General features: G+C 38.8%; 1 protein-coding gene across 1 annotated transcript; it reads left to right on the top strand.

Moving 5' to 3' along the window:
- Positions 1–43075: 43075 nt before the first annotated feature.
- Positions 43076–110458, top strand: Yes1 (YES proto-oncogene 1, Src family tyrosine kinase). Its single transcript, XM_048433653.3, has 12 exons — positions 43076–43205; positions 77301–77573; positions 81972–82071; positions 85356–85454; positions 86605–86708; positions 86811–86960; positions 87643–87798; positions 88008–88187; positions 92058–92134; positions 93462–93615; positions 96806–96937; positions 107962–110458. Exons 2-12 carry the CDS (start codon positions 77309–77311, stop codon positions 108168–108170), a joined length of 1626 nt encoding a protein of 541 aa, XP_048289610.3. The 5' UTR covers positions 43076–43205; positions 77301–77308; the 3' UTR covers positions 108171–110458.
- Positions 110459–110854: the final 396 nt, after the last annotated feature.

The raw sequence follows: 110854 nt of genomic DNA, 5'->3' as shown, positions 1-110854 counted from the left end.
CTTACGTTGTCTTATTGCTATTCCTAGAACTTCAAGCACTATATTGAAGAGGTATGGAGAGAGTGGAGAGTCTTGTCATGTTCCTGATTTTAGTGGCATGGCTTTGAGTTTCTCTCCATTCAATTTGATGTTAGCTGTAGGCTTGCTGTAAATAGCTTTTATTATATTTAGGTATGATCCCTGTATCCCCAATCTCTCCAACACCTTTATCATAAAGGGGTGTTGAATTTTGTCAAATGCTTTTTCAGCATCCAATGAAATGATCATATGGTTTTTTTTCTTTCAGTTTATTTATATGATGGATTACATTGATAGATTTGCATATGTTGAACCAGCCCTGCATCTCTGGGATGAAGCCTACTTGATCATAATGGATAATTTTTCTAATGTGTTCTTGGATTCGGTTTGCCAGTATTTTGTTGAGAATTTTTGTGTCGATGTTCATGAGTGAGATTGGCCTGTAATTCTCTTTCTTGGTTGTGTCTTTGTGTGGTTTTGGTATAAGGGTAACTGTAGCTTCATAAAAAGAATTTGGCAGTGTCTCTTCTGTTTCTATATTGTGAAATACATTAAGGAGTATAGGTACTAGCTCTTCTTGGAAGTTCTGGTAGAATTCTGCATTGAAACCATCTGGTCATGGACTTTTTTGGTAGGGAGGTTTTTGATAACAGCTTCTATTTCTTCGCTACTAACAGGTCTATTTAGATTGTTCACCTGGTCTTGATTTAACTTTGGTAAATGGTACTTATCTAAAAACAAGTCCATTTCTTGTACATTTTCCAACTTTGTGGCATATAAGCTTTTGTAGTAAGATCTAATGATTCTCTGAATTTCCTCTGTGTCTGTGGTTATGTCCCCCTTTTCATTTCTGATCTTATTAATTTGCGTGCTCTCTCTCTGCTGTTTGATTAGTTTGGCTAGGGGTTTGTTAATCTTGTTGATCTTCACCAAGAACCAGCTTTTTGTTTCATTGATTCTTTGGATTGTTTTCTGTGTTTTTATTTTGTTGATTTCAGCCCTCAGTTTGATTATTTCCAGTCTTCTACTCCTCCTGCGTGAGTCTGCTTCTTTTTGTTCCAGAGCTTTCAGGTGTGCTGTTATGTCTCCAATGTGTGCTTTCTCCTTTGTCTTTAATTGGGCACTTAGTGCTATGAACTTTCCTCTTAGCACTGCTTTCATAGTGCCCCATAGATTTGAGTATGTTGTTTCTTTATTTTTATTAAATTCAAGGAAGACTTTAATTTCTTTCTTTATTTCTTCCTTGACCCAGGGGTGATTCAGTAGCTGACTGTTCAGCTTCCATGAGTTTGTAGGCTTCCTGGGGGTAGGATTGTCATTGATTTCTAACTTTAATCCATGGTGTTTCAACAAGACACATGTGGTTACTAATATTTTTTTGTATCTGTGGAAGTTTGCTTTGTTACCGAGTATGTGGTCAATTTTCGAGAAGGTTCCATGAGCTGCAGAGAAGAAGGTATATTCTTTCCTATTTGGGTGGAATGTTCTGTAGATGTCTGTTAAGTCCATTTGATTCATTATCTCTATTAATTTTCTTATTTCTCTGTTAGATTTCTGTCTGATTAGTGAGAGAGATGTGTTGAAGTCTTCAACTGTTAGTGTGTGTGGTTTGATGACTGCCTTGAGTTCTAGAAGTTTTTCTTTTACATAAGTGGGTGCTTTTATATTAGGGGCATAGATAATCAGGATTGACACTTCCTCCTGATGAATTATTCCTGTTATGAGTATAAAATGTCCATCTCCATCTCTTCTGATTGATTTTAGTTTGAAGTCAATTTTGTTGGAAATTAGAATGGCCACACCCGCTTGTTTCTTAGGTCCGTTTACTTGGAAAACCTTTTCCCAACCCTTTACTCTGAGTAGATGTCTGTCTTTGTGATTGAAGTGTGTTTCTTGTAAACAGCAGAATGTTGGATCCTGTTTTCATATCCAATCTCATTGTCTGTGCCTTTTTATAGGTGAGTTGAGTCCATTAATATTAAGTGATATTAATGACCAGTGGTTGTTCACTCCGGTTATTTTTTTTATTTTTATTTTTATGTAGTAGAGTTTGTGTGTTTCCCTTCTTTGAGTTGTGCTTGTGAAGGGTCGCTAGGTGTTTGAGTTATTGTAGGCAGTGTTGGCAATGTTAGATTCCTTGGTTGCGATTTTCCTTCTATTACTTTCTGTAAGGCTGGGTTTGTGGCTACGTATTGTTTAAATTTGTTTTTATCCTGGAATATTTTATTTTCTCCATTGATAGTGAACGATAGCTTGGCTGGGTATAGTAGTCTGGGCTTGCATCCATGGTCTCTTAGTTTCTGCAGTACCTCTATCCAGGACCTTCTGGCTTTCATGGTTTCCATAGAGAAGTCTGGTGTAAGTCTGATAGCTTTACCTTTATTAGTTACTTGATCTTTTTCCTTTGCAGCTCTTAATATTCTTTCTTTAATCTGAATGTTTTGTGTCTTGATTATTATATGGCGAGGGGATTTTTTTTTTTATCCAGTCTATTCGGTGTTCTGTATGCTTCTTGAACCTTCATAGGGATATCATTCTTTAGGTTGGGGAAGTTTTCTTCTATAATTTTGTTGAACATATTTTCTGGACCTTTGATCTGCAATTCGTCTCCTTCTTCTACCCCTATTATTCTCAGATTTGATTTTTTTTTATTGTGTCCCACATTTCCTGAATGTTTTGTGATGAGAATTTGTTGGATTTGCTATTTTCTTTTGTCAGAGCGTTTATTTTCTCTATGGCGTCTTCAGAATCTGAGATTCGTTCTTCTATCTCTTGTATTCTATTGGTTATGCTTGATTCTGTAGTCGCTGTTTGTTTACCTAGATTTTCCATATCCAACCGGCCCTCAATTTGTGTTTTCTTCATTGCCTCCATTTCAGTTTTCAATTCTTGAATTGTTTCCATTACCTGTTTGATTGTTTTTTCTTGGTTTCCCAGGGTATCATTTACGGATTTATTCATTTCTTCAAACTTTTTGTTATACTTCTCATCCATTTGTTTACTCATTTCTTAAAACTTTTTGTTATACTTCTCATCCATTTCTTTAAGGAAGTTATTCACATCCTGTTTAAGGGACTCTATTGCTTTCCCAATGGTACTTTTTTCTTCTTCTTCTGGATTAGGACTGTTCAAGTCCTTCTGTTGTAGGGTCGCTGTGATCTGGTGTTTTCATGTTGTTTTTCGAATTGTTGGAGGAATTCTTGCCTTGGCATCTGTCCATCTCTTCCTTCAAATGCTCTCTAATGGATCTTCTGGTACCTGGTCAGGTTCCCTTGTTGGGCAGGGACCTCACTGACAGAAGGCCTACCTTTCTGCAGGCAGGCCCTCTGATGGATCTTCTGCTAGAGGATTAGCACCCCTTGCTGGCCAGGAATCTTGCTGAGCTGACACAGGGCCTACCTTTCCTCAGGCAGGCTATTGAAACACAGGAACTCTCTCCTGCCTGGTTGCACTTACAGCCCAGACCCAGCGCCCAAGCCAGCTGAGCTGGGGGAGTTTATGGCCCCGAGGAGGAAGGGAGTAAAGGAAGGGGTTCCTGGGTGAAAGCTGGAATGGGGTAGGAGGTGAGAGGGCTTAGCAGGGTGGGACCGCCCCTGCAGAGTGATCAGGGAGTCAAGGGGGTCGGGGAATGTCTGAGCTCCTCCTTGCTGGGCTTCCACCACGGTTCAGGAGCTAACTCACCCCTCTGATGGATTCTGCTAGAGGATCAGTGCCCCTTGCTTGGCAGGAATCTCGCTGAGCTGACACAGGGCCTACCTTTCCTCAGGTAGGCTATTGAAATACAGGAACTCCCTCCTGCCTGGTTGCCCTTACAGCCCAGTCCCATTGCTCAAGCCAGTGGAGCTGGGGGATTTTATCAGGAGTGGCTTTTTAAAAGAGAAAATGGGAAGTCTGTGATGTGGTGAGTCATGATTAGTAAGTCATGTTGACATGTTAGCCAGTGTAGCCAAATAATGAATTTTGATTGCTAGACGTTGGTGTTTTGATAGCTGAACTTTGAAGTTTTAGGTATACATAAGGAAGTTGTCAAATAAGGGACCATGGTGGCTAGCTTTGGGAATGTAATCTAATGGTTTAGCAAGGGAGAAGTGTTGTGGAGTAACCATTCTGTACACTGTGTAAATTCATGTTGTTATAATTGGATCAATAAAGAAGTTGATTAGCCAATAGCTGAACAAGATTAAATTAGGCACAAAAAGCCAAATTGAAAAGGATGAAATGAGGAAAGATGGAGTTGGGAGACACTAGCCAACCACCAGAAGCAAAACATATAGGAAATGAGGTAACAAGCCATGAGCCATGTGGCAAAGCATAGATAAGAAATATGAGTTAATTTAAATGTAAAAGTTAGGTAGTAACAAGTCTGAGCTATTAACCAACCATTTATAATTTATATAAAGTCTATGAGTCAGTTATTTGGGAAGCTGCTGACAGTTATTTGGGAGCAAGCAATTGGGATGGAAAAACTCTGCCTACAGAGAGGGAAGTGGGAAGGCAAGACTTGCTGACACCATGTTTGCCATGCTCAAGAGGGTGGGCAGTGGGGGCTACAGCCTTTCAGCCAAGAGTCTCTAACATTGAAAAAGGTAATTTGCTTTAGAGTCAACTGATTCAAATGTTAATCTCATCTAAAAATACCTTCACAGACACACAAGAAAAACTACCTTTGACTAAATAGCCAGGCATCTGGCAAACTACTTAAATGGAGACTTATAAACAGTAGCATAGATACTCATCATACCCACTTGTTTGACAAGAATATTCTAAGGTTTCAAATACATAACTTTGAAATTCAGGACCTTGCCTCTCACAATTACTTGATTAAAGGAGTGTTCATTACCAATATTTTTCCTACCTCTGCTGCCACACATCAAGCCTTAGCTAATAGTCTAAGTCTATGTGTCCTACTTACAACCAAATGTTAAAAGTAATCATAATACATTACCAATTCAGAAAACTCTTTCTTAAAATGTATTCTTCTAAAAATGATTCTCAGTACCCACATTTCTATCAATCAGTTACAGATCTCCAGAAGAGAGTAAACAGTCAGAGAAAGAAGGAAACACAGAAACAGATACAGAAAGAAACAGAATGGCAGAGCTCTCAAATAACAGGCTTATCAGTGTGGTAGTAAGTCTGAAATCTCAAAAGAGGCAAGGAAGCTAGAAATGCTGAGCCAGGAAATAATATATACCTTTAAGGACTTTGTTTTTTTCAATAAAAATTTTGTTTTTTTTTTTGTATTAGGTCTTACAAGTGATTGAGGCCTCTCCATCAATACTAAAAATAATTTCTTATATTTAAAATAATTTAATTATATCTGCTAACCACATTTGTAATATATCATCATAACTACATTTAGATGGGTATTTGACTGAAAAATTAGGTGTTACAGCCCAGCTGAATTGATATATAAAACTAATCATAATTTCCAATAATGTTTTTTTAATGAAATATTGAACTCTAAGGCCCTCAGCATGCCAAGCAAGCACTCTACCACTGAGCTTTTTCCCCAGCCCTCCCATAGCAATTTCTGCTTTCATTATCACTAGAGTTTAGATCTGAACTGTGGCACACCACAAAAGTTGTGTTCAAGGTTTGTTCACCAGTCCTACTGGGAGATGGGGATCCTTAAGAAATAGAACTCAGTGAGAGGTCCTCAGCTTGAGGAGCTCACAGATATAATGGGATCTCCGTCTCTTCCTCTTTTTTTCTCTCATTTCTCAGCCATGAATCGAGTGGCTTTGCCTACCATGTACTCCTGCCATGATGAACCTGCTCCACACAGACCACAAAGGAGGCAAGCATGGGCTGAAATCTCCAAAACCGTGAACAAAAACAAGCCTGTCATCTCCAGCACCTGTCACAGTGACAGGAAGCTTACTAACAACTACAGTTAGAGATGGCATAGTTTCTTTGCTCATCCAATTTGCAATAAGATGGTTTTGTCTAAACTGTGTCCTTAACTTCCAGCCCTCCCCAAATCATGAAATTATCCATTAAGTTGAATTTACATGACCACTATTTATGCATGGTCAAACCCTATCTAAGGTCAGCAATCTCATATATAACAACTCTACCACTAGGAAAAAAAACTGTTAGCTGTTTGTGGATAATGTTCTGAAAATAGTTATTTATAATTAAGATTTGCCAGGAATAAAAGTCAAATTAATAATTAAATATGAAGATCATGCTGCAAAAGGAACAAAGCTAAAATAAATAGGAACTATCTGAAACTTTCAATATACAAACTCATAGAGCTTTTATTTAACTGAACAGTTATTACAATAGTAACTAGCAACCTGATACATTCCAAATCCCCTGGAGCACATGGTCTCTAAATGTGAGAATGTTAATAGGAATAACCTATCAATTCACCCCACATGGGAGGAAATAAGGGGAATCAATGATATGATGTGGGGGAACTCTGATTTGGTTTGCATTATAACTTTAGAGGAGAATAATTTTTTTATAGTCATAGATTCAAATTTGCAAAAATGTTTTTATTCTTCTATAACTGACATTAAATGTCTGCCCTGAGCTTCTAATACCACCTGATTATAGAAATTTTAATTAAGTAATTTCTAGGTAAATTCAGTGAAGCTAACAACTCAGTACCATGTCTTTAGTCACTTAGTTGGGGTTCCAGAGGATTTGTGAAGGGCCTTCATTTCAGTAACTATGATACATAGCTTTTGATGGTTTTCCACCTTTACAGACACCTCCATGGAGATTTTATTCATCTTGCTGGGTCTTTGGTAGTCAACATATACCTACCCTTGTTTATTCTAACTAGTGTTTCTCTTTCAAATGGTCCATGAACCTTGGACTATTTCCTTTCATCATGACAATACTCTTAGTCACTCTTGCAACACCCTTGAGAGCAGAGAAACCTCTAGCACTCTTTTCTGGGACCGTGAGAGGGGTAGCCTCAGGCTTTCTATCTACATATCCTGTGCTTCAAAGACATTTGCTACTGGTGAGGGGAACTGATAAGTTTAGGCCTTACTGGGAAAGGAAATCTCTCAGTCTCTAAAGAGAATGATAAAAGGTTACTGTTGGGGGGGCATCAGAGTGCCATAACCTTCTAGTTTATCAATGTGTTCACCAACTGAGAAGCTCACAAGAATCTCAGTGTCTAAAGTTTTTGTTAGAGTTTTATTACATATTAAACATGATATGTTGTTCAGTCCTCTGTTGTCTCTACAGGTTGAAAACAAAACCATCTGACTCAAAGTTTCAAATTGCTAATGACATTTGGTATTTCTAACACAGTCAGCCCCCCATCCTGAAACTATCTAGGGGCCCACCATGGTCACCATATAAATAAAAGCAGGCTTTGTCTGAGTGCCTCGCCATGAAAAATGGACATGTTTATCTCTGCATAAATTACAAAGCTTTAAAATCTCTTTCCCAGGAACCTGAAGATCATAAAATTATGTTTTAACATCTTATGTAATATAAACAAATTCATACATCATAGTGAAACCCATTATTTTATATACCAACTAAAAGTTAATTAGAAAAATAACTAAGCATAGAGAAATAGAAACTTTTTAGATCAGCATTATAAAACTCTTGTAGACTGTCTTATTGTATTCCCTCATTTTACCAACCAAATTACTACTAATTCATGGTCTCAGAACAGGTTTGGTCAGCATTAAGTTACTGCCTATTAAAATCTAAAGGAAAATCTCAAGCATTGTTTTATTATTCCATTATGTGATTTTTAAAAAATTTCTCCTTCAAAGTATTCAAAAAACTTTTCAATCACCCAGAGATAAATCTCCCTGGATAATTTTTCCACTTTTCTTAGAACTGGAAAGAACCAGAATTTCTGATCTAAGTTGATAGTAAGAAGGATATATGAAATGAGCCCTTAGCTTTACAGGTTATAGAGAGAAACCATAAGCCCTTAATAAGTAAGAGAGCTGGCCCAACACCTATAATAGAAAGCTTGTTTCTATTACATCAAATTAACCTGATTTTTAATAATAAATATGAATCCCATTGATAGAGTTAAGAAAAAGGACCTGTCACAATTAGCATGTAATGGTATTAGATATATTATTTGGCCAGATATAGCATGACCAATGTAAAGAGAATACATCAATTATTTTATTGTAACTTCTGAGAATATTCCACCCAATGGCTGTGGACCAGCATGTGATGAACTGTAGAGCATCTGTCATGTTTCTGAACTGATGTTGCACATTTTTATTGAAACATTTATTTTTATTGATTCCCTGAATCTAAAAGCATGACACCTAAAACCCCAGGAGTCACTTTTGCCCAGAAGCCGTGGGTTAGAAATAGCCAGCCCTAGATTAGCATGGTAGTGCATACCTTTAATCAGGAGGCAGAGGCAGGCAAATTTCTATGAGTTCAAGGCCAGCCTGTTCTACATAGTGAGTTCCAGGAGAGTCAGAGCTACATAGTGAGATCCTGTCTCAAACAAAACAAAACAAAACAAAAACCACAACAGAGATGGCCAGTCTTTTAGCCATTCCTTCAAGTTGTCAAAGCATTAAAAAACAAATAACAAATAAAATTTCTACTGATATTTCTACCCAAAAGACTGATACTAGATGTCATCAATTTCTCCAGTCCCCCATGACATCTGCTCACCCAGTTTCCTTTTTTCTCCAAAGTACTGTTCCTCGCCTGGCAGAACTCTATTAAAGGTGTGGGGAAACTGAGTAAGATCTGTTAATCAGATCTCTAGCTTCTCTAACTTGATAATTTAATATCTTTCCATGAAAATGCTGACTATTCCTTATTCTGGATTACAAATAAATAGACTGAGTGATCTGCCTCCTTCATTGTCCCTGCCCACAGGAAAGAGTCATCAATCAATCATTAATCTATACCTCCAACCATCTACTTTATAGGCTCTGGAACCTAAGATGCCACCCCTGAGGTGTTCTAATCATCCCCCAGGACCAGATCCTAGACAAGAAGGGTCAGTCCTATGCCCAGGATATGCTGAAATAAGTCACCATGTCCAGCCTACATCCTTCCACCCTTGCTCACCATAGTTTCTCTCTCATGCCACAAGAGAAGTTCATGGCCTGGAACAGCAATTGTGATACATTCTATTTGAATCTGTAGAAGGCTTATTTTACCTGCTCCAAAATTTCAAAAACATTGGACATCTTTGATTATTCTGGAGCTTAGAAGCAGCCCATACTGTAGACCTGTTACAGGAAACAGTATTCAATAGTATCACCCCAGTTCAAATATCCTACTTGGGAAGGGAAAGGATATTGGTTGTCAAAACCTACAGATCTCAAACAAAAGATCACCATTAAAATCAAATTACTCATCAACAGTGAGGAGGTCTTTGTAATGTTTCGATTACATCAAGGCTGTCCTTGCTTCTGCATTGCATTCACAGGAAAACATGTGTCATTCTGTGACCATGCTTTTTGTTCACTGAACTCTTGTCCTCCAGAGATGATTTTTTACCTTAACAGAAAATAACAATGAATCACTGCTCCTATGAATATTTTCTCTATTATTTGTTCACAGTATGAATGACAGATTTTGGTGCACTTATTTCTTACACAAGCAAAAGTTATCATGAACTTAAAATGGTCAATATTACAAAAACAAACTATTGCTTTTTCAAATTTCAACTGGAGGCTAACTATATAGTTCTCACTAGGGGCCATAATTCTCCTAAGGAAATTACATTTTCTATGAATTGCAGGAAAGAAAGACAAGTTTCACAAAGAATAGAAAGTCTATAGACATTTAAAGTCTTTTTGTCTTTATTTAATTCTTTTTTTCTTTACTTTTGATATTTAAAGTCTTTTTAGAAGCAAGTGCTTAGATACTTTAACAACTAAAAGAAAATACTACTCCATGTTTATTTCTCAACTTTTCTATAGAAACTATAATCAACATTTTTTTAAAAATCTGCAAATGTTCCCAGGTTGCTCAAGAAAAGAAAGAAAAGGTATTTAACACAGAAAAGCAATGTTTTGTCCTACATCTTGTTAAAGAATTATTTTTATAGGGCTGGAGACTTAACTCAGCAGGGAACAACACTTCCCAAGAAGTTGGGTTCGATTCCCAGAAGCCATAAAATGGCTCACAACCATCTATCTGTAGTTCCAATTCCAGAGGATCCAACACTTTCTTCTGACCTCTGTAGAAAACATACAAACACATTTTTAAAAGTAAATATATTCAAGATAATCATCAGTGTGTTAGTGGGGCAAGGTCAATTCAGGCACCCTCTACTCTGCTGCCCAAGGACCTAGCTGGGAACATCCCCGTGGACACCTGGGATCCCCTCTAGAGCCAAGTCTCTTGCCAACCCTAAAATGACTCCCTTAACTTCTTCCCGTCCTTCCCCCATCTCCACCCTCCAACTCCCCTAAGCTCTCTCCAGTCTTTCCCTTTTTCCTTCTCTCCCCCCCTTCCCCCAAGCCCACTCTCACCCCTACCCCCACCCCCATGCTCCCAACTTTTGCCCAGCAATCTTGTTTGCTTCCAATTTCCAAGAGGATCTATATATGTTTTTCTTTGGGTTCACCTTGTTATTTGGCTTCTCTAGGCTTAATGTCCTTTGTTTAGAGACAAAATCCCTCATCAGAGCAACAGACTGAGCTCCCAAGGTCCAGAAGAGCAGAAGGAGGGAGAAGATGAGAAAGGAAGTCTGGACCGAGAGGGGTTGGTCCACCCACTGAGACAGTGTGCCTGTTCTAATCCAAATCCAGCTGGACCGAGACTGAATGAGCAGGCGACCAAACCGGACTCTGAATGTGCTGAGATGGGGGGGCTGATTGAGAAGCCATTGATAAAGAACCTTCATCTGGCGATGGAGGGAGATAGAGATAGAGACCCACAATGGAGCACTGGGCTGAGCTCCCAAGGCCCAGATGAAGAGCAGAAGGAGGGAGAACATGAGCAAGGAAGTCAGGACCTGGAGGGGTGCGTCCACCCACGGAAACAGTGGGACTGATCTAATGGGAGCTCACCAAGCTGGAATGGGACTGAACGAGCATGTGATCGAATGGGACTCTCTGAATGTGGCTGACAATGAGGGCAGACTGAGAAGCCAATGATAATGACTAGGGATTTGGATTTTACTGCATGTACTGGCTTTTTGGGAGCCTAATCTGTTTGGATGCACACCTTCCTAGACCTGGATGGAGGAGGGAGGGCCTTGGACTTTTCACAGGGCAGGGCACCCTGCCTTCTCTTAGGTGTGGAAAGTAAGGGGGAGGGGGAGGGGATATTGGGGGGGTGATGGGAAGATGGGAGGAGGTGGAAATTTTTAATTAATAAAGAAAGAAAGAAAAGAAAAAAAGTAAATATAAAAAACACATTAAAAATGAGCACATTTTTTAAAAAGTGATTTCTATGTATCTCTTGCTACCCGGAAGCTGTGTAGACCAGGATGGATTAAAGGCTTGTGAGACCACGCCCTTCACACCTTTTATTTTATTTTATTTTATTTTAGTAAGAGTTTACCATCAGATAAGCACACCCTTAGAAACAACTGCGGAGGCCTGCAGTTCAAAGCTCGAAGCACTGCAACTGACAAGGAGCCCAGAAAATAGATTTTACTGAATCACCTACCAGTTTCTTATTTAGCAGCTGCCGCAGCTCTGCTCGCCACGCCCCTCTGGCCACCAGGAAGTCCTCTGGCCGCCTGAAGCCCCTTCAGGCACCAGTTTCTCACCTCTTTATTTAGCTGTTTGGTGTTTCCAATTCCATGGAGATTATCATACAAATGAAACCATGAAGTGGTGCTTCAAATCTGAAATGTGCTGATAATTTTGACAGAGTATTTTTTGTTTTGTTTTGTTTTTCTTTTTTTCTGAGTGGTTCTTTCCAACTTTTCCAAGGGAGAAAAGTCTTTAGACAAAAGCATTTTTGGGGCTTGACGAATTTCAGTGCCAACAAAAGCTCAACAGGGAATTCTGTTGCCAGGCATCTACCCTCTAAAGACCATCGCTGCTTTCCACTTAGTCCTGAGCAAAGTTCTTTGCAATTATTTCCCAGGCAATGTAGGAGCAGCGGTTTCTCATGGTGCGACACTTCCACCTAGTGGTCATCGCCGAAACCACACTACATGACTTTGTTGCCTAGTTTATTTATTTGTTTGCTTGCTTAATTTTTAATTTTTTTTTTAGCTTTGGAACTGAGTCCTGAAGCAGTTTTTAACTTATTACATGAAATCCTATCACACATTAGGAACCATCTATATTAAACCCATCTGAGACCAATAACACTTATTCATGTTGAGCTCGATTATGTCTTTTTACTTTCAATATTTCAGTTATTCAAACTACACTGGAACTTAAAAACAAAACAAAACAACAACAAAAAAACTCATGACGCACAAATGAGAACACAAAAATGAAACAGGGAAACGTAACACTTGTTTGGTGCATACCAACTGACATCAAAGATCCTCTTGCTCACCGGGCGCTGGTGGCGCATGCCTTTAATTCCAGCACTTGTGAGGCAAAGGCAGGCGAATCTTCGTGAGTTTGAGACCAACCTGGTCTACAAGAGCTAGTTCCAGTACAGGTTCCAAAGCAACACAGAGAAACTCTGTCTCAAAAAAGGGGGGGAGGGCTGGAGATGTTGCTTAGTGGTAAAGCCTTTGTTGCGCATGCTCAAGGTACTGATTTTGATTCCATCACTGCAGAAAATAAATAAATGGATGGATGGATGAGATAGATAGAAAGGTAGGTAGATAGTTAGATAATTTCGAAGAAAATGCCCATACCTTTTAGGACAGAACAATGAGAAATCAGACCTAAAGCAGGTTTTATTGGGTGATAGATACCATAAATTCTATTTTTCATTAAAAAAAATTGTTGATGGAGTGGTACTCCATTGAGAAAAGACAGAAGGATAACCTGAACTTTTCATCTGATTAATGTAAGAGTAAATCTTGTCATTTCAGACAAAATGATACTAAAAGTACTCAAATTAGTGCCCAAAGTCAGCTCATTAATAAAAAGAACTTCTGGTTTTTCAGTGTAAAATGTCTCCCAGCAGCCCATGAACACTTGGTTCCAAGCTAGTGGTATTCTTTGGAGAGTAGTGGATCTCTTAGGAGGTGGGGTGTTGCTGGAGGAAGTGTTTCAAGGGATAGGCCTTGAGATTTCATAGCCTGGCTCTATTCATGTCTTCAAACTGTGTGTGCAATGTGACCAGTAAGTGTGCTTACTACCCTCTTTGAATAAGCATTCCTCCCCATAAGCTCTTTATCGGGGATTGCAGCAACAAGGCTACTAATAGAGAAACCCGGTGAGTCATGCCTGGCTGTGAGTAACAAGCACCCTGCCTCTATATGAGGTTCACTCTGTTTTTGAGTATATATGATGCTTTTTAAATCACTGTCAATGGTATCTTGGTTATACCAATGTGCCTGGTGTCAAAAATCATCATGAATTTTTATAAACTGCGAGGTTATAAAACTATTTCTCAATTCTCCAGGAGGAGGAAGCCTGAGAAACTTGCTGTACATGCTGTGTTTTCCTTCCTACATCTCAAAAAGGAGCAGTTTTCTGTCTGCGTTCTTGGGCAGCTTCATTTAGATGAATCTTCTTCATGTTGCTTCTTCCTCAACCTTACTCTTCTTAGGAAGTAGAGGGCAAGGTCTCAGTTACTGTAAAGAGCTACAATGGGACTGGGGAAATGGCTCAGTGACTGAGCACTTGTCCCACAAGCCAAAAGACCTGACTTCAAAATCCCAGAACACACATAAAGAGCTAGATGTGTTGGCACACATCTGGAATTCCATCATTCCTACAGTGAGATGGAAGGTGAAGACAAGAGAATCACCCAGCAGCTGAAAAGCCAGCTATCTGGAGTGTACAGCCCAGTGGCAGGAAACAAGACAGACAAATTGTCTTCTACATATGCTGCAGCACACACACCCACACACATGCACTCAAAGTTCAACAATGAACATAGGAACATAGAAATTTCTTTGACACACTGGTTTCAATGGCTGCATACCCAATAATGGGATTACTTAAACAAGTCATAATTCTATTTTTAATTTTAAGTGGAATCTCCATACTGCTTTCCAAAATGCCTACACAAATTTATAGTACCTATATCCAGTCAATACCTTATCCCATATATACAGTACCTTATTCAATCTTGGGGAATATACAATGCATACATGTATTGTATTGTACATGTATAAAAACACCACACTACATTAAAAATGTATTTTTTGTCAATTAAAAAAATGGGGGAATCAGAGTAACTGAGCATGACATATGGATAACATACACAAGACCCAGGTTCAATTTCCAATGCCAAAATTTTAATTTAATCCATATAATAAGTAAAAAGAGGCCAGTGGGTTTGGCTCAGTAGTACAGTTAGTTGTATACCATACTATTTGTCTCTACCATACACAAGGCTCTTGGTACAATTCCTAGAACCACAAAAGCAAGAAAGCATAGCAATCAGAAAATTAGAGGAAAGAAATAAAGCCAAGTATGCTAGTTGGTGCCTGTAATCCCAGCATTCAGGAGGCTGAAATTGGAAGACAACTTCAAATCTACATACAGTGAATCTAAAGCAGCCTGGGTTACAATGTGATATCCTTTCTCAAAAACATGCAAAACAAAGAAACAATAGTGGTGGTCATTGCAAAGCTGAGTCCACTAGTCAGCAAAAGCTAAAATACCTTGGTGAACTCTAATATAAGTATGGATGAACAATTGTAAAATAATTTCTGTAACTTTGCAGATGCTGTAGAGAGCCTGAGAGGGTATGGGAATGAGAATTCCCAACAGAAGAGCAGAAAGGTAAAGGCTTTATGTTTTATCATTGTCTTTTCAGCAGCTCCTCTTAGTCACAGAATAGATGACAGCTCTGACCTCTTAGGAATTTGCTAAGAGCAGTGTTTCTCTGGGGACATTGAAGTGACACATTTGCTTCAGCTTCCTTGGAGAGAAACAGAAAAAACATCATCTCAAAGGGATTAGAAAATGACTTATTTATGAATTTTTTCATATGAAAAAGACCCACTTTAGGGCAGTGACACCCTTAACTGAGGAAATCACTAGCTTTGTGTGTTTTCTCTCAGTAGTAGATACATAAAAAGATGCATGCATATATGACTCAAAGTAAGAATTAAACTGGCTAAAGGAACAAGAATGGGGAAGGGGGACAGAATGGGAATAAAGAGCATAGGGAGATAGGCTCAATATGTACTGGCATGAAAATGTCCTTGTGGGGACTAGTGAGATGCTCAGTCAGTAGAATTCTTTCCATACAAGAATGAGGGCCTGAGTCTGGATCACGAGCACTCATGGAGAGAACCAAGTGCATGATGGCAATCTTAAGGAGGGAGTTAGAGATAGGCAGGGCCCTGGAGCTCACTGACTGGCCAGTCTAGCCAAATTGAAGAGTCGCAGATTTGGTAAGAGTTCCTGTCTCAAAAACTAAAGTATGCATTTGAGAAAGATCCCTGACATCAACCTCCAATCTCTACCTGCACACCAACACACACACACACACACACGCACGCACGCACGCTCACATACACAGTCATATACATACACAAAGAAACAATGAAATTTTAAAAGATATTTTAAGAGTAATATATGTAAATCAATATTTGAGAAATAAACTAATCTCAAAACACACCAAACAGCCTAGAAAATCTATGTCTTCTCCAATAGCTCAGACACTGTCAGTGGGGGTTAGTCCTCTTCTCATTATCTTTCTCTTTTCAATAGAGCCGATTTGTGTGGCATAAATTTTGCTTGCAGACTGAGCTCAATTATGACCCTGTTCATTCAGAATATTCCAAATACCCCGTGAGCATTGTTGTTTCCCTGTCTTTTTCCTCCTGCCATAATGAAGTGTAAGAGTGTCTTTTGTTGAGCAGCCTAAGAGAGGAAAATCAGAAATAGGGCTGGCAAGGAGAGGCCACCAAGCATGTGGCTAAAGCACAGTCCATCTTGTCTCCTTGTGCTTTTGCTGTCTTGCCATCTGTGTTCTTATTATCTCTAGGAAGGGAGGTAGCTCTAGATCTAGCTGCTGAACCTTTAGCTGTTGGGCTGGGATAGGGTGTCCTTTTATGCAACAGTTCCACAGTCCTGGTCACTAACGATACTTTTCAACATAAAAATGTGAAATGAAGAGATTAAGCTGAAAGGTGAGAGGCACTGCTAATTGCCCACGAGGCTGCTTGATTCATACTGACTTTTCTTATATCCAAGTGTTGAAAATGGTATTGCATTCTTAAGTGGCAGCCTAAACCCAGATTGCTTGAAAATATTCCAAGACACTAAGAAATCAGTCTTAACAGAAGGCAGATTCTGTAGCCTCTCTGCAAGATCAGGATTACCACAGCTCAAGCTGGAATTTTTTAAATGACTATAGAACTCAACACAGAGTAGAAAGTAAAGGAGTTCCTAATTAAAGCCTTACAAGATATAATTCATACATTGTTGCTACCTGCAGTCTCATGTCCTACTATTATAGGTTTTTGTTTGGTTGTTTGTTTGATTGGTTGGTTTTGGTTTTTGGAGACAGGGTTTCCCAGTGTAGACCTGGCTGTCCTGAAGCTCACACTGTAGACCAGGTTATCCTCAAACTCAGAGTCCACCTGTCTCTGCTTCCTGAGTGCTGGGATTAGTGGTGTACACCACCACTGTCTGGCCATTTTCTACTACTTAATCAAGACCTAAGAAATAATTTTATACAAACTAAAAGGAAGAGCCAGGCATAGAGGTAGATGCCTACCATCTAGTCCTAGGGAAGCTGAATGGGAAGATCCTGAGTTTAATGCCACTCCACTCAGGCTGTGTAAACCCTATTCCAAAAAGCTAACAGCAACAAATAACACACAAACACACACATACAAAGGATGGAGGAAAAAAAGAATTATTATGTTATTTTCCTTTTGTTATATCACACAGAATTTTTTAATTCCTGAACTATTAATTGAGAACTGCATCTCTGAAAATCCTAATGTCAAAAAGAAAGAATAAAAAGCTAAGTGAGTGACGCTCATGCTGCTTCCCCCAGGCTGTCAACTCAAAAGACAACGGGGCATGAGACAAGGACATGAGAAACCACACAACTTGAAACTTTCTGCTTTAAATTATCAGGAAACACACTAATACAAAGTAACTTCTAGGTGCACGAGTCAGAAAAAAGGCTGATTGCAGGCATGCACCACACATGCCCTCCCCCAAATCCACCACTGATCTCCCTTTTCTACCTGGAGTTGCTTGAGACTCCTAGGTTTGAGTTAGCTTACTGCTTCAGTTGCCAAAGTATCTGGGAATTCAACATACACTTCTGGCTTTTATCTATGTCCCTGAAACATATTTCTTAATTTAAAAAAATGAGCTGCATTTAAAAATCAGAAGATTTCTTGCCGAAGTCCAAATGGCCTGCTCCTATTTAAGATGAGATTTGACCCTACTTCTCATCTGCCATGTGGTGGTGAGACTAAGGGAGAGATGCCCCCTCACCCATCTTTCCTTGCCACCTGCAACAGGTGGGAAAGCTGGTACCAGGGTCTTGAGACTAGAAGAGCTAGTCCTGCCCCTTATCGGATGCAGAACTTGGGAGAGCAGGCCCTGCGCCTCACCTGGGCAACACAGTACAGCTGACCCTGTTGGCAGAAGCTTGGTCCTTGAGAGTGGAAGAGTGGAAGAGCTGGCTCTGCCCCTCATCTACCATGTGGTGGCACAGATGAGGGAGAGATGTCCCACCTTAGTCTCTCACTGCCCGTGGCAGGTGGGAGATCAGGACCTAATGTCATGAAAGCCAGGAAACATGGCCCTGTACCTTACCTAGGCAGCATAGTAAAGTTGACCCCATGGTGTAGGTAGGGGTGAGCCAGTCTTGAGGGTGTGAGAGCAGGAGAACTGACCCTGCTCCTTGCTGCCTGAAGTCTTAGGTAAGCCGAGTTAGCCAGGCAGTGCTAGAGCACTAGCCCTGGTGGTAAGGATAAGGAAGAACTGGCAGGCTAACCAACCAAAATACCACCTAAACCCAGAACCAGTTGGCCCACCCCAACATCCACCCCATCTGTGAACTGCTGGAGCTCATGAAGGAACCGGTTCTGCAGATCCAAAGTTTCAGGATCTCCATAACATGGGGCAACAATAGGATACCTGAGAGGAGTCCCAGTGAGGGCCCAATATTGATAGGTGGCATGAAACCAATCCATTTCTTCATTCATTGGAAATTTCGTGAATCTTTTGTTCTAAATAGCTACTTTCAAACAAACAAAGAGGTCTAAACTTTAAACAATCACAACGGCAAACATAAGAAGCATGACATATGTCCAGATCCTTGTAGAAAGGGACGAAAGTGTTATTAAAAGGGACGTATTCTCACTCAACCCAGAATGAGCAGGTAAGCCTAATCCTGGCTATCATAACTTACAACATTAAACCTCACTTTGAAAAGTTGTACTCATTACTACATAATACATAATACATAAGAAAAACAATCACCATTAAAGTTAATATAAGCATTATGCAAAATATTGCAAATAAGCTGACTATTTTCTGACCTTTAACATGTCAATCTCACACTATTACCAGCAAATCTGCCTTCTTTTAACACAGATACATATTTGAAGTAATAGCATGATGCTCAAAGAGTAGGAATTGCCTAAATGTCTTGGTATGGCATGCTTTGTTCAAACCCATGGGAGGCCTGCCACTTTCAGAATGGAATCAGAAGAATGGATAGGGAGAAGAAAGATGAGAGGCAGGGGAGTGGACAGGAGGAGAGGAAGAAGGAGAAACTATGGTCCATATGTAAAATAAATTTAAAAATGTAAATAAAATAAAATAAAATTCATCGAGACTCCAACATAACTAAACACCTGCATTTTGGTTTATGAATGATTGTTCTCATAATTTACATTTATTTGTGTTCTTGCCTTCTACAGAAGATGTCTCAAAGAAAGCCCTTCCATTGTTTACTGAAAACTACAGTGATAGGTAGAAGGTCTAGACAAACAGATTCCAAAACAGATAGAAGACCAGTAGCTCTTTAGGAATCCTCTGTGACTTCAGCACCAGATTGGGACTGCTAAGACATCCAGTCTTTGTGGGCCAAACGACAATGGAAATCCTTGGCCTTTCCATCAGGAAACATCCATTATTGGGCTTCTCAAATCACAGCCTGTCAGCCCCTATAATAAATCTCATATGTTTAAAGAAAAGAATTGCCTAAAAGTGCTCAGCCAAAGAATAATGAAATCCCTCTTCCCACTGAAGATTCTGTACGTCATGATTTATCTTCCTTTGATCAGTCATCATTTAAAACAGCTGCCTAAAGGTATAAATCAGACATCTAATTGCTAAAGTACATAAAGAGAATGAAAATGAGTTCAACTCTGTGCCAGGAAATCTCATGCACATTGTTCTTTTGGGAAGCCAAGCATCAGATGCAATCTGTGTCACTGACTTCAGCTGTCAGCCCCAACCTAAAGCTGAGGCTTGGAGCTCCTAGTTTATTCTAATGCTTTGTGACTTCTCTGAGAAGCTCCTGATTTGATTCCCAAAAGCTCCTGATTTGGTCCTCCTCTCTGTTCAAGGTCTTCCTTTTCTAAGGGGGCCTAGAAGGTAAGAAAGAAAGTTGGACTATCAGATATGATGGAACAACCCTGGAACTCCCTCAGCTGGCAGGCAGAATCAGGACAACTATAAGGTCCAGGCCAATTTGTCTTAAAAAATGCAACAAAAATATAAATAAATAGATAGATGAACAGATAGATAAATGATAGAAAAATATACCAGACACAGAAAAACAAATATTGCATTTTTCTCTCATATTGGCAACTTAAAATTATGAGTGTGGACACACCCATGTATACTTATGTTTGTGTGTAAGACATGAAATCAGAAAAAAAATCACAAAAGGGGCAGAAGAGATATTAAGGAAGGTGGGAAATAGGAATTGAAATCTGAGGGGCATGTTGAACTGGCCCTGCCCTTTGCAGACTCTGGGAGATTGGGCCCTGCCCCTTGCTAGCTGCTGTAGCAGGAGAACTGGTCTCAACCCTCTTCACAGGTAGTGTAGAGTTAACCTCCATAGTATGGATACAAGAAAGATGGCTCTGCCCCTTGCATGAAGGGGTGGTCCCAGTGTAGGTTCAGACTGACCAACTCACCTACCACTTAGGTCCACCTCAACATCTACCCCATCTATGACCTGCTGGAGCGTGTGAAGGGACTGGTCCTGTGGAACCAGAACTGCAGGATCTCCATGACTCAGGGCAACAGCAGGGTATTTGAAAGGAGTTTTGATGAGGGTCCAGTATTGATGGTGTACCAAAAACCAGAAGCCTTGAACCAGACTAACAACTCATTACAATGAACGATTGCAAGTAAAGCTGTTTGAACGAGAGAGTCTACTGTGTGACACACTACAGTTCCCAATGCCACTAAGAAAAATGAAGAAGTGATAGGAAAGATGGAAGAGTGAAAGGTTTTGTTTTCTTAATTAATTTTTAAATTTTTTCTTTTAGTGGGAAAGCTGTAAACATGAAGGGTAGATATGGAAGGACTGGGAAATCCATGGGATTGTGGTGCTTCATGTGAAATTCCCAAAGAAACAATAAAAAATTATGTTTAAAAAAAGGGCCTCCATAGACTCTTAGGGAGTGGCATTATTGGAGGTGTGGCCTTGTTGGAAGAAGTGTGTGACAGAAGGGTGGGCTTTGAGGTCTCAGATGCTCAAGCTAGGCCCAATGTGTCATTCGCTTCTTATTGCCTGCCAATCCAAATGTAGAATTCTCAGCTACCTCTCCAGCACCATGTCTGCCTTACCGCCCCTGCTTCCCACCACAACAATAATGGATTAAACCTCTGAACTGTAAGCCATCCCCAATTAAATGTTTTCTTATAAGAGCTGTCTTGGTCATGGTGTCTCTTCACAGCAATAGAATGTAAATCAAGACTGCTCATTCATTTCCCAGCTGCCCAGGCCCAAATAATCACACAGAAATGATATTTATTACAATTTTGTTTGGCCAATGACTCAGGCATATTTCTAGCCAGTTCTTACATCTTAAATTAACCCATTTCTATTAATCTGTGTATCACCACAAGGCTGTGGTTTACCGGGTAAGGTTCTGTTCTGATACCTTTCTCCTTCAGCAGCTACATGGCATCTCTTTGACTTGGCCTACTCTCTCTGTATCTCTGTTCGGATTTCCCACCTGGCTTTATTCTGCCCTGTCATAGGCTGAAGCAGCTTCTTTATTAACCAATGGTAATAAAACATATTCACAGCATACAGAAGGGAATCCCACATCAATAGAAACTCTAAATAAGCAGATAAGAAAATATGAATGAGGATTTGTGATAGTTAAGCTTCAATGTCAACTTTACTGGATTTTAGAAGCAGCAAGAAAATACACTTCTGGATATTTCTGCAAGTTTTTTGAGAAGTCTAACTGAGGAGGTAAGACTCCTCCTGAATGGAGGCAGCACTCTCCCATGGACAGGATCCTAAACTGTGTATAAAAAGAGCAAGCTGAGCAGCAGCATTCATCTCTCTCTGCTTCCAGACTCAGGAAAGAAGAAAAGGAGAATAAAGAGAGGAGGTGGAGGAAAAATTGAAGGAGTAAAATATTTTGAAGTATAAAGGAACTAGAACTCTTTCAAACAGTTCTTAAAACTACCTTTTTAGAAAGTAAAATTTTAGACCCAAGTTTTTTTTGACAAAAACAAAAAGAAACAAACAAATAGAAACTGTGACTACACACATGGAGGATGCTGTCCCTAGATAGAGACCCTGCATCTCTGTTCAAGACTGGGCTACAGGAAAACCTCCTTCTGACTTCCGCTTTAGTCCGTTTGCTTTGTAACAGCCTTTGCTGCAGAAACCCTTATGCCCTTGGGTAGGAAATTCATAATCAACGCCATTTCCAGAAAGTTGTTCTGAGAACCCTTCAGTACTACTAATCAATCCTCTTAAAGGTCATTTTAAATTAAGAGTCTGTCATGGCTCATTGTAAAGTGACCCTGACCTCATCTCTGCTCAGCAAGGGCTCTTAAGTAGTGCATAGGTATCAGAGCATTTTATAATCACATTGGGAGACTCATGAGCTGGATAGAAATATGAAGATGTAGTCATTTTCAAGGTCATTGTTATAAAGAAAATGTATAATTGAAGAATGCTGATTCCTAGAAAGTTTTGACCATTCTTATGGTCCTTCTCTCTAACAGGCTGAGCAGACCATAAATTATTCACATGTATCAATGAGATATTCTGATTTTCCTGGTGAGATGTTGGCTACCATATCATGCCCAGCTCATCCACATCATATGCAAAATCATAGCTGAGCTTCATTACAGCACTCTTTCTTTAAGCCACAAGGTGGCGCCTGCAAACTTCCTTGGTGCTGAACAATCTGGTGACTGAATCACAACCCTTGGGGGATTCTAAATCAAAAGATATCAGAGAAAGAGCACCTAATCCAATTGATGTATTTTGCAAGTGAGCACATTGAAGCCTAAAAAATGTAAATTACCTAATCCAAGTCACATTTTCAGTTCAGAGGAAGCAGAATCCAAGTTAAAATTCTCAAACCCACTTTCATTTCACTAAGAGGCAGTGCTTCCAAAGCAAAACAATACACTATTTTTTTTCTAACACTCTTGCAAATAAAATCTACTGCCACTTATCCCTTCCATCACCCTCCATCAGGAGCCAATCTGATAGAACTGACCTTGAGGCATTGCTGAAGAACCACCAGATTCACAGACAAGTTTGAAATGATTGATGAGCGGAATAACTGATGTAGAAGTCCTAACACATGCTTGCCATCCTGACTGTCCCTTCCCCCAAACTCCATGCCATATCCATCTAAACCTACCTATAAATGTTCACAAGATACCTTACTTCAGATAACTAATGAACCCCTAGTCCGGCGACCCTTCCCTGGACCAAAATTAAATAGACTCAATCATGAATGTATTTGGCCTTCTCCAGTCACTTTTTCCCTCTCCAATCTTATGGTCTTCCTCTGCTTCTGCTGCTGCTGAATTCTGCCAAAGGAATCAACAGGAACATTTTGCTTCTACTGTAAAATCATGTCCAGCTTTCACTGACCCTGACCCTCATCATTAGCTCCTTTGCAGTTCTGGCGGTCCACACCCTACAGAGGATGCCCTGCTATCAAGCCCTGTCCTTGATTCTATTATTGTTGACTCAAAACAGAGATCTTACAGCTGTCAAGGGTTGTTCTGGAATAGTACATGTGCTTATACAGAATTATTATGTTTAGTTTTCACCATGGTCCTATAAAGACTGGGAGAGGAAAAATCCCCATTTTGTAGATAAGAATCTTAGCAACAGAGATCAAGAGCTGAAGAATGGCAGAAGAAATGAAATTCTAGCCTAGGTGATCTGGCTCTAGGTGATCTGGCTCCTGAACTCTTGGTCAAAAATGTGTGTGGCTTCCAATGGCTATGATGGCAGCTTGACTTAAAAGCAGAAGCCCAGGCATCAAGCTCTTCATTCTCACCCATCTAGCTAATGATTTGTTTCTATTCCCAATTGTACTTGTTAGTTTCTCAAGTGCCCCATTTCCTTCTGTATAATGATGGAATCTATATTCCCAAAGTATTAGTTACTTCTCCGTGCCATGACAAAATCACTGATGACAAACACAGCTCAAGGGTTTAAGAAGGGATACAATCGTAGCAAGGTAACTAACTGTTCACACTGAGTTAGGAAGCAGAATCCAGACAGGAAATAGGAGCTGGCTTTAAAGCACACCCAAGTGACTGACTTCCTCAAGTAAAACTCTATTATGACCTTTGAAAATCATGCCAACAGCTGGGAACAGAGCATGGGATACTTTACATTTACCACTATTGTTTGGAGGTATTTTGTTTCCAAGTGTAGGAATGGAACCCAGGCCCTGGAGAATAATGGAATAGCCCCCCTCTACCAACAGTTTTGGTCCCAATTTCTCCACCGTTCCAGAAGACTTATCCTGCCAGATTCCTCTTTTATTGCTGCATGGGAAATGCTCTGTCAAGGCTTCTTATAAAATCCCACTTGCAGATCCCTTGATCCTTGTCCTTCCTCACCAGAAGCTTCTCTCTTTTATCTACAGTGCACACTTATTCTTCCCTGTGCTTTTACAATAAAGATCCTCATGTGCTACTTTACTTTTAATAGGTTGATCTATTTTGCAACTGGCAGGTAATTGTGCATATTTATAAAAATCACATGATTATTTTGGTGTATGTATACACTACATAATATCAATTTGAGCTAGTCACATTATCTATCATCTCAAACATCTATAAGTTCTTTGTGATGAGAACATCCAAAACCTTCTCATTTATGTTGATAATTGTAACTACATTCTGTTACAGAGCATGAGAACTATCTAGCGGTCACTACTCTCCCAACTTGCTTTTTCTTTCAGTGCAGGTGTTTGATGCTGTGGTGGTTTGAAAGAAAATGGCTCCCCATAAGCCCATAGGGAATGGTGCTATAAGAAGGTGGTGAGTGGCCTTGTTGGAAGAAGTGTGTCAGTAGGGACAGGCTTTGAGGTTTTAGATGCTCAGGCTTTGAGGTTTTAGATGCTCAGGCTAGGCCAGTGACTCATAATCTCTTCCTGATGCCTTTGGATCGAGATATAGAACTCTCAGCTATGTCTCCAGCACCAAGTATACTGGCATCCCACCATGTTTCTCACTATGATGACAATGAACTAAACTTCTGAACTGTTAAGATAGCCTCAGTTAAATGTTTTCATTTATAAGAGTTGCCATGGTCATCGTGTCTCTTCACAGCAATAAAAACCCTAAGACAGAAATTGGTACCAGGGCTAGGATTTTGCTGTGATAAATGATGTTTGTTGTTGTTGTTGTTGTTGTTGTTGTTGTGTTTTCTTTTGTTTTGTTGTAAGGGATGGGAACTTTTGGGTTTTGGATTAGGAAAGCAGTGAAATGGTGGTGCATGCCTTGAATCCCAATACTTAAGAGACAGAGGCAGATGGATCTCTGAGTTCAAGGCCTGTCTTAAAAAGCAAAACAAACAAACAGAAACAAAAAAAAAAACAACCAAACCAACTGAAATACCCTCAACTAGCCATTGTAGGCCATGCTGACAATGCTAGCTAATAGGAAAGCTGGGATAGATTATTATGTCTAGGAGTTCCAGATCAGCATGAGCAACACTGAAAGACTCTGGGGGGCAAGATGGGGAATGAAGAGAACAGAGGCTTATAGAGGAAGAAGGAAGACCGAACTTGAAGAAGAGGAAGGGAGAGAAAAAAAGAAAAAGTGATGTATCATTTCTATTATGAAGCAAGTGAAGTCTCCTCCATCTTTTTTTTATGTCATGTAGGTGTTACAGTACAGTGATATTTATTTGTGTTTTAATAAATAAGGCTTGTCTGAAGAACAGAGTCCAGAGCTAGTTACGCTAGTCAGCTGTACAGGCCAGGCAGTGGTGGCACACAGCTTTAATCCCAGCAGCCACACTAGTTAGCCATAGTTCCACATCAAAAGTCCCTACAGTCTACAAGTCTCAACAATGTTTAAAAGTTAAAATTTCAGAGTCTCTTCTGAGATTCATGCACTCGCTTTGCTGCAATCCCCTGTAAGATCAAAATAAATAAACATCATATACTTTCACATATAATGGCACAGGATATACATTGCCATTTCAAAACACACTGAAGGGAGCATACTGAAGAAATACTGGACCAAAGCAAGATCGAAAGTCAGTTGGACAAACTGAATTCTGCATTTCCATGTCTGATGTCAAAATGCTCTTTAGATTCCCAACTCCTTTAAGCTTTGTTGATTACAACACATTTCTCTCTCTTGAGCTGGTTCCACTCTCTGTTAGCAGCTTTGCTCAGCAGGCATCCTATGGTTCTAGCATCTCCAATATCTTGGGGGTGTCCAAGGCAATCCAGGCTTCAACTTCATAGCTTTATGCCTCCACTAAAGAACACCCCTAACACATGCCTGGCTTCAGCAGTTTTCCTTAGTCACAGAAGGCAATTCTACAACCTTTTTCTTCTATTCTTAAAGCAAGAACCACATGACCAAAGTTGCCAAGTTCTTGTACTTACTGGGGCCAGAATAAGCCCCTTCCCTTGCTCAATTACATCTTTACCAACTTTCTGGGTTTTTTTTTTTTTGATTTCGAGATCCTAACACTTAAGAGACAGAGGCAGATGGGTCTCTGAGTTCAAGGCCAGTCTGATCTGTTACAGACTGGGTTCCAGGACAGCCAGGACTACTCATGGAAACCCTGTATTGAAAAGCAAAACAAAACAAAAACAAAACAAAAAGGGTTTCTGTGTAGTTTTTGTTGCCTGTCCTGGAACTAGCTCTTGTAGACCAGGTTGGCCTCGAACTCACAGAGATCCACCTGCCTCTGCCTCCCGAGTGCTGGAATTAAAGGTGTGCACCACCACCACCCAGCTAACTTTCTGTTTTCAATGGTTTCCTTCACTGCTTAAAATTGGCTGTCCTAAAATTGAATCTGTAGATAAGCTGGCCTCAAACTCAGAGACCCAACAGTCTCTGCCACTGGAGTGCTGGTATTAAAGGTGCACACCACCACACCTGATTCTAAGCTTTTCTTTAATTTTTTTTCTCAAAAGTTGGAAACTTGGCTAAGTAGGATCTTTCTCTAAGGTTACGACTCCCTTTATTCCATTTCTTAACCTGAGTATCTCTTTGAACACAGGATTTAGCTCCATTCCTCCTCCTGGTGTGCCTTTTATTCTCAAATTATACATTTTGTATTTTTTTCTTCCTCAGCTTGCTCCATTTCATTATAGATCTTCATTAGTGTTAACACTAATAGCCACATGACAGAGTTCATACTCTGGAGTTAATCCAAAACTCTTCACTTTAGCCTCAGGTAGACTCTTTGGACAAGGACAAAAAGCAGCTATACTCTTCACTAAAATATTCACAGAAATGATCTCTAAGTAATATACTAAAATTCTTCCCCTCTGAAATATCTTGAGCCAGACCCCCACAGTTCAAATCTTCCCTACTTCTACTAGTATGTCCCATTAAGCAGTGCTTAACACATTCCACTGCTTTTATTACCCAAAGTACCAAGTCCAAATTCCTCCAAACAAAAACATGGTTAGGCCTATCACAGCAATACCATAATCCCTGCTACCAGTTTCTGTCTTAGGGCTTCTATTGCTGTGATGAGACACCATAACCATGTCAACTCTTATCAAGGAAAGCATTTAATGGGGTGGTTTATAGTGTCAGAGGTTTAAGCCATTATAATCATGATGCGACGTGGTGACATGTAGGCAGACACGGAGTTGGAAAAGGAGCTGAAAGTCTTGATCCTCAGGAAACAGGAATAAACTGTGACATTAGGTGTAGGTTGAGCATAGGAGACTTCAAAGTCCACCTTGTCAGTGACATACTTTCTCCAACAAGGCTATAGCTACTCCCAACATTGTCACACTTTCTAAGAGTGCCACTTCCTACTTATGGTGATCATTGCATCCAAACTACCACAGGAGCCAAAAGACAGTGACATGAGAATTATTAGTTCTCCCCGTAACCACTTCCTAAAACTCCGGAGGGGGGCAAGTGCAAGGCTCAGCTGGTATATGCACTTGCTGCCAAGTATGAGGGTGTACTTTCAATCCATTCTGGCCCCACACAGTAGAAAGAAAGAAGCAACTTCTGCATGTTTTCCTCTTACCTCCATACATGGGGTGTCAGCCCATGCTTGTGTGAGTGTGTGCATGACTCTACACACACACAAACACACAGAAACACACACACATACACCCCACACATATACAAGGTAAATAGATGCAATTTGAAGTTATAATAAGTTGGATAAAACATTCAAAGCGGCCTTTACTAAATAACAAGAACCACTAGAGGACACAACTGAGCTTTAGGAAACAGGCTAAGTGAGAAATGCAAGAAGCATTAAAATAATTAAACAATGCAACATAAAATTAATACTTTTGAAACAATTTCTTTCTATGTTAGTTCACTAGTCATCTTTTGAGATAATTAAATTAAAATATATTTTGCACTTCAGTTTTAATATAAAATCAATATTTCAAGGCAAAGATGGGATTTGTTGGATAGAAAAACAAATGATGTTTTCAGTATAAAAGGAGAGTTTGTTTTTTTTCACCTATATTTTTGCTTTGTTTAGATTACCCAGTCTAGGGACAATGGCTTTTTGGTGGTGAGATTCTATTGTGTCTTACTTAGTCAGTCGAGAAACCTTAGATTTCTGAAGATTTGAGACTAGGAGAGGGGACCAGATGTTCCAAACATCAAGCTGTTATAGGAAGCTTCCCACCCACTCCCAAAGTCATGCTGAGTTCTTGACAGACTTCCCTTTCCTGTTTCCTTTTACCCCCTTTCTAATTTTTTTCTTCAAAGTTTATTCAACGGTTACTGTCAAAACCATCTTCCTCTATTGTCCCAGTCATTCCCTTCCCTTACTCGAGTTTGCCTTCTTCCCATCAACTTTGATTGCCTGTTTGTCCCTTACTTCTTGTTGCTGCTCATCAATTGCTACATAAGATTGTCTTATTTGCTTTGTTTGGAGGGTTTGAGGGAGAGGGACAGGAGGGGTGTTCCAACTCAGGATAGTATAATTTTAAGTTTTAAAATGTTTAAATCTTAGACTGAAGCTAGAGACATGAAATTGCAACACTTTATTTCCACAGCATCCTTTGATGTTATTTTAAAATCATATCTTTTAAGTGAGCTTCAAATAACTCAGTAATAGCATTGCATCAACAGAGAGTCTGTTTCAGTCAGAACAGTGAAAGCAAGAACTTCCAGGGGTTCTCCTCAGCCTCCAACTTAGTACTGGTATTACAAATACACACACACTCGGCTAGACTTTCCACGGGTTTTGGAGACATAAACTCTTGTCCTCACACGTGTGTCGCAAGCACTTGGGCCACTGGGCCAGCTCCCCTACTCCCAACTACAAGTTACACATCCTTAGACACTACCCGAAACCGGGCTGTCTGTTCCCCAGCTCTGCTCTCTGGTTTGGTAGCTCACGATGCAGAACATCCCAGCTATGGCATGTATGAATCAATTCCTTATGATATATGTCTATGTGCACGATGTGCAATGTGTTGGATCAATTTATCTGAAGAACCTTAGTGGTAGCTTCTTAAGATTCACCTACAAATTTTTCCAAAAGCCAAGAATGAAAAAAAATAATGACTGTAGCACTCCATACTTCCTCTCAGAAATAATGTTTTTTGCCAGTCATAACCTCATCACCCACCAAATGTTTGACTTTGAGTAACTCACTCAATCTACCTGTCCTCTTAATTCTTCATTTATTCATTCAACAAACACTGGCAGAATTCATTTATTTTGCCAGACACGGAAAGTATTGGGATAGACACAAAAGCCATGAGTTGATAAAATAAAGCTCATTCTTTAGAAGTTCAGTGCAGTGAAAACAGAAGGTATTTTATAGAAAATATCACTCAGTGGGAAAGGTTTCATGCTCACTTATTGAACACCATTCCTTCCTATTCTCTCCCTATACAAACCCCAAGATTTCTGATATTTTAAACACTATATTTTATACACATTTGGGATCCAAGCTATACCTATGCCCCCACCATAGGTCTTTCTGGAAAGACCTTTCAGGTTGTATTCCACTGCCTGTCAATACTGCCTGCTCTTTCTGTTTAAAATCTAACCCAACACTAAATTGCCAATGTTTATTTTCTAGTCTAGAAAAATTAGCTATTATTCATCTTTGTATATATTCTATTGTGGAGTGTCTAAAAGTAGGATATATTCCTACATTTCATCCACTTTAAGAATTTCTTAAGTAATAAAAAATTTGCCTTAGCAAGAGAAATTGGGAAATCACTTTATTTCAATGTTCTTATTGTCATAAGCTAGACAATATTTCATAATGGAGATATTTAAGATGCTTATAATTTCTAAGTATGAAAAAGAGCTACTATGTTATAAATATAATTTTATAGTATTCTCATAATAAGAAAATTACCATTATTTTGCAGAGAATAAAAATCTGTTCATAATAAACATCCAAAAAGTATTCCATTATGTGAGAATTCGATTTCTCTCCTTTCTTTGGTGCAAAAGATTGAATTCCAGGGCCTTGGATATGCAAAGCTAGAGTTCCACCACTGAGCTACATTCCCAGGAAGGATCTGGTCTATAGTTAAGACTTAAATTCTCTCTCTCTCTCTCTATCTCATTCCTCCCCTTCTCTGTCTCTCTTTCCTTCCCTTTAACCTCTCTCAATAAGCTGCACACTCAAAAAAAAAAAAAAGAATTAAATTTTAACTTTAGCAGAACTCCTAAGCCACATATTACTTATAGTTACCATTTACCAGTATGTAGTTGAGGACGTAGGTGCTGGGGGTGGGAGGGGAACTGCAAGTCTGGGAACAATCTATCAGTTAATAGAGGCCATCTTGGCTCACAACCCTAAACCTTTTTCCTCAACTTAAACATTTATAAATTAGAATGATATTTCCTTTTTAGTTGACTCAAAGGTATTTGTCACAAACAGGGTATTTTTTGACTCTTCAGGCTTTCACTTTTCATTGTTACCTGAAAATAGGATCGGTATAAGGGAATTAAAGGCATCAAGAACTTGCCTGATGCTTGTCAGTTGTGAAATGAATGGTACTTGCCTTTATTTAAAAAATAAGTGATCAGGAATTCTCTATGTGGCTGGTCACACAGGTTCTGCATACTTTCTACTGGCTAACATCCTTGTTAAATGTGCTCAAAGAAATCTGTAATCTGATTTCCCCAAAGGTTTTACACACCAGAAGTTCATGACTCATTTTATGCTTTATACAACTTCCTTTTCTCTACATTACTTACACTCTTTGCTGGGATCTTGAACATAATTCCAAGGAAAGGATTATGGAAAGTGTGTGGGCATGGGGGGTGGGGGGGGAGTCCATCTCAGCCTCAGCCAGGAGTCACCATTCTTTTTTAAATTCTGCAAAGGATTTGCAGAATTCTTTCTGGTCTCTTAGACATTAGCAGCCAGATTTAAATTTAACATTTTATAGTGTAGCACTATAAAGGAAATAATAAAGGGTTGGAAATGTAGCTCAGTAGAGTGAATGCTTAGTACCCACAAGACCTTAAGTTCAGTACCAAGCAAATAAAAAATGAAATTAATAAAATACTGTGAAACATTTGCAATTGCTAAATATAAAGTTAAATATTAAAATTTGAGCTGAACCAAAGGTAAAAGAACAAAATAAGTTAGATTACATCTTTTAAATGTATAATAGCAAAATCACGACTGCAGGATGAAATGTCTAGGTAAATATCTTACATGTGCTTTCAGTAATGCTAACAATCTAAGTATAGTAAACAAATGCATATGGTGTATGATGGTGTATTCAGAGGCTTCAGAGTCCTGAAACAAAGGGAACTGCCATGCTTGGCTCGGAGAAACCAATTAGTGGAAGCTAGACCTTACGGTGTCAAATAATTTAACTGAAGTTCAGTATGCTCTTGATAAAACAAGAAAACAAAACCTCATAGTCAAGTCTAATTTAAATCCATCAGTTTTAATAAAGAAGACTCAAGTAAGTTTCCTTTAAATTTTTTAATTTTTTATTTTCGAGTTTTTGACACAGGGTTTCTCAGTGTAGCCCCAGTTGTCCTGGAACTCATAAATTCACCTATCTTCTTCTTCCTAAAGGAAAGCAACATCATGCCTGGCTAAGCTTCCAACTTTTAAAGCCTCATTACGATTTATGCATTATTATTGGTGGTGGTGCTTGGTCATAGATGGAGATCAAAGATAACTTCCTGAGATATGTTCTCTCCTTCTATCATGTGGGAACTAGGATTAAACTCAGATCATGAGGCAAGAAGTACCTTTACTTGGTGAGCCATTTCACCAGCTCAGGCTTCAATTATTATTGCCAAGGAACTGGAAGCTCCTTGACAATCAGTTCTCACATTTAAAAAAAAAAAGTAAAGGTTGCTGTTGAATTATTACAAGAGGGGGAACATATGTGCACACTCAATACAGGTATCATTAAACGGAAGACAGAGAATTAGGTATTTGTACTGTAAAAGATGTTTCAGTCATTTACCTAAATTTGGTTTTCAATTCTCAAGCATGCTATCATCATTTGCTTTTTAAAAAAAAGCTAATTAGAACAATTCTGATCTCAGCACACACACTGAACTTGCTTATTGCCAAATTCAGCCAAACTAAAGTTGAAGTGAAATAAGTGTTTTTGAGACAGGCTCTTTCTGTGTAGCCAAAGCTTCACAGCCCTGCCTTAACCCTCCTAAAGTTCTCAGGTTAGAGGTATGTATCACAGTGTCCAGCTCCTTTTTCTGTGCTGGGGACTGAAGCCAAAGTCTTTCTTTCATTGCACATGCTAAGTACACACTCAAACCTTGAGCTCAAAGAAATATACCAACCTCAAAGAAGTCTTCATATTAAGAAAGACAGAATTACAGAAGTTACAGAAGTTGTACTTTTTCTTGAGGAAGAATTCTTTAATACAGAGACACCTGTCACTTTTTTCTTTTCTCTTTCTTTCTTTTTCTTTTTTCTTTTCTTTTTTTTTTTTTTTGCTGCTGATTCTCAGTGGAAATCTTAACCCCACAAAGGGTTGATTGGCTAAACTGACTTGAAGTCTATACTTTCTGCATCGCCTTTAGTGGTCTCTCTAATGAGGTTTATTGTCTATTGGAAAAATATTGATTTTTAATAATATTCACCACCAAGCACATGAATTTTGTAGGAGAAAAAGGGCTAAACAATTGTATGTCAGTTTTAAACTTAAAAAATATATTGTGAGGACTCTAGATAGGGATGTCACAGTAGTTGAGTGGTAGCTCTAAAAAATGAATTATTTCAGCTCAATTTCAGCTCTCTCCCTTTTGGTGGAATGATTTTTGTCTTAACGGTTAATTTTTCTTTCCCTCATTTCCCTACCTCTTGAGTGAAGTTTTTAAATCACTTTTTGATTCCTAGACTATTGTGAAGACCGACTTAATACATAGAAAGTTGAGAACAATGTCTGAGCCATTGTTTAAAAAAATGTTATGTGTGAGTTTTACAAAATACAGTGGAGAATTCAATACTTTCAAATTGTATGTTAAGATAACTAAATTATATAGGAATTACATCATAAACCAGCTGATATACTTGGTTTCTAACATTTTTTACTGCAATCCACGGTAGAAAAGAATTTACATCATAACTATTAAACACATACAAAGAAAGCTGTTTTTACAAAACATGGCATAGAATATATAGTTCTTTGCTTCAATCTGCAAAGGATTTTAATTGCCACTAAATAAATTGATTTTTATCATTCATTAAGGAATTATAACATAGCTCCAAAGAATATTTGCATTGTTCTATCCCTTCATTTTAGTGTAGAAAAACTGACATTCTAAGAACTGGAACATTTACTTAGAGACAAAGCTACACAAAGGCTCTGAATTCTGGGATCAGCATGATTTCAACTGAGATATACAGTAAAATTTACCGTTAAAGTTTATAGCTGAGTGGCTTTCTAAGTATATTCACAAAGCTATGATTACTAGTCTCATATTTTCCTAACTCCAAGAAGAAACCCTGTACCCACTACAATGGTACCAAAATTTATTTTACTCAGAATCTAAAGATCGTTCCAGTGTCATAACCTGATATCGCTATCCAAATAGATAATCCTAGAGGTAAATAAACATGCCTAAAAAATCAAATTTTTCACCCAGGCAATGGTGGCACACATCCTTAATTCCTGCACTTCACTTGGGAGGCAAAGGCAGGTGGACCTTGTATCACTATGAGTTTGAGGACAGCCTGATCTACAGAGTAAGTTCCAAGACAGCCAGAGCTACAGGGAGAGATCCTGTCAAATACCAAGAAACACAAACCAAAAAAACAAATCAAGTTTATCAAATAGCTCATAGGATTTTGAATAGCTGTGTGCTAATAACCATTAAAGATGTCTGTATTTTTCTTCCCCAACCCCATTCCTTTCAGTATCTCAAGAGTACATGGTAAGTACTTAGGAATGGTTCCTGTGTATTTGAAACAGACTCAGGATATGCTTTGTTCTTTGGACATATATCATCTTAAAGGGATGAGGCTGGTACTTTTTATAAGGAATATGTGAGAGTTTGAAAAAAAGAAGTAGTTTATTCTGGAAACTTTTTATGAAAGTTTTTTCCCGTATTTTAGGGCTTTCAAATGTATTAGACAATAAACTCCTAAGAGATTTGAGAGGAACCAAAATGTTTTTCTGGACAGAATTTCAAATAAATTTTAAATCACTCACCATAACATAAACTGAGTTTCTAATCTGTGATTTTTGTTTCCAAACTATTCATTCCTTTGTCTCTTCTTTTCCTTCAGTTTTAACTTGCTGGAATTAATTTTATGAGCACAAATATCAATGTGTTTTATGTGCCAAAATTGTACAGTTTTCACAAGAGAAATCTCTATGTGAAAGCTAATCATATCTGTGTTATTCAAATAGTATCCTCCAAATTGTGAGAGTCATCACATATGGTTTGAATTGTCAGTACATAGCTGGTAATTCTTTAGAAAACAGTTTTGAGAATTCATAAGAATGTCTGTTGATTGTGGCAAAGGCCTTTAATTCTAGCACTCTGGAGGCAGGGGGACGTGGATCCCAGTGAGTTCAAGGACAGCCTGGCCTACAAATGAGTTCCTGAGCAGCCAGAGATACACAGAGAATCCCTGTCCTTTAAAACAAACAACAAAATATGTGTGAAACTCGAGTCCAAATAATGTGAAAATTTGAGGATTAGCTCACCATAAAGACATCAACCACGATGCCACGATGATGATAATAAGACTACAGGGCAGCTGAGAAATAGTGGCTAGGGTTTTTCTTCTTGTTAAAACATAATATTTAAACCATATTAATCTTTAGTGAGTACTTCAAAAAGAAAGCTTTTTGGTGTTTTTTTTTTTTTCTTTTCTGTGTAGCCTTTGGTTATCCTAGAACTTGCTCTGTAAACCAGGTTGGCCTTTAACTTACAGAAATCCACCTTCCTCTGCTTCCTGAGTGATGGAATTCAAAGTGTGCATCCCCACCACCTGGCTCAAAAGAAAAGAAAGCTTCTGTCCGGTAGTAGTGGTGCACACCTTTAATCCCAGCACTCAGAAGGGAGGCAGAGGCAGGCAGATCTCTGTGAGTTCAAGGCCAGCCTGGTCTACAAAGTGAGTTCCAGGACAGGTTCCAAAGCTACAGAGAGAAGAGAAACTCTGTCTCAAAAACTTTTAAAAAAGACAAAGAAAAAAGAAAGCTTCTACCAGTCTAAAAGCACAGAGTAGTAAGTCCTTTCCTTTAGGAATAAAGGCCCTGACAGTCTTTGAAGATCTGCTTATTCTGGTTGGTGGTGGTATACATCTTTAACCCCAGTACTCGGAGGCAGAGGCAGGTGGTTCTGAGTTCTTTAGTGTCTGTCTCACTATCTTGTTTCTCTACGTTACCAAAACCCACAAAATGGCCGGTTATGGTGGCATACACCGGTAGGATTTGCTGAAGGAGGCAGAGGCAGGAGGATCATGAGTTTGAGGACAGCCTGGGCTTAAAAGAAAAACCACAAAATGTTTAATATAGACTAAAATATAATGCACTAGGTGGTGCTTTGTAAATATTCTATGAATGAATAAACTGATCTTAAGATATTAAGAATATTACTTCATGGGCTGGAGAGATGGCTCAGAAGTTAGCACAGGTTGCTCTTCCGGAGTTCAATTCCCAACAACCATCTAGAATAAGATCTGGTGCCCCCCTTTGGCATGCAGGCAGAAAGAACACTGTATACATAAATAAATATTTTTTTTAAAAAAAGCAAATTGCTTCACATGATATTATTAACTGTTATGGAGTCTTATCATTATGGTTATCATGCAAAGTTTAACTACGGTCATCTCAATTTGACAGACTAACATGGAAATTTTTAACATATTTTTCACTTGATAAGATATTTTATACATAATCGCTTTTCAGGTATTTGGTTTTTGCTTAAAAAACATGGTTTATGCAGGTTTCAGTAGACATCTGAGCGAATAACTGCAAAATACTAGTAATCAGTCTTTTTTTATTGAAAAGAAAACTATCTTTTTTTTTCATTTTACATACTAATCCCAGTTTCCACTCCCTCTCCTCCCCCCATTCCCTCCACATACCCCCCACTCCACCCCCATCCACCCCTCAGAGAGGGGAAGGCATATTGCTTTGGGAAGGTCCAAGGCCCTCCCTACTGTATCTAGGCTGATATCCAAAGAGAATAGGTTCCCCAAAAAGCCAGTACAAGCAGTAGGGATAAATCCTGGTGCCACTGAGTGGCCCCACAGTCTGCCCCAGCCATGGAACTGTCAACCACATTCAGAGAGACTAGTTGGGTCCTATGTCTGTTCCTTCCCAGTCTGGCTGGTGTTGGTGAACTCTCATTAGCTCAGGTAAACTGTTTCAGTGGGTGTCCTCATCATGGTCTTGACCTCTTTGCTCATATTCTCACTCCTCCCACTCTTCAACTGGACTTTGGGAGCTCAGGCAGTTTCTCAGAAAATTGGGACTCAATCAATCAGGAACCAGCAATACCACTCCTTGGACATATACCCAAAAGATGTTCAATCATACTATAAGGACATTTGTTCAACTATGTTCATAGTGGCATTATTTGTAATAGCCAGAAAGTCTTACTGTTTTTTCTTTTTTAAATAGATTTATTTATATTACATCCAGCCTGCAGCTTCCCCTCCCTCCTCTCCTCTCAGTCCTTCCAACATCCCCTTCTGATTTCCCACCCCAATTAATTCTTTTAAGATTAGTCTCAGACATTTAAGTTTGTCCCAACCTTTTCTTAGGGATATAGTATAACAGAACTTTCAATGAGTTTATAGAACCTAACATTTTTCTGTTATGCATTTATTTTTAAAACTTGTTTATATTAAGAGATTTCACTATTATCCCAGACTGGTCCCAGGTGCTGGAATTACAGATGTATGTACCATACTCAGCTTCAGCTATGTATTTTTTTTTTTTTAATGAGCAATTTACCTTTGGTTCTAGAATTAGGGAGAAATAATTGTGGTTTTACATGTTTCTGGAAATACTGTAATTCTTGTGAGAGGGGAAAATTTATTTTGAAATCATAAAAATTCTCAGTACATTTTAGAAAGCTCCTCTCATGTGTTTAAGTCCTCCTCAGACTTGAGAGCTCCAAACCGAAAACAAGCCTGCTAACCTCCAAAGGATATTCTGAGGATTCAGTGAATGCTGCAGTCAAGTCCTGTGCGGATAGTGTGGGGCTCAATAAAAGACAGCCAATTGTTGTGTGACGTTTTACTTTTTTGGCTTTTGGGAAGCCCACCACTCAGCTCTCAAATAAATCATACATGGAGGCTTATTCTTAGTTATGAATGCCTGGCCTTACCTTGACTTGTTTCTTGCTAGCTTTTCTTAATTTAAATTATCCCACTACCTTTAGACTCTGGGGTTTTTTCCTTTTCTTACTTCTTTATGTCTTACTTTCCTTCTTACTATGTGGCTGGCTGGGTGACTGGGCTGCGGGGCCCCAGACAACCTCCTTCCCTTATACTCACCTTCTCCTCTCGTGGTTTCTCCTTCTATTTATACTCTCTGTCTGCCAGGCATGCCTATTCTTGTTCTGTTTTGCTATTGGCTGTTCAGCTCATTATCAAACCATTATGTTTCAGACAGGCAAAAAAATAACAGCTTCACAAAGTTAAATAAATGGAGCATAAACAAAAATCACATGCTGGGCGGTGGTGGTGCATGCCTTTAATCCCAGCAGTTGGGAGGCAGAGGCAAGTGGATCTCTGTGAGTTCGAGGCCAGCCCGGTCTACAGAGCGAGTTTCAGGATAGGCTCCAAAGCTACAGAGAAACCGTCTAGAAAAACCAAATAAATAAATAAATAAACAAACAAACGTCACACACCTTAAAATAATAATCCCCAATAATCAACGTTCTTGTGTTGCTGGTGTTTTATCAACTTTATTATCTGCGTTGCTGATCTGATTAATACATTCATTCAAATGACTTAAAACACATTTCACCAAATATGGGTCTTACTTTAAATATTTAATGTAAATGCCTCTCTCTCTCTCTCTCTCTCTCTCTCTCTCTCTCTCTCTCTCTTTTCTGAGACAGGGTTTCTCTGTGTAGCCCAGGTAGACTTCTGCCTCCTAAATGCTAGGATTAAAGGCAAGCACCACTATGTGTTTTAGTAAGAAAAAAATAAAAACAAAAACAATTCGACTAATCAAAAGCCCTACTCACATACAAGTCAGAGTGAATACATTTTGTTCAAGGATTAAAGATATTGTAGTTTATGTCAAATCCTAAGGTATGGTGAGCCAAGTTTTAAAATTTGGTCAGTCACCAATGAAAAAGTGACCTTTGTAGCTAAAAATGAAATAAAATGTTCAGCTTTAGAAAGATTTTTTTAAAAAAAAAGTTTGAAAAGCTTAAACACAGTGCAAAACCCAAGCTAGCATCACCTAGTAAAACATTATTATTAAAGAGCTTCCTAATATCAATTTTATGCTTCATGGTCTGATTTAGTCAACTTAAAAGACAGAGCTTGATTTAGTTTCTTTTCTAAACTATCAGTTCTGGTAAACATTCTAACTTCAACATCTTACCTTTAAGCAAAGTTAGGTTCTACTTATCCTAATCCATGTGTAAAGATCTCCAGAAGTAGCAAGCTGGTACCAATTTAAATGAGTTTAAACGCAAGGCCAGAAACACTGCTACTATGATTACACACCAGCTACAGGCATCAGAAAAGCACAGGTCTAACACTCAACAAAGGCTACTCATTCTAGGAATGAGTTGTTATAGGAACTGCAAGTACAGGTCATGGGAGGAGATGATGGCTTTCAACATATTCCAGTTTAGGGTAGCTGCTGTCCAGACTGTGCTGAGCAGGAGTCTGCGGTTGGCATTAGTGCTCAGGGGAAGAGTGAGGCCATGATTTCAAAGCCTTGACTGCTTCAAATAGGTAAGAGGACTGTTGTCAGTTTTATGCATGGCAAGAAGCACATCAATGTGTGTTGGGCTCCTGCAAGCTGCTATCTCCACTGGCTGTGTAGCTCCTTTATCCCTCTCTGTGAAAATCCCCTTTAAGTACCCCACTTCTAGAAAGCAGGAAATCCTGCCCTCACAGGACTGAGGTGACTGACAGAAATACAAAATTGTGTTTTGTTTTCTGGGAGTTTTTGTTTTGCTTGAGACAGATGGAGCCTAGGTTAGCCTGGAACTCAGTATGTAGCTGAGCGTGGCCTAGAACTCCTGATCCTTTGCTTCGGTCTCTCAAGAGCTAGGTTCTAAATTGGGTTTCTTACTTGCAAAGAACAGACTTTGTACTTAACTTAAGCCAAAAGGAATTTATTAGAGTACGTTCAGAGATCAGTAGGAAGACTAGAGAAGCAGGCACAGTCAGGAAACAAGGAAGGTATGTGGAATCCAGGTCCAGCTCCAAGAATAATCTGAGTTACTTTCAAAATTCAAAATTCTAGAGGACCAGACAGATGCCTCAGCTGGTAAATGTGTTTGCCACAAAAACTGAGAACCTGCAATCAATTTGCAGCATCCACACGGTGGAAGAGAAACCAACTTGCACAAGCTGTGATCTCACCTTCCCAAGCACCATGGTGCACATCTCTCCCCAAGTTAAAAATAAATACTCAAAATTCCAGATTGAAGCCTGCTATTAGTAGTACAGGTATTCAGAGAGCAGATTTAAATTCCAGTTACTAGGTAGAGAACTATTTTTCAGAAAATCTTAGATACACTTCTCTCCCCATATCCTTCTCCTTGATCAGCCAAGTCTCACGTACAACAGACTGGTCTGGAACTCAATAAATAGCCAAGGATGACCTTGAACTCCTCCTCAGCTGTTTCTACCTCTGAGATTACAGGTCTGTACATCCACATAGGGTTTATGTAGTGCTGAGGATGGAATTTACAGCTCTGTGGCTCTGTGTAGGCTAAGTAAGCTCTCTATCAACTGAGCTACATTTCTAGATCCATAGATTCCCTTTTTCAAAATGCATCAACAACCACTACTTTCTATATATCACTCTGCAGAGGACACACAAAGGATATCAAGTGTAAGTTCAGTGTAGAAGTTGCAGTTAAATGAGCAGAATGAAATGTCAACTTGGAATATGAGTTTGAAAATGTAGGCAAGACTTCTGAGAAGAAGCAAGCTGCATAAATAGTAAGGGCTAGAATTGAAAGTGGGGATTTTGTTCTAAGCCTAAAAAGAAACTAGAAGGATTCAAGTCAGAAAATGTCATTGGATCCCAAAGAAAATGTAAAAGCAAAAACTAGATTGTTACAAAACAGCCCTGGATCTGAGGAGGTACCACATAACCACAAAATTAAAAGCCAGAGAAAGCAATAACAAGCATCAAGAAGACAGGTTAGATTCATATAAATATGAATTCATTGTAGGGCTTGTTCTTTGCTGAACTTCATATAAATGTGTATTCATTGTACGGCATGTTCACATGCCTCTGTTATTCTAGTTCTCTTAGACAGTGGAGAGGAAATAAAACAAAACCACCATGTCCAGTACAAGATAATGAACATACAAGGTTTGAGAAGGTGATGGATCACTGTACTGCTTCAGAGAGCTCGGCACAACGAGCCTCACACTCAAGAAGAAATGCCTGATCCTACAAGTCTTAGCTTAGGGAGGCTCTTATGCTCTTTCTAGATGGCCAGCTGGAAAAGGCAAAGTCAAGGTGGTATAGATAACGGTAGGTGCCATGTGGTTACAAGGATATCCTGCTTAAAAGATATTTTGAAAATCTGTCTGGTGTTTGAGATCATACACTGCATGCACCTTGTGCAGAGTAGCTGGCCTTCCAGTTACAGGAAGAGAAAATGACATCATCAGGGCCTTAGTGGGGGGGGGGGGGTGGCGGCGGCAGAACTCTCCCTGAGAGCAGAGATTTTAACCTAAACAAAAACATTTCCAGGCAGAATCACAGGTTCCATTGTGCATCAGTTCAATTTCTAATAATTCAAATTTCCAGACAAGTAATTTTAAGCACTAAAAAGCTTTAACAAGAATACCTTAGTTTTAGAAATACCTAATATAGTTTAAACTTTCCCCTGACCTTCTCCTTCTTCCCTAGGGCTGACTTCCCCGGAGGCTTCAAGATAGGTCCTTATCACACCATAACACTGTGCAAGAGGGAAACGGGCTGACGTCCTTCACCTGTCCATTTCACAAACAGGTTTTTAGGTCAGACTATTTCTCTAACACCAAACTCAGCAAAACTTTCCAGATTCTGTCACTTTCTTTAAAAAGTTTTAAATATTTCTAAAATTAATAGTCATTAAATGTAATACATAATTTGTAGGTGTGATTTTGATGCCCTCTCCCTACCTTAAAATACAGAAATTGTGTGCGATGGCACCTACCTGCAACCCCAGCAATATTGAAGTGGAGGTAGAAGCTGGGGCTCAAGGCCATCCTCGCCTACACAGCAAGTTCAAAACCAGCCGGGGCTAAACAAGACCCTGTATCATAAACAAAGTAAAACAAAGTAACAAAGCATACAGAACAAATTCAAGGCAGGTTAAACTAACATTGGGTAGGGTTTTTGTTTGTCTTGTTTTTGAGATTGCGTTTAGGGGCACAAATATTTCTACTACACCTGGAGGCTTAGAAACAGCAACAACTCAAATAAGTAAAGTTCTAGTTTTAAGAAAAATGAAAGATACATCAATATGAAAAACTAATGCCCCAGACAATGGCAAAATAAAGCATCATTCTACATTACATGTGCATTCCCATACCTTTGTTTTGAAACTTTCAAAAAAACTTTAAAGTTTTTTTTTTCCGTTTAAGTTCCCAGAATACCAGAACACTGACACAGTCAGTGGTGCTATTTGGAATATGCCAAAGATGATTCTGAACTTTGTTGAAAGCCACAAAGGAAACCAAGAGTCCTTAATAACTAACCACAGCAATACTTCGGATATCCCCATCAAACAGGAAACACAAAAGGGAAATCAAGGGTTTGACAAGGCTGAAGTGGCTTTAGCAGGACTCATCTAGATTTCAGTCTCTTGACCTTGCCTCTCATCTTTACCCCAGTTCCTTCTGAACACTTCCTTTTCTACAAGGCAAACAGAAAAAAAGATGCATGGCCTTTGGAAAGGGAAAACCCTTTGGGGGCCCTCGCCTCAGTTTTAACATCTGTCAAGCAGAGCCATAGTCTGGGTTCCCTCTTAGTATGATCAAATAATATGCTGTCCCGCACTAAGTGAAAGCCACCATTCCTGGGAGAGTTGCCAACACAACTCAGCTTCGGTTCCTCTCCCGGCAAGGCTGGTTTGACCTACAGTCAACAGGAAGCTTCTGGGGCAGGGACAGGATCCCAGCTTCGGAAAGAGGCCAGACGAGAACGTTTTTGGATCCCGACCAGGGTGTCAGCACCGCCCCGCTGGCTCACGCGGTTGGGCTGAGATTTTACTATCAGTGACAAAGACTGCGCAGACATAAGGCTGAGAAATGAAAAGTCAAACTCTCGCCAAAGAACCTCAACCCCGGCCACCCCCCAAAACAAAGCCCCATGCCCCTCGGCGCTACAGAGAGCCGGGCCGAGCTCCGTCGTGCCCGTCGCGGTAGTCGGCGCGCGGGAGGGCAGGGCGCCGCAGGCCTGTGCCGCTTTCTCCTCACGCCCCCTCAGGAGCCCGCCTGGCCCCCGCCGCCATGTTGGGCTGGCAGGCGTGACACGGCCTGGCCTCCCGGCCGCCCGGGAACCCCGCACAGAGATCCGGCGCCGGAAGGCGCTCGAAGCAGGCAGCGCGGCCGGGCGCGAGTTCCGGTGAGCGGGCGCGCGCAGGTAGCCGCAGCCCCCGCCCCGCGCTGCCGCCCCCGACGGGAACGGAGGGGCGGGGCCGGCGGCGAGAGGAGGAGGAGTAGAGAGTGAGGCTGTGGGGTGCGGGCGCCCGGGAATTCCCTCCTCCTCAAGTAACGCGTCCCGGCCGGCTGTGCCTCGTCGCTGCCTCCCGGCGCCCCGCGAGCAGAAGACGGAGCACGGAGAGAGGGCCCCGCGGGCGTACGCCTCGGCCGGCCACCGTCTCCCCACAGCGACCCGTGCGAGTGCGGCCGGACGGCAGGTAGGCTCGCGGCGGGCCCTCGCGACGGAGGCTGCTGACCCCGGCTGGGCAGCGCTAGGCCCCGGCGTCCGTCCTCCCGCTCCCCGGCTTCTCGAGGCGCCGCCGTTCCTGCAGCTGTCCGTCGGGAAGTTGTGGAGAAACTTCTTCCTCCTGCGGGCCGGCGGGCGGGCGCGCTACCTGCTGGCCCCCAGCCTCGGTCTCCCTTCCCGTCCAGTCCTTCCCGATCCTGCGGGAGTCCGACTAGTAGTCTAGTCGACCTCGGGGCCGCTGTTGCACCCTGCGTCCTAAAGGGCGTTGGGCCACTCGCGAGTGAGAGCGAGCAGGAGGCAGGGGAGTGGCCCCTTCTTGTCCTAGCGGCTAGAGGTCTGTGTCGCCTGACGCCCGCAGCAACTGTCCGGAGCGAGGACTGGGACGTGGGGCTGGGGTGAGGGGGGGTGGGAGTGGGTGAGCGGCCAACTGTGCAAGGTTTGATTGAAAACCGCGACGTGTTTATAAAGTTTTCCTTTGTTTGGGGTTGAAGGTGATGGGATTGTTATATTCAGCGGCCGCTTTTAAGGTGCCCTGACACTCTGCCTCTTGTTGGGTTCGGCTCTTTATCCTGTGTTAATGAAAATATTGTCTGAGAGTGTTTTTCTTCTTGGTAATTGTTTCCAGCATTTGCTTTATTGGACCCGAGGAAGAGCTGCTTTAAGAAAGTGGGAATATCGTTTCTGGAATAGGAACTGCTGTAGTGAACGGGGCACAGTGTGGGTTTTTTTTTTTTTTTCATAACTGATCGAAACAGGCATGAAATGGTTAATGACAAAGTAAATAAATGAAAAGTCTGCAGTACACCCACAACTTTGCTGCTCTGTCGTTTGTTATGTATGTGTGTCCCACAACTGTTTTCATATAGGTGATTTCCAAGGACACTATGGTGTAGTATATTTGTGCATTTTACTGTAAGACTACTGTACCGAAAGTATCTTGACAATTGAAAGTATATTTAAACATTCTGTTTAATTTCTAAATTTAAAATGTTACAAAATGTGCATTTGTGACTATATGAACTTAATGTGAAATACTTGTTCAAATCTATTAAGTCCAATGGCTGTGGACAGAAAACATTTTGAGTGGACAGGTAAGAGAATGTTAAATTAAAAGCCGAAGTTCTTGTGTGCATCACATATGAGAGAGCACAAACCGCATGAAAGTTGTACACCAGAGGAATATTTCTTCTTCCGGCCATGTCAGCATTTAGCTGTATCTTATTTTTTGAGTACCAGCTAAACCACAGTGAAGAATTTAGATACTGGTTAACATTTCAGAGGGTCCTAAATTTGAAAAAAAAAAACGAAACTATTGCCTTTGATTAAAACAAGACAGTTTGTATTCATGTCTCCAGCATAAAAGCTAGAAGGGCTCTTATATGTACTTTGCCATAACCATGGTAATGTTATCATAGCTTTAATTTTGCAGCCTGTTTTTGCTGACTTCACAAACCACAAAATTGACTCCTTTCTGTTAACTGAAAGTGAAATTACAGCCCTGACCTGCCTGCCTGGGAGAGGTATAGACTTTTGTCTTATGGTCAAAGGATAATATTAATATACAGTCAAAAGTTTGTTTTTAGTTGAGGAAACTCCAAAAAAATCATATAAATTTTTATTCTTGTGTTTATAAGTGCTGAAAGAAGACTAATGACCCAGTACAAATTAATTATTACTAATTTTTATTTATTTGTAGTTCTAAAATTGCATAGTTCCAGTGGTAAATAGCTTATTGTTATTGGTAATTAAAAAAAATCCATTTAGCTTCTGTTACCATGATTTAGAAAAGAGGCATAAACAGATTTTTTAAAAAAGAACATTGCTAGGCTCTGACACCTAGAAATGGTCTAGAAATGTAAACTTAAGTGATAAAGTTAGTATTTAAAAAGATCTACAAGGAAGTGATTTGCCTAAAAACAAAGGGAGGGAGGCAGCTGTGATAAGCATCCTTCCTTCTGTAGTAGTAGGGAAAAAATTCCCCTCCTCCCACAGGATTTCTCTTTGTAACAGCCTTGGCTGTTTAGACAACCCTGTAGACCTGTTTTAACCCTGTAGACCAGGTTAGCCTTGAACTCACAGTAATCCACCTGCCTCTGCCTTCCCATTGTTGGCGTGCGCCACCACTGCCTGGTTAGGAAAGTTCTTTTAACCTTGGGGTCGTGGATGTGTTTATCTTAACTTAATTCATCAAGTCATGTAGTTGTGTGTTTTTCTGTGCGTGGGTTTTATATTTTACGTGAACATATTTTTAAGATGCCTAGTGTAATGATGGTGTTTGGATTAAACTAGTAATTTGGGGGATAACCTGGTTTCCTGTCACGTCCTTCAATCTTTCCCCTTTTTGTTAAAAAATTTAATCATTGGTGATTGACTTTAGAACACTCCCTGGGCTCTCCTTTGCTAACAGGTTTAGGCTTTCTGCATCATAATTGCAGAAAACATGCATGTACTAGCTTGTATGTATAACTGCCTTGAAAATACCACACATTTCCAGATGTATAAGAATGAGATAATTTTGAAAAAAGTATTTCTCATAGAAATAGAAAATACTCATAGTTTTTGTTGTTATTTTAATATTTTAAGAGAAGGCATTATGCTTTACTAATTTTAAATGTAAGTAATAGTAAGTAATCAAAATGTTTATTGAGTGAATGGATATTGTTCTGTTATCAGGTACCTACTTTTGAGAAAATCAGGTACCATGACAAAATTGATATAGCAAGTCTTGACTTTCATTCCGCTTTTTCCCCAGAGCAGTAATGCTTTAAAAGTTCCTCTGTTAGTTTTGATATTCCCACGAGATTCTTGTTATGTGGTAATTTTTTCTTTATTGATACTTAATGAGGTGGGTAGAGTTTGAAGAAAGAATACACTTTTGTTGCAGATGAAAGCAGTGACCGTTGGGTTGTGTTTCAGAGACAGTGTAGTTGCTAGATGCTGCTTTATTTGTTCTGTGTAGTCGTGTGCTGTTTTAGCTATTGATTTTGTTGCTTTACATTGTTGTAATGGAGCACTGAAGTAGAGATTGCATCTGTGCCAAGTTCTTACGTCACAGGAACTTTGCCATGTTGTAAAGGTGATGTTTGTTACTCTGGCCCTGTGTGAATATTTACAGGAAGTTTTAGTAAGATCTTCTATTGTTCTGAGGGCTACATGGCTAGGTCACCTTTGTTTCACATTTAAACTGGTTTATAATATAAATGCAAGTCCTCTAGCAAGATCCAGTTGCTTCTGCTTAAAGGAAATAATTGATTCCTATTAAGGTATCTTAGTGTCTGAACAAGTACTGTGTACAGCCATTTGTGTGTGGCTATGGTAGGGTATATATTTTCTTTTTTTTTTTCTCAGCTGCTCCAGTGCCACAATTAGCTGAGTATTGCTCAGCTGCAGCTGTTGGTTGATTATGTGCCATCCAGCTCCTGTCTAACCTCAGAGGCAGATTTAGCAAAAGGAGCTATAATAACAGACGAGATAGAAAAAGAAGAGCTAGTGCTGCTGCCAGTGTCATTTGAGCAAGTCTGTGCCAAGGAATTCTTCCTATTGTCTTGGAACCAGCCAACTTGATGCAGCATATCTTGATCTGAGTTGAGCTTTACCCTTTAGATTGGGAAGTACACTCCAAGAAAGGTGGAGAGTCCTGTGATTACAAAGTATAGCATGATGTACTGAAGGCCTGAATTACAATTGTTGTGCCCAGATCACGACCCCCAGAGAGAGAACACCAGAGAGGCCCGGACTGTAATAAGCAAGGTTTAATCAGCATAATACAGACATGTTTGGAACTCATCTCCATCCCCGTTACAACAAGGTAGAGAGGAGTTGTATCTCCTCTTTGGGGTAAGCTTTTAAAGGCATAACTACAAAGAGAATCTTTGAAGATGCTTTGGCATGGGTACAAGGACTTTTGCTCCCTCAAATTCTGTTAAGTCAGCTTTCTTCTTGTTTTTAGAGTAAGGCCACTGTTCTTGAGTTAGGCCATCTTTATCAGCCTGTACCAGGTGGCTAGCTGGGCTGAGCTAAGTGACCTTGTGCTCAGAATATCCTGGGTGGGAGAGGGGAAGGCCACTATCTTCCTGGGAAAACATTCTGCTAGGAAATTTCTTCTTGCCCCTTTGAGAATAAGGGGTGAGGGTCCCACACAATGATGAGACCTCAGTGCCTCATCTCCTTGCCTAGCAGCACCCTTTGGTATGTTTTCTTGGGTTTTGAAAAATATTTAACGTATTCCACTCTACTTTAACTACTGTTACTATTTGGGGGAATGACTGGATTTCTGATGTACCAATCTACATTTTTCTTTCTAACAAAAAGTGGAAGACCCTCAAGAGGGGTTAGTTCTAGAACTAGCTACCCATAGCCTATCCCCTGCTGTCTGAAATTTGAAAGTAAGAGTCCAAAAACTTTTTGTTGGTATTTGAGAACATAAGCCTCAACAAGTACAAGTACTAGCTATACATGGTAGCCTGTATTCCCACCATCTATTGGGGAGGAGGCTGAGCTGGGAGGATTGGGAATTTAAGGCCAGCCTAGACCATTTAATAATACCTTATCTCAAAAGTAAAAGAAAAAAAGCAGAATGCAAATACACTATCAGCTATATGGAAAATTTCAGACTGGAAGATGCCATTGGCAAATTTTGTTGCCTCTGAAATGATAATCTTAGCATCTTATACAGCTATCTACTGAAAATGCAGGGACAATCAATTCCTTTTACTAATCTTGATAATACTGGGTAGTTCAGGGTTTGGCTAATTTGAAGTGGGGATTAGAGTTCAAACTTCAAGGAAGGAAGAGATAGAAGACTGAACATGCTTAAGTGTATGTTGTCATAAGGCCACTTAACAAGAGACTGGTAAGATACTCTCTTTCCTTGTGTTCCACAAAGCTCATATGACACAGATATTTCTCTTAAAATTGTAGTTATTTTGTTCTGTGGCTGTTGTCATTGACAAAATGTTTCTGTAGCAAGGGGCTGTTTCTATAGTAATCCACAGTAAAGAATTTTTAAATTTTTTACATTTATTTATTTAGGTGTGTGTGTAAGAGAGAGAGGGAGAGAGAGAAACAGAGAGACAGAGGAGAGGGGGGGATAACCTGCAGGAGACCATTTTCTCCTTCTATGGTGTGGGTTCTGGGTTTGAACTCACTGTTCAATTTTATTCACTAATCAGCCATCTTTACCAGCCTAAGAAATAATAAGATGTGCTTGGGCAGGGCAGAAAGCACAAACAAGTAGGCCCCAACTCCATGTTACAGAATGGCACCCATGTGGATAACTGCATCCACAAAAAGCCTGAGAAAACTTGGAAAAGACTAGAATAAAGCATTTCGGTTTTCAGCTGTAGCAGGAAAAAAGCTGTGCTGTTTTAAAATGCTGGCTTTCTGGGCTGTCCTGCCACGGAAAACTCTTGACTCTTTCAAGCAGGTGGTCATGGACACATTGTTGCAGCTTGCTTCCTGACAAGGACTTTGAAAGCCATAGGAGCTTTTGACTGTTGTTTATGGACACACTGTTGCAACTTGCTTCCTGACAAGGACCTACAAATGCCATAGAGTTGTGGCAAAAAACTTCTCCGTATTCCTTAGCAAATTAAAGACCCATGTGGTCAGAAAAAGAGAGATATACAATAAAGAGAGATTCAAAGAGTAAGAAAGCCTCTAAATGGTTTACAGTGTGTTAAAAATATATGCAGGCTTGAAAAAAAGAAAGGTTTAAAGCCTTAAAATAAAAAGAAAGAGAGTAGTTGGATGTGGTGGTACACACACCTTTAATCCCAGCACTGGGGAGGCAGAGACAGGCAAATCTCTGAGTTCAAGGACAGCCTGGTCTACAGAGTTATTCCATGAAAAAGATATACAGAGAACCTGTCTCAAAAAGTAAAAGTAAAAAATAAAAGAAATAGAGGTTAAAATAAAGCCACGTAAAGATGGAAAATACACAGAGAATCTTGATACTGTATGTTGTTATGCTCTCTTTAAATTGTTTGAATGCTGAGGAAAGAACAACAGCTGCTAAAAGATACTTGCTTATAAATGCTGCAGAATTAATCCAAGATAGGTATTTTGAAAACACCTTGGCTTCAAAATTGAAGTCAAAAGGTATGCTACTTTGGAGAAGAGATTTTGCTTTTGTCTCTACAGAAAAGGAGAGGCTGTGGATTATTCAGAGTTAAGAAAAATCAGCTTTGATCAAAGAAGGCCACCTGAGAAATCCCCGACAGGAATTGATGGCCCAGATGTCTGAGTTCTTCATCCAGAACAGGTTCAAGACTGCTACCTGAGATGATCAAGACTCACAGGACTTGATCATAACTCTAAATTTTCTTTAGGTCCCCATAAGATTATCAGCGCCCCCAACCAGCTGGAAGTAGCCTGGAATAATAAGCCCACATTCCCCAAAAAATGAACTATGGATATTTTCCTTTTTTTTTTTAAAGGGGGAAGTGGTAAGGGAGAATTGTCTGTATTCTGTCAATCATGTTTTAAATAAACGCTGATTGGCCAGGCGGGAAAACCAGGCAGGAAGTAGAGGTGATACAATGAGAACAGGAGTATTCTGGGAAGGAGGAAGCTGATTCCTCCCACTCCTACTCCTACCCAGATCACTGAAACAGCAGGATATGATCTGCCCCACTGAAAAAGGTACTGAGCCACATGGCTAACATAGATCAGAATAATGGGTTAATATAAGTTACAAGAACTAATAAAAAGCCTGACCTAATGGGCCAATCAGCTTTATAACTTATAGAGATTTCTGTGTGATTTTTCTTTGGGGCTAAACAGCTGGGGGAACTGGGCAGGACAGAAAATACAAACAAGTAGGCCCCGACTCCATGTTACATGTGGTTTTCAGTATAACCATATGACTATAACTGTGGACTTTTTTTTTTTCTGTTTTGGTTTTTCGACAAGATTTCTCTGTGTAGCTTTGGAGCCTGTCTTGGAACTAGCTCTTGTAGACCAGGCTGGCCTTGAACTCACAGAGATGCACCTGCCTCTGCCTCCCAAGTGCTGGGATTAAAGGTGTGTGCTCATAACAAACATTTATATCTTTATCAAAATTATTAAAATCAGCTTAGTGCTTTTTTATAGATTAAATTTAAATAATATCAGTTTTCTTTTGCTCTCAAAGTTTTGTTCTATGTTATATAAAATAATTTAAAATAATCTTGCAGATGAGAATTTTAAAGGTTTTCTTTATAAACTAAAAATCAGTTGAAGTTAAACTAGTCTTTAAGAATGTTTATTTTAAAAAAATACTTTCTAAAGTTTTGGCATTTTGGTTGTGAGCCTTGCCTTTAATAGAAAAACCACCTCTCCAGCCCTATTTTTTTTTACAGTTTTAATGAATATAGATTATTCTTGAATTATAAAAAGAATTCTGTTTTTTTTAAATCTGAAATACATTTGGTAATTTATCATACTAAGATTGACAATATTGTAATTTAGGTTTGTTTCTCTCTAGGATGAAAGGAAAGAGATATACTCATTTGCTCTGATGTGTGAGAAGGAATGCATAGTTCTTGGGACACATTATGACATTATGCTGTGGTTTTGGCAGGGGTTAGGAAGTGCAGGAAGGAAAGTGTTAACCACTGAAACTTCCTAACAATGTATATCTAGAGGCTTAAGTTGTTTCAGTAGTCTGTCTGTCCCCCCACTTTGTGTTTTAAATAATTTTCAGTTCCTTAACATTCAAGAGCAGTTGGAGTGAGATAGGGTTGATGGCTCACATATATAAGTTAATACTTAGAATTGTTCTGCGGCAGATTTATTGAAGTCTAACCTTTGTTCTCATGCGATTAGTCTTTTACAGATAAGGATACCTTAAAGTAATGGCAGTCAGGCCTATGGAAAGGAGCAGAGAAGATGCGATATAATGAGGAAAGAATAAAAATACATCAACTTTTATAAAGATATGCTTCTTTTTAATTAGTGTACAGGATTCCATTTATAATAGTGACCAATTCCATAGCTTTGTCAATTTAGTAAACTTCTTAGGTACTAAGAGATTGTCGAGCCAGATGGTTCCTGATTTTAGTATGGCCCTACTGGACTAGGTGTTTCTTTGTTGGAGAAAGTATGTCACTGGGGTTAGGCTTTGAGGTCTCAGAGGCTCAGGCATGGTCAGTGGATCAAGTCCTGCTGCGTGAGGATCCAGATGTAGAACTCTCAGCTTCTCCAGTAACCATATCTGCCTGCATATCGCCCATGATGATAATGGACTAAACCACTGATCCTGTAAGCCATCCCCAACAAAATGATGTCCTTTATAAGAGTTTCTGTGGTCATGATGTCTCTTCACAGCAATAGAAACCCTAACTAAGACAGTGGTGTTAAGTGTGTGATACTTCTAAAACTTTTTTGTTTGGTTGGGTTTTTTTTATTTATTTATTTATCTATTTATTTATTTATTTTTTGAGACAGGGTTTTCTAGTGTAGCCCTGGCTGTCCTGGAGCTCACACTGTAGACCAGGCAGACCTTGAATTCAGAAATCTTGCCTCTGCCTCCCTGATGCTGGGATTGAAGGCCTGTGCCACCATCACCCAGTGGAAATTGATTTCTTAACTGCCCTTTGAAGCAGTTAAGTTATCAAATAATTCATAGCTATTTGGATGAGGACATTGCCACACTGTAACAGGAAAATAGCTACTATCATATAATTCAGATTTGATTTTTAAAATTTGGTTATTGTGTTTATGTGAATTCATGATGGGAGGAAGCATGCCTGCCACAGCATGTATCTGGAGGTCAGAGGACACCTTAAGGAGTGGGTTCTTTTCTCTCACCTTTAAAGGAGTTTCAGGAATTGAACTTAGGTAACCAGGGTTACATGGCAACCATCTTTACCCAATGAGCCATCTTACTGGGATTTTTTTTATTGACAAATACTCCTTGATAAGGGTATTTATTTTTCCTTAAATTAATAACTGATATTTGGAGCACAACAAGCGTGGGTATTAGAAATCTTCACCTTTCAAGGTCTGCGGAATAGACTTACTAGGGAAAAATAAACCTAAAATTGCATGTAGGTTGTGTTCTCAGTTTATTAGTTTTATGAAATTGGAATGTTTCTCCAGAATGCCTTTTCCTGTAGTGTAACCTTTCTGGTTAGATTTCTATGTAGCCCATTAAAATTATCCTGTAAAACTCTAAGAAACAGTTGTAATAGTGTTTTGGTATTAAGGTACATTTTACTTTTCATTTTTTTGTTTTTAAATATGTACTCTTTGAATTGATAAAATGCTTATTTACAAATATTAAGTATGAGTAGATAAACCTATTGTCTAGCCTGTCACTTCTTTGTACCTTTGCAGGCCCTACTCCTGTTAAGAATCACTAAGACTTCTCCTAGTGAACCTTGAGTAAAGAATTATCCATAGTCTCTCCCACCTGCTTAGTAAGCTTTTTGATACCTACTGTTCTACTTTTGATGCCTCCTACTCTAGCCCTACAGGACGGAGTGGAGCTTCAGAAAATAAGACGGGGGCTTGGTGTGATTCTGGGTTTCAAATTTTCCTCTTTATTTTGTTTTTTTCTATTTTCTATCTATTCCTAGTCTTGGATGTTGAGTGATGAAAAAAGCCTGTTCTATAACAGGTTTGTTGGGATACTAATATTTAACATGGATTACCATATTTAATATGAATGTTTTTAATATGTTTCTAAATACACAGCAAAATCATGGAGGACATAGTCATTACAGCTGGAGCAACTGATACTTGACTTACTGCAGGTGTTTCCCCATGATTTAGCAGAACTAGGACTTGAATCTAGACCTTTATTCTTTAGGAATGAAACAGTGGCAGGAAAGGAGGGTCTTACCCTTTTCTGTTTTAAACCATACATTTGAATTTGGTAAAAAAAAACCAAAAATTTTCACTTGAACATTTTTTTGTCTTTGTATCCATGGTTTTACAGTGTAACCAGACTAGCCTTGAACTAGTCTGTAGCCCAAGCTAGCTTCAGATTCTTAGTCTTCTTGACTTTGCTTTCTAGTAATAGAATTAGCAACATCTGCCACAGTTTTGACTTTTACACTTTTCTTTTTAATGGAAGAAGCTTTTTGTAGCAGATACTGTTGTTTGTGAATTTGCCATGGAAAATGATTAAAGGATTCTTTATAAATGTCCAGCTCAGGTTAAGGGAGACAATTGTTAGCATGTTTTCTCAATCATTTTTTCCTCTCTAATTTATTGAAAGAACAAAGAAGCATGCAAGAAATGATTTGTTTTCTCATGTTATCCTTCTATAGGTTTAAGCCTACATAATTAATATATATGTATATATATATATTTGTGTGTGTCTGTATGTATATATACATATATATGTGTGTATGTGTGTGAGTGTATAGTCTGTTTATAGTCAAGCTCCCATCATGTGTAATTGTGCATCTATAAAATACTTATGTATGTGCACATAGTCTTGTATTCAAATTGTGTCTCTGCCTCATATTGCTAATACTCATTGTTGCTTTGGTGGCTAAATTGTATTATTTATTCTTAGATGAGTTAGTAGGAATAGATTGTACAGGCCTCATCACCTCCATGTTTTAGATCATGCTGCACAAAGAGGTGCTTGCGAGGTCTCCAGTTTTTGGATGGTGATTTCCTATTGTTAGAGATTTACCAAGTGGTCAAGCTCCATTTGGAGGAAGCAGTAGTTCTTTTATACTGGTTCATCATTTTTATTTTTTTACTATCTTCCATGTAGTTTGTTTCTGTAAATAATCTTACTATACAAATTCTTCACTATCTGGAAAAAATTTCCCATCTAAAGGTCTAAATGGAATTTTTGTTTGTTAAATTTGGCCATGTATTAAATTCTTATGTTGACAGTTTCCTTCACTCCTTTAGAAGTCTCTTTTTGGCTTTATTTCATGCCTTAAGTTGTAACCGAGATTATACCTTTGTTCTTCCTCATCAGCTAAAGCATCGTTTTCTGGTGGGAACACCAGCCAGACTCTATAACATTATTATGCCACAGAGAATACAGATCCTTTATAAATAACTTCAGCAATTCATCACTGCCCATGCTTAATAAGTTTTCACATGAAGAGTGACAGCTTTCATGTTACTGTGCCAGCTCTAGTCTAGAATGGAAGTTTTATTTTAGCTCCCCAAAGTTTTCATGAGCCCAAGACAGTGCCATGAACCCATGACAGTGGTACTTGTGAAGTGTGGGATGTGCCGCTGGCAGTGTCTACTTATCACAGACCCATCAACAAATACCTCAGTAAAACTCATGCAGCAACCAGATTTTTTTTTTTTAACTTTTTGGCTTGGCAGACTTAATGTAAATTATGTAGGAGACTTTCTTGGTGCCACCAGCTCACAAATAATGACATGGAGAATTGTTAATTATGAAAGCTCAGCCCTAGCTTATTCTTGTTCCTAGCTAGCTATAACTTAAATTAACCCATATATTTAAATCTACATTCTTTTACGTGGCTTGGTTACCTTTACACTGTACTGACCATCCTGTTTCCTTCATGTCTGACTAGCAACCTTGCCTTTCTTCCCAAGACCACTCTGTTCCCAGAAGTCCCACCTAACCTCTTCCTGCCTAGCTGTCAGCCATTCAGCTCTTTATTAAATCAACGACAGTGACACATCTTCACACAGTGTAAAGGAATAACCTTAAGCAAATTAGTGTCGTTGTTTGTTTTCTTCCAAGTAAGTTATTTAACTTGACTGACGTTTGAGTTGGCAGGGAGATGTAAATGTTAAGAGAAGTACTTAATTATTGCTAAACACAGTTGCCCATTTTCAGTGAGAGCATTCCGTTTATGTCTAGTGACTGCTTCTTAAAACCTACAACAGGTTCTGTTAAATTACATTAATGTAAACAAGTCATGGGTTTACCAGATGGTTTTAGTCTGTCAGACACTCTTAACTGCTCATAACAACTTCACACAGGAGAAGATGAAATTTTAGTGGACTCATACTTATTTTTGCTGCAGAAATAACCCAGTAATTAAACAAGTTATTTTCAGGTCCGAAAGAAATCTAGGATAGGTCTCACTCAGTACCTGTGGCTCCTCCCAGCACTTCTCCCTGCACCACCCACTCTAAACTTCTTCATCCCAGTGGCTGCTGGGCTTCTGTTTCCCTTCCCCCTTGCTTCAGATTCCTGTATAACTCAGACATGTTGGCTGTGTTGGTCTTCTGGCTCACTCCTGGCCACTTGTTCCATGGCTCTCCTCTTGTTCTGCTGCTACCTCTTTTCCTCTCTCACTCCCCTTCCCCACTCTACTCCTCTTCTCTTGTGACCCAGTTCATTTTCAGTCTGCTGGCCATACTCAATCTAGATCCTTACTCATATTCCTATAAGTAACCCCAATACAACTTGTTAGTTTACCAAGTTGGCTTTGGTAGTATCTGGACTTGATTTGTCATTGATTCCGTATTTTGGATAAGTAGACTTTTAGTCCCATCTTCCCAGGAATAATGTCACACAATACTCCCCAGCACTGAGTGAGATTGCAAGCAATGTTCTGCTACCCTGGTTTTTTTACATCGATATTAGAGATCATCCCTCGGGTCTTCGTGTTTGGGTAGCAAACTTTACCGAGTTATTTGAGTTATTTCATAGCCTCTTTTTGCACTTATCCATACTTCAGTATGAACCCTAAACACCAGGGCATTTAAACTGCAAAATCAGTAAAATGCACAAAAATGCAAAAAAAAAAAACACTAAAGACCACTTAAAGGACACTCAAGAAAGCAGTGGGTCACCTTGTTTTTCCTGTGCTAGGAATATATGCATCTGTCAACTCAGTTTCTGCAGTCCTTTTGAAATGCCTTTGAGTAATGATTCAGTGAGTGCCAGTGTATTTTACTAAGAGAATGGATGACCGTGTGTGTGTGTGTTAATAATGACATTTATAGTAGTGAATTTTATAGAATGCTTTCTGAGCTAACCGTAACAAAAGACAAAGATCCTATTCTAAGTTTCTTAGTTCTTTGAGTGCATTGCTCAAACTTAGCAGTCATCTAGCATCTCTTCTCCACTGTAGGACAAGAAGAGAAGAAGAAAATGCTTCAGTGTTTAGTGGTGTGATAGAGAAGGAAATCATTCCCACTTCCTCAAATATCTCATCTTTGAATCATGGTGGTTTGTGTAATTGCTCTGTAGAGGGCAGCCTCCTGCCAGTAAGAGGAAGAGGAATGTGACATCTCTTACTGACTTATTTCTTCTATTACACATTAAGAAGGTTTATAATCTTCATCTCTTGACTGATGCTCATTGATTACCTTGAGAGTTAGTAAATGAAAGCATCCAAATCTAGACAGGTTGTATTACTTAGTATATAGAGTTACTTCAAGTCATGGCACATTTTGATTCAAAACATGGTGTCTGGACCCTAACAGCCCTATGTTACCTTTGGGCTCTGAATCCTCAGATACACCCAACTATGTCATATAGGGGCTAGGGATATATCTCAATGATGGAGCACTTGCTGACATCACCAAAGTCTGGGTTCAATCATAGTACCACTGGGTGGGAAGTGCAGAAACAAATTACATCTGTACTGAACATGTGGACTTTTCTTGTCATTATTATATAAATATATATTGTAAAATTATTTATATAGCACTTGCATATTATTAGTTAATAGAGGTAAAGATAGCTTAAAAGTATGTGTGAGAAATATACTTATAAGTTAAATGTACATGGTTCACCCTTTTTTTTTTATAAGAATAAAGTCTTGAGAACCCATGTTATTTTGGCATCCTGATTATAATTTGGATATATTGGTACCATTCTTCCATGGATACTGAGAGACTATATGCTGATTGCTTGTCTGGGCATGGTGAAAGGCAATATTATGGCTCTGAAAGATGATCACATTCTGTGAATTCCAGGAACATGTTACATTGTCTTAATCTGTTTTTGTAACTTTGTTACTAATGATACACTGACTGGTAGTTTATAGGAACTAAAAGTTTAATCAGTGCACTGTTTTGAAGGCTGGGAGTGTCCAAGGATTAGGGTTTGTATCTGATGAGGCCCTTGATGGTGACCCAATAGAGTTTTGGGGTAGTCCAGAGCATCACATGGGGAGGGGTTTATAAGAGATGAATTGAAACTGGTTCTGATAAGAGACTCACTCTGGAAACAAACCATTAGTTTACTAATGGAGGAATAGTTTAATTTATTCAAAAGAGGAACCTTTTATGTTTTTTCTGAAGCATCTTATGGTCCTTCTTGGTCTGTAGCACCTCCTAATTCCTCACAATTTCAACATGAGCCTTGGTAGGAACATTTAGATGTACTGTTTCAGTAACTTTTCCTATCTATAAAATACCATGACAAAAACAACTTAAAGGGTGTTTATTTTGGCTCATGGTTCAAGGAAACAGTTTTGTTTCAACAGGGAACTCCTGACTGTAGGAGCTTGAGGCAGCTGGTCACTGCATTTGCAGTTAGGAAGCAGAGAGTGATAATGTTTGTTCAGCTTGATTTCTCCTTTTTGAGTCTAGGACCCCAGTGCACAGTAGATCATCTCACCTCAATCTGATCTAAATAGTATGCCACTGACATGTCTGGAGGTTAACCTAATCTAGATAGTCATTCACAGAAGGTAGGGTGCAGGCACATGTGTTTGCAGATGCAGGTAAGGTTGCTAATAAACTGAGAGTTTGCTTAAGTTTTGAAACCGTGATTGCCTCCTGCGATATCTGAGTGGACCCAATATATTAACAAAGATTTATTAACAAATATTTATTAGCAAAGATTTTATTCAGTGTGTATGTGTTACCATTCTAAGGTGGTACTTCAGCTACCTATCAAATTTATTCTTTCATTCTGGAGGTGTGGTTTTTTTTTTTGTGGTTTGTTTGTTTGTTTTCAGGGTTTGTCTTTGTAACCCTCCTGGCCTGGAATTCACTGTAGACCAGACCATCCCGGAACTCACAGGGGCTTCTGCCTCTGGAGTGCTGGGACTAAAGGCATGTACCAGCATCTGGTTTATTTTGGAGTTTTAATGTGTGATGGGTTGCTCTTTTTTTCATGTAACAGTTATTCAACTTCAAGATAGGTACTATACTTGCATGTGTTGACTCAGTTGGGGTTGGGAGTGGAGAAATCGGTTTTATAAAAGATTAAATAGCCTGACAGTGGTGGAACAATCGGGAGACAGAGGCAGGCAGATCTCTGTGAGTTCAAGGCCATCTTGTTCTCCAAGAGTTAGTTCCAGGGCAGGCTCCAAAGCTATAAAGAAACCCTGTCTTGAAACCCCCCCCCCCAAAAAAACAAAAAAACAAAAAAAAAACACCAAAAACCCGAATAAATAAGGATCATAAGTTGGCCAAACCAAAATTGAACTATAGATCTAAACCCAAAGTTATTTCTTTCTTATACTACATGGGTACTATACAAAATATTCATTGAGTATGTGCTGTGATACAGATATCAGGCTAAGTTTCAAGAGAGGCACCCCTCCCCCCATAGCTTTTCTGAAGCTTAGAGTTCAGAGAAGGATGGAAGCATAAATAGGCAATGATAATTCCACACAGTTAAATGCTTTGGGGGAAGGAATAAGATGGGCTGTGAGAACACAAGAGAACTTAGGGAAGATCCTTTCACTGCACAAGGTAAGACTGGAGAAATGTGAGAGTAAGCTAAGCATGAAATAAAAGATTGTGCCAAACAGTGAAGAAAACATTTTTGGTGCACTTGAGAATCTAAAAATATTTCATATGCCAGGAAGATAAAATACAAGAATACAGCTGAGCATAGTGGCATATGCCTTTAATCTAGGTCTCCAGAGGCAGAGGCAGAGGCAGAGGCAGATGGATTTCTGTGAGTTCAAGGCCAGCCTGGTCTACAGAGTGAGTTCCCGGATAGCCAAAACTACACAGAGAACTCCTGTCTCAAAAAAAAAAAAAAAAAAAACGCCGAGAAAAATACAAGAATAAGCCAGGAGAGGGAATTAAAATAAGTTATGTGTATAAGGAAAGAGCCAGGTCATCCAATATTGGAGAACTAACAAAGACACAGGGTTTGCAGTGAACTAGACATGACCAGTAGCTGAGGGTAGGAGTAGAATTATTTATTTTTCCTAGATTATAGAGTTCTTTGGGCAGATGTTAGTGACAAAGGCATGGGATGGGTGAGACCAAAAGTGGCTCTCAAGTTTTTAAGGGTAGGTAGGAGTGCTGTTCTCACTATTCATAAAGCATTTATGACAAAAGAGAGTGAATTGTCATGATAGGAAGAATGACAAGACTTACTTTGAGCATGATAAATTTGAAATTCCTGAGAAAAACTCCAGTATATGCCCAGTAGATACCTTTACCAGTTTCCAAAGAGCCTTTTGGTTTCTGGAAAAGAATATCTGTAGGCATCTTTTGTGAATCACTCTTGCCTTTCATGTGTCAAAATCAACTAAATCAACTAAAGGAAGAAAGGCTTGTTTTGACATACGTTTTCAGGGGTTTTAGTTCATGGTTGGCCAGCATTTTTACTTTGGGGCCAAGGAGAGGAAGAATATCATGTCTGGAAGCATATGGTAGAACAGAGGTGCTCTCCTTATGGCATCCAGGAAGGAGAAAGAAAGAAAGATAAGAAGTAGAGGAGAAAAGAATGCGTATCCAGGAACAAGATAAACCCTTCCTTGACATTCTCCTGCCTGCAACTAGACCATAGTCGGTTTCTACCCCACTTCTAGTTATACCCTCAAATTATGAATCCATCATTGATGGATTGATCCAAGATCAAGAGCCAGTCACACAGATTATCTATTAAAACCAAAGATAAAATTTTAGAACTTTACTGCCAAGCACTCAGAGGTGCTACTACTGATTGCTCAGTTTTCACTCTTCATCTCATTCCCATGAAGCCCGTACCTCACAAGTCCTCCAAAATTCAAAGAACTGACTTTGCTTAAGCATAGGAGTAAACAGTGTTTCTAGTCCTAATGAGAGGAGACTAGGGAAAAAGCCAAAAGCTACATACCCAGTATAGAGTACCCTAAAGATCTTGATCTTCCAAGCGTCTCCAGTGCCCATAGTAGTAAAAAGTTTGGAAGTTATATGCCCTGCAGGATACATCCACACTAATACAGTGCATTTAAAGAAAATTCAGTTTAAATTAAAAAAAGGCGTGGGGGCCAGAGGGGGAGGATTGGTAGATTAAAATAACAAAATCCTAAAATGTAAGTTACTTTCCAAATCTGTCTCAGCAAGCAACTAGGCCTTTACCTAATGAGCCTTCATAGAACATTTTAGATTCAAACTATGTCTTAGTTTTGTATCCTATTGCAGGGATAAAATACTCTGACAAAAACACATGGGAATAAATGGGTTTATTTTAGCTGACAGTTCCACGTTATAGTCTATCATAGCAGAGAAATCAGAGTGGCAAACTTGAAGCAACTGACCACTCTATAGTCAGGAGCAGAGAGTGGATATGTGTGTACTTCAGCACACTTTCCACTTTACCACTCTTTAATTTTCTCTATTCCTTTTGTTTGTTTGTTTGTTTTGAGGCAGGGTTTCTCTGTGTAGCCCTGTGACGTGGGATTTCCCTGTTTGCTGTGAATATGTTTTATTACCATTGGTTAATAAAGAAGCTGCCTTGACCTATGACAGGGCAAAATATAGCAAGGTGGGAAATCCAAGAGAGAGAGAAGAGGAAAGAAGGCAGAGTCTGGGAGATTGTAGCTATCAAAGGAGTAGCATGCCAGCACCAGTAAGCCACAGTCTCATGGCAATACATAGATTAATAGAAATGGGTTAATTTAAGATGTAAGAGCTAGCTAGGAATATGTCTGACCCATTGACCAAACAGTGTTTTAATTAACATAGTTTCTATATGATTATTTGGGTCTGGGTGGCTGGAAATGAAGTGCAGTCTCCGTTTACAGCTCTAGTTGTCCTGGAACTCACTCTGTAGACCAGATTGGTCTCAAGCTTAAGAGATTGGTCTGGCTCTGCCTCTTAAGTGCTGGGTGATAAGTATTGGATACTCAGTAATTAGGTATCCTTCACTGGTGCAGTAAGCCAGCCAAGTTGAATTAATAAGTCCAGGTTTAATAAACAGAGCAAAGCAACTGCCTGGTGACTCTCTGAAAGGCAGGAAAGGAAATAACATGGTGGGTCTTGGTGTAGGAGGCTCTTTTGTCTATGTGTTGCTTTTATTGGTTGAACAAGTTTCTAGACACAAATATAGAGTTTAACACGGCTTTTTGCTGTTTGCTGGCGGTGTGCCACACAGAGTTTTTCCTGACTCAGCAGCCGTACCCAAAAAAAAAAAAAAAGCCACACAGTTTTAAAACACAGCTTCCTGGGCTGTGCTGCCAATACAAACACCAGGTACTAAGCATTTCAAAGACATTTGTCGGCCCGGGTGTTTCTGTGCCCACTCAGGGTTGGGAGGAAAGTATCTGAGGTCATGCTCATGGCTGAGTTCTTTCTGCCTGGGCAGACGGCAGGATCAGGCTTGGGCAGGCAGGAGAGCATGGCAGATTCCTGCCACCATACATAGAGATGTTTCCAGGCTGTGCAGTGCTCTGTATGACAGATTTGGCCACAACTCAAAAAAAGAGGTTATGTGCTGCACGCTCATTCTCAGAGTTAAAGTGCTGAGCGTGGCTCCTACCTGGCATCCCCAAAGCTAGCAAAAATGGTACGTCCACCATTTTGAAACTGGAGAGAGGTGGAGCCAACATCCAGAGCAGCTGCAACCAAGCTGCTTAACATTTTAAAAGCTCTTCAAGACAGTGGAGAATTACAGACAATGCAATAGGACAGATTCAGACATGAACTACCTCTAAATGGGTCACAGTGTTGTATAAATGTACGTAGGCTTGTGAGAGAAAAGAGTATACAGAGTCATAAAATAAAGTTAATGCTTTAAAAAAGGTAAAGTCTTTAAAGAGACAGTACAAATAGTCATAGATTAAAAGGAAGTGAAAAAAATAAGCCACGTAAAAATGAAAAATTCACAGAGAATCTGGATTCTGTGTATTATTGTGTTTTCTTTTAATTTTTTGACTGTGAAGGAGCTAAGTACAGAGAGACGATTCATTGTGTAGACTGCTAAGCCAAACCAGCATGTATATTATAAAGGTATTATGACTTCAGAATTTGGGCCTAAGGATATGATGCTTTGAAGAAGAGGTTCTTTTTTTGTTTTCACAGAGGATGAGACCCTGTGAATTGCCTCTAGACCAATATGGTATGATAGACCACACCCTCCTGAAAGGATGCTGTAAACACCCTCAAAAATTTCTTTGCCCAACTGCTGACTGAGATAAAAAACACACAGGATATACCATAAAAGACCTGATTAACAGCGCATACAGCACAAAGCAGTTTGAAGAGAAAAAAATTGCGCCCCTATTCCCAAATACTGTTTATAAATGTTCTTTTACATTTAAAGGGGGACATGATATAGATACAAATAATTTGCATTGATTTGAATCTTGGTTTACTGATACTAATTTAAGGTCAGTCTTGTTATATGTATATTTCTGCTCTTGATTAAGGTATTGTGATTGTGTAGTTCATTTTAAAATGTATAATTAGGAAATATAGGTTAATAGATAATCATCTATAATAGTCAAAGTTTGTAGTCATGCTAGTTAGATTTTCTAGATGTGCATAGCTATATTAGGCATTCTTCATATCTATTAAAGACTACAGAATATGGCATTTTAAAACATTTAAAATGTTTTAATAGCCTAGGGCTTTTTATGACAATGAGACACATCTGCTCCTGGTAGCACCAGATACTTCAAGAGGAAGATGGGCATCAAAGAGTCTCCTTATGGAGTTTGATAGCCATTTGGGCAAGAAACTGCTCTTGCCTGGACTGTTGTATAAATGGACATAAAGAACCCACGGAGAGAGGACTGCTAAACTTGCCTAAAGGTGAGATGGTCCTTTGGGGTTCCTGTTTATAAAAGAGTCTGTGAGACATTCTGCAGGACATAAAAGAAAGTGACTAAACTGTCTTTGGAATTCCTGCTTCATGGAAATGTCTGCTGGATGCTATGGGCCTGTAGGCTGAAGATGGATGCCCCAATGGTACAAAAGAACTTTGGGTGACTGTCCAGGCAGGGAAATGTCTCTGTCAATTCTAGAGTTTTGGAAGTTGCTTACAATGCACTTCCTGTTTACTTAGGTAATATTATATCCTCTGGAGTCTTTGTTGGAGTTAAAGAATTTATAGTTATAGATTTCCTTAGTTATGAACTGTAATTCTTGCTTGATAACTGTTTTTGTTATATGTAATTTTGTTATGTTAAGGTTAAAGCCTTCCTTTTTGTTTAAACAGTAATGGGGAAATGATGTAGGAGGTTCTTCTGTCTATGTGTTGCTTCATTGGTTGAATAAAGAAACTGCCTTAGCCTTTTGATAGGGCAGCACTTAGGTAGGCAGAGTAGATAGAACTGAATGCTGGGAAGAAGGGCAGATGGAGAGCTGCCATGGAGCTGCCAGGTCAGACACACTGAATCTTTCCCAGTAAGCCACGACCTCATGGTGATCACATATTATTAGAAATGGGTTAATTCAAGATGTGAGAGTTAGCCAATAAGAGGCTAGAGATAATGGGCCAGGCAGTGTTTAAATGAATACAGTTTCTGTGTGATTATTTTCGGTGTAAGCTAGCCACCCCGGACGAACAAAGGGCTCCCAAGCTTCCATCAACAGGGTCTGGCAACCAAGTCTTAAATCCTGTAGGTATGCTCTTGGCAGCCCCAAGGGAGGAGCTGATCTTTTTTTCTTTTTTCTTTTTTGGTTTTTTGAGACAGGGTTTCTCTGTAACTTTGGAGCCTGTCCTGGAACTAACTATTGTAGACCAAGCTGGCCTCAAATTCACAGAGATCCACCTACTTCTGCCTCCCAAGTGCTGGGATTAAAGACATGTGCCACAACCCCCCAGCTGGAGGGCTTTCTTTGGGCAAGGTCTGGAGAGGGCAGATCCAGGGAGCTGCTGTTTGGCACACTGAGGGTGGGATTTGGAATGGGCCCTCCCAACAATGGGTATGCCCCTGTTCGACAGTCTCTCTACTCTTAGAAAGTTCAGAATTCCCTACTGTGCTGGATAGTTTTGTATCAACTTGACACACACTAAAGTCACTTGAGCAGAGGGAAGCTCAGTTAAGAAAATGCTTCCATAAAATTGGACTGTACACAAGCCTGTAGGGATTTTTTTTTATTTAGTGATTGATGAGGGAGGTCCCAACCCATTGTCGGTGGTTCCACCCCTGGGCTGATTTGTTCTGGGTTCCATAACAAAGCAGAGGTTGAGTAAACCTTGAGAAAGTAAGCCTTATAATAAGCAGCATGCCTCCCTGGCCTCTGCATCAGCTCCTGCCTCCATGTTCCTGTCCTAGCTTCCTGTGATGATGAACAGTGATACAGAAGTGTAAGCTGAAATAAATAAACCTTTTCCTTCCCAAGTTGCACAGAATAAGACACCTATGTAGGAATGCTTGCCTCTCATAGTGGGTAGGTCTTCCCACTATTAAGGCAATCCTCCTATCTCCACCACCCCAACTTGCACTTGCTCTAAACAGTCTTTCATTGAGATTCACTTCTCAGGTGATTTGAGATTGGGTCAAATTTAGAATTAAAACTAACCATCACAAACAGCAACATCTAATAGATTTTGATTTTTTAAGTGATCTGAGACTTTGCCCATTAAAGGCTAAAGTTGTTTTCTAATGAATAGTTGGAAAATCACTGCTTTCCTATGCTCTTCTGTGAACTTTGCTTTTAGGAAAAACTTTTAGTAGGAAACAAACCTATTTAAAAAGCAAAGTTGAAACTTGTTCTTTTTCATTTGTAGGTATCTATAGAATCATATTAGCATTGATAAAAGCTAAAGAAGTTGAATAGTAAACATTTAGTGAACACCTATATATACAAACCCCAACTTTTTTATTATTTTATTACTTTAAGAAATACCAATCCAAATTCCCACTCCCTCCCCTCCTCCCATACCCTTTTACTCCTTCCCCTGCAATCCTAAGAGAGGACAAGGCACCCTGTCCTGTGGCAAGTCCAAGGCCCTCCTTACTACATCTAGATTGAGCAAGGTATACATCCAAAGAATAGGATCCCCCAAAGCCAGTACATGCAGTAGAGACAAATCCCAGTACCCCTGTCAGTGGCCCCTTAGTCTGCCCCAGCTGTCAACCACATTCAGAGGGACTAGTTTGATCCCATGTTCATTCACTCCCAGTCCAGTTGGGGTTAGTGAGCTCCCATTAGCTCAGGCACACTGTCTCAGTGGGTGAACCCCTCATGGTCTTGACTTCTTTGCTCATATTCTCCCTCCTTCCGCTCTTCAATTGGACCTTGGGAGCTCAGTCCAGTGCTTTGATGTAATTCTCTGCCTCTGTTCCCCATCTGTTGTTGGATGAAGGTTCTATGGTGATATTTAAGATAATCTGAAATAAGTCTGAATATAGGGCAAGGCCAGTTCAGGCACCCTCTCCTCTATTGCTTAGGGTCTTAACTGGGCAATCCCCAATTTTTTTATATGTTTAATTTATTGATAACAGGACAGAACTTTTTATTTATTTATGTTTTTTTTTTTTGAGACAGGGTTTCTCAGTGTAGCCTTGACTGTCCTGGAACTCGCCCTGTTAACCAGGATGGCCTCAAACTCATAGAGATCAGTCAGCCTCTGCCTCCTGAGTGCTGGCGTTAAAGGCATGTGCTGCCACCTCCCGGCTAGGACAGAGCTTTCTTAATGGAATTTTTAACTTGTGAAAAACAACTTTTAGCATGTTTGGCTATTAAAGTGTCAAGAGATTTCAAAACTTGTCTGGTGGTAGCAGTACCTACCTTTAGTCCCAGCATTAGGGGAGACAGAGGCTGGTTGATCTCTTGAGTTTGAAGCCAACCTTGTCTACAGAGTTCTAGGACAGTTAGGGCTACACAGAGAAACCCTGCCTTGACACCTACCCCTGCTTCCCTAAAAAGATAGGGTCGTCCTGTGTAGCCCATACTAGCCTAAGATCTTCCTGCATTGGTAACCTTTCTGTCAATAATAATAATATATGCATAAATATAAACAATTGTACACGTATTTACAGTATAACATGAAGAAAAGAAAACAAGAAAAACTAAATATAGGGGAATGCAGGACTGAATGCAGGTACTAGATGTAAATTACTGGAGAGTATAAAGTTGATTGTTTTTCTAATTCTAGTTCTGTCATGGACTTTGATTTTGGTGGTAGATAAGTACATGAAATACATTTGGTGCTGAAAAGTGTAGTGGGAAGCTTCACAGTTTCTGTTTCAATGCTAATTCTAACTGGCTAAGTTCACTAAATTGTGTAGACTATTGTTTGATTATTTTGGTATATGATGTTTCTATTTGCAAAGTTTTTTAAAAATTAATTTTTAAAAGGTTCTTATTATAGATGTCAAAGTAGCTTAAATTCTCAAAAATAGGATAAACCTGATAGACTGATACCCAGAAGTGTACTAAGTTGTTTCTAATGATTGAAGTTTTACTGAAGGTAATTTACTTTGTTTTCTTAGTTTATCAAATCCATTGCTTTAAATTTTCTGGGTTTTTGTTTGTTTGTTTTTGTTTTTTGAAACAAGGTTTCTTTGTGTATTCCTGGCTGTCTTGTAACTCAGAGATCCTTCTGCCTTCCTGCCTCCTTAGTTCTGGGATTAGTGGTATATGCTACTCCCCCCCCCCCCCCCCCCCGGGCTCAGGATGTTATTTTAAATATATTCATTTTTTTCTCATTTGGAAATTCTTTCTACACAGTATGTTCTAATCTCTATTTCCCTCCCCAAATCCTCTCCACTATCTCACCCTTCTATCTCCATCCCTCCTTTTCTCTCTCTTAAGAAAAAAGATAGGCTAGAAAACCAAAAACAAGCAAACAAGAATAAAGCAAAATGACCAGTAAGGCAACAAACACCCAAATGGAACAACAAAAGATCTCCAGAATTACTTTCAGTTCATTTTGTTGTCCATCTACCACTAGGCATGGGACCTCCCTTTAAAGTGTGGTTTGTATATCTACACTAATTTCTCATTTTTCAGCAGTTGTCAATAGGCGATGGCTTCTTGATTAGGAATGGGTGCTGATGTCTACTTTCCCTTCTCAGCACTGGGACCCTGTCTGCATTAGACCTGTGCAGGCCCCTCACATGATGCCATATTCTCTGGAGTTCATATGTACAACAGTCCTGTTGTGTCTGGAAGATACTGTTTCGCTTGGTGGCATCTATCTCCTCTGGCTCTTCTTCTGCATAGTTTCCTGAGCCCTGAGGGGAGGGTTTGTTGAAGACAGCCATTTAGAACTGAGTGTTCCAAGGTCTCTGGCTCTCTGTGTGTTGTCTGGTTGTGGGTCTCTCTGTATTAGTTTCCACATACTGTAGGAAAAAGTTTCTCTGATAACTGAGTGAGACACTGATCTGTAGGTATAACAGTGTTACTAAGAGTCATTTTATTGCTTTGTTCCTTTATCAGAACAATAGTAAAAAATTTTAAATCTTTAGGCTTTACATTAATTTGAAATTTAAAAAAATGTATCCCTTAAAATGACCATCAAAAAAATGTATCCCACAGCAGAAAATAAATTATGAATAATTTATAATTCTTTGCATCAGGTCAGTTCCTTCTCGTGGCAGTCTATTAAAGGCTTCTTTAAAGTGCATGATGGTACTGGGCTGAATCCCAGTGCATGGTAAGTTGCTGCAGGAAGATCAGAAAAGAAACCAGAAAGTTCCAAGGACTTAGCATGTGAAGGCTTACTTCTTCAAGCTCAGTTTGCATATCTGATGTGTGTGTGTGTGTTGAGGGGGGTGTTCCCAGAGTGAGCCCTGCAAACTCAGTTTTCAGTAGACCATGTTTTCTGTTCTTTGACTCTTGGAAGATTAAGTTCTTTGTTTGTTTTTAGTAGACAAAATACATACTCTATAGTAGTCTGCCACTTCTTCTCTCTCCCTGTTTTCTGTTTTATGATCCTGCCTGTCCTTTGTGCTTTGTACTAAAGGAGGTTTTAAAGTGAAACCAGAGAAAAATCACTGACTATTTATAACCCTTTGAATTGCTTGACTGATAGAGATTTCTTGTATCTTTTAAAAGTAAGTTTATAAATTAATTTTTTTAACAGTGCTGGAGACTGAACCCACACGTTAGGCACATATTCTACCTAATCTCTAGTTTTCTGAAGGCTTTCTCAAAGATTTAGAATGTTGTTGTAAACTGGAGCCATCTGGGCAAAATGCCAAATCACAACTTTTTCCTTTAGCTGGTTGCAGTATATTGATGTCACAATTGGTTAGCTTGATGAAATTGGAAAGAATGTACATATAAATCCTCTTTAAAAATTCAAAAGTTGTGAAGTCTGAGAGTTTTTAGTCTCTACTAATAATAAAGGGACAAGTTACTGGTTAGAGGTGGGAGGCTGTTTTCAAAGTGAGTGGATTTGTGTTGATTAAGTAGAAGCTGGTTGTCAGTAAAGTTACCCTATTTCTAAAGTTTGCTTCTCTTGCTATTCTTATGTTGTACTTCCAGTCTGAATTACTTATGGTTTAAAAAAAACATTGTTTCTTACTTTTCCATGGCTTTTCAACACCCTGTTGTCTCTCCTTACAAGACTCTGTATCTCTGCATCTTGATTTTTCTCAGATAAGATCTTACTGGTCTTTCTCTCAACCCCAAGACTGTTTTTGGAAAATAAGCAGGTAATAGGGAAGTTATCCTGAAATTCCAGGTCAAGGGTTGGGTTCTGTTGTCTGGTTTCTAGGAAGCCCTGTGGAGTGCTAGGGAGAGAAATGATGAGCAGCCCCCCCAATTTTAAATTAATGGAATTAGCAAGCAATAAAAGTATTTGGGTTATATTTTAAGTAAAAGTGAGAAAGCAGGAAGTTGAATTTGCTAGAATAAATGTTGGGAGGTGGGTAGTATTAAGTGGCTCGAAATTTGAAGTCAAGTATTCGTCCAATTTAGCATCCAGCAACCTTTCTTAGTACTGTTACAACTTTTTTCTTAAAAGATTTTGAAACAAGACAGATTATTATAAATTTTTTGATCTATTCTTTGAGAAGTTTAAACATATTTATAATGTATTTGATCATATTGACTACTGGTCCCTTGTACTCTCTTTCAACTTTGTGCCCCCTCCACATTTGTAACCCATTAAGTTCAGTAAGAGAAGAACTGTCCCTGTGCATTTAGGTGTAGGGCCATCCACTGAACTATTAGTAAGCTACTAGAGGTCACATACCTGAAGAAACTTGACTCCTATTCACAGTGGGAGTTGACTCTCAGTCAGCTACCAATAGCTCTCAACTAGGGAAGGAGCAGTATAAAGTGCATCCCCATCAATGCTGGAATTTGCCTCTTTTGATCTTGTACAGGCAGCTACAGCTATCAATGCCCCAGTCATGTCCAGAAAACACTATTTCACAGGAGCCCTTTCCAGCCTCTGTCTCTTTAGTTTTTCCAACCCCCTTCTTCCTTGATAGTCTCTGAACCTTGCAGGGAGTGGGGTGATGTAGATAACACACTTGGGACTAAACATTCCATGGCTAGTTTATTGTCTACAGTTTGACTAGTTGTGATTCCCTATATTAATTGTTGTCTGCTGCAGTAAAATAACCTCTCTAATGAGGCAAACTAGATAGTAGTAAGATTGTTTGGTAGTTATTGAGCTCCTGACCACTATTTCTATCACTAAACTAGAACTCAGTGATTAACTTGTAGTTCTGATGGTTTTATTTTTTCTTTTAAAAGCAATTTTCTTTTTTTTTATTACTTAAAAAAAATACCAGTCCATATTCCCACTCCCTCCCCTCCTCCCAGTCCCTCCCTTTCCCTCCACAGACCCTCCCCCACCCCTCCAACCCTAAAGGAGTGCCATGCACCCTGCCCTGTGGAAAGTCCTACTATTTCTAGGTTGAGCTAGGTTTACATCCAAAGAGAATAGAATCCCACAAAGCCGGTATATACAAATAGAGATACATCCCAGTGTCACCATCATTGGCCTGTCAGTCTGCCCTAGCTGATAACCCCCTTCAGGGGGGCTTGGTTGTTCCCATGCTCGTTCACTGCCAGTCCAGTTGAAGTTGGTGAGCTACCATTAACTCAAGCAAACTGTCTCAGTGGATGACCCTTTCATGGTCTTGAATTTCTTGCTCATACACTCCCTCCACTCTTCACCTGGATCTTGGGAGTTCAGTTCAGTGCTCTGATGTGGGTCATTGCCTCTGTTCCCCATCTGTTGTTGGACGAAGGTTCTATGGTGATATTTAAGATAATCATCAGTTTGACTACAGAGTAAGGTCAGTTCAGACACCCTCTCCTCTGTTGCTTAGAGTCTCAGCTGGATTCATTCCTGTGGGTTCTTGGGCATTTTTCTAGAGCCAGGTTTCTTGCTAACTCCATAATGGCTCCCTCAATCAAGGTATTTCTTTCCTTGCTCTCATATCTGTCCTTCCTCCATCTCGTCCACCCCATTCTCTCAAGTTCTCCTCACCCCCATTCTTCCCCACCTATCCCCACCCCCCTGCTCCCAAATTTTTGTCTGATTGCAATTTCCAGGTGGGTCTATATGTTTTTCTTTGGGTTCACCTTATTACTTAGTTTCTCTAGGATCCTGAGCTATAGGCTTACTTTTCTTTGTTTATGACTAGTACTTATGAATGAGTACATACCATGTTCATTTCTTTGGGTCTGAGTTACCTCACTCAGGATGATGATTTCTAATTCCATCCATTTGTATGCAAAATTCAAGTTGTTATTTTTTACTGCTGAGTAGTACTCTAGTGTGTGGATGTACCTCACTTTCTTTATCCATTCTTCAGTTGAGGAGCATCTGGGTTGTTTCCAGGTCCTGGCTATTACAAATAATGCTGCTATGAACATAGTTGAACAAATGCTCTTGTAGTATGATTGAGCATCTTTTGGATATATTCCCAAGAGTGGAGTTGCTGATCCTGAGGTAGGTTAATTTCCAGTTTTCTGAGGAACTGCACACTGATTTCCAAAGTGGTTGCACAAGTTTGCATTCCCACCAGCAATGGATGAGTGTTCTCCTTGCTCCACAACTTCTCCAGCATAAGCTATCATTAGTGTTTTTGATCTTAGCCATTCTGACAGGTGTAAGATGGTATCTCAAGATTGTTTAATTGGGTTATTTAGAATTTTAATGTCCATTTGTTGGGAATGTGGGCTTAGTATTCCGGGCTACTTCCCACTGGTTGGGTGCTCTGATAATCTTATGGGGACCTAAAGAAAATTTAGAATTATCATCAAGTCCAGACTGGAGTATCCTGTGAGTCTTGATCAGCTCAGGCAGCAGTCTTGAATCTGTTCTGGATGTAGAAGTTAGACATCCAGGCCATCTGTTCCTACTGGAGATTTTTCAGGTAGTTTTCCTTGATCAAACTGGATTTTTCTTAACTCAGAATGAATCCACAGCCTCTCATTTTCTGTGGAAACAAAAGCAAAATCTCTTCTCCAAAATAACATACCTTTTGACTTCAATTTTGAAGTCAAGGTATTTTGAAAATACCTATCTTGGCTTAATTCAGCAGCATTTATAAACAAATTCTTTCAGCAGCTGTTGCTCCTTCCTCAGCATTCAAACAATTCAAAGAGAGCATAATAGCATACAGTATCAAGATTCTCTGTGTAGTTTCCATCTTTATGAGGCTTTATTTTAACCTCTATTTCTTTTATTTTTACTTTTAACTTTTTGAGACAGGTTCTCTGTGTATCTTTGTCCTGAAACTCCCTTTGTAGACCAGGCTATTCTTGAACTCGCAGAGATCTGTCTATCTCTGTCTCCCCAGTGCTGGGATTAAAGGTGTGTGCTACATACCTTGAACTCACAAAGATCTGTCTGTCTCTGCCTCCCAGGCATTGGGATTAAAGGTGTGTGCTACCACACCTTGAAGTCACAGAGGTCAATCTACCTCTGCCCCTTGAAGTCACTGAGGTCAGTCTACCTCTGTCTCCCAAATGTTGGGATTAAAGGTGTGTACTACCACACCCAACTACTCTCTTTTTTTACTTTAAGAACTTTAACCTTTAGTCTGCCTATATTTTAACATACTGTAAACCATTTAGAGGTTTTCTTCGTCTTTGAATCTCTCTTTACTGTATATCTTTCTTCTTCGGACCACATGAGTCTTTATGGAGAGGATTAAAGTCGTGGCTTTGACAGCTGGATCCAGCCCATTCCTTAGCTTTCCAGCTTCATGGTGGAGTACTGGCTGTAGCCATTTTTATTGCCACAACTCTATGGCATTTTAAGGTCCTTGCCAGCAAGCAGGCTGCAGCATTCTGCTCACAGACCACATTCAAATGCTCCATTGTCAGACTGCCTTCCTGAAAGAGTCAGAGTTTGCCCTGGCAGGACAGCCTAGAAAGCTGGCATTTTAAAATGGCGGAGGTTTTTTCCTACTACAGCTGAAAACTGAAAAGCATGTGGTCAGCTTTTTCATCAACACCGTTTAAGTGTTTTGTGTCAGGACCTCTTAAAGAGCTGCAGGGTTTTGCAACTAAAGCTGAGTCAGGAAGCCTCTCTTAAATGAGAGCGCTTGCTTGCCTCTAGCAAGCAGAGCAGACCCAAGAAATTGCTGCTACCAAGAAAACATGCTTTATTTTATTCTTTCCCAAGCTTTCTCAGGCTTTCTGTGGATGCAGTTATCCATGTTGGGCGCCATTCTGTAACACCTTTCCATCTCTTCCTTCAAGTCTTATGTCTCTTATGTCCACCAAGAATTGGTCTCCAGGAAGCTAGCAGGGATGGATGCGTTGGGGGCGGGGTAGATGACTGTCTAGCAGACCAGCTCCCTGCTGGTGCTCCTATGTCTACCCAGTATTGGTCTCCATGGAGCTCGCAGGGAATGATGTGTTGGAGGTGGGGTAGATGGCTGTCTAGCAGATCAGCTTCCTGCTGGTGCTCCTATGTCCACCAAGTATTGGTCTGCAAGAAGCTAGCAGGGAAGGACATGTTGGGGGCAGGGTAGATGGCTGTTTAATAGAACAGCTCCCTGCTGGTGCTAGGAATGCCTAAGGCACCTGGGGGAGGGGACCCCGGCCTTTCTCCCACGTGTAGGTTTTAGGGGGTAGGGGTCTGGGATCCCAGGGCCACTGTTGTCTCACTTCCTATTGTAGAACTTTAAGACAATTCTGAAGCCATTTCTGACAACTCTCAGTACTTCCCCTACTCCCCTGGGAACCAAGGACATAACAGCTATGCATGCATGTACTGAGATGTTGGGAACTTTCCATCTCCCTAAATAGCAGCAAGATAACCCTTAGGTGTTGATTCAGTTACTGATGTACTGACTTAGTCCCTGGGAAGGGGCAAAGTGACCCTCAGAAGTGTCCCTTTACCTCATCTGATCTGGCAACCACTCTCCAGTCAATTATTGGTAATAGCCCTTTTGAATAAACCAATCATAATAGTTAAAGAACAACTCCCAGACACCCCTTCCTTCTGTGGTTTTTCCCTTTAAAAATAGCCTGTACCAGCCATTCAGGCTCTTCTAGCCTCCTGACTGCTGGAGGACCCTGTCATGACAGAATTAATAAAATCCTCATGCTTTTACATCAGCTGTGATGTGAGAGATGGTCTCTTGGGGCGACTCCTCCTCCTCAGTGATTGGACGCTACGGTCCAACACTATGTCCACCAAGTATTGATCTCTACGGAGCTCACAGGGACCGACACGTTCTTTTGATGGTTTTAATAGTTTTGTAGTAAATGTATTTAACATCAACTCATCCCAATGCATTTTGTATTGTTGGCTTCCTTTTGATATCAGCAGATGTCCATTTTAAAGCTTTCTAAAAGAGTGACTTGATGTTTAGATGTATCCAGATCCAAGTATACATATGCCTTTTTGAGAAGGAAGTGGTTTTTTTTGTAAAGCAACTGGAATTCACATGACTCTGTGAGGGTTTATAGTAGAGCAGATTATATAGAAAACAGATAAATAGCTTCATAGAGCAAAGGAGTCTTTAGTTTTATCGCATATGGCCAACCAGTTCCATTCCTAGCTGTTGCTGAGGCTGGGGAGGAAAAATAGCCCAAAGTTTTGCTGGAATAACCCTAAAATGGAATAAATAACTCTTAACAAAAATGTCAACAAAAATTAATGAGTTGATTATAACACTGTGGCGCTATCTCAGATTCACAGTATTTATTTGACTTTTAGAAGATACAAAAGACTGCTTTTGTAATTACCTTTATGTAAAACACTAGAAAAGATGAATCTTTAGTTAGAAGCAACCGTTTAGTGGTTACCAAGGGCTGTGGTTAGGTATTGTCTGAGGAAGGGATGTGAAAAACCTTGTATGTTGTGATTATAGTGTTGTTGTGAAGTTTGACACGTTTACCAAAACATAGTTGAACCTCTCATGAGTAAAAACTTTGATAGTGTCTAAGAGGAAGGATTTCCATAATTTTCATTTTTAAGTTCATAGTCTACAAGAATCTTAAATTGTAGCAACACCCACTTCCTGTGTACCACTTTCTTTCCTGAGCATGCAGGGACTTACTTAAACACTCTTGTGTTCTATGGTATTTTGTACCTCTCTCCCTTCTAGCACTTTGCAGATTTAACAGTATTTTGTTTCTTAAACTTTCTGTGGGACCTTTTGTAAAAAGAGGAGGACTCCCTCCTTCCCTTGCTCCTCCTGTGTCCTAGTAACTTATGTTAACATATACCTCGTAAGTCAGTAGCTTAGAACTCAAAACAATCCATAAAACATAGTCAGGTCTTTCGAAAATCTGCATTTATTGTGTGTGTGTGCATCTGTGCCATGACACACACATAAAGATCAGAGGGCAACTTTCAAGAGTTTGTTCTTTAAAAGAAACAAAAAGGAAAAAAATGTCAGGTATTTCACTGAAGAGATGGCTTAGTGGTTAAGAGCACTGGCTGCTCCTCCAGAGGACCTGGGTTTGATTTCTAGTACCTACATGGCAACTCCCAATGCCTATAACTCAAGTTCCAGGGCTTCTGTGGGTACCAGACACACACATGGTACACAAGCATTCATGCAGACAAAACACCCTTATACATGAAATTAGCAATTTAAAAAATTAACTTTTTAATTGCAAAAAGTCAGTTCTTGCCTCCTGCCTTGTTGGTGCAATGTCTGCCTTGTTTCTCCTGTACTCAGTATTCCATGTTAGCTGACCCACAAGTTTTCAATCTTTTTTTTTTTTCTGTCTTTGTCTCCCATTTTACATTCAGAGTGCTGGGATTACAGGTATATACCACTACCTCCAGCTTTTTATGTGAGTTCCTGAAATGGAAGTCTGTTCTTCAAGTTTGGGACAGGGTTTCTCTGTGTAACAGCCTTGACTGGCCAGAATAGACTGGCCTTGGACTCAGATCTACCAGTCTCTGCCTCCGGTGCAGGGATTAAAGGTGTCCACCACGCCCAGTTTTACTGGCAAGTTTGTTTAACACTAAACCAGTGGTTTTCAACCTTCATAGTGCTGTGACCCTTTAATATAGTTCTTCATGTTGTGATGACCCCCAGCCATACAATTATTTTCATTGCTACTTTGTAACTGTAATTTTGCTACTGTTGTGAATAGTAATGTAAATGTAAATATTTGACAAAGTAGTTGCTACCCACAGGTTGAGAACCACTATTTTAAAACTTTTTACCACCAACCCCTCCCTGCCCCCCGGGCACCACCAAAAGTCTTTTAACTCTAGTCTACACCTGACAGTTACTTTAAAATAAAACCACACCTTGCATTTTTAACATTTGAAATGAGATGGACAGCCTGCAGTAGGGGCTTCTGTGTGTCAGTGCAGGGTACTGTTGGAACTGAACTGACAGTGGTAGTCTCGCCTATGTTATTGAAGAGGATAAGTGGGTAAGTGGAAAGAGGAGGAAAATAAGAGCTCTATAAAAAGTAGAATCAGGGTTTAGATGATTAATTTGGTTAAGGAAGAGGAGATTTAAAGAAAATTATCTATATTTGCTGTAAGGACCAAGAGAATATTAAGAGGAAAGGGAAGACAAGTCAAGAGTACTAATAGAAGACTTCATAGGTGAGCAGAGGAAAGTGTCTGTGGCTCTTGAAGGGATGTGTGTAATGAGTCTTGTTAGACTTTCTTTGCACTGCCAGTTCCTAAGTAATGATTTGGAGACTTATTATTAATTACAAAAACTTGGCCTTAGCTTAGGCTTGTCTCACTAACTCTTATAAGTTAAATTAACCCATTTCTATTAATCTCTTCACCTCTTCTCCATTCTGTACATCTGACTCCCCTGGTGTCTCATTGACTAATGCTGTGTACCTAGATTCTTCATCCCAAGTTGTTATCTCTGCCTGGAAGTCCCGCATAAACTGCCTTCCTAGCAGTTGGCCATTCAGCTTTTTATTAAACTAATCACAGCTATACATCTTCACACAATGTACAAATATCTCAAAATAGATGTGAACTTAGAGGAGGAGTGTATTAGGCAATCAACCATCTAGCTGAAGTCGTACTGTATGAAGAAGGTAGTCAGTAATTACAGTCACTTTCTTTGAACTGATAGGATATTTCACCATCGGGCTGCTCAGAACTACAATCGTGTTTTCTGTCATATTTTTGACTCTTTTATATGACTGCTATTCTTTCAGACTTTAGTTATTAATATTTTCTTAATACTTAGACTTTGTATTTAGATAATTTTGTAAACTTGTTATACTAATATTTTTGCAGTTCAACATATTTTGTGGGTATTACATATTTTTGGATAAATTTCAGCCTTAAATATTGACTTAGAATTTTCCAAAGTAATAATCAAAAGGGTAACTTAATATTTGTGTTGGCTGGGAGATTGAACACTTGTTCGTGTTAATTTCTTTTTCATGTATTTGTTTTGCTTTGTTTTTCGGGACATAGTTTTTGTGTGTAGCTCTGGCTGTCCTGAACTAGCTCTGTACACCAGGCTGACCTCAAACTCACAGTTCAGCCTGCCTCTGCCTCTGGAGTGCTAAGGTTGAAGGCATGCACAACCACTGCTCAGCTCAGTTTTATCTTTTTGAAGTTCCCGGTATGTTAACTAATTCTCAAATATTTGCCTTATTGCCTCTGCAGGTTTGATAATGGGCTGCATTAAAAGTAAAGAAAACAAAAGTCCAGCCATTAAATATACACTGGAAAACCCTCCAGAGCCTGTAAGCACAAGTGCCAGTCATTATGGAACGGAACACACTACAGTTACCCCAACCTCTTCCACAAAGGGAACATCTGGCAATTTTAGCAGTCTTTCCATGACACCATTTGGAGGGTCCTCTGGAGTGACTCCTTTTGGAGGAGCATCTTCCTCATTCTCAGTGGTGCCAAGTTCATATCCTACAGGTTTAACAGGTGAGACTTAAATTGTCAGTTGCAGAAAATATAACCTTGGACTTTACATACTTCAGGTATGGCCACTGTCAGGAAAAATTTCTTATTAGCAGATTTTCAAAAAAGTTGGATGAGTAAATAAAGCCTTTAACAAAAGGCAGTCTGACTGTGTAGCCGCATTACTCTCAAAATTTTGGGGTTTGTCTCTCTCCTCCTTTCCTTTCCTTTCCTTTCCTTTTTCCTTTTTCCTTCCTTTTTCCTTTCCTTTCTTTTCCTTTCCTTTCCTTTCCTTTTTCCTTTCCTTTCCTCTTTCCTCTTTTTCCTCTTTCCTTTCCTTTCCTCTTTCCTTTCCTTTCCTCTTTCCTTTCCTTTCCTCTTTCCTTTCCTTTCCTCTTTCCTTTCCTTTCCTCTTTCCTTTCCTCTTTCCTTTCCTCTTTCCTTTCCTCTTTCCTTTCCTCTTTCCTTTCGTCCCCCTCCCTTTCCCCTTTCCCCTTCCCCCTCCCCCTCCCCCTCCCCTCCCCTTCCCTCCCCTCCCCTCTCCAACTGAGGATCAAAAGCAAGGCCTCCAAGGAAACATGTTAGGCTAGCATGGAGCTGTGTCTCCAGCCTTGAAGTCTTAATATTTACATAATAGGATTCTGGGAAGTTTGATGATAACTAACAGTGACTATTTACTGAATTATACCATAAATTGTTTCATTAACTCATTATGTAAGTAATTGTGGCAGACACTGGGAATACAGAGATTTAAAAATATCCTTCTTTCTGTACTCCAGCAATTTGTTAGCATTTTAGGACTGTAAAATGCTGTATTATCCAGTTAATAACTGTTAATTATATGTCAGTTTAGTAACAATAGCACACTATTTATTAGATAGTTTATTGCATTTATTTATTTTGTGTTTGTGCTCTTACATGCTCCATAGTGCACATGTGGAAGTCAGGACAGTTTGCAGGAGTCAGTTCTCTCCTTTCACCATATTGGTTATGGGAATTGAACTGAGATCATCAGTGTTGGCAGCAGACAGCCTTATTAGCTAAGCCATCTCACTGGCCCAGGTACTTATTTTAAGAAGAAAAATTCTGAAGCTCGGTGTTAAGATTGTTTTCCTCCAAAGTGACAGTTGATAAGCAACAGATTTAGTACTCTAGTTCAAAACTCCATTTATTACATTGTTACTGCCTTTCAGGGGATGGCAAGAAGTGATAGTTGACAATCTTGCCACGGAATCAGGTAGTCTTAAAGTGTAGATTTTAAAAATGTATATTTTAAACATGTAATTTTAAAGAGTAGATTTTTAACTCTTTTGCTCAAAGCCCCACATGAGGATGCTTTTCTCTTGAAATGACAAAGCACAACTGTCTTAAAAAAGGGTGAGTTCCAGGATTCCCTGATGTGAGAGTTCCATGATGTCAGCAAGGCATGGTGTTACTTTCATCTCTCTCTCTCTCTCTCTTTGTTTTATCTTTGGAGTGCCCACCCTAACCTTGGGTGTAAACAGGTACCAAGGACAAATGGAATGGCTCATGACCTTATTATTAATAATCAGTGGAGACAAAAAGTAGAAATCTCTTCTACAAGCATGGACTGTATATGCATTTGCCTTCCTCATTCTGCTCACTTCTGGACCAGTAGAAGTAGCCAGAGGACTGCAACACACTAGATCTATTAGCATTTGGACAATGGTAGATATTATTGATCACAGTTCTAATTTCAGCCACCCAGTGACCAGGGTGCTATCTCTGATAGTTAACACAAACCTTGACATTACTTGGGAAAGGTAGTAATTAAAAATGGCTAGAGTAAATAAATGTTGATACAAAAAGGCATTTCTTTAGTTACTTAAAAAAATTTAAAAATGACTATTTTTATTTGTTGCAAATTTTGTGCATGCGTACAATATATTTTGATTCTTTTCGCCTCCCACAATCCCCCCCCAACTCTTCACAGCTCTGCTTTCAATACTTAAATCAATTTACTTATTTGAAATATTCCATTTATGGGTGTTCATTTAATAACTAAAAAAGGGGGGAGGACCAGATTGTCCTATATAAGATATAGAGAGGTGAGCAATATAAACAAAGCTTCTGTACCTAGTGAAGTTTATATTATAATGATTGAATAATAATTAGTTAATAAACAGCTAAACAGAGTGATCAGTATTGTTTAAGTATTTGAAGGCAAAAGCAAGATGATTGGTGAAGGTCCTATAGTTGCCAAAGAAAGCAACCTTGGTAAGAAATCACTTGAACTGACACTTGATTGATAGATGTGACCTATTTGTAGAGCTCAGGAAAGAACAAGCAAACTAACAAAATTAGCAAACACAAAGTTCAAGAAATACAAATGCACTTGGAACTTTTGAAAACCGAAGAACATAAATGGGAGAATTGTACTAGACTAGACAGTTGGACAGGACACTGTAATTGCTCAGGACCATAGACTGTAGGAAGGAGTTTGAGTGTTATTCAAAGCTAGAAAGAAGCTTTGAGATTTAAGTAAGGGAATTTGCTTGTTGGGTTTCCTCTTTAAAAATACTCTAGGAACTGTAGAGATGGCTCAGCAGTTTAGAGCACTGGATGTTCTTCCAGAGGACCTGGATTTGGTTCCAAGCATCCCTATCAGGCCTCTAGCAACTACCAGTAACTCCAGTTCAACACCGTCCTCTGGCCTCCTCTAACACCTGTACATACATGACTTACACTCATAAACACATACACTTAAATGAAAATAAAGCTTGAAAAGTAATTAAAACTCACTCTAGTAGCTGTGTGAAGAATGGATGATAGTAAAGCGGAGTAGAAGTAAGTTAGGAAGGTAATTTCTGGTGGCAGCCTTCCTAGTGAGAGGTGGCACCACAGTTGAATGGGAAATAGGTAAATTATCTATGTTAGAACTAGAACTAACAGTCCCAACTGCATCACACTCCCTTTTGCTTAGAGAGAGAAGACTTGAACAAATACAGATTAAAGAAGAAAAATCAAGAGCTTCATTCATTTGTTTATAATAAATTTTGAGTACTTACTAGACAATGAAGTAGAGATACCAAATAAGCAAGTGGATTGATGACTAAAGCTTAGAGAAGGAACCAGCTGAATGAGCTGATGCTATGTATGAACGTGTTCCTATAGCTTTGCTTTTCTTCTACTTTGTATTTAGAGGCAGTAAGTTTTATTCTCCATGTCATTTCCATGCATTTTCCATGTCAGATTATTTGCATTTATCCTCATTTGTAGTTTTACTACCTACATTTTCCCTCTCCCATTTAAAAAAAGAATACCGATAGATATAAACTAATAATGAATACAGCAAACCATTTGGACTATACTAGATAGAGATTATACATAATTGAGTTAAGACTATATTGGTCAACTGGATGTGGTGGCACAACATCTTTAACTCCAGCACTCAGGAGGCAGAGGCAGGTAGATCTCTATGAGTTGGATACCAGCCTGGTCCCTAGAGTGAGGCCTTGTCTCAAAAAGAATATGTTCGTCAGAGGTCTGATCTTGCATGTAGGAGTCTAAGGATTTGATCCTCTCACACCCTTTTTGGAAAAGAGTTGGTAAAAAAACAAAACAAAAAAAAAAAAAAACGTAAAATTTCAGTAGGAATAAGTTCAGGAATTCCATTGTACAACATTGTAACTACTCTGCTTAGTAACAACAAATTGTATTGAAAATTGGTTAAAGTAGATTTTAAGTTTCTTGCCAAAAAAGATGAATAAATAATTTGACTTGATTTAACCATTACATAATTTGCATGTGTTTCAAAACCTTTTATTATTTTTGATAAATATATAATCTTTAAAAATTATATAATTGACTTTTAAAACTAGAATGCCTTTTAACTATTTTAAACACTGCAGTGTCAGTTTTTGTACATATGTTCTGTTATTCTGTTATTAGATATTAAATGTGTTCATCTTTTAACTATTAATACGTTACTACATCTGATAACTATTTTTTGAATTTATACTGTATAATTCATATTGGCCATACACTTAACTTTTAAGACAAATATGATATTTTTATTTTTAAGTATAAAGTGAACTTTAAGAAAACCTTAATGATTACTTTTAATGGTTTTAGATGGAAATGCTTTCATGTTAAGGAATTGAAGACAGGTGCACGTAGTTTGTGTGCTTTCCCTCCCAAAGAATTGATCTGCAATGTGGCTGCCTTTTCAAGCCAGACATGTTGCTTCAGAAGTGAAATTACATTTATTTCAGAGTTTATAGGGTTTTAGAATTTATACAGTTTCACAGGAAGTCTTAGAACATTTTATCAAAACCCAGCTTCTAAAAAAATACTAGAGGAAGAAGGAAACTGAGCCTAAGCTTTCCCCAGCAATAATTGTTTATTTCTTTCATTGTATTAAGGTATATCATTTACCTTGGTCTTTTTTTCCTGTGCCAGGTGGTGTCACTATATTTGTGGCCTTGTATGATTATGAAGCTAGAACTACAGAAGACCTTTCCTTTAAGAAGGGTGAAAGATTTCAAATAATTAACAATACGTAAGTTTTGTGTGTATTTTGTAAGAGAGGAACCTGGGTGGAGTTGATGATACGGAGATGAGAGTGGTGGGATATGGGTCTTTGTTTTGGGGTTTCGGGTTAGATGATGCCTTTGATTTCGTGAGACACATTGGATAATATGTTGCTACCAGCAGAAGTTACTACTTTTGCAAATTGTACTTAAGAGTTAATCTGTATACAGAGATTTTAGAAGAAAGAATTCTAGGTGTGGTGGCACATACATGTAATCTCAGCACTAGAGAAGATCTTGAGTATGAAGCTAGCCTAAATTGTATAGTGAGTTCCAGGTCAACATGGGCTATATACTTAATGAGTTCCAGATGACTTTACAACCTTATTTCTTGGGGATGGGGGAAGGTGGATATGGAACCCCTGTACTCTGAAACTTAGCAAATTGTGTTTTTCCTAGTTACTCTTAGACTTTGTCGTTTAGCAGTCTGCATAGAAAATGTGATGCTTGTTGTGCTGCAGATTTCCTAATCTCATTAGCAGACATAACAACCACTTTGTAACTTCTCAGAGCACATACTTATGGTCTTCTTGCTTCTTGTCGTTTCCCTCTGTCCTCATTTTACCATATGTTATCACTTTCTGTTCCAGAACATAAACTGTGGTTGTGTCTCTCTGCCTTAAGATCCTTCAGTAGCTAACGATAGTTACGAAGATTTAAAAAGAACAACAACAACAATAATCGTAATCCATCAAGACTTTGCCCTGTATTTCTATTCTTTCTCATTCTGCTACCCAACAATACTGAAATAATTGCAATATTTTGAGTACAATAGTTTCTCACCCTCTTCTTGCCTTCATACATACTATTTCTTTTTCTGGAATAACTTTTGGTCTGTTTCTTTTTTTGTGGGGTGGGAGGGGTGCTTGATTGAGATGGGAATAGAATCCTGAGCCTCCGGCATGCAAATTCTGTGCTATATCACTAAACTATACTTGATTCCTCGTTTCCTTTCCCTTTCAAGTTAGCCTTCCTCATCCTTTAAAAGGTATTTCCTGTGTCCTTTTCAGTGGTTCATCTCCTTGTCTTCTTCCTCTCCTGCCTGGCTCAGTTCACACACCTTACTCTATGAATGTTTCTCTTAGGTGTTTACATGATGTTCTACAAACCTCAGTCATGGCTGTCATCATATTGCAAATTGCAATTTTTAATTTGACTTATCATTTTTTTCTTTTGATTTTTCGAGACAGGGGTTCTCTGTGTAGCTTTGGAGCCTGTCCTGGAACTCACTCTGAAGACCAGGCTGGCCTTGAACTCACAGGGATGCCTGCCTCTGCCTCCTGAGTGCTGAGATTAAAGGTGTGCACCACCATTGCCTGGCTGATTTCTCATTCTTTTAGACCAGTGATTCTCAGCTTGGGGCAGAATCACACAGAAGGTATTTAGCAGTGTCTAGAGATATTTTTGTTTGTCACAGTCAGGGAGAGAGTGTGGCAACTGTCATCTTGTACCTTCCAGGGATATTGGTAAAATTCTGCTATGTACATGATAAAAGATTCATCAAATACGAAGTGTCAGAGTGTTAGTACCTTTATAATTGCCGTCCCTGCTCCAGAATCAGTTCTTGAGCTTACGGACTGCTGTTTGTCTTACACTTCGTGACGCTCAGTGAACGACTCAGGGAATTCTTAGGAGGGTCAAATACAAAGTTTTAATAAAAAAGAATCATCACAGGTTCTAGGCCAGCTAGGGCTACATAGTAAGACTTTGTATATATATATGAGAAAAGGATTTAATGTATTCTAGGGCACCACTAATCAAAGTATTTGTTTGCAAATAAAGTATCAAAAGTTTTCTTAATTTATTCTTTAGAGCTTAAATTCACTTTGAGCGTTTATAAAAGTTTCAGTTTGAACAGTACATGTAATCTTAAGTAGTGAATCTCTCTCACACACACATCTTATTAGAGATACTTTCATAGGAATTTTGGAAAAGCCAAGGTTAATATATATTCTAAACAATATGCAGCTTCATACTTTGAATTATAATATTAGTTTTGCTGATGTTTGGATATCAGTTTTTGAATAGCATTTTAGAAGCATACATGTTTGTTTTACTTGAATCAGGTCTTGCTATATGGCCCAGTCTGACTTTGAAGTCACTGTTCTGCCCCCACCTCCTGGGTGCTGGATCATAGGCTTATGCCACCACCACTAGAAATTCAGCTTCTTTTAAAGAAATAGTTTTACCTATTGTGAGAGAGACAGGCAAAGGAATAATTGTACTTATTGTGAGAGAAACACACACACACACACACACACACACACAAAATGTGGGCATGTACATGTATCATGGCACGCGTATGGAGGTCAGAAGATGACTTTTAAAAACAGGTTCTCTGTCATTCTCTCCCCCAGCCCTATAGGATTGGGGATGTATCACTCAGGTTTTTAAACTTGGCAACAAGTGCCTTTACCCACTAAGCCATTTCATCAGCTCTAGAAATTCAACTTTGGATTGTCAAGTTTGGGTATAAGAATAGTAAGACCTTTGATTGTATTTTTAAGGTGACTTTTAAACATGTTACAATTTTATTTCTTATTAAGAAGAAAGCATTTGGTATTAAAAACAAAAAAATTAGCATGATATAGACTGAAATGTAGGTGAACCTTAATATGATATGTATGTAGGCACATAATATGGAGCCCAGAGGACAATTTGGTGTAGTTGGTTCCTCCCCTTCCTCTTTTATACTGACTCTGGGCATTGAATTTAGGTCATTAGCTTGTGTGGCAAGTGCCTTCACCTGCTGAGCTATCTTGCCAGCCCAGGGTTTTTATGGTGGCAAAATGTTCTAAAATCTATTATTTTGATGATTTTACAATTCTGAATATATTAAAACCCTTAAATGTTATCTTTTAAATGTGAAAGGTGTATTTAGCATGCAAGTAAAATTTTAAACTTATAAAATTTTATTTAAAATTTAGTAAATTTCTGTATTCAACGTAGTTTATTAGCCTTAGTTGAAAGAATTAACATGAAAAAGTAAGTAGAGTTCAAGTGTGCAGTAATTGGAGGTTTTCTGGTATTACTGTTGGTTTACAGCAACAGGTGTGCTTTTGCATGGTCTTAATTTCCTTAATTCATCTAACCAGCTTTTAAAAATAGTGTTTTTTGAGTTCAGCTCTTTGTCTATTAATCCAAGAAAAACTCCAGATTAAATATGGAAGTGGTTTCTGTTCTTTGCATGAGATAAGAATTATACCTTGGGTAAGTATCTGCATTATAGTGATTGTTGTTTTTTGTGTTGCAGGGAAGGAGACTGGTGGGAAGCAAGATCAATTGCTACCGGAAAAAATGGTTATATCCCTAGCAATTATGTCGCACCTGCAGATTCCATTCAGGCAGAAGAGTATGATGCTACTTCATATTTTATTAATTATTTTGACTTTTAAAATATTTTAATGCATATTCTTCTTAACACAACTTACACACTATTATATTCCAGTCTTAATACAGCTAATGTATTATATTAATAAGTGCTTTTAAGAATGATTAATGTATTTACTCAGGCACACAATAAGCAAATCTGTATTAATCATTTTACATTGTATTCTCTTTTCTTTATTTTCCTGCTTATTTTTAAAGCTCATTGTTTTTTGCACTCCATAGGCTGTCCTTTTATCTCCTTGCACAGAATGATGCATTTGTGATGCTTGCTTGTTTTTACTGATACAAATCATCACATCAGTGCTCTTTTTCTACTATGACTTTTGTTACTTTGTTTGGTTCTTTGTCTTCAGTATTCTGTGAACTTTCCCACAGCAATAACTGTCATTTTTTTTGTCACTAAGCTTTATTAAATCAAACCCACACATATTTCGAGTTCCTTATGATTTTGGTATGATCTGCTTGCAGCATTTTACTGAATACAGGTTATCATACTTGTTTCTAAAGAATTAATTACCCTCACTGACAGATTTTTTTTGTTTGTATTTTTTGTCTTTCCTTCTCTATTTACTGATTTTCTGGTTGGTAGGGGGAATTTAAAAGACATGGTGAGAGTAGTTAGAAAACTACTCTAACAGAAAAACCGTTAGAGCATGTTTCCAGTTTTGTTTGACTCTTTGTTTTTTCATTTTTTTGAGACAGGGTTTCTCTTCTTAATCCTGGCTGTCCTGAAACTCACTTTGTAGACCAGGCTAGCCTCGAACTCACAAAGATCTGTCTTTCTCTGCCTCCTGAATTCTGGGATTAAAGGCATTCACCACTACTACCTGGGTCATAGTTAAAATATTTTTATACTTGATCTAACATTAATACTTTGTTTGATTATTTCTTTTTCAAGACAGGCTTTCTCTGTGTAGCCCTCACTGTCCTGGAACTCACTCTGAAGGTCAGGCTGCCGTCGAACTCACAGAGATCCTCCTGTATCTGCCTGGAATTAGGGGAGTGTGCTACCAGTACCAGGCTATTGCACTCCATTCTTATTGATACATGTATGTAATTTTTCTGATCCTCATACCTTTTACCTCAAAACATCATGAATTTTTTTTTTTCAGATGGTATTTTGGAAAAATGGGGAGAAAAGATGCTGAAAGATTACTTCTGAATCCTGGGAATCAGCGAGGTATATTCTTAGTCAGAGAAAGTGAAACCACTAAAGGTATGAATATTTTATTAATATGTGCATAACATGCATTAGGCATAGGTTGAGGAAGCTGGAGTGAAAATGTTCCTCTCCCCTCCCCGCCCCCCCCCCGCCCAGGTGCTTATTCCCTCTCTATTCGTGACTGGGATGAGGTAAGGGGTGACAATGTGAAGCATTACAAAATCAGGAAACTTGACAACGGTGGATACTACATCACTACCAGAGCTCCGTTTGATACTTTGCAGAAACTGGTGAAGCACTACACAGGTAGGTGAGCACTTCAGGGGTAGACATTAATCCCTTACATTCTATTTTGTGAGGACAACTCTTATTTCTTATCCAAGCAAATAAACCTATAGGAAATATAGACATTCTTTTCTTTTCAAGGACCTTTGAAAAGTATTCTGTTTTGCAGTCTTGTGTCTTTGGAGCCTGTCCTGGAACTAGCTCTTATAGACCAGGTTGGCCTCAAACTCACAGAGATCCACCTGCCTCTGCCTCCTGAGGGCTGGGATTAAAGGCGTGCGCCACCACTCCCTGACCACTTGTATATACTTCTTATAGAAAGCTTGTATGTGTAGCTTTAGAGTAAAGCTGATAGGAGCTGATTGGAGATTTTAATTCAATGATTTAAGCTATTTTTAAAAACCAAATAATAAGCCAGGTATGGTGGCATATTCTTTAATCATAGAAGAAGAGACATCACTGAGTTCAAAGCCAACTTGGTCTACATAGTAAGTTCCAAGCTAGTCAGGACCACCTACTAAGATCTTGTCTGAAAAACTAACTAAATAATCAGTTATGTCTGTGTGTGTATGTATGTATATTTGTGCACATATGTAAATATATACGTAATATATGTATATACACACATATGTATATATACACACACTAATTGTCTTAACTTTGAAAGTAATTCATTTACAGTGTACCCTATTCATTTATCTAGAACATGCTGATGGTTTATGCCACAAGTTAACAACTGTGTGTCCAACTGTGAAACCCCAGACTCAAGGTCTAGCAAAAGATGCTTGGGAAATCCCTCGAGAATCTTTGCGACTGGAGGTTAAACTGGGTCAAGGATGCTTTGGTGAAGTGTGGATGGGTAAGAAACCTGAGCTTTGTTGTTACTTTATTTGGTTATTGTGAAACCATAAATTAAAATAGCAAAATATGATAAAATATGTACAGTATGTATCTAATTATGTTGGATAACTTTTATTGTTGATTGAATTTTGATCTAAAATCCCTTGAAATACAGACTCAGATACAGAAATACAAATAATGAAAGAGTAAAATAAATTGTTTTCGTAGGAACATGGAACGGAACCACAAAGGTAGCAATCAAAACCCTGAAGCCAGGTACAATGATGCCAGAAGCTTTCCTTCAAGAAGCTCAGATAATGAAAAAATTAAGACATGATAAACTTGTTCCATTGTATGCAGTTGTTTCTGAAGAGCCAATTTATATTGTCACCGAGTTTATGGCAAAAGGTATGTACATATGAGTTGTCTTTTACATGGTTCTGTTGCAATTAAACGACTTTATTTCTGTTCTTTCTTAGGTTAAAAAAATCATACATTATATTTTGTTTGTATTCTTTCCCGGATACCCACTCAGCCCAGTTAGCCACCCAACTTTATATTCTTCTTTTTCTTAAAAAAGAAAAAAGAAAAAAAATCACGAGAAAAACCCAAAACAAAATTAAAACAAGACCTTGGAGTCTGCTTTTTGTTGGCCAATTATTCCTGAGCATGCAGCCTTCCTTGGGGTGTGGTTGATAAATACCCATTGTCTCTCCGTAGGAAAACAAACAAACAAACAAAAAAACCTACAACTAATTTTTCCCTTTCCCTGAAGCTGTCAATCAAATAGGTTCTAGGTAAGGAGTTGGATTATGTGCCCACTTGCCCTTCTCTTTGTTGGGAACTTGTCTGGTTTGAACTTGTGTCATAGTCTTTGGGAGTTCATATGTGCATCAGACCTGCTGTGTCTGGAAAATACTGTTATTGTGGAGTCATCCACCACCTCTGGCTCTCGCATAGATCTCTGAGCCTTGAGGGGGGAGGGCTTTGATAATAATTAGGGTGTGATCCCATTTAGACCTCAGTGTTCAGTCTTTCACTCTCTGCATTTTGTCCAGTTGTGATCCATGTACTGCAAGAAGTTGTCTCTCTGGTGAGACTCAGTGATACACTTCTGTGTGGGTATAACAGTATGTTGGTAGAGGAGTCTTTTTATTGCTTTGTTCATTTAATACAATAATTGGACATTTTCTCTGGGGGTCTATGATCTACCTCTCAGAGGTATGGGTTCCGTCTCATGAAGTGCGCTTTTTAAGTCCAACCAAAAGATGGATGAATGTTACTCTTGTTACTGTTGTAACATTCATGCCCCATTGCTCCAGTGAGTATACCTGGCAGGCAAATTGCTAATGTAGCTCACAGAATACATGTTTTTCCTTTAAAATTATGTTTATTTATGTATTTTGCATACATATATGTATGGGTGCCGTGACACATATGTGAAGGTCAAAGTACAGCTTGACGGAGTCGACTATTTTCTTCTACCATTCAGGTCTTGGGGATTAAACTCAGGTTACCAGTCTTGGCAGCAGATATCTTTCTTTACCCCTGAGCCCTCTTGCAGGCCCTCTATTTTTATACATACAGATTTTTGTCATAGTACTTTCTTACTTAAGATTTTTTCTGTAGACTTTTGAAAAAGGAAATGTTAGGTTTTTTTTTTTAATTGAGTAGTGGTGTTTTTTTTTTTTCCTAGTTTTCCCATAGGACCTTATGAAACTTTAAAGGAAAATTAGAGTGCGTCTTTTGAAAGTAGATTTAAGTAAAGGAAATGGAATTGCTAGAGCAGTCAAAATATAGACAAATTGAATTAAAGTGTTAAACTATAGCACTAAGGCAGAGATATTGAAGGGAATCATTTTTATCTCATTTTACAAAAACACAGTTCTTACACACTGGACTTGCAGAAGCTGTTCTCATCCTTCCCACCTTCTAAGTGCACAGGTGAGCTCTTCTGTAACTGTAACTGCGCGTTAGAGCCAGGGACAAAAGTAGGCAAATGATGGTAGAAGAGGAGCTAGTAAGTGATTAAATGATGCTGGTTAGTCTGAATCTACCTATTTTTAATCGGGTCTATTTTAAAATTTTTATTTTTGTACTTTGTTTTGTTGTTGTTTGTTTGTTTTTGTTTTTTTGAGACAGGGTTCTCTGTGTAACCCTGGCTGTTGTGGAACTCAGTCTGTAGATCAGGTTGGCCTTGAACTCAGAGATCCACCTGCCTCTGCTTCCCAAGTGCTCCAATTAAAAGCATGTACCACCACTGCCTGGCTTATTTTTATTTTTTTGAATTAGACTAATTAAGTTACTATTATGTCACCTTCTCTAGTAGTTCATGTTGGCTGATGATATAGTTCCTACTAATGGTGATAGAGAAACAAAAATCCCTCTAAAAGGACTAAAACCAATAACCTATTAATTTATAGCTAAAATATATCTAAAGATCCAAAGTATATGTCTTCTTTGGAAGGCATTTAGGCTGCAAACAACTGCTACCTATGGCATTTGAATGAGTGCATTAAATGAATTAGAAGAGGAAGTGAGAAAAGGAAAAGAAAGAAATTTAAATCAAGATATTAGTAGCTTGAAAAAACCAAATGGAGGTAAGACTAATGGAGCATCCATATAGTTCAATATATCAGTCTTTTAAAATTTAGAGAAAATGCTAGAATTCTGTGTTGTTACATAATTTGGTTATGATTATTTCTAGGCGAGAGATTTCAAATATAAAATAATATGATTATTTCCAGGTGAGAGATTTCAAATATAAAATAATAAAAGTTTCTGGGTTTAAGATGCAATAACTCCTCAGTCATTGATATTTAGTTGCTTAACAGTAAACCTTGTTAACCCTTTAAAGCTTATTGGCTCATGTGCTTTATCAGAAACCTATTGTTGCAGACAGATTTTCTTGTTGTTCTTAATTTCCATAGGTGGTTTTTTTCCTACTGTTGTGCTGACAACCAAGCCCAGAGTCTTGTACATCCTAAGAACACACTCTGCCACTGAGCTTTGTTGGCCCCAGCCCTGCACATGAGTTTTGTTCATATTATTCTCACCCCTCAAAATTTGTTTCTTCTATTTGTGGGGTCCCACTGTGAACCCCAGCGCAGAATTGAGCCAGCTGCCCACACGACTAGCCCTGGCTGAGGAGGGGAAGTGCACAGCTCATAAGGCGGATCTCCCCACTTGCCACCCTTCAGCGCTATCTTGGCTGGGAGTATTCTTCACGGACTTTGCAATGTTAACTTTTTTGAATTTTGCACCTTTTTCTAACTTTTGGTGTGTGCTAAAAGTGTGTCACTTTTTTGTGTGCTAACTTGGCCACTCCAACCTTCTATATGCTCATGCTTGATTCAACCCACATCTGTCTTTACCAGTTCTACCAATTATACTTTCTTGATCTAGTGTAGAATCCATGGTCAAGCCCAGCATTCAGTTGCCATCTCTCTTTTGTATCTTTTAATATGAAATTCTCAGCCTTTCTTATGAAAATGAGTATTTTTGTTGTTTTGGTTTTATAAAAATATGTCTTGTTTTGGGTTTATCTGATGTTGTATGCTTTTTAACCAAACCTCCCTTCTTAACCTTCCACTTTGCTGAGTTCATCATACTTTCCTATACCCATAGTGCCATCTCCTGACACCAGGAGCTATTCATCGCACCATCATGAGCTGCTTCTATGTAATTGTAACTACTCCATGATATTCTCAGTTGGCTGAATACTAGACTCGAACTGACTTTTTTTTATGATTTATTTGCAAGCTTTGTAACTTTCTTTCTTTTTCTATGGTTTGTTTAACTTTATTTTATGTGCATTGGTGTGAAGGTATTAGATCCTCTGGAACTAGATCTTCAGACAGTTGTGAGCTGCCATGTGGGTGCTGGGAATTGAACCCGAGTCCTCTGGAAGAACAGCCAGTGCTCTTAACCACTGAGCCATCTCTCCAGCCCCCTCGACTGACTTTTAAAATATATAGCTGTCTTTTATTCATCACAGAATCTTGATCAAAGTGTGTGGGGGCGATGACTAAAGTGGTGATGTTTTCTGTCAGAATGGGAAGTGGTACTTTGTCCCTTTAAAATCTGTGATCAAGAGAAGTTTTAAAATTTTAGTTTGAGACTCCTCTGGAGTCTTTAATACTTCCAAAAGTGTCCAAAATACATTAAAAAAAAAACAGAAGTTTTTCTGGTTTGATTTGTTTAAGGTATTGAAGCCTATTCATTTCTATTTTAAAGTAATGTTCATATTTTTCCCCGATACCTTTCTGTCTCTTACAGGGAGCTTATTAGATTTCCTTAAAGAAGGAGATGGAAAATATTTGAAACTTCCACAGCTGGTTGATATGGCTGCTCAGGTATGCATATATGTGTATCAATTTGAATTAAAAGCATATGTTTAAAATGTAGAAAAATCTTAGCATAATATTAAAATTGGTGCAGTGAAATTCTGCAGTTTTAGAAGAAGAGGGAACGTTAGAGGTAGTTCAGTGTGAGCTCTTAAGTATTAGAATACTGCAGCTCTTCTGGTTGCCCTATATTATACGACCTTTGACATAGAGCTTCCACAAATACAAAGTCTGTATTTACATTTCAGCAGATAAATTTAAGAAAATTAATTTAGGCTGAGTGATGGTAGCACATGCTTTTAATAGCTGCATTCAGGGTGTAGAGGCAGGTGTTTGAGACCAACCTGGTCAACAGAGTGAGTTCCAGGATAGCCAGGACTACACAGAGAAACCCTGTCTCAAAAAAAGAAAAAAAGAAAAGAAAGAAAGGAAAGAAATTTAAGGTGGATATGGGTTATTCCAAAATTTAAAACCTGAAGATATATGCTATTTTTTTTGTTTGTCTAAGATAAGAATTCAGATAATATACAGATAAGAATTAGTCTTTTGTACTTCTGAATTTTTGTCGCAAAGTTTCTTTTAAGATTGTTGAAGAATATTGAAGGCACTGTTTATTGTCTTAAGTTTATGTGCTTGCTTCTGTAGCTCTTACTTTTTAGTGAAAGTCATTTGATAATGCCAGCAAATTCCAGAGGAGACAGGAATATGCCAGACCGTACATTCAAGGCTCTTAGGCACTTTCTTTTGGAAAAATGGCAAGCCTTTTTAATAAAATAGTTAGATAAATGGCATGGGCTTTGTGAGCTACATACAAACCCTATTGGACCTCATTAGTTTTATAGCCCTTTAAATGTAAAAGCCATTTTTTTAAACACTTCTCAAGGTATATGAAAACAGGCTGTGGGTACATCTGACTTACAAGCTAGTTTGTTCGTACTTCAGCACCTTAGATTGTGTCTGGTATGGACTGTGTGAGTTTTTGTCCAGAGACTCCAGACTTCATCCTCTTGTGATAGATTTCTTCTGACCACTGACAAGAAGACAATAGGACATTGTGCAGGTGATGTGACTGGATGTACTCTGGGCATAAAATATTGATCTTCAAAATATGTGTTGATTGATTTTTACTTGCAGTATTAGGGGTGTAAAGATTAATTTAATCTTTTTTTAAAAAATTAGTTTTGTTCTGTTGTCTTCTGGATTGTGTCTGTTACTGTAATTTTTTTGGGATACCTGATTTTTCAGCAGTCCCTTTAACCAAAAGTATCCTCCCTTTGCATCATATATTTTGCTTTTTTTTTTATATTTTGCATGTTATTGTGCTTCCTCTCTTAAGATTGCTGATGGTATGGCGTATATTGAAAGAATGAATTATATTCACCGAGATCTCCGAGCTGCTAATATTCTTGTAGGAGAAAATCTTGTATGCAAAATAGCAGATTTTGGCTTAGCAAGATTAATTGAAGACAATGAGTACACAGCAAGACAAGGTAAAATAACATATATAGATGCTTATAATTTTATACCCTATGCTTATTTTACTTAACACCCAGGACTTTATGCAATACCAATAATTCTAGTGGATAACAAGGTTCCTGCCTACCTGGACTGTCAAAGCACATCAGGGTAGGATGTGGATGCAAGAGCCTTTTGTGGAAAACAGGGCTCATCTAGACAGAGACACTGCCTTTTTGCTCAGCATGTAACATGCATTTTCATGTGGACCTGGCGTGAAACCATCGGTAGACAAAGTGCTTCTGTGTGAGCATTTCCCATGTAGCAAAGCAGCTCCATCTATGAAATCTGTTGGAGATCAACAGGATTTGGTGGGTAGGAGTTCAGGAAAACGGCTCAACAGGTAAAAAACACTTGGAACACAAAGCCTGGTGGCCTGTTTGACCCCTGGAACCCATGTCATAAAGTTGGATGCGGTGATCTGCACCCTTAATCCCAGCCCTCCTGTGGGGAGACATGGAACATGAAGGCAGGAGGCTCACTCAGAAGTTAGCAGGCCAGCTAACCAGGAGTAGGTAATACAGTAGCAAAAATGAGAGCCCCAGTCTTGACAAGGCACTTTTCCAGGTGGTAGTGGTGCACACCTTTAATCCCAGCACTTGGTAGGCAGAGGCAGGTGGGTCTTTGTGAGTCCAAGGCCAGCCTGATCTCCAGAGCAAGTTTTAGGACAGGCTCCAAAGCTACAGTGAAACCCTGTCTTAGAAGGAAGAAAGAGAAAGGAAGGAAGGAAGGAAGGAAGGAAGGAAGGAAGGAAGGAAGGAAGGAAGGAAGGAAGGAAAACAGACTTCTAGATTGCTTCAGAGAACTCAGAAACATTGATATTATTCATACAATTATATATAATAAATAATACTTTGGCTGTTTAATAGCTAATTCCTAAAGAAGAACATGACGAGATACTTTTGTATTATAAATATAGCGGATAAAATGTCCTTGGTACTTCCTTTAGGATGGCAGCAGTAGATTTTATTTATTCTTGGTGTTTTCATGTGTGTTTGTGTTTGGGAGTACAGGCACACATATGACACAGCAAGCACACAAAGGTCAAAGGACAGCTTTGGGTATTACTCTCCCATCTTGAGATTGGTTTCTTGTTACCCAGGATAAGTACCAGGTTTAGCTGCCTGCAAATGCCCTGATATTTTTCTGTTTCCACTTACCCTCTCACTGTAAAAGCACTGAAGTTACAGACACAAGTTACATGGGTTCTGGAAATCAAAACTCAGATCCACAGAGGCAGCAAGCACTTAACACACTGAGCTATCCCCTTGTTCCAGATAAATGTTTTCTCTTTTTTTAAAAAACAAACTTGGTAAGTTGTTATTTAAACTATTTTCTTAGGTTGGAGGTGGTTCCCAATTAAACATTATCTCTTCCTACCCCAAGGAGACATCAGCAATACCTAGAAACATTTTTGGTTATTCGAATTTGAGGGCTACTGTCAGCATCTGATGGGTAGAGGCTAAGATACTGATAATCATGCTGTAACATACGGCATAAAAATCACACATTCACAAAATAATTCTATGCCCAGAATAGTTAGCATTGCCAAAGTAGAAAACCCATGATTTTGATGCAGTTTAAAAAAGAGAGAGAGATTTATTTTATGTGTGTGGGTGTTTTGCTTGCATGTAGTACCTATGGAGGCCAGAAGAGGGTGTCATATCCCCTAGAACTGGAGTGAGAGATGTTAACTGCTGAGTCACCTCACCATCCTTCCACTTCTTTTCTGTCTCTGCCCCTATGTATACTTACCTCCAACTAGTCATACATTCTTGTAGTCCTTACTTAGAAAATCCTAACCATTTGTTGAAGGCTAAATTTAGCTGCCACTCTTTAATGAAGCCTTGTTATTGTAAAAGTTGAACTGTTTTCATACCTAAGAACTCCTACCTTAAAACACACACACACACATACATATATAATCACTTTGAGTATATACAGCACTTCAAATTTTACTAGCTTAAATACACAAATTTCATGAAAGTTGTGTTATTTGTGTATTTATATTAATTAGCAAAATGCTTGTATGTTAAAGTCATAGACTAAATATTTTTATAAGATAACATATATTTTAAACATGATAACACAAGGGATGGTACAATGGCTCAGCTGACAAATGTGCTAGTTACTCAAACCTGGTGACCTGAGTTTGTTGGATGGAACTCTTAAAGGAAGAAAGGTAGATAGAGCCACTCCACAGAGTTGTTCTCTGACATCCATACAAGTGCCAAGGTACATGAGAATGCACACAAATACACAATAAAAAATGTGATAGCATAGTAAAAGCTTCTGCAAAGATAGCACAGAAGTACAGAAAAGATTACGAGCCAGTAGCCATTAGACTGAGATTAGGTCTTCAACCATAAATGGCTACAGCCTTTGGACATCAAGTGAATTTAAAGTTGTATATTTTATAATAGTGTAGTGTCTCATGTCTCTGAACCTAGCAGTTGGAAGTTAGAGGCAGAAGGATCAGAAGTTCATGGTCATTCTCTAATAGATAGCATGTTAGAGACCAGCTGACCCTCTCTCAAAAAGCCATACAGAGGGAGAGAGGGGTGCATGCATGAAGTTTTATCTTATATATACAAACACACACAAAACAGCAGCAGATTGAGCAAATGTTTGTAATCCTAGTTTGCAGGAGGCTGACACAGGATTGTGAGAATTTTTTTTTTCAAGACAGGGTTTCTCTATGTATCCCTGGCTATATTGGAACTTGCTTTGTAGATTGCTCAGAGATCACCTGCCTCTGCTCCAGTCTACTGGGATTAAAGTATGTACCACCGTGCCCGCCCGGCCACAATTGTGAGAATTTAAGACTAGCCTAAGATAAATACAGCAAGATCAGGATCCCATGTGCTCTTCCTCCACGTTTCCAATATTATAATTCATGTTTTTGTCTTATTAAAACTTCTACTGCTGTCTTATTGGATCATGTTCTATTCCCACTAGCAATATTTTATATCATTAAATATAAGAAAAAAACCAGATTTAACGTAGAAATTTAAAGTCAGTGAAATTTTCCACATATTTTCTGTGTGTGAAGACTTAAACGTATGACACAAAAAATTGGGATATTGATAGAGATTAGACCTTTGACCTCACATTTACACAAATAGGCTCTTTTAAAACATTTAAGATTGCCAACATTATTTTTAGGTGCAAAATTTCCAATCAAATGGACAGCGCCTGAGGCTGCATTGTATGGTCGGTTTACTATAAAGTCAGATGTGTGGTCATTTGGAATTCTACAGACAGAATTGGTAACAAAGGGGCGAGTACCGTATCCAGGTAAGCTTGTGTTTTTCTAATTTTTTTTGGTTGTTATCTCAACATAGACTTTAATGAGGGGTACATGTAGCAAACATGTAAGGGAGAGAGACTATTTCTTCTTTGCTACTCCTTTATTTTGGCACTGAGTATGTAGCAATTCATAAGGTCAGGAATCCTTGAGCAAGCACAGGAGGTGTGTCCTACATTCACTTCAGTTTTCTCCTCTAAGATGTTTTCCAAAAATGCCTTTTATATCTGTTCTCTCCATCAGAAGCATATCTTAAATATCCTAAGTTATATCTGCTCCCCCAAATAATTTTTTTCTAGAAGTGTGGTGTTCTAGACTCAAAAGATTGTTTTGAGAAGCAATGTATCCTCTTTAGTAATAAGAGGAAAAAACAAACTATTTTACTCAAAAAATTAAGACATTGATACAGGTTTTTGGGAGCCAGAAGAAATTTTAGTCTAATTGAAATTTAGCTATAATTGAATATTATTACTTCAACCTGTTACCTCTCAAACATGTCCACTGAAGTAAAGTATCCTAACATTTGAGGAGTGTGAAAGCATAGAAAATACAATTTTTGGAAAGAATCGCTATAATGATCTTCTCTTACATGCCATCCTTAGTACTTGCAGGTGTAGATCTATGTTGTCACATTCTCTGATCCACATCCCTTCATTATGTGCTGACACTTAACCCATACAAGTTCTCCTCACCTAATGGTCATTCCTTATCACTCTGTCCAGTAAGACTCCACTCCTGTCTTAATTCATGATCATGTTTTACTTACTAAAATTAGGATATTCCTATGATGATATTTGTTTATGTTTTAATGAATAACGCTGGCCTAAAGATCAGAGTGCAGAACTAAGTCACTAGAGGTCAAGCAGTGATGGCACACACCTTTAATCCCAGGACTCAGGGAGACAGAGGCAGAGGGATCTCTGTGAGTTCAAGGCCAGCCTTGGCTATACTAGATTGATCCAGTCTCAAAGAGAAATAGAGATAGGTAGTGTTGGCTCACACCTTTAATCCCAGTACATGGAAGTCACATGCCTTTAATCCCAGCACTAGGGAGGTGGAGACAGGAAGGTATAACACAATTAATAAAAACCTTGAGACAGATATTGGGGTTGAGCAAGAAGGTCAGAAAAACAAAACAGCCAGCCACTGGCTCCTACGATTTATACCTGAAATGGTGATCCGGCCTCTAGGAATCTCAGAATGAGACTGTGTCTAAGAGCTGTCTTTTCACATTTCTATTCCTTTCTGGGACTGTGATTAAAGGCATGTACCACTACCACCCAGTTTCTGTGGCAGACTACTATGGCTCCTGGGATTAAAGGTGTGTCACCACTGCCTGGTCTGTAAGTCTGACTAGTGGGGCTCTTTCACTCTCTGATCTTCAATCTTTATTTATTAAAATACAAATGAAATATTAGTACATGAAGGGATATGGCTGGGTAGAGAGGGGAATATAAGGCTGGAGGAAATAAGAGCTCAGAGCAGTCTGGAAATGCAGTCTTGATCAGTCAGAGCATGCAGTCTGAGACAGGACTGCCCTCGTGGTCTGAGAATTCAGTAGAGGTAAAAGGTAGTCTCTTTAGTAACTGGCTGCTCTGCTTCTCTGATCTCTCACCTTTTACCCCCTAATATCTGACTCTGGGTTCTTATTAAGAAAAATTAGAATTTTGCTACACACACACACACACACACACACACACACACCTCTCCAACAATCCATAACACTCTTGTTTCTACCTCCCTAGTGCTGGGATTAAAGGCATGTGATCCCAAGTGCTGGGATCACATTTGTGTGAGGTCTGTTTCTTTTTTAGACACAGTCAATCTCATGTAGCTCAGGGTGGTCTTGAACTCACAGAGATCCACTGCCTCTGTCTCCTGAGTGCTGGGATTAAAGGTGTTTGCCACCACCGCCTAGCCTCTGTGACTATTCAGTGGCATTGCTCTGCCACTCTGATCTTCAGGCAAGCTTTTTTTGTTAGGCTACAAACAAAATATCACTACAGTAGTGTCTGCCCTGGAGTGTGATTGATACATAAAGTGACACACCATTAGAGAAAACTGGTGTTTCTCTTCGTTTGCAGGTCTTCAGTTGAAAATACCTTATTGGTTAGAGGTGGAATGCCCTGTCTGCTTTCTTTTTTCAGGGACCCCATCTGTCTTGAACCTGTGAAAATCTTGCATATTACCTCAGTCTCTGTGAGTGCGTATGTGCATCAGTCCTATTGTGTCTGGAAGACACTGTTTCCTTGGAGTCAACTATCTCCTCTAGCTTTTACAATTCTTTTTTTTTCCCGTTGAGTATTTTCTTTTTTTATTTTCCTTTTTAAATTTCATTTTATATTTCATCCACAGTTCTGCCACTCACCCCAGCTTCCTGGTTTGTACAGTCTTTCTTCTTCCTCTTCCACATCAATTCCTGAAACTTAAGGAGAGGGCTTTAATGAAGGCTTCCCATTTAGGACTGAATTTTCTAAAATATCTCAATCTCTGTACATTTTCCAATTGTGGGACTCTGTTGATTCCAATGCAAGAAGAAATATCTCATATATGACCTAAGTGAGATGCTGATCTATGGATATAGTACTATGTCATTAGATGACTATGTTCCTTTAGCCAAATAGAAGTTTTTCCCCTAGGCTTTTCTAGTCTTAGTTTCTTGGCCACTTTAATGGTGTCAGGTATGGGTTCCATCTCATAGAGTGTGCCTTAAATCCGCACAAAAAGTGTTTATCCCCATAACATTTGTGACACTGTTGCACCAGTGTGTCTTGCAGGCAGGTTGCTATTGTAGGTAGTTGGGTGACCTTGATGACCTTTATCTTCTGGCACATGCAGAGTACCTTCCAGCACTTTGAAAGCTAATCAATAGGGGTAAAGCTTCGAGTTAGGTGCCAGATTCTCTGTATTCGATGTCATAAGTGTTTTCTTTAGCAATAGGGCCTTACCATCAGGTTGTAGAATACAACCAATAGCTTTGGCAGTAGCCTGTGATGTTTAGCAGAAGTGTTTCTATGGGACTCCTTTGGCCAACACCAACATTCCTGGCACTGGTGGTTTTACTTGGTGGTATAAATTGTTTAGTTGGGATACTGTCTCCCTAATATTGGTGACTACTTAGATTGTTTTTGTTTTGAAGACCGCAATTCCATATACCTACAGACACCTGATTTCTGACAAAGAAGCCAAAGTACATACTGGAGAAAAGGCAGCATCTCGAAAAAATGGTGCTGGTCAAACTGAATGACTCCATGTAGAAGAATCCAAATAAATCCATACATATCACCAGATGGATCAAGGATCTCAACAGAATATCAGATACCTTCAGTCTGATAGAATAGAAAGTAGGGGGAAGGTTTGAACTCATTGGCACATGAAAAGACTTCTAAATAGGGCAACCATAACACAAAGAACAACAAATAATAAATGGGATCTCATGAATCTGAAAAGCTTGTATACAGCAAGGACACAGTATTCCTTTTAATACATACATACATACATACATACATACATTTGTTCTTCCCATACTGTGTTCTCTCATGGCTTGAGTACTTTCCACCTGTGTTCTTGTCGTTTCTCACTTTCAACCTTCACAATACCTAAAACTGCCGTCCTCTCCTCACCACAATTCCTGTGCCCCTTGTCTGACTCCTGCTCTGCATCTTTCCATCTTTTTCTACTCCAGCTGTAACAAGATCTTTAATGTTTTGGTACCAATTTTTCCAGATCCTCGTCCTCTTCATGAAATCCCTCTTCTTAAACTTTACAGTCAAGCAGTATGAGCACTCCCTTGGGTTTATTTTATCCTTTGTCCTTCTTTTATTACTACTTAATCATAATGCTGGATAAAATCGAGTTCTTTCCTCTCTATATCGACAGATATAGCCAGAGAGGTGAAAAAACAGTTGTATTAAATTATTTCACTTTGAAGTTTTAATCGTGGTGTGCTTTAAGTTTGGCCACAGTAGAGAATTTAATATCTACTATCTCACTACAGACAACCGCAGAAATAGATAGATACATAGTACGGTTGTTTTTATGTTTCACAGCCGCCAAGGAAGAATGCCATCTTTTTTTTTTTTTAAAAAAAATGGCACCTATGTTAATAATATGTTTCTTCTTAACATTTTCTAAGTGGGAATATTGATGAAGTCCAAATGAAGACATCAATTTTGTTTTGGGGAGTTTTGTTTTTTGTTGTTGTTGTTTTCTGAACAAAGGAGAAAGAAGTACAGGTGCTCTTAAAAAGGAAGCTCCTAAAGAAAGAACTCCAAAATTCTGCATTTAAAAATCCCTCTAGGCCTTTTCCAGTAGGTTCTCCTAGCCTTCACCTATACAGGTAAAGGCTATGGTAGGAGATTTAACAGAAAACAGGCAGGCACTCAGGGTCTGAAAGCTGAGCTGAACTAAAAGCAAAGAGTGCTAGAGAGTTCCTGCCCAGCCAAAATGAACATTCGGGAACATTTTAGGCTTTTTGTTGAGACCCTAAAAGGCAATGTGTCACAACTCTAGAGGTGGTGGATCCAGGGGGAATGGAGTCAGTACATGAGGTGGACTAAAGTCTCACGTCAACTTTATTCAGCACCACAGACAGTTTGTGCTCTGTGGGTTAAGAAAGGTCACATGAGTAAAGTTCTCATGAGTTCAAGCTGTATAAAATTTCCATAGAGGCATGGTTTAAACATTTAATTCAATAGCAACAGCAAGCGATAATGAGTTATCTGAAGTAAACTCACTCTTGTGCTACACCTGGGAGGAGCAAACCCAGGAGTAGCACAAAACCATATTCCAAGAATAATTTTGTTTTTGAAGAAGCTGAGGTCACAAGACTCTTGGTCTTATTTTGTGTTATCACAAGTACTCAGAATTCTCCTCACATAACTCCATTCCTGGACTGTTTTCTGACAGCAATGCTCTAGTAGGAAAGGCAAAACTAAAGAAAACCTAAAGCCAAGTCTTGCCAAGTAAGAACTAGGTGATTTGACAGTAGGTTTGCTGTCAAAACAAAACAACAGCAAATGTCTTGAAGAAAAAGAAATAATCTATAGTGTGTGATTCAGAATGTCAGCACAAAGTACATCTGTGTATGGAAGATGTTGTTCTCTGTAAAAGTGCAGTGGTTCTCAACCTTGCTAATGCAGTGACCCTTTAGTATAGTTCCTCATGTGTGGTGACCCCCAACCATAAAATTATTTTATTACTACTTCATAACTATAATTTTGCTACTGTTGTGAATTGTAATATAAATATCTGATATGTAGGATTTCTGATATGCGATTCCTATGAAAGGATCATTCAACTCCCAAACGGGTTGTGACCCACAGGTTGAGAACTGCTGATTTCAGTATAGGGAGATGAGCCATGTCTTAATTATTGTTCTATTACTATGAAGAGACAGCATGACCAAGGCAACTCTTATAAAAGAAGGCACTTAAGTGGGGGCTTACTTACAGTTTTAGAGTGTTAGTCCTTGGTTATCATGACAAGAAGCAGACAGGTCTGGCTCAGGAGCAGTATCTGAGAGCTTTACATCTGATCATCAGGCCTCAGGCAGAGACACATTAGTCTTGGCATTGGCTTTTGAAACCTGATAGCCCATTTCTAGTGACACAGTCCCTTTGACAGGGCCACATCTTCAAATCCTTTTCAAACACTTCAGTTAACTGGTGACAGGCGTTCTAATATTTTAACCTATGGAGGTCATTCTCATCCAAACTGCCACAAACCAGGTGTGATAGTGCATGTTTTAATCCCAGCAGTTGAGAGACAGAAACAGATCGATCTTTGTGAGTTCCAGGCCAGCAGAGTACGCAGTAAGACCATGTCTCCAAAATATAAATAAGTAAATAGATGACTCATTCATGAATTGAAAATCGCTAGGTCCTAAAGAGAGCCCAGTCATAAACTAAGTAAAGAACTTCAAATTAGTACTTTGTGTGTGTGTACACATAGGTGTAGTATGGTTTATGTATGTGTATGGTGTGTTTGTGAAGTATGTGCACATAGTGTATATGCGTGTGTGTATACACACACATGTGTATGTGTTGTCTGAGTTAGGGCATCCTTTTGTCACCCAAGCTTTCATTGATCTTGCTATTTAAAATAGGTATGCTGGCCTCAAACTTGAAGTGATCTTCCTGTCTCAGCCTCCAAACTGCTGGTCCTATAGGTGTACATGACCAAAATTAACAATACTTGAAAGAAGTGGTTAGCAAAATGATAAGAAAAACTGGAGAATTTCAGTGGAATTGGAATCTATAAATGAAATAATCAAAGCTGGATATGGCAGTGCACACTTTAGTCCCAGCAATTAGGAGGCTACAGCAGAAGGATCAAGGTTCAAGGCCACCCTGGGCTGTTTAACAAGACCCTATCTCTAATAAGTAAATATCATGTAAGAGCTATAAAACATGGAAGACAAAATTAGTGGGTTCATAGGTTCATTATTAGAAGAATTCTCAGGGCAATGTGTAGATTAAATGCCTGGGGATGTGTGGGGAAGGACAATGTATGAACTAAGTGGAACACAGTGGAAAGGTCTAGTTTCTCTGTACCTGGAGTTCTAGGAAATGGGAGAGTGGAACAGTAATAATTATTACTAGGAAAGGACTAGCCAGAAAATAGTTTTTCTTTAAAAATAGTTTTTGTTAACTCTGAACTTGAAGCAGGATAAAGGAAATTCGGTGTACTTCAATCAGGTATAGCATTACTAGCATTACCAGACTATAAAAATCAAAGCCAAATAGCTATGGGAAGTTGGTATATACTTGCCTTTTCCTCACTGCATACAGAAGCTGGAAACAGGTAAAATATCTTTAGTGTCTCTCTCTGTCTCTCTGTCTCTCTGTCTCTCTCTCTCTCTCTCTCTCCTTTATTTGTGTGTGTGTGTGTGTGCACATGCACATGTGGAAAGATCAGAGGACAACCTGTAGGAGTTAGCTCTCTCTACAATGTAGATTCTGGTCCTCAAACTCAAGTCACCAGGTTTGGTAGCAAAGCACTTTTACATGTTAAGCCACCCTGCCAAAAATTATGCTTTTAAAGTGCTTTGGAAAAAATTTTTGTAAAATACCAATATTGTCTTACCACATTTATAATACATCTAAAAATAAATTCAATGGGGCTGGAGTGACCACTCAGTGCTCCCCAGGAGGACCTGGATTCCATTCCCAACACCCACATGGTGACTGACAACTGCCCATAACTAGTTCCAGGGGAAGCAGCATCCTACTCTGGATTTTGTGCATATTACATGCATGTGGTACATGGGCATAAATGCAAGCAAAACCACCCATATGCTTAAAACTTAAAAAAATATTTAAAGAGTAAAAAGGAAAAATAAATTCCATGATAATAACACAAAGGTCACAGGGTGTAAAATAGTAGTAGGAAATAGTTCTGACTTTCTGTTAATACTTACGGATTATAAAAAATACTCCTTTAAAGTAAAGTATAAGCCCCAGAAAAGCATATTGCAATTGCAGTAGAATGTGGCTCAGTAGAAGACTATGTGGACTGTAGAATGCTCACTTAGCATGCACTTGGTCCCTAGCACAAAAAACAAAATCCAGTAGAATGTAATGATGAACAGTGATTTTTTTTCTTTAATCAAATAAAAAGAGGACAAAAGAATAGATGGAGAAAACAGCAAGTAAATGGGATGATAAACCTAACAGTGGTAGATACTTTAATCCCAGCACTCAGGATGCGGATAAGTAGTTCTCTTGAGTTTGAGGCCAGCCTGGTCTACACAGTGAGTACTAGGATAGCTAGGGCTACACAGAGAAACCAGATCTCAGAAGAGGAGGAGAGGGGGTGGAGAAGAAGAGGAGGAGGAGGAGGAGGAGGAATAGTTAAACCTTTACCCATAATTGCATTGTTTGTAAGTGCACTAAATATTTTAAATATATGCATAAAAAACAGATTTTAAATATATGCATAAACACTTACCTCTAATACACCCCAATCACTCCTCATATTTCTTTTGAGACAAAGTCTTTTTAATTGAACCTAAGGCTCATATTTTTTTTTCCTTGACTAAGCTAGAAATTAGCAGACCCCAGAAATCCTTCTGTTTCTGCCTCACCCCTCATCGCTGCCCTTGGAGCTGGTATTACAAGTATACTTTGGCTACCCAGTTTATTATATGAATGCTGGATTATGGATGGTCCTCATGACTTTGTAGTGCTCTTAACCATTGAGCTATCTTTCCAGCCCATATAGTAAGTACTATTTTTAAGAGATATACTTTAAATATATAAGCTATGCAAAAAGATTAAAATGTAGAGATTGGAGAGAAATATACTATTCAAGATACCAGCCAAAAGAAAACCTGTACAGCTGTGAGCTTCAAGGCAAGAAATATTGCAAAAATGAGACGAAGATCAATGAATATTGATGAAAGGAAGGGTCAGTTGAACAGGGAAACATAAAAGTCCAAATGTTTAACTAACTACATATCTGTAAGTGTACAATGCATAAATAAACATTCAAATAAGCAGGATATAAATAGTTTGTAGATTTTTTTTTCTTTTGGCAGAGGAAGTACTAGGGTCAGGTATGCGCTAAGCCAGCACTCTCCCACTGAGCTACCATTTGAACCCCCAGATTCCCAAGCTTCAAACAGGAAAAGATTATATATTGTCCATCTTTGATTACTGAAGAGAATTAACATACAGCATCAACCAGCTACTATTATTTTACCAAAAAAAGTCAACAAATATAAGCAGTAATGAAATACTTTGTTGACGGAGTGCAAAGCCATTATTACTATCTGTTTTAAGTATGAAGTGTTACGGTCTTTCATCTTTTTATTAAAGAGCAGGCATGAAAGAAATGACTTCCTGCCACACTCCGAAGTTAATGTCTTACTCAGAATCTTTCAAGTGCTTCTGAGGAAGTGATTGTTTTTCTGAAGATTGATGGGAGGTCATTTCTGCCATGCTTTACTTTTAAATTTGTTGACATAAAACTCTGAATAGTTCTGATTATCAAAAAATTCTGAAGGGTCAAATCTTGAATGAAAATTATTAGTAATGAGGACTGAAGTATAATTCAGTAGTAGAACATGTGTTTAGTATACATAAGACCCTGGGTTCAGAGAGTGGAGAGACAGCTTAACAGTGGTTAAGAGTGCACTACTCTGATAGAGAACTGGAGCTCAGATCCAGCTCCCACATTATACCATACACAACTGCCAGTAACTTCAGCTCCAAGAGTTCCAATGCCGCCTTATATACTCTGCAAGTTCTTGTTCTTTGCCTCTCTTCTTTTCCCCATCCTTTCCTCTTCCCCTCTTCTCCCATTCTCCCATTCTCTCTCTCTCTCTCTCTCTCTCTCTCTCTCTCTCTCTCTCTCTTTCTCTCTCTCTCTCTCTCTCTCTCTCTTAAAAATACAACAAATCTTTTAAAAGTAAAAGGCCCTGGGTTCTATCTCCAGTACCCCCACCTCCAAAAAGGAGAAGTGATTGATACTTAAAGTTGGCTTTGTAAGTTTAGGCTTATTTAGACTAATTAATGTTAGTCTTTAAGAAGTACAGAAACTCTAGGCATATATGATCAATAACAGAAGGTTTCCAGTTACAGTACGGTTTCATTGAATGTTAAAAATTTGGTCATTTTCGCATGTGTCTAACAACTTCTGGCTTTATTTCTGTAGCAGAAAATATATTGGATTTCACTAAAAAGTGATAGGTTCTTTGGTGAAAACATTCTCTTTCAATTTTTAAGACTTAAGTATTTTGAGGAATCAGTTATTCTTTAGAAGGTCATAACTAAAAATGGAAATAGTTTTTTATCATATTCCATAGGGTTTTTTTATCATATTCCATTGTTTTAAAGCAGTCATAGTCAGTGAACAGTCTTACTGCTGGCAAGGGTAAGACTGGCAGTGAAGGTTGATAATGGGATGTGGGAAAGAGTCAAGGTTTTGCTGGCTTGACAAATGTATTAGTTGTTTTATATGTTGCTGGAATAAAATACCTGAGTTAAGGAAGGAAGGAAGAGCTTATTTTAGCTCACAATTGAAGGTACTATTCTGTCATAGGAATGAGTCATAACTGTAGAAGTGTAACATTGTGTCTAGTCAAGAAGCAGAGAGAGATGAATGCTAGTGTAATATAAATTCAGCCCAAGACCCCAACTCATAGAATGGGGCTACCGACAGTTAAGTGCGTCTTCCCATCTCAAATAACCTACCCAAGATAGTCCCTCCTAGGTGTTTCTAGAGGCTGTCTTAATCTAGATAATCCTTGACAGCCATGCCCAGACGTTTTCTCCTAGATGATTTCACCATCATAATGAGTCAGTGTCTAGAAGAGAAGCTTGCTAGCTTGGGACAGTGCACATGGGAAGGAACTTAAAAAAGAACAAAAGAAATGAATGGTGTAATAAGACAAATCCAAATAGGTGATAATAGATAAGGAAACTCAGAGTAGTGAAATAGTTATGTGGTTAGTATACACAAAAATAAAACTAGAATTCTCTCCTAATTTAGTTTCAATTCCTTATTAGTTAAAGTTGGGGTTATTAAATGGTAATAGAAAATACCAATCACCCTAAATTCTCAGTCAAATTTAGTTGGCATTTGAAGATACTGTGTTACAAGTAAAAGTTTAAATGGAATGAATAATTGGTCATATATTAAAATATAAATTATCTCTGGGCAGTGGTGGCACACTCCTTTATTCCCAGCACTCAGGAGACAGACAGGCGGATCTCTGCCAACCTGGTCAACAAGAGCTAGGAGAGGGTCCAAAGCTACAGAGAAACCTTGTCTCGGGGGGAAAATATAAATATAAACACACACACACATACATATATAAATGATTATTCATATAATCATTTCTCAACTTTTCTTTGTATAAATTGATATTTAAATTTTATCCTATTCTCTGTTGAAAATGTCTTTTCACTAGATAAACTTAGTATGTCTTTTGTTACTGGCTAGGACATTTACTCTGTTTTGCTATTTGTGGCTAGGACCATTATTTTTAACGTTTGAATCTTAACATTAGGTATGGTAAACCGTGAAGTACTGGAACAAGTAGAGCGAGGGTACAGGATGCCTTGCCCTCAGGGCTGTCCAGAATCCCTCCATGACTTGATGAATCTTTGTTGGAAGAAGGACCCTGATGAGAGACCAACATTTGAATATATTCAGTCCTTCTTGGAAGACTACTTCACTGCTACAGAGCCACAGTACCAACCAGGAGAAAATTTATAATCCAAGTAGCCTGTGTGTGCAGATCTGCCAAAACATAAAGACCTTCTGGGAGTTTGTTATGCACGGGAATGAGAAGATATTCTTCACTCTTCATGTTTCTATGGTAAACTGGAATTCCAGATATGGTTGCACAAAACAGTTTTTCCCACCAAGTGTTAAACTCTAAAGTACCAATGATACATCTTATAACTTACTTCATGGTCCAAAGAGCGTCAAGCTAAGATATTGATGGTAAGAAAGAGCAACAAGACTACTGTTTACTCGTCACTTCCTTTCCTTCCCAAAAACTCAGAGAAAACTATTTATTGATATGGACAAAATTTGAGCTATTATACCATAGTAAAATTTAAAATCAAAGAACTCTATGGGACCAAATAATTTCATTCCAGTTTTTAAAAAAATCTCTTGCATTTTTTTTTCAAAAGTTAGGTTTTTGTTTCATTTTGTTTTTCTATTTGACAGTTGCCATGCAGTCTTCACACAGACCTCCTTTTGTGTGGAATGGGCCAAGTCTTCCAAAAGCAGAAAGGAGATTATAAACAACATCAAACACTTGATTTAATGTTAGACCACAGAAATGGAATTTGGAAGCATAATATCCTATGTTCACACTTAGTTCGTAGAACTGGAAAGTAGAGAGACAGCTTTTTTACTTTCATCGTTTTGAATTGTTCATAATAAAAGTAGCCAGAATGTGAGCTTATCATTTGCAAGATTGTACTGATTGTCTTAAGGCAATGTACAATTGAAATTATATCCAGTTCCAGGGAAAATCTTAGTATTTGCATAGCATAAAAATAAAAGTCCAGCATTTAAGCAGTCCATTTTAAAAAATAGATGGAGTACTGTGAGGTGTTGTTAAATGTGTTTTTATGGTGATGGACTCCACACATAGAAAACATCACTAGATCAGGAACTTGAATGCACTTTGCTTGTATTGAGTATAGAATAAGAGACAGGATAATGTATTTAAATAAATATGAGAGAAGAAAATGTGAAAATTTTACAGATACTGGGATGGGATGGAGTGTTTAATGTTGGTGTTATGGAGTGACATCATGGCTTTGATGGCACTCAGAGCACCTCATTAGCTGTTTCTGAGACTTTAAAAGTTATGAAGTATGATTGTAAAACTAATTTTTCTTAACATATACACTAAATAAGTTTTACATCCTCAAAATAGTGAAGATAAGGCTTAACACTAATTTCAGTGGCCCTATTTTATACAGAACCTTTTTAGAACTGCAATTCTCAAATTTCTGAAACTTCACTTACATTTCAAATATACTTGATGGTTATAGTTTCCTTTCATAATATAATCAATTTGAAGAAGAATACATACTCTGAGTAATAGTAATTTAAAGGGGGGATTTTTTTCCAGTTTAAAGTACAGAAGTAAAACTTTAAAAATGAGTTTTTCTAACTCAAATTATGAAGTATTAATTTGAATTGAATAGTGCTAATGGTTTAAGGGTCTAGCAAGGAAAAAGCTGAGTCTGCTAAATAAATTAAAAGTCTAATATTTATGTTTTTTAAATGCTGTGCTTTATAGTTACACTTTAAAGCATTGTATCAAGTTTTCTATTTTCAGCATATAATTTTAAATGTCCATCATTTTAATCACTAAATTTAAAGTTCTGTGCCATGGTAAATTATGTTCAAATTTAACTCTTTTTAAATGTGACAAGTGAACTTTATACAAGTTGGCAAAAGTTCTGGTACTAAAAGTTCTACTTTTTTTCCACTTAACCTATTCAAAGGATCTCCCGAGAAGAGTGTCGTCGTTGTTTGCCCTGGTGTCTATAGTTTGTGTCATGAATGTTTTAAAGGGCTTCATGTGATCTGTGGTATTGTAGTTTCTCTAAGCAGTCTTCAAAGGGTAATTATGTTTATATACTAATTCTGGTCAGAAAAATAAGGCAGGAAATGTTGATGGCATTCTTTAGATTTTAAACGAATTGAATGGGGCAGTTCTTATAATAACACTTGTAAAAATACAACACTAACTTAATGTGTATTCAGTTTAAATTGTTATGTATTTTTAAATTGTCAAGAAAAGAAACAGTTTTGTACATTTGAAGATTTTTTTTCCCAACAGCTTTCATCTTTTTTATCTAAACTTTGAACTTTAACCCTTACCAAAAAAGAAAAGTTGGCAAAACCAGCCTTCTAGCACAAACACTTTTTTTAAATAAATAATGGTAACCTAAGACTTAATATTTTTATAAAATGTTGTAATATTGTTTTGTGGATAATTGAAATAAAAATCTTTGTTGTATGCATCTATATATCTTTTCAGTTGCTCATTAACTTTGTAAATATTGATTGTTCTAAATGTATTCTTCCTTTGTAAAAATGTTCAGTTAGAAATTGTCCATCCCAGCCAACTAGAGTTAACATCAATTCTTTCTTTCTTAAGTTCAGAACACTATTGATTTATTTTACATGATTAATTTTCTGTGTATAGTAATGACATTTTCTAAAATTGTATCAACAAATACAACCACTGTGTCACATAGAGAAACCTGGGTGATTTAAGGTAAGGTGTTTCCAACTATGCAGGAGTTAAGTAGGATAGCCCCTTGGCCACCAAGAACTTATTTTCCTAAAACTGCACAAAAGTCTCTGTGTTCTGCAAACCTTTTTTCACAGGTTTAAGGAAAATAAAAATTTAAATGCCTGGT

Source organism: Myodes glareolus, chromosome 27 (genome assembly GCF_982192425.1).
Source record: "Myodes glareolus chromosome 27, mMyoGla1.1, whole genome shotgun sequence".
Lineage (NCBI taxonomy): Eukaryota > Metazoa > Chordata > Mammalia > Rodentia > Cricetidae > Myodes > Myodes glareolus.
This window is presented reverse-complemented; position numbering and strand designations above follow the sequence as displayed.

Coding starts and splice junctions, on each gene's coding strand:
- Yes1 (XM_048433653.3), top strand. CDS start 77,309: ATGGGCTGCATTAAAAGTAAAGAAAACAAAAGTCCAGCCATTAAATAT. Junction 86,961..87,642: donor ACTGGTGAAGCACTACACAG/GTAGGTGAGCAC, acceptor TCATTTATCTAG/AACATGCTGATGGTTTATGC. Junction 88,188..92,057: donor CACCGAGTTTATGGCAAAAG/GTATGTACATAT, acceptor TGTCTCTTACAG/GGAGCTTATTAGATTTCCTT.